We start from the raw sequence: 131,276 nt of genomic DNA on the forward strand, positions 1-131,276 counted from the left end.
GACTACTGCAACATCCTCCTCTCTCCCAATACATACATCCCACTCCCCTCTGATGCAGTTGAATACAACTGCTAAGATCATCTTCCTGGCCCATTCTGCCAACACTGCTCCCTTTGTTTAATCTCTTCACTTGTCTACTTGGTCTCGTCACATCACCTCATCTACTCTGTCAGCAATGCCAGATTCACCTGCACGTATGTCAACTGCTTCCACACAACCACCTTAGCCTTTTCTTCCATGCTACCCCTTGTGCAATGGACTCTGTCCATGAATTGATCCATAAGGCCATTACCCTCTCTTTCCTCAAATCCCTCAAGAGCCACCTTTACTGTGACATATACGATAGATCAGCCAATCTGTGATGGTTTGATCGTATATAATTGGGGAGAGCTGATATGTATTTTTAAAAACTGAAGATGATTTGGCATCATCAGATCATGCAATAGCTTATCTGAAACTGGGTGATCTTTGTTCCCCTCGTCTTCCCTCACTGCGTCACTCTTGCTTATTGCATCTTGTCTCAAATTAGATTTTAAGCCTTTTAGGGGATGGGTTTTCATATTGTGCAGCAATCCACCAATAGCTGTGACTGAACTCAAACTAAGCTGAAGGTTAATCCTTTGAGGGGTTCTTATTCATGCTTTGGTTCAATTTATCTTTATGGTAATATTGTACAAACTATCCAAAAGGGGCTATTTACCCCCATGAGATTTATAGTAATGAGATCCTGAATTACTATAAAAACAATTAACTGGATATTTTTAAGAAGATAATTTATTATTTGCCCCTCAATATCCAGTGATCAAACCCAGTTTCTGTACTATATGACTGGGAAGATCTGGGAACTCTGATTCTCCTTCCTAATTACCAGCAATGACACCATCATAATTTACAATGAACAAAAAGAATTTTATTGGAACATATACACACCGGGATAACAGAGGTATTTGAATAATCAAATATGGAATGTTTAAGAAAGAGTTAAAATAAATAAGGATACCAAGATTTGCCAGTGCTAGGTCCAGCACCATTGTAAGTAAATGCCCTCCTCTGAACAAGTCTGACTCTGATGGGACCAACCCAATAGAGTCTGTAAAGATTCCTACCACTAGAAAGTGGCCAATAATTTTGGAATACAAAGAGTCACTATAGTGCCTTCTACTGATGTGCATTCAAACTGTTTATTCGCTGCTTTCGTCTCTTATTTCTTTAATAATACCTATTAAGTTCTGAAGTCCAAAAACATAACCTGTGTCTTGGCCTTCATGCACCACACTATCTTCCCCATAGTACTTGCAGGTCGTATGGGCAAAGTCTATCATACGGACATCAACAGTACTAGCAGTGGGCTTGTACGCATATGCTCCAGCTGATTCATCCGAAGACTCCTCTGAGAGATCCTCCAAGTCCTCTGGATCCGAGTCCACAGTCACTTCCTGCAACTCCTTGCCATCATAAATGATCAGCAAGGAGCTGGAATAGAAACGGTAAGACTCCTGTTTTTCTAAGACAGATTTGAGTTCAGTCAATTTCTTTATAACTGGTTCAAAGAGTTCCCTGCGCAGGTATTTGCCATTATGAAAGAATTGGTAAAGTGCTTCTTTAAATCCTTGGACTGAAAGCTTTCGCCCATGGTATTTATTCATGAACATTAACTGGCCAGTGCCCGTCTGGTAGACCTATATAGGAGAGAGAGGAACAAAAGGAATGGTTGGATTGCCAGCAATGGTAACTGAATCATACTCCAGAAAAATTAACAATGTACCAGCAGAGAAAAAAAGTTTTACCAAGATGATGCGTTTGTCTCTTAAAACAGCTCTTATGCAGTTGGAGGCGAAAGCATCCTAGCAACCACAGGCCCACCAATATTTGAAGTATTGCTAGTCACAAAGGAAACTGAAAATTCCTCCGGCTTAGACTTGAGCTTTTCCATTTTGAAAAAAGGGATGAAGAGTTTAAGAAAGATTAGGAAGGCTGAGGCCAAGATTTCTGAAGTCAAGTTACAACATGTAGGGCAGCCACTCCATATCACTCACTCCATTAGCAACTACTGCATGCCTCTGCTGGCAGCCTTACCAAACCTATTCCCACAACTGCTGGAAGTCTGAATGACAGCAATTTCCCATATGAAACACTGAAGCAAGATCCCATACAGAAGAAGAAAAGGGTATTTTTAAGCAAACAGTAATCATTGCTTTTTCCTACAAACCGAGAATGTCATTTAAATCAAACCCACAAATCAGGTGGAGTCTATATTTACAGGGCAGAGACCTGTAAATCGAACAACCACCCTCCACAGCTCTGTATGTTTCTCCAGCAGAGGCCTCTATGTCTGAAGGGCACACACTCTAAATGGGCTGGAACAGGAAACCAGAACCTTTATCCTAGTTGAGCACCAATATGGTGGTGAACAAAGGTGGCACTCCTCCCCATCCATCTCTGTTGACAGGTTCTCCGTTCTCGATATGTGAGTTTAGGTGAGCTGAGTGCCAGCCACAGGAATACTCACTTTCCCGAACAGAGCAGGGAGTGCTGAGTGAACACATCAGGCATCAGGGGAGTCTACTGGATAGAAAAGGAAGTACCCCACAGAACTGCCTACTGCCAGACAGAACATTTGTGACTGGCAGTGGGTAGAGAAATCATTTTCTCCACCTACTAAGGCCACTAGGAAAAAAAAACATGCCCGCTCTCTGCCAACATCTACAGATGAATGGGAAAAGGCTTAACTCTCCCACAAAGAAGCTGGAAGGAGAAGTACGGACAGTCCTCACTCCACTTCATAGCAGCAGTGGTGGCTCTTCAACACCACTGGAGCTGCAGTGAAGCAGTTAAGGCATTTCTTAGGTCTCAATCAAATCACACAGTTGCCAGAGATATGCAAGCTGCACGGTTTTACTTTAAATGAAAGCCTAAGCTGCTCCCTCATTGTATCTGCACTGCAATCTTACTCATATTTAATGATCAACTTCTCGTTTGCACATTACACAAAGTTTACTTTCGGCAGTGAAAAGAATCCAAACTTTCCAAGTCTCCAGGATAGTAGTAACTGTAAGAGTTGTTGCTGCTGTTCTGACAGCCAAATGGTAAGATCCATCCATGCACAGTGAGAGAAGACAGACAGGTTTGTTTTCTGATCTCCAGCTCACAGGACACACACATACTGTGATGCGGAGTGAGAGCTGCAGGTTGCTATGCAGTCGCTCCTCTGATTGATTAGTGACACTGGTGTGCTCTGAAGAAAGTCATCAAATTTCCTTCAGTTAGAAAAGTGAATGCAAGGTAGGACCTCTCAAGGGTAGGGGCATGAAGTGGGATGATTAGATAATAAGGAGATGTCTAAAACTACAAATACAAAGAATATAATGGATCAAGAAAGCAATAAAATTCATTTTCCTACTGCCACCTTAATAAGATAATGCAGTTTGTTTGTGATTGGCTGGAAAATTACTGAACTCACATTCTCGCTATTACCAGTCAATCATACTTGTAACTCTGGGAAGCAGATATTTTCCTCAGTTCTGAGCAGATGAAGGCTTGTTTCAGAAGAAAGTTAGAGTCTTTGCTAATAGTACCAAACCACAAAAGGTACAAGTGTTTAAAAAATGTCTCTTCAAGTATAGCCTGTTTTATTCCCATCCCTACCTGCAATCCATTTCAGACTCACCTGCATGCCACACACTCGGACCCCAATAACCGCTGAAGTACTCTGCTGACACTTCCGGATCTGGTTAGCTTTCTTCTCTTCTGATGCATCATCTCCATGCTGCCGGGTTCCCATTTTAAGGTCCAACACACATGGCACTTCGTATCGGGAGGTTAGATTTTCCAGCAAGATAAATTCTGACTTGTTAAGGAAAAAGCCTTACCATAAGAAATACAGGTTTAAAAAGCATTCTGACAGCCCCATTCCAAGTGGAGGTAGTGATGGCGTTTCTTAGCAATCAGCAAAAGTTAAAAAAATAAAATTGAGAAACGGCTAAAAACAGGGGCCTCCAACTTTTGCCCAATCATGACTGCACTAGCAATTTAGCAAGAACCAAAAGTAGACTGCACATGACCTAGTCTTCATTTGGATGTGACATCCAAAGAGACTATAGGTTCCAGCTTGTACTGCTCTCATTCTACAAGCACCTCCAAATTAGAGATGAAAATCACTATGGGCTACATTATTTACAAGACTGGCCACATTCTGGCAATCCACAGTCTAATTTTAAGTTCTACCTGGACTGAGTAAACCTAGCAGACACTATTTCCATAAAGGGAGGAAAAACGTTTTAGTGATGAAGGCACTGGACTGGAATTCATGAGATCTGGATTCTATTTCCTGCTCTGCCACAGACACTTTCATGACCTTGGGAAAGTCACTAAAATTCTCTCCGTGCCTTGGTTCCTCATCTCTAAAATGAGGGGATAATGCTTCCTTCTGTCACTAAGGGGTTATGAGGATAAATTCATAAATATTTGGGAAGACCTCAGATACTATGGTAATGGGGGCCCATTAAATTATCTAGCTAGGAACTTATCACTTGTGAGGCTAGCCCCTGGGAGAATTCTATTTGATTAATCGTTCTACATGTTTCTAACAGGTTAATTATGTTTATGCATACACATTTTTAGTGATCCAATCACCCAAACTCTTCACATACAAGATTCCCTTCCCTAAGCATATAGGTCTTAAGATCTTTACAGCATCTGTGCCAACTGCAAGCAGAATGTATTCAAGGTTCTTTGTGCCTTATTATGGAAGAGAACCAACATCACTCTAAAGCAGTGGTGAGCAACCTGTGGCCTGTCAGGGTAATCCACTGGTGGGCTGCGGAGACAGTTTGTTTACATTGACCGTCCGCAGGCATGGCCGCTCGCAGATCCCAGTGGCTGCGGTTCGTCGTTCCTAGCCAACAGGAGTTGTGGGAAGTGGCGCGGGCTGCAGAAATGTGCTGGCCACCGCTTCCCACAGCTCCCATTGGCTAGAAACGGCAAACTATGGCCACTGGGAGCTGCAGGTGACCGTGCGTGCGGACGGTCAATGTAAATAAACTGTCTCATGGCCTGCCAGCGGATTACCCTGATGGGCGGCTTCCGACCCGCGGGCTGTCCACCACTTCTCTAAAGGTTCACAGGCATATAGACTCCTTTTGTCTTTACTAGAGTTAAGAGTGCGTGCTCTGACAGCTGCACTGGCACTAATGGAACAAGGAAATCTCATTTTCCATCATATGATCAATCCTACACTCTCAGAGGCAATAACTATAATCTGCTTCTGCTTTTAGGAACTTGCATTTACTAAGGATTTTCATCTTCTCAGTTATAAACCCAGATAAGATTTTAGGTTCAGTTTGCTTTCACTAAAAAATTAGCTGAAATCAGGAAGCTGCTGGTAGCCAACGACTAGCCTGTACAAAAGAAGTTTTCAAAAGTACTGCTATTTTCTCACTCAGGGAATGAAAACGTTCCACATTTGACTACTTTAATTAAAAAACAACAATCCCCTCATACTTTAAAAAAAAAAAAAATATCTGAGAAGATACATTTTTGGAATTGTGAGGGTGGGGGAGTGGAGGCTAAATCTTTTGACGTCATCCTAATATATACACAACAAATCTCATAACTGCTCATGCCAAGGAAAGAAGCAGCAGAACTCCACACCTCTAAACTCATGCATTAGTAAACCTGTCTAGTCAGTGATCACTTCACCTAGGGTGCTAGAAATTTTTCCACTAACAGATTCATACTAAAGTAGATTCCTTGAGTTGCCCAGCACAGATGTGTTTAAGTGTTGGAAAGTCCAAATTCTGGCAGAGTAACGATCCATTCATAGTCACCTTCTATCTGACAAACTATGGTTTCACATAATCACATTTTCAGTGTTATAACTACAGAGTCTGGGTTGGGCTTTATTTTATTTGGGGGGTGGGGGGGCTTTGCTAAGAAAAGAAAAGCAAAATCCCTTCTTGTTCTGCTGTTGCGAGAGAGACTTCTGGGAAAGGATACTATATTGGTTCCGATGTTTTGCATTTTCCTTCATCCGCCGTAACTGCTGCTGGTGACATTTCATACTCCAAGGGTTATGATGCTTAAACTGTGAACTGACATTCCCCTTTTTCTCTACACTGTAATACAAGACTTCAGATTTCTTCAGCCACTCAAATTCTTCCTCTAATTTGTGACTAGAAAACAAAAAAAGTAAGAAGTCAGAAGCCAAATGGAGAAAGAAAGTACCCTACATTTAAAAGGAAAAGATATAATTTGTTCAAGTTTTACATATTATACACTGCTGACCCTCAACCACTCAATGCTTTCAATTAGCCTATTCATATATATCTCAAAATACTTCTACCAACAGCTGGCAAAATCCATTATTTCATTATACATGGGCCTGGGGAAGATTCCCATTGCTGATATTTCAGTCTTTGTAAATCTGCTTCCACAATCTGACTATATGCGAATTTATATTTGCAGATTTCAACAGACCCTATGAAACAAACAGTAATGAGATCTACAGAATACCTCACCTACTTGTACTACTTAGATAGAGTATGCAGGGCACACCTAGAAGTTTTCCAGATTTCCATTTTGTTACAGCTCTCTGGTAACTGCCACTACAGTATATCACAGATCGGGGGATTTGAATTGGGAACAGGTTTGCAGGAATCCTGCTTCACCTCTAATTGCATTTTTCCTCATTCACACATGAAAAAGATTCCAGTAAACTCATTCAGCATAGCTGAATTTTTCTCTTGCACAGTCATGCTTTTGTAGACACTACAGTTAGAAAATAACCAGAATCCTGGAACCTTCAACTGACCACTGAAAAGATATAATTGTGAAGGGGCTCAAATGAAACTAGCGTGAATGGAAACCACTTCTGCTACTGAAAGTGTTTCACAGTGGAAGAAGAAGAGACAAACAGAAATGAGAGAGGGAGGAAGAAACATATGGTGGAAGAAACAGAAAGACTGGATAAAAACCTCCATTCTAGCATTGAAACATAGTCCCCATGTATTTAATTTTATTCATATCTGCATCAGAACAGATATGAATAAAATTAAACACATGGAGGTTATGTTTCAAAGCTTTACACTCATTTCCTTTTGACCTACCTTTTCATTTTTTCCTCTTTCCTGTGCTGTCGGACCCATTCCTTACTTATTTTGTCATTTTCTAATAATACAGTCTTTTTGTTAGACCACCGTAACAACTTATTTTTGGGTTCACAGTCAGAATTATCTATGCTTTCCAAGTTATCATGGTCCCCATTTAATGGATAGGCTATTAGACACAGATTTCCATCTTCATCCTCTTCAAAGCTCACCGACACCACGCCTGGGGAAAGAGAGGAGATGACCAGTTAGCAATCATTGAAATGACACGCAAACACTTTATGCAACATGATTTTACACAAAGAATATAGCAACTTTTGGTTTTTCTCTTACCCAGGTCCTTAGTTTTTATCTTGCCACAGGCCAAAACTCATCTGTCAACCTAACAAATATCAAAACATCTAGACAAAATGACACCTCACAGAGAAGACAATTTATTATGTAGACAAAACAATAGTGACAGAAAAGATTTTTTTCTCTCTGATGCACAGAGTCAAATAGGAATCAAATAATAACAGGAGACGATTTCAATTATTGAAAAATTTTATTAATTTAAAAAAAAAAGTCTGACTGGTCTGACCCTAGGAGAGATGTAAAACATTTTATATTTACATCTTTCAGTGAAAAATAACCTGCATAGAAACACCAAAAGCTTTAAGTTTTGCATGACAGCAAAGCAAAAAGCATTTATCCAGATTTTTTTGCGGGTTAATAGATTCCAAGGGCAAGGAAAGGCTTGCAAGCAGAGCAAAACAAGAAAAACGTCACACATTACAACAGACACTAGTTCAAAGGCTTCCACTTAGAATCACCACGTTTAATTTTACACTCCCCCCCCTTTTTGGGGTATATATTTTATTGATGTTGGTTATGCAGCAGTCTTGTGAAATAAAGAACAAAAAGCAATACAAAGCAAATCTGATTGTAGTACATAGAAACATGGTGAACCTTGAAAGCATTTTTTCCTCCTCATCTCAAGCGTCTCTAGAACACTGCATTGTATATTAAGAGTCTTAGAGGAAAGTTCTGATAGGGTTGCCCCCAGTGCCATATTAGAAAGTTTCAATGATTATCGAAGAAGCCGTAACAACTGGCTGAATGTTTTTTTATTTTTTTTCTCAGTCCTTTCTCTTTATCCTCAAATCAATCAATCTGCACAGTTCTTGCAGCACATCACTCGGCCGGAGGGGAGAGTTCTCGGCGAGAGATTGGCACTTCTGAGCAGGGCAGACGGTTCTGGGACCTACAGTAGCTGGGGTAGGGAGTGCAGAAGCTCTGACTGACAGTCCTGCTGCCACATTGGAAAGGACTACAGGAAAAAATGGGGGAGCCAGCTAGCAAATGGCCTTTGGCTTTATCCTGGAAAAAACAACAGAGATGGACCAAATGAGGCCCCCTTACCCCTAAATCCCTCCCACACTCCCCAAAGAAAAACCACATATACTAGTACAATTGTTCTAACATTTTGTAAAGTATAATTTATAGACCACATTTTCTTCAACAATTCCAAAAGAGCTTTTAATAAGATGTGTTCAAACCTCTCGGCAAGTATGTGAACATTCAGGCAATATAACTTTGAAACATCTCTGAAGTCCTCCTTCAATTTTACAATCAATATCAAAAGACACTTGGCCACCCTTACTCAGTGTTCAAGTCTAAAATGCTTTAAAAAGCAATTCAAAATGAATAAATGCTTCAGACTTATTTTATCAATTAATCACCAGACAGCAGTTAATGGAATACCCCACAAAGAGAGAAGCATTTTGGTTAACTAGTGCAATGCTTAAAAGAACTGGAATTTCCACTCCTACATACCATCTGACTCAGCCTCATCACGGCTACTTGATCCTTGCCTACCTAAATGCCAGGAATTTTCGTTTCCTTAAGGGCAGAAACAAACTGCAAATGTTTAACAAGATACTTTTCAACTTTCTTTGCTATACTGATGTTATATATAGTGATTAATATATGAGAATTAGAGGACAACCCAAAACACAAAACAATACAGCTAAACTTCCACAAAACATGTATTCAGGCAATCTTACCCAGCCCCTGAAGACACACATTAAACAAGAGGCAACAAAATAATAAAAAAATTAAAATCAGAAATAAAAATGAAAGTATTACTGAAAACATTTACAAGCTGTTAGCTACTTACCTGTCTGTGCCTAAGGGAGATATATGGGCTGTCACCAGCAGAGTTGCTCTACTCTAATGCTGTGTTAGTCAGCCCAAAGACCCACTGGCAAGCATCTCCACCCTGCATCTCCACAGCCTGGCTCAGACAACATCAAAATACATGAAAAGAAAACCCCTAAAATCTCTTCCGCAAGAGAAGAGATTTTAGAGGAAACAGAGCACACTTGGATTCACAAAAGAGAAAAAGCCCAACCCCTTTCTAAGGTTTCGTAACATACCTTCATACTGTGGAGTGAATTTACACATTTCTGTTGGGAGAGTCTCATAGAATTGGTGTTCCCTCTGGATGAGGGGTTTACAGATGGTCTTGTCATTAAACCGGAGGACACAGGAGTGACCCCCAACCTGGTGGACAAAAGGCTCGAGCAGGACTCCCTTGGCATAGTGCTCCACTTCCATAGCTCCAAATGCTGGGCTCATCCTTGTAGCACATTAGATAAAACAATGTGGCAATGGTGAAGGCAGTTCAGAAGTAGAAGATCTGTCTTCCAAAAGGCGTTTATTCCAGTTAAAAAAGTCTGTTAAAACAAATACAATAGAATCCTGTGTGTTAATAACTTTGCATGTTGAGGTCTGAACAACCAAAGCTAACAGTTACTTTCACAAGGCACAGCAAAGGAAACTGAATGTAAACAATCCTCTATGCAAGGTGAAACTGAAAAGAACCTACAGCTTTAAGTGCAGAGGCAAATAAGAGTGAGATCATACAGGCAGAGAAAAACAAAACCACTTACCCCTCCCCACCAAAGCCTCAGCCAATGGGAATTATATTTAGCTGCTACGCAGACAATGAAGGAGGGGAATTAGCTGAGGCAATACAAAAGGGAAGGGTAATAAACATACTGCTTCTCCCAGCTGTTCTCGTTACTAGCCCTCACAGCATTTTCTTATCAGCAAAAAAGCCCATAGGGAAACCTGAAGATAAAACTTCATGTTTTAGCACTTTACTCTACATACTCATATTAGAGACTAAGCAGAGTTTAGATCAAAGTTAGGCTTTACATATAGCTATTATGAATACTTACAGAATTACACAAATCAATCATTGTCAATCCATGCATAAGTTTCCATTTAATGCATGTGATGTTTTACTAACTTTCAACACAAACACAAGCTATAAAGAATGAAAGACTACTTAAAAACTCCCACTAAATTGACAACATCTTTTCTAGGAACTGGGAAAAAAAAAAAAACCTTACAAAAATCCAACCTGAGCAACTTTCTGTTCTAAATTACTTTGAAATAATACATTGTAGAAAAATGCTATGCACTGTTCATGTTATTTGTGAAAAATATTGATCACAGTAATTAAATTTTTAAACAGTTTAATTTTTTGTATTAAGCAATTTTCAAATGTACTATACTGCATAGCTAAAGGCAGAGAATCTTTAGTAAAAAGCCTCCAGATAACAAATAGCACCCAGAAGGCTGCACATCAACCCCCATTCAACAGTTTCAGTTACCTGTTATTTTACTGTTTCATTTTACAGATAAAAATAGCACAGAATGAAAAATCACAAAGACTAAATCTTACTAGCAAATTTAGGCTGAGTAATAGTAATTTGAGACTCAGCTTTAATGATTAACTTCAGTATCTAAAAAATGAACTGACATCTTTATTCCATCTTAAAGAATGTTACATGAACAATGGTAAGTAATTGATCTTTAAATATTCAGGGTAAATAGGACTAATCCCCTGAGATGGGATATTAGATGGATGGGATCTGAGTTACCCAGGAAAGAATTTTCTGTAGTATTTGGCTGGTGAATCTTGACCATATACTCAGGGTTTAGCTGATTTCCATATTTGGGGTCGGGAAGGAATTTTCCTCTGGGGCAGATTGGAGAAGCCCTGGAGGTTTTTCGCCTTCCTCTGTAGCGTGGGGCACGGGTCACTTGAGGGAGGATTCTCTGCTCCTTGAAGTCTTTAAACCACGATTTGAGGACTTCAATAGCTCAGACATAGGTGAGGTTTTTCGTAGGAGTGGGTGGGTGAGATTCTGTGGCCTGTGCTGTGCAGGAGGTCGGATGAGATGATCAGAATGGTCCCTTCTGACCTTAGTATCTATGAATCTATGAATAAGGCACTTAATTCAAACAGTGTTGAAGGTCACTGGGCTATTTTTGTTTGTCCTTCTCAGATATTTAGCGGCTTTAGCTTACCTTTAAAACTAAACAACTAGAAGCTTATGGCAGTGACGACAGGTCTGACAGGCAACATTGTTAATACAACTAAAAATATCTACAGTGCTTTTTCATACATAAGAACATTAAGCTATTTATCTGCCTAATTTAATTTACAAGAAACAACGGGTCAACCAATTTAATCCTGACTGCTGGAAAATATACCTTCAACTAAGACGCCTGTCAGTGGAATTGTTCCCAGGCACACTCAAGTTAACAATGTATAAAAATTCCTAATTTCCCAAGTATAGAGAATACACTATGCAATAAAATTAACTACTAGATTTTTATACCAAGATTGAATTAAAGAAACAAAAGCAAATTTATCTATCAATTTAATCAATTCTCTAACAAAGGTATTTAACACCTAATTTAGAACAATGGACTCTCAACAAATTGTGCAATATTGTATTTGATAGTCTAGTTACATTTTATATTGTCAGGTTTCAGAGTAGCAGCCGTGTTAGTCTGTATTCGCAAAAAGAAAAGGAGTACCCGTGGCACCAATTTGGTGGTCTCTAAGGTGCCACGGGTACTCCTTTTCATTTTATATTGTGGGAGGCATGTCCCCTTCCCAATCTAAATGGATTTCCCAATATTTTTCAGAATACAATCACTAAATCTATTTGGCAAGAGAAAAATGTTATATCTGCATTAACAGAAATACTAAGAATTCATTTACTTTTTAGCTGGACCTATACAAATACAAACTGAAGACTTAACTATATTTATTTGGAACTAGCTTGTTTAAAATACAAGCATATTATAATAGGATTTTTTTTTTTTTTTTTTTTGGTCTGGAACTTTCTGGTACTGAAATTTGTCCTCACCCTACCTCATGAATACTAACTGATCCAGTCAAGGTAAGCAATGCTGTCTTATCCAGAAGAGGGCACTCTTAGTATTTTTCAGTTACAAAAAATTACAGAACATGTCCTCTGAACTTTTTCTACTGCATTTCTACCCAGTTTATGAAAATATACTATCTTGCTGCCTTCTACCCAGATTGTAACAGTCAAGCACCACTCTATTTGTCAGTTTCTGAGATACAAGGCAACAAACAAGTCCATTTAAAAACAGATATTCCAATGTGCTTCTAAGAGAGGGATACATTTCAATGGACAACTTTTGTTTTGTTTTGAGGGTTGCTTGCACACATCACTAAAACCGTTTTATATACATTTTTTCAACCAAATTTTAAAATCCCCGAAGACTTAATCAGACTTCCTGGAGCAAACAACTCCAGCCCTCTGAAACTTTGTTCAATCCTAGATAACAAATCCTTATCTACAAACAAAAACTGTACTGCTTTAATTATAAAGGTACATTTAAAAGCAGTACATCACCACTTCATGCAGACATCATTATACCGGTAATAGCTTATTCCAGTACGTGAAGGGGAATAAGCTACACCAATATAAGCACTTTTATACCAGCATAACTGTGTCCACACTAGAGATTATACTAGGATAACTATTTCAACAAAAATAAATGAATTAAAAAAAAAATCACTCCTTAATTTAGTTGTACCGATACAAAATCGGTGTGGAGACCAGGCCTAAACTTGTATCAGAACAGCAGCATTTATATTGAAAAGTATGCTTATCATTAGCACTACAGAAAGGAAATAAGTATCTGCTAAAAGGACCAGGTTCACCTGAGAAAAAACACACCATGCCCCTCCCTCATATCCCCAGTGAGCTCATTAGTTCTTCAGTGTAACTTCACAACTTGTTTTCTTTCATATAGACCAAAATGGTCCATAAGGTATTTGCACACTGTGTATTTAGAAAACAGTAGTCACTTGGGTATGACATTAGCCAGTATGTAGTTCAACAGGAAAAAAATCCTAATACTTTTATCATTACATCTGTATTTAATAAAGGAAACTTATCCGTTATGCCATATCTAATGCAAGTGCTAAATCAGAATTAAGCCATATATATGTTCTCATAATTGCTGTGTTATGTGAAATTTTATCAAATTCATTATTTCATATTTAGGCAAAATTTTCAGTGTGTGGATTTGGGATCATCAGTGCAGAGATACCTGCAAAAAGGTCTCTTTTTGAGTAAGCGCACGAGGTAAATACAAATCCTTCAGAGTAATGTGAAAAAAACAACCCCGAAGGGGACTTTCACTGTGGTTGTGTTATGCAAGCTCTCCTTATATTTTCATATTACCAGATTTAATGAAATAAAATATTCTGTGTGTATATTCTGCATCTGTGTTCTCAAAGTATTGATGTAGGAATGTGCTTTATGAATGTGCCACATTAAGGATTTCGTTTTACACTATCAAACAAAGCTAATGCTATTAAAATCTTAAGGCTGGGTTACACAGGGAAATTTACTGCCATAATTATAATTAATTCTCCATGTGAACACTTACCTGAAATCAGAATAACTTTTTCTGGTTTAGTGTATTTCACTTTGGAAGCAGTATAAACTAAGCTAGAAAAAGCCACCCATTCTCCATGAATAAGAGTCTCCACACAGGCAGTTATGCCAGAATAGCTACAGCAGTATAATCATGCTGGCACTCTTCACTATGCAGACAAGCACTTAGATAACAAAACTCAGTTTGGAACTTGGCTTTATTCTCAAGAACAGACTCAGGTAAGAAATCCTGGTTCTACTTCCTCACAACCCAAACTCAGATTTAGACCGATTGCCTAACACTAATGGATTCACCCAGTGAAAGTGTTAGATAATTCTGGGATTCGTCCCCCAGATGTGCTGTACTATATAAATTAATTCTCAGGACTCTTTAGGTAAGAAAGCAAACTGAAAGAACAGTTCGATTACTTTCACAAGGTCACTGATATAATTGAGTTAATGTGATGGAATTGACTCAGAAGAGTTCCTGGTACCCAGTAGCATTCTCTGTCTCTGCTATGTTTTGGACGGCTTCTCTAGCACATCTTTTGGTAAAGAGATGTGTCAGCAAAAGAGACAAAGATAAACAGAGGATGCATTAAAGGATACTTCTTTTACTTATACCATACATTTCAAAAGGGGAAAGTCAGAGGGATTTAACTTTAAAGAATTGGATGCAAGCTCTGCTTTTAGATAGTTTGTATTAAAAACTAACCCAACAAATGATTTAATGTCATTATTAAGATACTAGCGTTTCTGGATAGTCAACTGTAAAGACCAGAAGGAAAACATGTACACATGGAATCACTGTTCAGAAGAAACTCCAGAATATCTCAAGAGAGTACCTTATTTCTGCTAAGTGGAGACTATATTTAAATGCATTAATTTTATTCTCACAGGCATTCACATGACCAACTGACCATCCAAAGCATATCAGTCTGGATTAAGTTTTGATAAGGTGATCAATCATTTATATTAATCATAGGCGCTAAACGCAAAGCACTCCATGGAGAATTTCACCAGGTTTGTTTGCACTGCGCCCATGTCTAACTGACACTAACATCATCAATGGAACAAATTTATTAGAACAAAATCTGTTCAGAAGAAAAGCTGAACCCTACCCTCCAGTCATTCCATTGAACACCTTATACACCGAGAAGGAAAATGCCTACAGGCCCTACTGATCAGAGAAAAAAAGTCACAGGTTTCAGAGTAGCAGCCGTGTTAGTCTGTATTCGCAAAAAGAAAAGGAGTACTTGTGGCACCTTAGAGACTAACACATTTATTAGAGCATAAGCTTTCGTGAGCTACAGCTCACTTCATCGGATGCATTTGGTGGAAAAATATAAATCTCTCCTCTGTTTTTTCCACCAAATGCATCCGATGAAGTGAGCTGTAGCTCACGAAAGCTTATGCTCTAATAAATGTGTTAGTCTCTAAGGTGCCACAAGTACTCCTTTTCTTTTTAGAGAAAAAAATATGTCTTAAGAGCAGGAATTCAATGCTCTTTAAGAATGTGATGAATGTATTGTATAAGACAAGAAATATACCCCACTTCCACCAAGCTCCGAATGAGAGTTCCCTTTTCTGTTTCATTATTATAGTCCCACAGATGTGCATGACAGTTTATAGACAGTAACACAAGGCCCCCAAGTCAAATAATTTACAACCGAAACATACAACATGAAGACTTAACCTTTGCCTGTCATTTTAACTTTCATATTTATTCCTTTCTGTTCTGACTCAGTGTAACAGCAACATCTTCACTTACCTCCACTTGCCACTTTTTTCATCCTTTCCCTCATAGTCCAGGAGCCCATGAATTACAGAAAGATTTAATTCAGAACCAATTATTGTTACTTATGTCAATAGGCTGATATAAGCATGAAACAGAGTCCAAGATCAGAGAAGTTCATTGCAAACATATTCCAAAGATATTTCATGTTGCTAGGGCTGGAAGGGAGAACAAGCTCTCCCTGGAATCTGCCTTCTGAGAAAGCTGCAGCCTTTTAAGATTTTATTTTAAGCAGTTGCTGCCATTCAGCTGAACAGGCTACATGTTCTTGTGCTTTGCTGCAGGAGCTGGCTCTCTCTAGGTGCTTTCAAGAGGACAGCACAAGTAACTGCAATTTGTACTAACACCTTAAGATGAATGGGGAAAGGTAAAAAAAAAAAAAAAAAAATCTAAACCTACTGCATATGTGGGAAACTAAACATTTTAGCACAACCTACCAAGCAAAAATTTCTCATAAAAAGATGCTTCTTAGAACTCAGGGAGATCTAGAAAATGAACCATATATGGAGGAAAAAATGTTCATGCTTTTAGTAAATTAGTGGCATATGGAAACACGTTTTTTCTCCCCCACCTCTCCATCACTCAAAACTAGCTAAACAGATTTTGCTCACGCAGACACATGTGCGATACCTTTGAGCTAAGATCACAAATAGATAGTTTCCATCTAAGTTAATTTTGTTTAAGAAAATTAGGAGGAACCGAAGAAGGGAGTTTAAGTCACTTTGATTTAAATCAGTCCACCCAGAACAGGTGCCAAGAGCTCAGAAGGAGGATCTGGACACACCAGGAGCCTTTGTCCTAAGCCCAGACAGTACTCGAGAGTGGTGAGGAAACTGAGGCAGGGAACCTACCTGTGTTTCTGCCTGTTTCACCTATTAGGTAACCTTAAAGGGAAAAACTGTAAACCCAGAGCACTCACAACGTTGGAGTTCTGGGACAAAATTTGCTTAAGCTACTGAGGAGCCTGCCAACACTGGTCCAGATGCCTAGGGCAGCTGGGTTGTATGCTCCAATTTCCATGGAGGGGTAAAGGACAGAGCGCATATGCCCAGGAAATGTGCTAGAGAGGCCAAGGAAAGAAACACTGTTGCAGACTCTCTCAGTCCGTGGGAAACTCAAGAGCACAAGGGCCCAGTGCGTGAAGCCTTACACAGCAGCCTAGTAAGTGTTCAGCCAGGGAAAGCTCTACCAGGACTGTGTATGAAACTTATAAAAACAATGTTTACATTTATTTAAGGGATAAAACCTGAAGATGTCCTCTGTCTGAAATCTTGCTGAAATAATGGCGCCAGCTGAAATATAGAGCCATCAAGATTAAAACAAGATGCTTGGCAGCAGAAAATGAAACTTACCCTTCCTTTTAATTCAAGGCATCAGGATTTATTCAGCACATTAAGATCAAATTCTCTCAAATTAACTCTATCATGGAAAACAGTTATGTATGACAGTAAAGCGGACGAGTTTGCAGGAGAAATGTTTTGATTCCATATTTTTAATTGCATTATAAAACTGGCCTAAACTCTCCAATGTAATTTCTCTTCCAAAGAGACTACAGTCAATATATCAAGTTGGTAAATGTACAGCCAGTACTAGAAATAGATAGGATGTACTTGGGCAGTATTAGGAGTTAAGTGCTAGAGATCTTGCATAATAAATTATAGGTTTATATTCTGAAAGGAACCTACAAGAAACTTTTATTTGTGATAGTATTTTAATGATGCATATAAATCCCTTCCCACAAGAAAGTGCTTAATCTATCTTTCATATTAGTTTTTGTTTATTCAATTTGGATCATTAATTCAATTTAATCTCGCAGTCTGTCCAGCTGTCCTAACAAAATATCAGTAACAAAAGTGACTAATCATTTAAACTTTAGAGATGAACTACCCACTATTTTATTTCTCAGTCCTCACAGAAAATCCATTCATTACAAATGGTTGTACTAAACTGATTCCTATTTTCCATTTTTTCCATTATAGCTCTTAAGTAAAAGTGACCTGTTCTCTTTAAAGGATGAAAGGCTACCTTCTACCACTCATTTTCTGTACCTCCTATACAACTCTGACTTGCCTTTAAATAATCAAAAACAATGTAAACGGTATTTGTGTGTTTCTAAAATGTTATATGTTATGAGACTACATAATTATATACTCACCACTGTATCCTAAAAGATAAACTTTAAAATTTCTGCTAACAATGCTTTTTTGTATTAATATTAGGAAACAGACATCTCATTTTGGCAAAGAACAGTGTTTATTAGCGCTGTAGGACTACCAAAATGTACTAATGTTGATCACTAGAACACAATTATTTTACTAATTCTGGGTTCTTTCTTGTAAGCAAGAAAGTTTGGGATTTTCAAAATTAGCTGAGAATGCAAGTTTAATACAGTAGGATTAATGATTTGCAGCAGTCTCAGGGGAAAAACAGGCAAGTATGCTGTTGCTTGACAAAAATGAAACTGAACAAGTAATGCAAGAGCAAAACGATAGAATGCTGCAGTGAGGGAAAAGATCTACCATAGTGCATTGGCTGCTGCATTCCCTTTACAACCTTGTTTAGTGTCAAGAAATATACTGACCGCTTCAGCAGTTTGGAAATAGACTCAGTAGATCTGTCAGATGCAGCTCAATTTAAAAGAAAATATCCAAACTAAGATTATACCCAAGGTTGCCTGGTTTGCCAGGTGCAACTCTAAATACGGACAGCGGTGCTGAACAGTGCCCTTTGGTTGCTTGTAAAGCAAGTAAGAAGAGGAAGATAAGGGTAAGCTGAAGTAGAACCTTCTCCGTAATTCTTTTAGTTTATGCATTTCTGCATCACATCAGTCAGCATATTGATTTTTTTAAAACTGTCTTGACAACTTAAGTCACCTGCATACCTAACACGAAGTCTTCTAAAGGACGTTCATCGAGAAACTCCTACAAATCCTAGATACCTTGGTAGGTAAAATTTACTCTCCTAGGTCTGCAGGATGTATAGTCCCTCAGTCACTTGCATAAATAAAAACAATTTTTGCTTTAGCATTTACTGGTAAATCCCAAGGGCATCAGATATCTTGGTTATCAGCACAGCATAACTGCCTAGAGACACAGAGAAGTCCAAAAAGAGAAGATTAAAATAATTTTTCCCCATGTTGGGAAGATCTAGGGGACTTTTGCTATGTCAATAAAGAAGACTGCTTCCTTGTAATGAAATAGCAGCACTGACATAACATAATTGCTTTGCCAGAGTTACCTTTGTTGCATGGCTGGCACCTACAGCAATTACACAGCTATGGAAGATGATAATAAACCCATTTTATCTGGAAGAGTTTGAGGACAGCTCATCTTAATCCTTTATATTTTTAAAATAAACAAAGAAAATCCAGGCCTAAGCTACATGTAAATTTACTCACAAGATTTCTTCAAAACTTTAATTTTAAACACCCTCTCCTAAACTGAAAGAACTAACCAAATAGTGGCCCTAATGGATTAACTGCCAGGGAGGCAATTGGCTAAAAACGAACCATGATTATCTTTAATATTATTCCTTTCAGAGAAGAAAGCTGCTCTTGAATTCTTACATCACACAAAACTGCACAGATGTTCAGTGGGTGGAAAAGATCCATACATCCATTGAAGAAATTAAAGCAAGAAAGCTTCTATACCAATTATTTATGTTAAAGATGAGAATTCAAAGTTCAAAATTGTTTGAACTTTCTCTCCTTTAAGTCACTGAAAGGAAAGGAAAGATGGTCCAGAGGTTAAAGCACTAGCTATCCTAGGACTTGGGAGACCTGGATTCAAGTCCCTGTTCTGCCATAGGACTTCCTTTGTGGCCTTGGGCAAGTCTCAGCCTTTCTGTATCTGTAAAAAGTGGTTTCAGAGTAGCAGCCGTGTTAGTCTGTATTCACAAAAAGAAAAGGAGTACTTGTGGCACCTTAGAGACTAACAAATTTATCTGGGCATAAGCTTTCGTGAGCTACAGCTGTAGCTCAGATAAATGCTCAGATAAATTTGTTAGTCTTTAAGGTGCCACAAGTACTCCTTTTCTTTTTTAAAAAAGTGGATAACTGTACCTCTCTACCTCACAGGGATGCTGTGGTGATAAATACATCAAAGTCCGTGAGGCACTCAGATACTATGGTAATTGGGGCCAGATAAGTACATTAGGTAGATAGAAAGGTATTTTAAAGACAATTTTGACAACTAAAGGGATATCTTTTTTCTACCTGAGTCAGCAAAATTATCCGTTTCTATGAACACCTTCCCCTACCCCTAAATTCCAGGTTTTTTTACCTTTTTACATACAACCTGATCCAGCAATAGATTATCAGTAGCTTTCTGTGTCAGAATCAAGACATTTTTAAAAAAACATAAATCATACCATCCAAAGCAGTTGCCACTAGCAACAGTTTTGATAAAACAAAAGTCTATGTGGATAATAAGACAGCTGCATTTATCCATCCTCACTCGAATGACTGGCAAGAATGCAAGGACTTTCTGAGTGCAACTGTAAATGCTACTGCTTCCTAGGAATTACCGGATATAGGTATCATAGTACATAATGATGGACACAATTATATACAATCACTTATAAGACATCTGATGTTGTAACATTTGCTTTATTACCCACTTCCATGAAACACCACAATTCTAGTCTTCTCTAGCCCAGTTCTATTTCCATTTAACAGGAGTGTAATTTCCCTGGCTCTCTTCTTGAGGTATGCCCAAAATACTTTTAAAAAATTCCCTAAGGTAACCTGAATAACTCTAGTATATTAATTCAGTTTGTGAGATTATGAAACACAAACCTACAAAATAAAAAACAAAAAAACCACGTATTTCACCAATGTGTAACAGTAAGCTGCTGCTGCCTGGAGCTTACCCATGGCCTCACCAAGTAGTCTTTTCAGATATTGAGAATATGAGCATCCAACTTGGTCTAAATCATCTTACACCTTGTTTCCTATACACACAAAATACCAAAGAGAAAAATGACTGAGTTCTATTTTTTACTAAAACTATTTTTCCTCTTCAGTGAAACAAAACCAAGTTAGAGAGGTTACAGAGCTTTTCCTACTCAGACAAGAACACATGCATCTGATCCATGCAGCTCTTGAGTTACATAATACCTGGGAAAATTAATTTCTTTTCCAAGAACATAACTGCCATAGTAACTAAAGACCCTAAATCATGTATTCTAAACTGCTTGAACTTCTTGGAAGAGGACCAAAAAAATCTGTTTGAAGCACTAGTTCCTAAAAATTCCATCCAAAAGATATGAAAAAAACATTTTGACAAAGAAATGAAGTGTTCGATTAAAGTACTCAACAGTTACATAATTTCAATTGAGAAATATCTCTACAAGAAAACTATTTTTAGAATGATGATTTAAATGGCTGACTTCTGCAGGAGACTCATGAATGTATGTATATAGAAACTAATGGCGTATATGAATGGCTAATTAGAGACAGTTTCAGTACAGAATATAAGATAACAGCAAGAACTCATATCCACTGCTTAAGAAAACATTCAAGCTCCGAAAAATTTGGGAGTGGGCTACTTTCCTGTGGTTAAAACAGACTGAGAGGTTAATGTGAGTTCATGGGGTGGAAGTGTCCAGGACAAGACAATCAGCAGGGATCTCAAACAAGGAGCCTCTCTCTGAGATTATCTTTTAAATTTGTTTTTCTTTTTTTTTTTTATTCCCAACAAAAGTGACAGAATAGTTGCTACCATTTTTGAATATGCAGCATTGAGTGACTCTTTAATTCTACAGGTTTCAGAGTAGTAGCTGAGTAGCAGTAACACGGCTGCTACTCTGAAGCCTGTCGTTATGCAAGACACTGAATTTAGCTGTATGGAGTAGAAATCTATCAACTTCATGAAGAAACTCGTACAGATACAGACAGATATCTTCCTTTCCAAATGCAAACAGATGGACATCATACCAAAAGGACTGAAGGTAAAAAATCCATTACAATCTACATACCACACAGGCTATGCTGACAGCTTGTACCACACATTCTCAAAGAAACTGCGGAACTACCTGATCAACATCCTCTACAGCAAACAGGGAAAGATTAAGAATGAGCTCTCAAAACTGGATACTCTCATAAAAAAAAAACCAACCTTCCACACGAACTTCCTTGTGGCTAGACTTTACAAAAACTAGACAAGCCATTTACAACACACACTTTGCTTCTCTACAAAATATGCTCAAATAAATTTGTTAGTTTCTAAGGTGCCACAAGTACTCCTTTTCTTTTTAATTCTACAATAAGCCAGTCCTGGTTAACATTATACAAATTGCTAAACTTTGTAAATAAACACTGCTATAGAAACATGTCCAATAAGTAAAAATAAATAAAATTCTATTAGATCTAATACTCATGATAAGCCACAGTGATCTCTGCAATTTTCACCTTTGGACAAAAAAAAAAAAAAAATCACTCAACTGTCCCTGCTGTGCTGTAAATTCATGAATTCAAACTTAAGGGCTGTAAAACATGTTTTGGTATGAAGAGCTTCATTACATTAGTCATTTCTCCACAGGAAGATTTTTTATGAAGTTCTGTCCAACAGCTACATTGTTTTGACTAAGATTTTTTTTTTACTCATATTCAGTTCACAACCCCCTAATCCTAATGTTTTTCTTGCTCTTCTACATCTGGGCCCCAGCACAAAATTTACGGAGATAAATACTTTAAGTTTAGGAAATGATTTTCAAAGGAGCCTAAGGGAATTAGGTGCCCAAATCCTACTCACTTCCAATGTGATTTGGATGCATAACTCCATAGGTTCCTTTGAAAATCCCATCTTAAATTAAGTTTTTATAAATACATGTAAACCACAAGTATTTTTATTGTAGAAAGACAAGTGACTGAAATCCATCATCACATAACCTAATAATGTGTGGCTTGTAATGAAAAAGAGCAATATACATAGTTTTCTGCAGCCACCTGTCACATACAAAAGCAATTTAAAGAAAGACTTATTCATGTCTCATTTTTGTGATTAATTACAATTTAAAATAAAGGTTTCCTCATCCTTTAACACCTATTTCTGATGTATCATGGCAGAGTGAGCCTGCACTCTGATGAGATATCCATAAGGTTCATGACTGGTTATGTACCAAGGGTGCACCTTAGAAACTATATTAAATGCATTTAAGGTAACAACCAGTGCTAAGCATGTCACCTTAGTGTAATACTGCTACCTACTCATACATTTTTAATGGAAATAGCAAATTATTTAGAGGATACATCAGGTATCTGTTCCTGGCCTAAGTTCAATTGCAAGTCAACAACATATCAAAGACTCTTTTGGCAGCAGCAAAAATTGTTGTCCACAAAGGTACAACTTTCTTTGACTGAAGTCAGAAAGTTCTGCTAAGGCTGTGACCAGCATCCTCTCCCTTGAGCACGTACTGTACACATTTTAAACTGTTGGTGTGTATAACATTTTAGTGAGATTCTACAATTATGATAATGCACTTATAGCATTTTGTTATAGCTGTCTGAATATTTTTCAAAACCTTTTTTTGTTTGTTGACATTTAATTTTTTTCAAATGAAGAAAAAAAGGTTCTGGTTTGATTTTTCAGCTTTCCCCCTCACCTTTCCCCTTGCCTTTTCTCTTTTTTTTAAATAATTAAACACTCTCCTCCTGTTCAAACCCCTCTCCTCCCCCCACCCAGTGGAAAAAACGGGGAAAGAGTTTTTCTTATAACAACTGCGCAACACATACTTTTCCAGTTACATAAAAAGGAGGAAGGGATGAAGAGAAATTTAAAAGGGGGAGAAAGAATAAGTGTGAAATGAAAATTGGCTCAAATTTTTTGTGCAAAATAATTTCAACCATCCTTACTTTGATAAACTGCTCCAAGGCTGACATAAGATAAAAACTACAGTTTTGGCTTCCCAAATACTCTCCACCTTCAGGTAGCTTTCAGAAACACAGCTTTCTAAGGCTGTGTCTACACTACAGTGGGAGATCAATCTAAGTTATGCAACTTCAGCTATATGAACAACGTAGCTGAAGTCAACGTACTTAGATCTACTTACCGCGGGGTCCATACTACGCAATGTCAACTGGAGATGCTCTCCCATCGACTCCCCTTGTGCTTCTCGTTCAGGTGGCGTACAGGAGTCGATGCGAGAGCCGCTAAATCAACCGCTGATGCATCTATCGCCACACATTGAACCCCTGGTAAGTGTAAACAAGCCCTAAGTAAGAGCTCACTAGCAACTATAGTTAACAAAGGTCTTATTTTTAAAAAGTAACATCTCCATCTACACTTAAATGGGGAAAATTCAACAGTATTTCAACAGTTAGTTGAGACCTCTGTGTTAGGAACCTCTTTCAAAAGGTTACAAAAGCAATACAGTGAGCCATCAATATTTCAAAAAACAAGGATCCTCTTAAGAACTTTCAAAATATAGTTGAATGCATAGGAAAATAGCTGCCCAGAATCAACAAAAGTTGCATTTATTATGCATAACAGCCAGTGCACTGAAGTGGGGAGGGAGACCAATCTCTTATGAAATCTTTCCCAGTCACAGCAAATCAGATCAGGATAAACAGAGGCAGAATAGAAAAGGGCGTCTTGTAAGCAAAATTTCTTAATTAGTGATACTGTGCAATCTGACTGGAAAACACTTTTCTTCAGTACTTGTCTCTTCTGTGATTCAAGTAAAATATTAAAAGCAGGTGATGGTCTAATTCTTTCCCTGTCACAACCACAAAATTTTCCTCTAATTAAATACTGTTCAATAATTAACTTTTCCAATCAAATTATATCAAAGTGGTCTTGTTTTTTCTTCTCTACAGCATTATTAAGATGTATTTCATACACAAAGCTTTATATTTGACTCATTCCACACTTTTCAATCTTTTGTGTTGAGAGGTTGGCTTTCCCGGGCACCATACATGGTCAATACCATATTCACCAGAACCACCCTTGCCAAGAAGTTTACCTATTCTATTCTGTAAACTAGGTCATGAGATTCAAACAGCAATGTGAAACCACCCGAGTAGCAACCTGATGGTCCACAGCGGCAGGTCCCATCACCTGAACTCCAAAATGCACTTGAAAATAATTATTTTGTTATAATTAGCCCATCTGATGAGGGATGACCACATCAATATTATGCCTGTATGATGTGTTACTTTTTACCAGAAGTGTATCACAATAGCACTCAGTATTTCTGCACTACAAGCAAAGGTAGTGAAGTTTACTTTATTCAAACTGAGGGTCCAACAGGACTTCACAGGCAAAAAGCCATTGGCAGGACCCATCACCCACCCAAACAAGAACTGAAAATCCCTAGGAGGAGGTTGCTAACAGCCTACTTCCCGCTCCATAGCCAGGGGACAGCCATATCCAGTAAGACATTCATGGACTGGAATGAGACCAAGAATATGGATCCCTCCCCCGCACCCCCCCCCCGATGATGCAGTTTTAGTGTTTATGTGTAAGGTCATTTTGACAGAAGAAATGCTAATTTTGGCTATAGGTCAGTCTTGAATAGGAACATTATTTTATCTTTTAATTTTAACTTTCTGAGCAAATTGTGCATAGTTCTCTTTAATTTATTCTTTCATTTACACGTCTACTCGATATTCTGGGAAAACACCTCTTGGCTCTTAGAACTCTTTTAAAGCAAAAAGTATAAATTGCTTCAAAGTTATTTAAACCATCAATAAAACTGTACATTCATCTACAGAGTTCTCTAAAGGAGTATATTATGACACCGTGAATTTTGGGAACAATAATCCTCAAAATAATATTTTCTACGTTTCCCCCCTTCTATACAGGAGAATTTCATGTTTTTCACTAGATTCACCTCCTGGCATTTTAAACATCATATAAGGTTACCAAACATAAATCAGCTCTAATAAGAACAGCAATTTTTTTTTTTTAAACACAATTTATTTAATTACCCTCTGAATAATGTATTGATTTGCATAAGCGCAGATCAATGACTCAGATTAAGTTTTATTTTAAAGAGCTATAGTACTGCTATCATTCTGCTTTGCTCCCACTTGGAAGTGCAAATTAAAACTGACCCTCCTCTGGTTCAATTCTAAAACTGCAATTAGCAAATTTGCATCACCTCTTGTAGCTTTGCCATAGGCCCTATGAATAGAAAAAGGCAGATTTAAGCTGATTCACTAAATTGAGACCACAGACCAGATATAGATTCATAGATACTAAGGTCAGAAGGGACCATTCTGATCATCTAATCTGACCTCCTGCACAACACAGGCCACCCAATCTCACCCACCCACTCCTGAGAAAAACCTCACCTATGTCTGATCTATTGAAGTCCTCAAAATCGTGGTTTAAAGATTTCAAGGAACAGAGAATCCTCCATCAATTGACCCGTGCCCCATGCTACAGAGGAAGGCGATGAACTGGGTGAAAAGTTTTGAGAACACTGTCAATGAAAATTAAATTTCCCAAGGCTTGGAAAGAATCCAGCACTAACATGGTTTGCATATTACTTATTCCTGTACGAGCATCATGAACTGGGGTAAAAATCTGTCCCCATTGAAGGCAATGATTTAAATGGGATTAGGATTTCACCATAGATTTTTGTTTTAATTTGCAGGATTACATTCTCACATGCATGCAAACAAACAAATTATTGAAATGATGTTGGCTGGAAGAGATCAAATATTTTCCATGTTCAAGATTACAGGTTATTTTCAAGTTTCAGAGTAGCAGCCGTGTTAGTCTGTATTCACAAAAGAAAAGGAGTACTTGTGGCACCTTAGAGACTAATGAATTTATTTGAGCATAAACTTTCGTGAGCTACAGCTTCAGAAGACCTATGACTATCTTAATTACTCTGTCTGGCTTTAATTCCCTCTATATTCTGTTAAGAAGAGTTTTACATGCATGGAAACAAGAACAAGGTAAGCAATCTAGCAAATGCAAGTTGAAACCAGCAGGCACAGCCTGTCTGTAAAAGTCTACAGGATCACATTCAAAGCAAGAGAATGATGACAGGTCTAATATCTGCTCTCTGGAATCCAGTGTACATATAAATGACATCCAAGTAGAAGATAGCAATCTAGTCTCAAAGTAAACAAGCCATTCCATCTGTGTAGAGAGTCATATTTACTCTGAACTGATATTCAAATTCATAAACATTTATCAATCCAAAACCATACCAATCAGCAGGTTTCTCAAAGTAGTAGTGAAATGCCCAAATCAGGGGTTCTCCAACCTTTTCACTCAAAATGAACACATGTCTAACTCTGCACAGATCTGCACAACCCAAGAGATTTTCAACATTTGAATTACCTTTTTAATGCTTTCTATTGGTTTTGATTACAAAACATATCGAGTCCAATGCCTATGTCAGGTGGAGAAATACATAATAGCATGTGTAACTATCTTTGCAACTATATGGCTAAAACAAAAAAGCAATGCAGACATAAAACAGTACAAACCCAATACAAGTGACCTTAAATTTACATCACCAGCTTTTTCAAAACAGGGTTCCAAGTACCAACTATCACTTACTCTAGGATAAATATAAATCTTGGAAAATGCAACTTTCTTCAATCAAATCTCCTAACAGCTTCAAGGTGAAAAACTGGGCCAGTGCCTTTTTTGGGTTCTTTATGATGTGTAATAAAGGCCTGAAAGGGTTTGTTTGTTTTTTTTATTTATTTCATATCTATTTTTCCAAGTTTGCTGGTTTCTTCCTGTTTGTTTTACACTTTAGAAATTCAGGCCTTTCCTACCCTTGAAGACTATGACTGACTAAAGATCTAGTGAAATGATAATCATCACAAAAAGATTCAAAGTTGGGGGAACTGAAGTAAAAAATAGGAGGGAGAGCATTTCTTTGTATAGCACAACACAACAAAGACAGGCATATACTCAGTTTTTTAAAAATCCTATGCAAGTTCTCTTTAACAAGGAATCAGACAACAGGAACTACTTGTTTAAAAAGCTCCCCACTTTTTAAATAAAGCAACAATAGTATCTACTAATGCTAGTAGGATCAGACAATATAGATTACCCTTAGTTTGATTACTTTGCTTTCTTCACAGGTTTGAGTCCTAGACCATGTCTACACAAGAAAAGTGCACCAGTTTAAACTTAGGCTTAGTCTACACTGCCACTTTACAGCGCTGAAACTTTCTCGCTCAGGGGTTTGAAAAAACACACCCTGAGCCATGTAAGTTTCAGCGCTGTAAAGTGGCAGCATAGACAGTGCACCCTCGTGGGGGTGGGTGTTTTACAGCAGTGGGAGAGCTCTCTCCCAGCACTGGTGCTGAGACTACACAGCAACACTAAGTTTGGTAGTAAAGACATACCCTCAAGGTGTGATGTTAAACCAGTGTAAACCCCTGCACAGACACACTTGTTTAGGTTTAAGAGTACCTTATTTCAATATAGCTTAAACTAAACTGATCTAAGCCTGGTTTAAACCAAAATAGAAGTATAACCTTTGGCACCAATTCAACTAAATCAGTTTAACATCACAACTTATGTTAAACTGATGTAACTTTCTCATATAGACAAGGCCTCAGAAAACATAAAACAAGCAGGTAAGCAGTTTGTCAGCAACAGTATTTCTCACCTTTGTACCCAGGAGCTGTGTTAATCTGATTGATGTCATAATGAAAGTCTGTGACCATAATACTGTCTAAATATCTCAAATAGAGCATAGATGATTTACTGTACATTTGGAATTGATCCAAACACAAAACAAGAGCAATTGCTAAAAGAAAGTCCTTTTTTTCAATGCGCATGAAACAAAGATTCACCCACAGTTCCTGACAAACCTCAGGTTTCAGAGTAGCAGCCGTGTTAGTCTGTATTCGCAAAAAGAAAAGGAGTACTTGTGGCACCTTAGAGACTAACACATTTATTAGAGCATAAGCTTTCATGAGCTACAGATGCATCCGATGAAGTGAGCTGTAGCTCATCACGAAAGCTTATGCTCAAATAAATTTGACTAACCTCAGATGCTGTAAAAGTTTTCTGCATCATACTACTGCATAGCTACTTAAGTATTCTGGTCAAGACCCTCTATGTATAATGAAAACAGACTAAAATTGAACATAGGAAAAATGACAAATTCTAGTTGGTAGAAGGCTTAATAAAGCTAAAAAGTTAAATATCCTGGGATATTTTTAGCAATGTAAATGTGGTGGTGGTGTTGGAGGAAGCTTATTTTTAAAAATCTGCTTTTAATCATGATATATGCTAGTCAAGAAATTGGGCTGGTTCTCAGTCATGTGAGCTACAGAATGAGACTGAGGGCTGTATAAAAGAGATTGCAATAGGAGACATTGCTCTAAGGAAGAAGAAAAGTCCTAATAGCTCAATTTTTAAAAAGTTCTTAAAACCCATTTAATCAGCATACACAGCACTTGACAAAAAATGTTCTCTGATTAAATTTAGAGTCTAAACACAAGGTCAGGAGAGGGGGTATGCTAGGATTATTAATGATGAGAATGGTCTGTTTAAAGAGGAAGGATTTAAAAGAGAGAAGATATCTCACAAGAGAGACCATTCATTACGGAATCATCACAATAGAAATCCTCAAAGCAGGGAGCATACAAAGGAGATGAAAACAAGTAAAACTGACTATATAGTAAAAAGAAAAGGAGTACTGGTGGCACCTTAGAGACTAACAAATTTATTTGAGCATAAGCTTTCGTGGGCTACAGCTCATTATGCTCAAATAAATTTGTTAGTCTCTAAGGTGCCACCAGTACTCCTTTTCTTTTTGCGAATACAGACTAACAGGGCTGCTACTCTAAAACCTGACTATATATCTCTCTATATTTACACCACAGGTCATGACCATAGTGTAGATGCACCCCTACAGTCATGGAAGCAGTTTTTCCATTGCTGTAGGAACTCCACCCCCCCAAGTGATGATAGCGAGGTCAATGGAAGCATTCTTCCTTTGATTTAATTGCATTTACACAAGGAATTAGGTCAACATAGCTACAGCACTCTTGAGGGTGGATCTTTTACACCCACAGGTATGTTGAGCTAAATTTTAAGTATAGACCAGACGTAACCTAAAAAAATTGGGATGAGGGCAGGAAGTGGGAAGTTAGCTAGGAGGAAGTTAGAGCAGGGAGGGAAGACGATGTAAGGCCCTGAAGATGAGGCGAAGGAACTTTTATTTGAAGTGGCAAATCAGGAAACCAATAAGCAGCATGAGAAGAAGCAGAATTTTGGACAGAGTGGATGACAGGCAAGGAAGCCAGAGGAGAGACTGAGGTGCTCCATATTGGCTAAAAAGCTACCTAAAAATCTACCTACTTCTTCCATCTACCAGACTACAAGCAGCAAATCTTATGTCGCTGTCTTATAAAAAATTTAAACTGCCTTGTCTTTTCTCTTTAACCAAAATGACTCGCGTGTGTTATATCCTGACCATGAAGAAATTGAGACTGGAAGAAAAATCAGTGTCAGTCTACTTGAAATGCAGGCTAGCACAAAATGACAACCTTTTTTTATTTCTTTGAGCATAAGCTTTTGTGGGCTAAAACCCACTTCATCAGATGCATGATGTGGAAAATATAGTAGATACACCTCTCTACTGTATTTTCTACTCCATGCATCTGATGAAGTGGGTTTTAGCCCACAAAAGCTTATGCCCAAATAAATTTGTTTGTCTCTAAGGTGCCACAAGGACTCCTCATTGTTTTTGCTGATACAGACTAACACGGCTACCACTCTGAAACCTGCTTTATTTCTGTGAAAGGATGAACTTTCCTCTATTCAGATAACCCTGGCTCTAGAGGCCATTACTGATTTGAACAGCACTTTTTAAAATAAAAAATTAAACAATATGAACAAACATGCTTTACTAGCTTATGCAGTTTTGATGCTTCTTAAGCTACTGTTCTTAGCGTCTTTTAACTTGTTAAATAAAGATAAATGTAGTAAACATCTAGGATAATAATCCATCCACATCTACTTACAAAGCAAGAGTACTGCCCACATCCATTCTGAGGATTAGTGTTATCACATTAGATCCACCCCAATCTTTCTAACACAACTAGAAATAATCATGACATAAAAACCCACTGCTGCACGAAGTTAAAAAAAAAACTTTAGTGGTTAAGCCGTCAACTCAATGCCTCCAGAGACACATAGCCAGCACCTGACTACAGGCATTTAATAGGGTTTTAATTTTAGCAAACCTTGTTTTCTTCCGCTTTCAAGATGTGTAGTGAATTTTAAGTCACTGTCTGGCAAACAAAAGTGGTACCTAGCTCCCATAGCACATTACAATAGATGTCCACTGGTGTTAAACATATCATGCTGTCTCTTGGTAATAGTATTTTTGTAACAGAATAGGACAGAGGGATCAATTTTTAAACAAAAACAAAAATGAAGTGTTTTTCTTCTAGTAACAAAAATCCCGACAAAAAATTTGATGAGATGTTTCTAACTAAAATCTATAATATGATAGATCTCATCATACCTTAAAACTATTAAGAGAAAAATTGTAATTAAGCAGTTATATTGTGTATTTTACAGATGGTTCCTGCATAGTTACAAAAATACATTAACCTTGAACAGAAAACAGCAAGCCAGATGAAGGAATTCCAGTACAAAGGAAAAATCCTCTTCCCCTGCAATGGAAAATTTTAATCTCTTCAAGTAGGTTGCAGAGATGCTTAGCAGGACTTGGGTTGCCTAGATACCAATCACACCCTCTTGCCAATAGAGACAAACTAACTATCAGCAAATGAAACAATGGACAAGTGAATGAACTAAACTAGTGGGATTTTTATTCCACTGTTCCTCTGCACATGAACGACAAATCACACAGCCTAACCTGGAAAGGGCCAGTTTGTTTAAAATTGATTTAGCGCAAACTCATCAAATGTAATGGAAAAATACTGATAAACTGTAGCCACAATCATCAACAGGAACACAATAGTCATTAGTCTCAAATCACCTTGGCTCTGAAACACGAGTGTTTTGCTCCTACCCTAACATTATGAACAGAACAGGCAGTATAATGCCAATCTCCTAAACTGTATTCCTAACTCAGAATTAATGAAAATAGTAGAATTACCAAGGCAGTACTTTTAACAGCATTGCAACAAAGAAAGAATTAACATTTAAATATTGCTATATTCTAACCTTTTGATCAGATAGTTGAATTTTGTAAGCATATTCTTAGCTACAGAACAAGTTATATGTTAGAGAAAGCAATAAAAATCAAATGCAGATGATGCACTTCACTATCAATTCTCACCATCTCCTGAAAATATTTAACTTATATCTTGGCTTAACGTTAAAGATTGCAACAAATTACAATGGACAACAACTAAATGAAACAAAAACCGTATCTGCAGACCTTGTGTACACCAAGAAGTTTTTCCCAAAATTTCCCATGATAGCTACCAAGTCCGTTTCACGGTTATAAGCTAAACTAAGATGCCATGATTTTGGACACTGTATTCTAGACCTGTTCTTACCAGGCTTAGATGAAACAGTGGTTAAAATGCTTGTGGGAAAGCACTGGGGCCATTACTACTCCCACTGTTGCTACCACAAGTATAGGTGAACCAGTGGTAACAAAATGGAGGTAGCGTTCTCGTGGACAGGCCAAAAGATGGTGATTCAGGATACCATTCCGAGCTCTGCCACTACCTGTCTGTGACATTGGGCAAACCACTTCACCTTTATGTGCCTCCACTTCCTCTCCCACCACTTGTATTTAACTCTTCAAGACAGGGTGACCGTCCTACGTTACATGTAAGATCTATCACAATTTGGATCCCAATCTTGGCCGGATCCTCTAGATGCTACTGTAATACAACTCTTAATGTAGATGTGGCCTTACAGAAAATTGGCCTGTTTAAATAAATGAATGGTCTACTTGCCTATATGAAATTACCATCATAACTTAAAAGTTATTAGGGTGTTTAATATTAGTTTCCAATAACTTTCTGCAATTCACTCCTTTCTGTACAAGCCATGTCTTACTTATCAGAGTCACTAATGTTCTCTACACATTTTTGTTCCCAAATATAATGGTGTAAAAAAATATTAAAAAACCTGTAAAAAACCGCCAATACTATTATTTAACTTGCCCTTCTAGATATGAAATCCCTTTGGGGCTCCTATGTCCTAGTTAAATTAGTTTTTTTGTCTAAACTGACTACACATTTTCCTTCCGTGTATTCACAGAACAGTAACATTTCTGACATTTGCGCCCATGCCCCTTCAGCCAATATACCAAGGCAATCTCAGACAAACGTTTTTGCTTCTTTTTTTAATTTACTGGGCAGAGGAAGATATAAAAATAAGGAGGTACAATAGCAATGTCTAGGCATAGGGGCCCTAGTGGGAAGCTCAGGTCTCACCCCAGCTGCTGAAATTCTTTTTAGAGTGGTGCTCCTCAACCCTGCTCAAGGGTCTCCATCTACCTAATATGATTCTAGGTCTGTCATTCTGAGAGTCACTCTGAAGCTCAGAATATCTGTTGAATCAGTGTGAAGTGATGGAACAGCTACAGGCATGGCTGAGAGCTCCTTTTGTTTAGATTTTCACCAGGTTTAATCATCACTGGAATTCACGGACTACTACATCCAATTTTTAAGTCCACAAACTTTTTGACTTTATGAATTACACCCATAAGACAAAATGGGCTTTCAAAACCTCTAGCACATGGGTGCCTGATAAATTTGAAATTCTCCTCTACACTGCTGTGGGAGGAAATTCTGTTACGCATAATATGTATTCCTAACCAGTTTCCAAGCTTTAATACTTCCAAAATATAACAAAGCAAGATACACAGAAGTAACATATATACAAGTTTGACTTTAAAATGGCAACATATTCAATTTAAATAACTTAGTAAATGGGATGAGAACTAAATGATATGAAACAAAAATGCCCATACATTTTATATGTATACAAGAGTGGACCCAGTTCAAATATCCTCTTTTTAGTTTCTCTTTTTAAGCTTCAAATTCACCACAAAACTCCCACATATTCTTAGCAGCAGCTCTCCAGTGGGTTTATAGCTACATAATTGCTGAATAAGATCAATCAAGTTTCAAAACCAAACGGTGGCTGAAGTTTTCTAAACTAAAAAAAAATCTTACCTCCACGTTAGTTTTAATTTCCAGAGCCAAACACTATCTCTTATGTTCAATGTTTGTCATAAGAAAAAGGCACCAAAAAAACCCCCTCCTGCCTCTTTAGAGAAGTTCTCCTCAAAGCTTTTCTGGAATATTTAAAGGATAAGAACATAAGATTCATTTATTAAAATATTGGTTTTGAAATAACCATGGAATATATTTGGTTTCTGTATCAAAGAAAAAGAAGAAAGCCCATCACTATATGGTGATTCAGTGTATGACTACACTAGAAAAGAGAGGTTTCAGAGTAGCAGCCATGTTAGTCTGTATTCACAAAAAGAAAAGGAGTACTTGTTGTACCTTAGAGACTAACAAATTTATTTGAGCATAAGCTTTTGTGAGCTACAGCTCACTTCATCGGATGCATTCAATGGAAAATACAGTGGGGAGATTTACATACATAGAGAACATGAAACAATGGGTGTTACCACATACACTGTAACAAGAAAAGAAAGGTGTACTTTAACATGTGTTAGCCAACAGCTTATTTCTGTCTAGAGAATGCAAGGCCCAAAACAGGATGGTTTGGTACAACTACAACTGGAGTTTATTTTGGCAGTCATGTTAATAAGACAAAAACAACATTTTACAAACCCTAAAATTACAAAACCTCACTTAATCCAAAATGCCTTTTTGTCCCTGTGCCTGAGATCATCATCACATTAGATAGCCCTCAATTTTATGAGCCCTTGATTTTACAAAACATTTGCAAAACAGAGTTTCTACTGCATGCAGTGCAATACTTTGGAACTATGATTAACAAACATTTATTGCATCAAGAAGTGTTTCCTTATACAAGAGGCGTAATTACCTTATTTCCATTTCTGTAATTTTTCAGTGATTTTGGAGCAAATACTAAATTTAATTTGTATCCACTATACTGAACCAAAAAAAACCCAGCCCTTCTCCCCCCACTATCTAAGCAGGTAAGCAATACTGTTTCGAAATTGGTAAACAACGCTGAATAAGGAATGGAAAACTATCCACTTTTACTAAGAAACTACCCTTTGTAAAACTCCGATTTTGTTGCCTCAGAAGTTCTGGCTATCTCACTATTTGATGATATCCAGAAACTAGCACCAAATTTCTGAACGCTTGTTTGGGGGAGAAGGAAAGGGAGAGAAGAGAAATGCTCTCCTTAAGGAACATGATGCTCGGGTGCTAAAAGTGCTCCCACCACCCCCCAGTTATAAATTCCTCCCGAGCCCCTACAGAGAAAAATGCAGTAACTGAGTGGAACCCGGTGCAACATGAAGCCAGTCCGCAAGCAAAGAAACTGAGGCAGACGAGCATCTCTTTGAGGGACGTGGAAGTGGGACCCCTGTGTGTGCATCCGCCAAATACAAGGAGGAGGCAGCCCCATGCTGCTGTGTATGCCTGGCACGGCACCAACGGCGGCCACACGAGCGGAAGCCAGGAGCGGAGCGGGGGGGGGGGGCTAGGCAGCAAGGGCAGCGGGCTACTAAGCCCGTGGGGGGAATGCTGGGGATTTCCGCGTCCCACGGGGAGGCAGGACCCGGACGGCCCCCAGCAGTGACGTCGGGCTCTGCGGACCCGGCCCGGAGGGGGAGACAGGGATCCAGTTAGCTCAGCTGGCCCGGCCCGGAGCCGGGTCCCCGCGGGAGGAGCGTAACCTCCACAGGACGGCCCCGCTTACCCGGGCTACCGAGCGGTTCGTCAGCGCCTCCGGGTCCGGGCGGGTCGGGCGCGGCCGCCCGAACCGCCGTAGGGACTGGGAGGGGCTGGGCCCAGGAGCCGGGGTGGGGGGAAGGCTCGGTGGGGCCCGAAGGAGGCGGGAGGGGCAAGTTACCTGAGTGTCAGATCCCCGCGGCCAGCCGCTTCGCCTCTTTTGTTTCTCTGAAGCCAAAATGGCGGCGCCGAGGAGGGCAGCCCCCGGCGCCCAGGCCCCACCTCCGCCCCCCGCCTTCCCATTGGCTCGGCGGAGGCAGCTGCCCGCTGATTGGGTGCCCCCGAGAGGCATTGTTGCTAGGGCCGCCGGAGCTGGCGGCCAGGCCTCGCGTGGCACCTGACTGAGCCGAGGGGGAGGGGAGCTGGGCTGTGAGCCGGCTTGCAGGGAGGTGCCGCCCCAGGGTGCCCCGGTGGGCAAGGGATGTGGCCGGCCAGCCCGCCTTTGCTTTCCACTCGCTTGCTCCGCTTCTAGCTCCCACGTTGTACGTAACGGTGGGGTGCAGTGCCCAGCACTCCAGCCTGCGCTGTCGCAACGCTCACAGGGCCCTGGGCCTTTGTGCTACAATCCCTTTAGTGGTCCAGCAGGTGCAAGTGTTCCCGTCTCCACCGCCCCTCTGAGAGCCCATCTGCAGCCAGCTGAAGCAACAGCTGGAACAGGGTCATACAGAACATGTAAAGATGATCTTACTTTCTCGTCCCCCTTTGGCTCCTGTTATGTTGGTAAAATCCCATCTCATTCCTCCTAAACCTTTGGGGAACATTCATTCCTGTTCTCCCTCCTCAGATCCTTACTGGGACTCAACCTGAGTAATCACCCTATTGTAAAAAATGCACTAGGCCTAATGCTTTTTGAAGTCACAATGATGGGAGCCCAATTGCAACCCCATTAATGGACCTATGACAATAGAGCTGCCATCCTGGATATTAAATGGGTGGGATCTGAGTTACCCAGGAAAGAATTTTCTGTAGTATCTGGCTGGTGAATCTTGCCCATATGCTCAGGGTTTAGCTGATTTCCATATTTGGGGTCGGGAAGGAATTTTCCTCCGGGGCAGATTGGAGAAGCCCTGGAGGTTTTTCGCCTTCCTCTGTAGCGTGGGGCACGGGTCACTTGAGGGAGGATTCTCTGCTCCTTGAAGTCTTTAAACCACGATTTGAGGACTTCAATAGCTCAGACATAGGTGAGGTTTTTCGTAGGAGTGGGTGGGTGAGATTCTGTGGCCTGCGCTGTGCAGGAGGTCGGACTAGATGATCAGAATGGTCCCTTCTGACCTTAGTATCTATGAATCCTGGAAAGAATATAAAAACCAAATAAAAATAATAAAATTATTGCCGTTCAGTTTACTAAGCAACAGACTCTCTCTGCCATCTATTTAGTTTAGGGCTGTCAATTAATCGCAGTTAATGCATGCAATTAATGCAAAACAAATGGATTAATTGTGATTATTTTTTAAATCTAGTTAGTTTTAATCACACTATTAACCAATAATAGAATACCAGTTTTGTATTCTGTGTTGTAATTGAAATCAATATATTTGAAAATACAGAAAAAATCCAAAAATAGTTATAATAAATTTAAATGGGTATTTTATTATTATTTAATAGTGTGATTAAAACTGTGATGAATCACAACTATTTTTTTACTCTCATGATTAATTGAGATTTTTTTGTAATTGTTAGCTCTAGTGTAGTCATGAGATCAGACATGTCCACATAAGTATAAATTACTAGCATTTTATGCTAATTTTAAATACATAAAAGGTCAGGATGCTACGGTGGTAAAAACCACTGCAAGTTTGTCTCACACAGCACCCAGTAAAGAAATCTGTACCAAAAGCAATGCTTAGACCTTTCATAGCATCCCTAGATATCAGATGCTGTGGCACAGCCAGAGCATGCTATGAAATGGCACACATCTCACCTCCCACATTTGACCTGTGAATTCCTATCTCAAGCATACCACAAAGAGCAAATATTCTTTTAGTAGCTATCTATTTAGAAATATGCAGTGTCATTTCACAAATGAGGTCTACAGGCGAGGGATCTTTCAGTTGTATCTGTTTTAAAAGCACCATACACACATGCAGCACGATATAAATAATAATTATAGGCCTTGGGTTCTTTTAATTTCAAATACATCCCCCCTCCTTTTTTTTTTTTTTAATGTTGCAGCAATAGTGAGATTAGCTCAAGGGCTTCTGTTAAGAGTCTCCAGAGTTGTCTGTTTGGAAACTTGCAGATTATTTTCAGTAGAAGCCTTTGGCTCTTGAATTTGCTTTCCCAAGACTGGTGACTTTTGTTGGATGTTTTAAGATTCTATCCTAAATTCTGTTCTCTCAGGCTTTGCCTGGGATGGGTGGCTGTGGAGTATGACCATAGCTTGTTAGATTGGCAGTTTCTCATTGTGGCCAACATTTTTTAGTAAATTGTGCATATTTTAGTTACTGTTCACGTGGGCATGGGTGCGCTAGAAATCATGGAATTGCCCCAAAGTGCATGACTGATTTGTGTTTACTTGTCACTGGGTGGTTGATGCAGACGTGCAGCCCTTTGAGCCCATTGCCTATGTGTGATGATTGTTATATTTCCAGAGGGGTGAGTATATTATCATATTATTAATGGCAGTATTAGGTTTCCTCACACCTTGTTCCTGATTGCACTTCTCTCTGCCCTTCTAATGTAGATGCTTGTGAGCAGAGTCCAGGTTATAGAGGTCCCTCAGATGCCATAACCCGTCTAGTTTTCCTATGATCAGTTTCCCTGATACAGTTCATGACTGTATTAAGATGTTGACACCAGGCCTCATTTGGCAGGTGCAATATTGTGTCTCACCTCTCAGTCCCCACACTTCCTTTTATTGCTCTCATGTTCCTTTTCTAAACAACTGCCTCCTTCTCCAAGTCCCCTTGCACCTCTCAGCTCTGTCATTAGCTAATGACTTGGTTACATTTTGAGACATGGATCCAGTATTTGTGCCTTAGTTACTTGGCCCTACAGGTGACCCCACTGGATCGATCCTTTGGTATCCTGGCACTCCAGGTGACCCCATAATTCTTATTTTGAACACTCACCCTGGGCTCTGTTTTGTCATTGTATACAAGACATTTAGCTCTGAACAAAGGCAAGAGCTCCCAGAAAATGATTTTCTTGCCCAAACAAGGGAGATGCACCTTGTACACAGCATTAGCACTGAGGCATTTTATTGATCCAGACAATCTCAAAAGTGTCTGCTTCTCGGAGTGGCACACTCACAAAACAAACCATATTTTGCTTCTGCAAACACCTACTTTTACTTTGAGAGCTGGTGAAAAGTGGATTGACAGTTGTGGAAACGAAAGACTCTTCAGTTCACCCACAGAACTGATACAGTATGGGGAGCAACAAAGCAAGCTTCTTGTTTCCCCACTGTGCCTCATCTATGATCCAAAGGGAAAATCCTCTAACAGGAATTTCATGCACATTCAGTGTTTGGCTTCTCTGCTGAAACTGTCAACAAAAGGTAGCATCATGCTAATGGGGGATCTTATAGCACATATAATCAAGGCATTAGGACCCACTCCCTTTATATACAGCAGTAAAGACCTATCAGATGAGAATAGATTCAGTTCACTATCTGAATGTTATTTTTGCCACAGTCAGGGCAAATAGCTATGCTGTTGTAAAACCTCTTCCATCATTGTAGGAGTTCCACCTCCCCAATCAACAGTAGGTAGGTTGATGGACCGCAGGGATTAGGTTATGGTGCTCAGAGCTGTGAATTTATCCTGAAACACTGTAGCTATATCCAGTGCTTAATTTGTGCCTCTGGGCTTGCTTGGCAGTTCATAGTCCCGGCACCTCTGGGCTTGCCGCATCAGTTATGAAAATAAAATAATTGCTTGAGCTCTGACACCTAATTGCTCTTTCATTACAAATTAAGCACTGGCCATGCCAACCTAACCTTTAAGTGTAGACCAGACCTTGGGTTTAAAGCCTTTTTTAAAATGAAATCTGATTCTGCAACACAAGATGGCAGCCTTAATAAAATACATAGACCTGCTCACCAAATCAATGCTGTTATGGTGCTTTCCTAATCATGTGATCCTCCCTATCTCCCAAAAACCCTTATTCTAGCTACAGGGTGTGGCTAGCACAACATTCATGGTGATTTGCTCTCTGGGGCTTGGATTGATGGACATTGTGTTGTTTTCCAAACAAATTCTTCTTAGATATGAGAGGGTTAATTGGGCTGTGTTTGATTCACTTCACAAAAGGAGCACAGCACATGTTTTAGTCACCAGGACAGATTGACAGTGCCATGCTGTCAAGAAGAGCTCTGTGTAGCTTGAAAGCTTGTCTTTCACCAATAGAAGTTGGGTCACTAAAAAGATACTACCTCACCTACCTTGTCTCTCTAATATGCTATAAAGAGGCACTTTAGAATGGAGTGTGGTAGAAATGCACTCAAGTCTATTCTCAACCCGGGCAGAGTCATGAAATATTAATTATAACAAAACCACTGGAAAAAGAATAATGACTGAAAGACTAATTTCTCTTCAGATCAGAAGCAAAGACAGCTGCCTGGGCAATGACAACCTAATGAATGAGTCGTGGTTGGTGCACGTCAGGCCTTTGTTTACTGGGATTTCTCTAAAGCTGCAGAAGTGGGTTGGCAGACAGCTGCCATTTTAATGAGGTAGGGCATGGAGGAATCACAGGTGAATCATTTCTGCCAGGAGCTGTAACTAATGGATAATATGTACTCCACTCTAAGATCATTTTAATTGTGGCGATCAAATCTAGGGAATCACTAATAAATCCATAATGTGCAATTTAAGAGTTTATTTTGTCAGCTATGATCCAGAAAAGCTTGGAGGCCTCAAGTCTACACCACTTCTGAAAAAAGAAAAGGAGTACTTGTGGCACCTTAGAGACTAACAAACTTATTAGAGCATAAGCTTTCGTGAGCTACAGCTCACTTCATCGGATGCATTTGAGCTGTAGCTCACGAAAGCTTATGCTCTAATAAATTTGTTAGTCTCTAAGGTGCCACAAGTACTCCTTTTCTTTTTGCGAATACAGACTAACACGGCTGCTACTCTGAAACCACTTCTGAAGGCAGTTATAGAAAGACTAGCTGACTGAGCAGAGAATTGAACTATGGAGCCTTGGTTCTCTTGCTCACTAATTAATATCAAGCTGTAAGAGGGAATGTCCTCAGTTTTAGTCCTCATGCCTGGATGCAGCATTGCAGGGAACTTCACCTTTTGTACCTCTCCCTGTCCTGGTGGCCACTTCCTTGGCTGTGATAGCCAGTCCCTGCTGGTGTCTTCTCCTGACTCCCTTCCTGGGTTTTCTCTGGCTCAGCCTTCCAGCCAAATCAGGTTAACAGTTCACTCTCCTTCCAGAGTAACAAAAGATCCAGCTTAACATCTAAATCAAATGTCCAAACTAATAGATCTTCTACTCCTCTCAGACTCCACTAAAGTTCTTTGCTTCATGGCCCCTTCTCCTGGACCTTCAGAGTTTCTCTTATCTTGCTTCTTCCCTAGCTGGATTCCCCTATTACTTCCCTTCACCAGGGACTCTGCTGGAGGATCTCCTTGTTCCTTTTAGGCCCTATCTCAGGGCTTCCCTTCCATTTGAGCCTACTCTACTCCAGTGAATGACTCAGCCTGACTTCTTCAAGCTGTTCCCAGAGGGCATGGCTCCTTATTCCTCCAGCCAGAGTTTTCCTTTATCTGCTGAGTTCCCAACTCTATTTAAGTAGCACACTCCCTGCTTCACCCCCAGACTGGGGATCACTCTTTCTAATTAAGTCCCCTTATACCAAAATAGGGTCACTAATTAGCCCTTATGTTGCCAGTTCAAGACTGAGGCTGAGGGATAGCTTTTAAAGAGACAAGGTGGATGAGGTGATATCTTTTACTGGGCCAACTTCCGTTGGATAGCTGCTAAGGCATGGGAAGGCTGAGCCCAGATTGCCTGAAGAACCAGCCAGCCCATGACACCAACCCAGCCTGCTTATGTGTGAAAGTCTTTGTGTGCCTCAGTTCCCCATCTGTAAAATGGGGAGACTACAACTTCCTTTCTCCCAATTTTGTCTATTTATGATGCAAACTTTTTAAGGGAGGGATTGTCTCTTACTCAGTGTTTGTACAATGCCTACCACTGTGTTGGCCCAAGGTGCTACTATAATATGAAGAATAATTACATATAAAAATGTGTAAAAAGAACATTATTTAGATTACAAAGTCAGGCACACACCAAAATTAGGAAATGTCAGAATTAAGTGTCTCATGCATCTTAATTCAACCCCCCTCTATACAAGGGTAGTGTTCAGCTCCATGATCACATACTATTTCTGCCCCAGGATCCTTACCTCATTAAATAACACATTCTTTTAACACAGGGTTTTTGTTTGTTTTATGGAATTTCCTAGGGCGTTTTTCTTAAACTAAAAACATAAAAACAAATTCTGTTATTGCAACTGTAGCAACTCCCCAGCCTGCATCAAGTAGCGTGGCGTGAACCCTGAACCTTCAGCACAACTTGAACAGGACTAGCTACCTTAGCTGGGCAGCAGAAGAAGACTATTATACCGGGTGGAAAGGGTGGTCATGGGGAGCCCAGCCTGGTGTTTGCTCTCCCTCTCCCCACCCCTATTGTAAGGGCAGCTCCTTCCCCATGTGGTGTCCCGGGGAGAGGGGAGGATGGGCCACATGCTGGTAGGCAAGGAGAGCCTGATCTGGTTCTCTCTACTTGAAGGAAGCTATCTGCTCCTAGGAGTCCGAGTACCAGGTGCACTACTGCTTGGGCCAGTGCATGGGCTCAATCTTAGGACTTGTCCACATGAGGAAACTGACTTCCAAAGAAAAATAATTAGAGTGAAATAAAATCACTTTTATTCCAAAATACAATATTCATATGAGCAGTTATACTGGTGTAACTACAGTGGAGTAATTATGCTGCTATAATTCTGCCATTCAATTTCCCCAGATACACAAGCCCTTAGATTAGAATGCATACTGCCAACATTTTACTGCCAACACAAGCAACATAAGGGAAATAGTGATTTTCAGAAATTTCCGTTCAGATTTGATTGAAAGAGAATTTGGTAGGAGAAAAAAAAAATAAAAGCACCTATCTGGCCCATGGCAAACAATGGAAGTGTTGACAGAAGGCAATTTCCTGCAATATCATGTATTAAAAATGCAATTGTTTGTGTGCTTGTACGTAGGATTGTATGTAATTTTTCCAGGAGACTGACTAATGTAAACCTTGGGGAAATGTAAGAAACTTCAGAGAACTGTTTGGGACAATACATGTAAAGTAGTTGGGAAGACTCTTGAAACTATACCCTGGAGGGAAAAAAAACCTTGTCTACTCACCTAGCTCCTGAAGACTCCAGATCAGAGACTCCTGACCTGTACAAAGGATTGACTAAACTTCCCTGAGTGTGCTAGTTCTGAGCTAAGGCTGTTATGAACTTGTGATCACAGAAGAGACCCCTTTGTGGGATTTGAAGGACCAGTCACCTCCCAGAGCCCATGCTGGAATTGGGTGATCTCTAGTAAGCTTATTAGCATGCATATAGGTTCTTATATTGTTTTTGATGTTTCTCTGTAATGCTCTTACCTTTGTAGTCCAGTGGGTTTGCTTGCCTCTATTCTATTCTCCGCTTTACATTATATTCTGCTTTATTACATTCAGCAGTAATGCAAGGAACCTACAGGCTTGTATCCTGCAAGACATTGGCTTCAGCAATTAGCATGAGACTTGAGGCCTACAAACTTTGGCATAGATAAACTTAGGTAAATCATAAGTTCTGGGAAACTGGAAGTCGAGTGTAGGAAGGAATTTTGTCCATAATGACATCAGTCAACCACATGAACTAAACACCAGCTTTTGGAAGTTTTTGGAAGGAACATCCGACTGCAAGAGTGCCATGGCAATGAATTGACATAAATGATAAAGGGTTGAAATTATAAATACATTAACCTATAGAAGGACACCTTAACATTGGTAAGGGGAGGAAATACAAATAAGAAAGAGGCGAGAAACCGCTACTGAATATGCATTAGACATGGTAACGTCAGCGTAACGTATTATAAAAATGGCATCCCTGCCTGGGGGCAGTAGGAAAGAGATGTAGCCCTTGGAAGGGCCCAGGATGATGGCCACTGGTGAAGATGAGGAAGGTGATGGTGATGAGGAAGATGATGGCTAACATTTCAACTTGTTCTGCAAGGGATGGTGTGAGTATGAATGTTCAGATATACTTTCTGTATTTTCTCTATCTACCTTACTAAGTTAGAGTGTGTGATTTTGCTAAATGTATTAATAAATTATTTATCTGTAAATATAAAAGTGTTCCTATAGTATGTGTGTGTTGCACCTGTGCACATCGGGGTTCACAACTATATAATAATTTTAATAATACTAGGCCTGAGCTTGGCACAAGAACCTGTCAGCCCTCAAAGTGATAACAGGGATTTTTTTACTCATAATCTATAGATCAGGCTACACTTTAGGACTAAATAAGCATTCCTGGAAAGAGCTATGTGGCAGCTTAACTGTTGGCAATTATTAATGTCTGAGGAGAAAGCAAGCAGGTCTGCGCAGGCAGTCTGTCTTTTGCTGGGAAATACACAGGGCAGGCAGGGAACTGTTCAGGCTGGAGATACCCCAGTCACAAAGGGAGAGAGAGACGCAAGCATCCACTCAAGAGGTGACAGTCAGGGAAGCCGGAAGCCTAAGTGTGGATGCCCTTGCTGGGCCACTGTGAGGAAATACAGGTGCATTTGCCCTGAACTGTGACAGGAGCTTCTCTAAAAAAGGTTGCAAGAATCTTTTATAAGGTAAAGTGTTAGACAACCTAACAGAGGGGTGGCTTCTGACTTCCTCTATAATAGTTACCATCTACTAGCTGTTTTGTCTGAATCCCTAGCCCAGCTTCAACAGACCTTGCGTTTAGTGTCCAAACTCACCCTCTTCCTGGGATTTGGCTTTATTGGTAAATCAAAACTACTAACAAAATCTAAATCTAAGCTTCCTCCTCTGATCCAAAGAGACATGCCCTGCTCCCCTTGTATCCTGGCTGTAGCTAACTCCACTCACTTGTCAGCAATGATCAGCAGTAATTACCCCAAATGTTAACAGTGTTTTAGCATCCAAGCCTAGGATGACTGAACAGAAGAGCTCAACATTCCTATACAGGGTGTTAGGCTGGTACCCTGTTAATGTGGGGGTCAGTCCAGCTACTAGTGGGCAGATGCTCCCAACTCAGCTGGCATCATTGTTGCAGCCTGAACAGAGCTGGGAAGTCACAACTCTCCTCCACAGTGTAATAAATGAATACATAATAATAGGGAAAAAAAAACCTAGAAAATCTACAAATTTATTGTTCCCTCTCGGGAACAGCTTTGTTCATTCCTCTCGGCTTGGTGCTTTTGCTTAGTGAATATGAGAAAGCGTTAACAGTACAGCAGTGCTGTCTACTGCTTTGTTGAAGCAGGAAAGAGCAACCAGGCTGAGCTTCCTGTTGTTGCTCCTCACACCTCCGCTGCAGCACACCCCTGACCATGCTTCCTGGCTCACTAGGACTTTGCTTCCTGATTCTGATTTTTGAGTTTTCAGCTTCTCCCACTTTCCATAGCGAGGGTTCCTTACAAGAAGTCAAGTTCGGAATGAACCAGGCCAACTATACTCCCCTCTTGCCCTGAAGAGGCTCCCACTTGTGGAGATCTGCAGGCGGCAGAATGGGGAAAACTTACCTTCCCCTTCTGTTGCCTGCACTGTGTCTGCTCCATGGCCTAGAAGACTTCATTTTTCAGGGCTGTCAGTTCAGCACCGTTTACCTGCTCTTTAATAACAGAAGAATGACTGTTCCACCCAGTGTTGGATTTACTCTCATGATGGGCTAAAGCATGCTCTGTCTCTCTCACTAACAGACTTGAGCAGTACCACCTCTGCAAACATGCTTCTTTTCCTTTATAGGTTTACAGACATAGGAGCCATAAAGGACACCGCCAGCTCCGCCTATAATGACCCTCCAAAGCTCCATGTTTTGGAGATTCTCCAACCCAGCAGGGCTGGTCTGGACTTTGCTTCCTCCAGAGCTCAGCATCAACCTGGCTTCTTCAGTGGGCTGAAAGAGCCTCTGGAAAGCAGAGGCTCTTACTCCCTGTCTAGGCTTTGAATACACTCCCGCTCCAGCACCTTCTATCCAGGAGTGATCTTGTGACTCCAACTGTGTTTCCCACTGCACTGCCGCGAGATTATCCCAGATAGTCCCATTGAAGACAAATATATAAAACCCAGGGACCAAAACGTGCTGTCTTTTCAGAAGACAAATACCCACTGAAGCCACTGCAAGAGTTAGCCTGAAATCCGGTGGAGCACAGATTTTTGAGAGGCAGAGTGCAGGCCTTTTCAGGTTAACCGCTTCCATGCTGCATGGCCATGTACACATGGACAGCAATTTAAGTGAATGTCTCTTCATTGGAATGAACCATCAGGCCATATGAGGCATTATTAATCTTGCATTTATTACAGTAGTGGCTAAGGACCAACCATTGTGCTAGGCAGTGTACAAACACGGAGACGCTGACTGTAAGCTCTTCAAGACAGGGCCAATCAGTGCTATGTCTGGTCCCAAAGCTGCACCAGGTAGAGTCATTTTCATGGCACATCCTGGTTTCGTCCTGAAGCGGATGCACCAAAATCCCATGAGTGAGGCTGTTCCTGCAGAACTGTTCATCCAGCAAGAAATCTGATGAGAGAGACATTTCTTGCAAGTTTTTCAGCCCATTTTCCAGATCAATAAAAGTTCAAATGATCTGGACCACAAGCAGCATTTGAACGTTTGTCTGTTTATCTGACTCCCAGAATCATTTCAGGTTCACCAGTGGTGAAGTCCTGGATTCCACTGAAAACCATTCCATTCTCAGTTAAGACAATTTAATGGTTTTGATCCAATAAATAAAATAAATGAGAAATGTATCCCTGCAAAAATGTGGAAGGAGATGAAATTGCACAAGTTGCACACATTACAGAAGAGTTTTGGTCCCACAGGACATTTATCTTCATTCATGACAACTCACTCGCAGAGACAAGTACACAACCCATTTGTGTTGAGATATGTATGTTACGTCTTCCCTGATGCAGCATGTGGTCTCTGTTTATAGAAATTAAATGTAACTCCCATTCACAACAATAGACATTTTTTGACAATACTGTACCCTATTTAACCCAACCCTTCAGCAGCTAACCAGCCACAGACAAAGAGTTTTTGACGCTGATGTTCAGAACCAGTGAAAGAGACATTCCAGCATGCACAGACCCAGCTCTCCCACCAGTTACTAACTAGATCGCTCTGCACCCTTTGTTACAGATGGGCTCTGTCAACCTGCTGTTGTGTCTTCTATGGACAGGGCCTCCTCTCTCTTCCCTCTGGACAGGTTTTTCCTCCTAGTTTTTTATCTTGTCCACTGCTGTTGCTAGTTCCCTCCAGACTGGCCACCAACAATGCTGCCCCTTGATTCAGACACCAGGGAAAGCATACGACTGCAGCATTCAGACATCACAATAGCTACCGCATTTATTTTACCTTTGCAGGGTTTAGGTTTTTTGGTCCCCCCTCCCCGTCCAATTTTAATGGAAAAGCTCTGCCAGACACTAATAAATGAAAAAGGGCAGGTTGACTCAGGAAGCAATTCCACTTGCTTGTGGAAAGCTTGGACTTCCACCAAAGTAGACCACTCCTCACTGATCATCTGAGGATGTCAGTGCTATTTAAAGAGAGGAGACAGGGATGAATAATTCTCAATACTGACCTGCCAGCAAGTGCAAGTTCCTCATTTGTTTTGCAGGACATCATCTTCTTGTGTATCTGGGATGAAGAAATGGAAATGTGGGTATTCTCTTCCCAACGTAGAATGTGGATGTACAGGCCACCAGAAATTGCTGTATGATTGCTGGTGCCCATCAACTCATGGTACAAAGCTAGTTACTTTCCACAAGCCCCTCTCTGCCCCCTGTGGGGTATGCTCTGTTTTAATGTTCTGTTTTTGCCAATAGCTAGGGGGACCTGTGCACCTGTACTTTTGCAAAACCCCATCCCTTTCCTTTGGGATATTCACCCTGGCTGACCACCTTGGTGGCACTTTCCCATCCAGGCCTGGATGATTAAGCAGGCGGATTAGCATTGTGGCTGCTCCATGCATCATCTGCCAAGGGTTGATAGGGACTAGAATGAGTAGGATTCTCTTTCCAGATATTAAATATGCTACATCTGCCACAGGAGAGGAACACATGGAATAGATGTAGGAACAAACAAAGAATATCTTGATAATGCCAATACACAAAGAAGGCAGGCCAGTGGTGAGAGCAAGGGACTAGGAGTCAGGAAAACTGTAATTTCACAAATATTAAAATTGCTTTGCTGTGGGACACTGGGCAATTTAGCTAACCTCTCCAAGCCTTTGTTTGTTCTCTTTAAAAGGAAGATAATGGGACCTCCTTCACAGGGGGATTGTGAGGTTTGCAAAGTGCTTTGAGATCCTGGAAGAAGGAGGATTTCTGTAGAAAGTACTAATTATTGTTATTAATATGAAAAACACTATGGAATAATAACCGTAGTGAGTGAAAGAGGAACACGATAGCTCAGGAGGACTGGCTTTGTAGGAGAGGAGGTTACATGTCGGGTTACACAACCTCAGCCAGTAAAACATATGTTAGGTTAGTGACAGATTCTGACTATTGGGCCATGGCAATGTATATTCTAACTCACTGGACACATGTAAGGATTGTTTTGATTGTAAGACAGCAAGCACAGCCAAGTGAAAAGGGATTACATTTTGCCCCTCTGGGAAGATGCTACATATTGGTATTTTGGGGCCCATTTGGTGCTGGAGACAAAGAGAACTCCCCAAGTCAGTAGCTTTCCACAGACATCCCTAATCAGTATGGAATGCTGGGTGTATATTTTCATCAAGTGTCTTGTCTACATGCCTGGGAATCCTGTCAGTCACTAACTAAAGCCTCCATTCCTCATGTTAGGAGGGCTCTGGCACAGCTCACAAAGTGTAATGGATACAATTTCCGAATCAGAGTCAGCACACAGGGTGGATCTTCATTGCAGGCCCACCGGATGCCCATTAATCTGACAGAGTTTAGAATTTCTTGCTGGTTACCGTAATGCTGTTACACTCAGTTATGTAACCCTACAGATCCCTTTGGGACTGCTTTTCATTTTGAGCTGGTATGAGTTTTATTCCTTCGCTCTCCCTCTCCCAGCCACATCCTGCTCTAACTGCGGATGCAGAACTGTGTACAGAGAGAACAATAGGAATTGGGAAATAGTGACTTAATTCTGGGTTTTAGCAGCTAAATCTTTTCACCTGACTGCCCCTGGTACAGTGGAATTCCCCCTGTGGCACAGAGCCAGCATAATGGCCCTATACCAATCCTCCCCTTGAGCTCAAGATTGTATTAAGGAGGAAAGGGTGTACTATAGTAGGGCACCTCTACAGTCTGGCTCTCCTGGGCTGCTAGATGAGATCCCTCAGGGAGGGTGTAAATTAGAGCAAACCCAGAGCTGCTCTAGTTTATGATGGGGCTTGAATTGAGTTCCAGAATCCCAGAGGTATAAAGGTCATATAAAGCCAACTTTCCCCAAAGTGGGTTCTGGTACATTCTTTATTGACTTCTGACCTCGCACATCACTATAAAAATGGAAAGTTCCACGTTCATAGCAGAAAAGTGATGTCTTTCTGTCTACATAATCCTAAACCCCCATCATTGCGGTGCTTATGCACTTAGCGTATGTCTACAGTTCAGTTAAAAACTAGCAGCTGGCGTCTGCCAGCTGACTCAGGCTTGCAGGTAAGGGGTTATTTATCTGTAGAGTAGATATTTGGGGTCAGAATGGACCCCAGGCTCTAGGACCCTCCCACCTTGCACGTTCCTAGAACCCAGGCTCCATCCTGACCCCAAACATCGACACCACAATTAAATAGCCTCTTAGCCTGAGCCTGAATCAGCTGGCCTGGGCCAGCCATGGGTGTCTAATTGCAGCATAGACGTACTCTGAGGGGCCTACCAAAAATCAAGGTGTTTGGAATGTTAGGGAGTTGAAGGATCTGAGTGGTAGAAAATAAGCTAATGATGGCTTCAGTGTTCCATTGTCATGTCAGCAGGATGCACGGAGAACAGGTTGGAAGCTATTAGGCAAAAAATGCATTGCTGGCACATCCACAGCGGGGAAATGAGATGCACAAGGCCACTGCCAGGGGAGGCTCAATATGGCAGCCCAGAGGAAAAGGAAGGAAGGAAGGTGAGGGTTATATATGCATACAGAATGAAAGCAGATATTAGTTTAGGGCTCAGCAAAAGTCAAATTCAGGATTAAATCATCAGGGCCCGATCCTCAGCTAGTGTAAATTGGGATAGCTACACTGAATTCAACAGAGCTATGCCAATTTACACCAGTTGAGGATCTGACCCATTTGTTTATTAGTGATTCCTCCTAAATTACTGAGGCCAAAGTGGCAACAATGAATAGTCAAAGGCCTTCCAATTACTGCAATCTGTTTCCTTTCTCTTTAAGTTGAAAACCCAGAGTGGGGATGGGGCTGCTAGCAGCCGTCACTGATCTATGAGAAGATATTCTGCTACTGATTAAAATAGGACAAGCAAGCACAAGTGCGCACACACATACACACAGCCCCCATTGTGAAAGCAAGCGCAGCTGACCTTCTTGTTAGACTGAATCTATCAGCAAGAACAATAATATGACTAATTATCTGTTTTATTGTAGTGCCACTAAAGCTATGCAGGGAATTTCAATATCAATCATGAGGATTTCTCTTCTCAATTCCCAGAGCTGCAGCAAGCATCACTCCTCTGGGCAATCTGTGTAGAGATTATTAAACCAAACTGCCTTCACTACAGCTGGGCCAAGGTTAACTACAAAGCCCACAAAAATCCCGCCAGCCACAGCAGATGAGTCCATGTGAGAAACTGGGTCATGACAGCATGGGATGGGCAAAGCAGCTAGCATGTGCACACATCCTTACATGAGCAAGTGGAGAAGGACTGACATTGGGTTTCCCCATTCTCATAACGGAGTCAGGAGGCTTAATTCTTTCATGTTTGTAAACCACATGGAGCTTCTCAATGCAAAGTAAAAAGAAAAGGAGTACTTGTGGCACCTTAGAGACTAACAAATTTATTAGAGCATAAGCTTTCGTGAGCTACAGCTCACTTCATCGGATGTATTTCGATGAAGTGAGCTGTAGCTCACGAAAGCTTATGCTCTAATAAATGTGTTAGTCTCTAAGGTGCCACAAGTACTCCTTTTCTTTTTGCGAATATAGAATAACACGGCTGCTACTCTGAAATCAATGCAAAGTAGTAACAGAGGATAAAGGAGTATTATTAATAATCTCTATTAACCTGCAGAGACAGGCACGGTAGTGCTCAGTGATGGCTACAGCCATGCCAGAATACAGGCGAGAGTGCTATGCCCCTAACTGTGGCGAGCAGGGCAATTAAAGCAAGTGAGTAACTGGCGATGCAGAGCTGTGTTGTGATATAGCAGCCTCACCTCATAATGCTGCATCAGTGTGGGACATCATCACATAACAATGCCACGTTAGTGCAACACAACAGCATGCACTGATGCCACAAGACAAACAGGCAGCAGCTCAAATATATCTGTCTGGGGTGTGTGCATACACTCACAGAGCCTGCTGCACTTGACAGCTTGAGGCTGCCTCATTTCCACCACCTAGGATGCTCATTTCCTCATTTCGCTATCAGCTGCTGATGCATTTTCAATGGTAAACATGCCCAAAGGCTAAAAACGCAACTCTCTCTCTCTCTTTCTCTCTCTCTCTCTCTGAAGCTGCTGTGTAGGCACCAGCATAAGAGGGGCCCACAGAAGCATGAAAAGAAAATCCTACTATATGTGGTGGGGAAGATGACCCACAAAGTTTTTTGTATTAACTATGGTATCTCAAAGGAAGCCTTGTTGTCAAAAGGTGGCCTGCAAAGGATAAGAAAAGGGCTCATGCTGCTTCCCCCCACCCCTTGTTTCTTATCTTGTGAGCAGAGAAGCCCTGAAAGAGTCTTCCATTTTTTACATTACATATTCACATCTTTTCTATCCAGGTAGATTTTTATGGTGGTTGGAGAAGTAGTGAAATGAGGACTTGACATTTCAAAGGTAAAAAACAAGCAGGAAAAACTTCTTTTTGGAAAAAATATCATCCCCCAATCATGACAGGCCTATTTATCCATTAGAAAGAAGTAAAATGGACATAAATATTTGTTTGTGTTAAACAAATCTTTTGCATGTCACCTCTGTGTGGCTTCAAAGCACTAAGATTCCATGGACAGAAATCAGTAGGAGCTGAGATCCCTGAGTGAAAGCTAGAAGTAAAATGCTGTCATTTTATGAAACAAAAAGCAATTTGCGAAATAGCAAGTCTGGTAAAGTGCTCACCTCTAAATTGCCAGGTCGAGTCTAGCTCTGCCCTGTAGAGGCAAAAGTAATCATTTGTTGGTTATTGGGTCTCTTATGTGACATGAGCTGGGGGAGGGGGCTCACTCCAGGGCCAGTAGGCAAGTATCTGCATCACAGTTGGCATTGATTAGCCCACTCCTTGAGTATCTCTTCATGAAGGCCAATAATTGAATGTGTCATGGTGTGTGAAATCCACTCATACTTATAGGAAAGGCCACGGTATGTACTGTGACAGGGTCGGAGATAGCTACAGGAGAGTGATCCTACTGGGATCCAGGAAGCGGGCGGGCAGAAGCCCGCCCACTGCTAAAAGACCCCCCCCCCGCAGCCTAAGGGGAGAATCCACAGGACCTGCAAGCCAAGTGATTCCGGGGGACAACTAATGAAATAACAGGGACAGGAGTGCAGTCAAAGGGTCAAACGAAGGGAACCCGATGGGAACCCCGAGCAGAGAACCCTGGACAGCGCCCACTGCACCTTGAAGGTGTCAAGGGAGCCAGCGGACGCCGCCCAGAAGAACTCTGCCCGGATGCGTGAATGGATGGAAGGTTGGAAATAGGCCCCACAGTCACAGAAGGCCCTGTCAGCCAACCTCCTCTCCCTGGTTTTATAGATGGCCACTTTAGCCAGGGCCTGGAGGAAGTTGACCAGGAGGTTCGGTGACTTTGTGGGGCCCCGGACAGGGAGTGCATAGATAAGAAGAGGGGAAAAGTGCAGCCAAAAACGTAACAGGATATCTAAGAGGAGTCAGAATAGGGGCTGCAAACTGGCGTACTCCAGGTAATAGAAAGCACATATATTAGCCTCAGATTAAGCAGGTCCCTTTTCCCTGGGAAAGGTAACAGGGGCGGTTCCAGAATAATCAGGAACTTGCTGGAACCAATTAAGGCAGGCAGGCTAATTAGGACACCTGGAGCCAATTAAGAAGCTGCTAGAATCCATTAAGACAGGCCGGCTAATCAGGCCACCTGGTTTTAAAAGGACCTCAGTTTAGTCAGTGAGGGGCGTGCATGGAGCTGAGAGTGAAAGGGAGTGCTGCTGGAAGACTGAGTACAAATGCTATCTGGCATCAAGAGGAAGTGGTGAGGATAAAGGTGTTGGGAGGAGGCCATGGGGAAGTAGCCCAGGGAGTTGTAGCTGTCACACAGATGTTACACTAAACACTGTAGACAGCTGTGATCCACAGGGCCCAGCTGGAACCTGGAGTAGAGGGCGGGCCTGGATTCCCCCCAACTCCCTATTGGATACAGGAGGGGTTGTCCTGGGCTATGGGTCCCACCAGAGGGGACAGTCTCTGGCCTGTCCCCCGACCCACTAGGTGGATCAGCAGAGACTGCAGGGATTGTTCTCCTTCTGTTTCTCCATGCTGGCCAGTGGTGAGGTTAGCTGAGTGAATGGCAGGTTTGAGCCACTAGCAAAAGTGACCAAACTGAGGGCTGCCGTGAATCTCTGAGGCGAGCAAATCCGCCGGTAAGTGCAGGACCCACCAAGGCAGAGGAGGAATTCTGTCACGGTACCAAATCTGCAGACCCCTTGCTGCTGTATTGGAATCCAAAATTTTAGGGTTAATTTAAAAGACAGTTATGTTGCCAGTCATGGTTGCTAAGGAACCTAGAAACTGTGACCCAAGTGTAAACCACAGTTGTGGTGTTTTCCTCATTCTGCAGGACAATTGAAACAATAGCTCTGACAGGTACGAATGGCTCCATACATCTTAATGGGGTTGTTCACACTGAAATGTTCACACTGAAACCTAAAGATGACAGGCTCATGTTAACATGGTTAGCTATTTCACTGTCAAAATGTTTTAGCAGAAATACCCTGCTAATCTCACATAATCCCAAATTGCCTTCTCAGGAACCCAGACACCCACTTTTGAAACCCTCCAACTTCCTCATGACATCATCTTCAGGACAGTCAGGTATTAATGTAAAAGTCTGCAGCACACTGAAAATATGTAGGCAGCATAAAAATATAAAAGTAACTGTACTGAGCAATTATTCATTTGCATATTTAATTCAACACAAAACCTTCCAATTCTGAATTTAAATCAAACACCTGCAGAATTTCCAGTCTGCTCCTCCAGAGCAGTGCAGAACGCAGGGACTTGAGAACTTGGGTCTAGTTGCGCTCTAGAGTACACACAACCTTGCTCAAAGAGCCTCAAATTGGTCACTTGAGATCAGATTTTAGGGCCAGCATGTGGGAGCTCACCCTGCCCTGGTATTATAATGTGAATAAAGAGAGGGCTTAGTCTACAGGGCTACACCCGGCATTGTGAGACCACTGATGGGATATTGCCTCCAATTCTGGTGTCCACATTTTAAAGAAAGGATATTGGAAAATAGCCAAGAGTTCAGAGAAGAGCTCCAAGAATGCTGTGAGGTCTGGAAAATTAGCCTCGCACAAGAGCCTTAAGAAGCTCAACCTATTTAGGTTATTGATAAGAAGCTAAATAAGTGACTTGATTGTGCTCTACAAGTACTTGCACAGGGAGAAAATATCTGATACCAGAGGGTACTTCAGTCTCGCAGACAAAGGCATAACAAGATCCAGTGGCTCGAAATTGAAGTCAGAAAAATGTAATCTAGAAATAAGATGCAGTTTTTGACCTCTGGAACAGTTTGCCAAGGGATGCAAGAATCACTGAGTTAACTTCTATGGCCTGTGTCAGGCAGGAGCTTAGACTAGATGAGCTAAGCAGTGAGGAGAGAGATGGGGTAGGAGAAGGAAAGGTAGGTGGCAGAAGAGCACAGGGGCACATATGGAAGGAGGAGGACAGAAGAAGATGGGGGCAGGGAGCAGTCCCCTCTGTTCCTGTGACTCCAGTGATGGGTCTTGTTCTGCTCACATGGCAGTAGAGCGATCACACAGGCTGCAGGAAGGGGAGCCTGTGCTCAGCCATCTGACACTCTCTCTCTCTCTCTCTTTAAGCCTGAGGTCAGGTAGGTTCCTGGTGGGGTGTTTGTGTGTCATTTGTTGTTTAGGTAAGTAACTACAGTTTATTTCAAGCATTAAATAGGAAGGCACAAGTGAATGCAGCCATGGCTGGTCACTCCCCAGTGTGGGCCCTTTGGCAGGGTAAGGCAGGCCTGCACTGTTACTACCAGGCTGTGCTGTGCCAGTTCCAGAGAGAAGCAGAGGCCTGTCTATCTGGAATGAGGAAGCATCCCCCTAGAGATCAGGCTTGTAAATGTAAGTGTGTGTTGCCAAGGCCTGGCTCCCAGTTCTGCCAGTCATCTCCATCACGATCTCTGCTCTGCTATTCCAGTCCTGCTGCTTCACCCCAGTCCTCCGTCCATATACAAGTGACTTATTCCACCACATTGCTGAAATGCTTGACATTAAACAAGGTTTCAGCCGCGACTATTATATGCCAAGGCATGCTGCCATTGCCAATTTCACTTGTTTCTACTTTTAAGCTTCTCATACTGGTGTACACAGCCAACAATGGAAGCTATGATTATTTGTATCTATTTTTGTTTAATTCCTTTATCTGTCACGCTCTATTGCAGAATTTACTACCTCTGTGATATCAACCGGTTCTTCCTCCAAGTCAGCTGTATTTTATTTCCAATCCTGCATGACAAATAGATGCATTTGTCTTACTGACATTCAAAGCTGATAGCTTTGTCTCCCCTGTCAGCTTTCCTTCAACTCCTAGCTCAGATAATCCCCACAAGCTCTGATAATTCTCTGTGCCAGCAGCCTGGTTCCACTTTGGTTAACTAGCAGAGGAGCGTCAGAGGGTGATTCCCACCTGGATTGCCCTTCTGCGCAAGCTGTGGCACAACAGGTGTGCCTGCCTCAGTTTCCCCTTCTGTTTGACCAGGAAAGGAACAGTCCCTCAGTGCTTAGTAAAAAGTCCCACCTCTGGCCACAGTTTATTCACATACACTCGTGCAGTAATTCCCCCAAAACCTTTGTAGTAGAACCATTCTCAACAAGCCCACCATAAAGGTACAAGAGCAATTTTCCTTTCCCCTCTCCAGGGGCGTCACTTCCAAGTCACCCACCCATAAGTCCCCAAACATCCTGTTCCCAGTTCCTTTCTGCCTTTGTTCCAGGGCCCCAGTCACATGACTCCACTGCCCAAGTAGAGTCCAATGACTCAGCCCTTTTCCACCTCCCAGCTCTGCCTATAGAGCTCAGGGCAGTCAGCAGATTAGCCACGGAACTGGCCACCTAGCCAATGCCTCCCTCTTCCCACGGAACTGGCCACCTAGCCAATGCCTATTGAGCTTTCTGCTCTCTGCAGACTCTCTCTCCAAGGCAGCTCTCACCTGCCCCTTTCCTTTGCTCCTCCAGTCTGTGATCTCAGGCATCCTGCACCCGCCAATCTCTCACTCCCAGACAGCTCTGACCCACCAGCTCTCTCCCCCATCTAGGGCTCAGGTGCTGTCTTAAACCCAACTGGGAGGCAGCTGATGTGTCAGAGGTGCACCTGATCTTCTTAAAGGGCCAGTGTCACCCTGTGACATCGGTCCCGAGGTAGGCTCTCCCAACAATCTCTAGAAACAATTTTTCTCTCTCCTCTGTGGTTCAGTAGTTCTGGACCCAAGGTGCTGTACTTGGGCTCTGAGGGCTATGTATACACACTGGCCACTTGTTCACACAAGGCAACTCATTGTACATTCCGTGCCGTAAACCGAGACACTTCCACTCATCCATCAACACCCTAAACAATCTGCTGCTGCTCTTCTACCTCCATAGCTAAATGGGGGGGGAGGGGAGGAGGAGGTGTCACTGGGAAGTAGGCTAGGGGCTTGATTCTTGTCTGATATATACCAGTTTTCCACCGCCTTACTCTCCTGACTTCAGTGGAGTTAACCTGATTTACATGGGGATAAGCGAGCTAAGAATCAGCCCCTTTATTGTAAAGTTAGAAGCGAAGGCTTATTTATTGAATTTAATGTTTTTTCCTTATTTGAAGCCATTGACAACTGATTTAGAAGCCTACTGCCTTTATTTCTGAACGCCAGCTCTCCCCCAAAGCAACCAATGCTCACTCTCTGAAGGGCCTCTCTCAGCTGTCTCTTGGCAGATCAGAATTGCCCTTTCTAGGAAGTTCTGCCTTGGCTTAGCTGACAAACCCAAGCCAGTCAAGGGACTTGCCCAAGCACAGGTTGAGTCAGTAGCTGTGCCCACGCTGGAACCCAGCTGATATTTACTGACAATCACCCTGTAAAAGGCCACCTGAGTCACGCACTCACAATTATCCCTTTCCCACAAGTCATTAAAAACAGTGAATCAGGGATTCTTGCACAAGGCCCCTGTGACAAATAAAGTGGGATGGGGGGGAGCGGAGCTCCCTTTTAGGACACCCAGCCAGCCAGTAGCTTTACAGTCCCTCTTAGGGCATGGCTACACTTGCAGATGTAGAGCAGTTTGAGTTAAACCAGCCTTCGTAGAGCACAGTAGGGAAAGCGCTGCAGTCTATTCACACTGACAGTTTCAAGCGCACTGGCATGGCCACATTTGCGGCACGGGAGTGGTGCATTATGGGCAGCTATCCCAGCATGCAAGTGACTACAACGTGCTTTTCAAATGGGGGGCGGGGGGGGTGGAGTGTGACAGGGAGTGTGTTGTGTGTATGTGGGGGGAGAGAGAGTGGGTTTTGGGGGGCTGAGAGCGTGTCAGCATGCTGTCTTGTAAGTTCAGACAGCAGCAGACCCCCTTCCTCCCCTGCCTCTCTCCCTCTCACACAGCGTTCCACACTAGTGGTTGCTTTGTCTCGGAGCAGATAAGCAGCCAGCTGTTAGAAACGGAGCTTTGAAAGGGCAATCCGCATTCCTGCAGCGATTCAAAAAGAAGGACAAGAGTGGCCACTTGATTTAAGGGGATTATGGGATGTTTCCGGAGGCCGATCAGAGCCCAGTAATGCAACTCGTTCACACTGATGCCCAGGCGTCATAGCCAAGGTGCAACAAACATTATTCCACTTGCCGAGGTGGAGTGCCAGGAGCGCTCTAGCTGCGGAGTCAGAGCGCTCTACGTTCCTTGCCAGTGTGGATGGGTAGTGAGCTAGTGCACCCGGGCTGCTTTAATGCACACTAACTCGCAAGTGTAGCCAGGCCCTTAATTGCTGTTCTCTAATTGGGTTAAAAAGTCTCACTGCTATGCATAGGTAAAAGGAAGTGAGTGGGTACCTGGCCAAAAGAGCCAATGGGAAGGCTAGAACTTTTTAAAATTGAAACAAGACTCCCCTTTTGTCTGTCTGTTGAGATGTGGACAGGACAGAGATATTCTGTAAGAAGCTTTGGGCCAGGTATGAAAAAATCATCAGTATCAGACCTGGGAACTACTCATTTAAAAGCCCCAGATATGTAAGTAGATCAGGAAATGTCAAGAAAGATGCGATTAGGTTTATTCCTTTTATTTTGTTATGGCGTGTGGATTCCTCTGTGCTTACCCCAGGTGCTTTTTGTTTTGTTTGTAACCTTTAAGCTGGACCTCAAGAAAGCTATTCTTGATGCTTAAGCCTTGTAGTTTGTTTTTTTTAAATCTAGCAAATGTCTAAGTTCCCAGATGTATTTTCTTTCTTTAAATTTTATTAATAAAATTTACCTTTTTTAAGAACAGAATTGGATGTGTGTGTCTTAAGAGGTTTGTGCACATGTTGTTTAATTAGCTGGTGGCAACAGCTGATTTTTTTTTTTCTCGGCTCTTCCCCAGAGAGGGGTGGAAGGGCTTGAGGGTACCCAACAGGAAGGAATTCCCAAGTGTGCTTTCCTGCTCTCTCAAAGGGGTTCTGCACTTGGGTGGTGGCAGCATCTACCAATCCAAGGTCAGAGAAAAGCTGTAACCTTGGGAATTTAATACAAGCCTGGAGTGGCAAGTATTAACTTTTAGAATCCTTGTGGGCCACACCTTCTGCACTCCAAGTGCCAGAGTGGGAAATCAGCCTTGACAGCGCCTCTGTAAACACTGGTCAAAAGAGGCCTTATCAGAATGAAGTCTCCAGATCTCCCTCTTCACTTAGCTGGAAGAGTGATGGTTTATCTGAGCATTTCGTCAATGGCAGGCCCAAGATTATGTGTGTGAGTGAGGCAGCCAGATAGCCTGCAAGCAGCAGGTCACTCTCCCCAACAGGAAATGGCAAAGGTACCTTACAGACATGATGGCGTGGTTGTATTGGGGCCCAAGAAACCAGGTTCAGGTGTGACCTTGAGGTCTCTTCTGGAGGACAGTTTAGTTTAAAAAAAAAAAAAAAAAAAAAGAGCATGCCCATTGACACTAAGTAGAGCAGTTCACGGCACTCTCTCACTGACAGCAGCTTCTTTCAATACAGCCATGCGTCATCAGCGTGTTTGCGTCTGAACCTATCCGTGCTTGTATCAAGGCACTCTGGGAAAATCTGAGCATCTGTCCAGTAGTGCTGCAGCAGGGGACAGAATACCCAGGAGGCATACACAGAGGCACCAGCAGAATGTGGGTAAATGCACTCTGCTATAGTCGACTGTACAGAGAGCTGGAAGGAAAGAAAGCCAAAGTGGTCATACCCACACAGGCAGAGGGTCATGTCTACACAGCAAAATAACACTGTGTGGGCTGAACCAATCACAGTCAGCTAGCCATATAGTAATTTAGGTTTGGGCTGGGGTAGAACATGATTAGCTATGATGGTTACTAACTGAATACTAATCATGTTGCCTGTGGACATGGATCACAGTTTGAGCCAACCACATCAGGAACTTAGGCTAAAAGTTGTAGTATGGAAGGGGTTTAAGACCAGAGACTGGGGGAGGAAAGGCAGCTCATAATAAAGGTGAAGGATGGCACCTCATGCAGGATGACCTAAATGATGGGATAGACCAAGTCGCTCTGTGTGTGGACAGAGGAGGAACCAGAGGAGTGCATTAGGGTCAGTCTGTCTAGGCTTTTGCCATTTGTAGATGCATGTCTCAAAGAATCAGTTACAGAAAAGTGCCGACAATCAGCCCGACTGGGAGGAAGACAACACTTCTCCTCCGTTCCCATGCTTCCTTAAGCAACCAGACTTTTGTTCTGCAGTCCCACTAGGGTTACCCAAGATGACCGGTTGGCTTTTGGTTAACTCTTTATAAACCACTCCAGCAGGTGGGATCCAAATCCCAGTGTTAGGGTGACCGTACGTCCTGTTTTAGCCAGGACAGTTCCTTTTTTAAGCCCTGTCCCGGAAGTCTGGACTTTTTTTTTTTTTTTCAAAAGGAGGCATTTGTCCTGTTTGCTTTTGAGAGCTTGATCAAGGGGGCAGGATGGGGGGAAGAGTTCCAGCAACCAGCAACAGCATCAAGTGGAGTGGGGGCCTCCGCTGGGTGGCTGGGGGTGTCCCATTTTCTCTTTGGGAAAGATAATCACCCTACCCAGTGTGGACAACCCCAGATGAACATCTCCCTGCTTTACATGCTGCAAGCCCAACCTGCCATACTCTTTGGCTAGTAGAGCAGGGCTCAGCTTTCTTAGAGGCAAAGAACAGGGGAGTGGAGCAGAGAGGAGAAACAGACAATGGGGGCCAAATTCAACCCAGGCATAACTTAACTGAAATCAAGGATGGATGTGACTCACAGCGACCGAGAAGGGAAGATCTGCTGTCAGATGCAAACTGCAGATTCTGCTCTCCCTCTGCATCTTACACAGAATGCCTCTTCTTCATTACAGCAAAGAATAAATGAGGAGCCTGTTCCCTGGATACTTGTTGTTTTCCTCCTGCGTTGTTACCCAAGGGCTGACAATTACCCCAGCTCAGATCTGAGCTCCAGCAAATCCCTGCTAATCAGCTAAATTGCACCTTGGGCACAGATTGCAGGGGCCAAAGAGAGCATTCTGGGGGAGAGATGACACCTACCGGAGATGTGAGAACTTGCCAGAGAACAAAGGATGCCAACACATTTGAAAACAGAGGGTTAGGATCGGGCTGCAAGGGGCAGGAGGGGAGGAATTCCACTCTCAGGTTGCTATGATGGTTGCTTTCTTGTTACTGATCCAATGAACAGTATGTGTATGGGGAGAGCTGTAACCTAGGCACATTGTAATTTAAAAGGCTATTATGCAATCTGGGCTATGCCATTAAAATCTTCCCTCGGGCTTTGGGGAGGGAAAAAAAAAGTTGAGATAACCTTCTCCTGGTAACTATCCAAAATAGGAACCCCGAGACATAAAGCTCAGCTAACAACGTAAGAGGGGTTGGCAGAGAAGGCAGGTGAACTGCCAGTTTGGGATGGTTCCTGCTGAGTTGTAGGAAGACTCCATTGCATTTGGGGTCAATGGGGAGAGAGAGAATCTAATCAGTTGCCCAGGATCTATAACTCCGTGTCCATGCTGTAGGGCTCTGGAAACATGGCAATATTTCTGCTCCCTGGGGTTAGCCTCTCCCCGCACTGTGCTAGAATAAGATGTAGCGGCAGGAACGGGCCAACATTTAAGCATTCAGAATACATTTTCTATGGACGTTTCGTCTTCATTAGCTATGCTGAAACTTGGGGCTATGTTTGGAATCTACCCAGGGAAGTGCCTTTCACTGCACCTGCAATGTCATTCTATTTCAAAACCAATGGGGACGGGGCGGGAGGGGAAGGGTTCCAGCTTTCCATTTACCACCTATACCCCCGGGCCGTTAGTCCAGTCTAGATGATCAACTCAAATGTGGATTTAGATCACCAGGGAAATTAGTTTACTGGCCTCAGATTAGTGTCACTGATCATTTGTCAGATGGAAGCCATTACACAAATTAGTCGACTATACTGTCTCTGCTCAAGGAAGACCCTGGACAGGCATAGCCTGGGGACTGCAGGTCATGAGTGTGGGGCATCAGCAAAGATGTGTGTGGGGCCGGTCCTGGAATAGAAGAGATTGCTGAGGGTTAAGCTTAGGGCTTGTCTACATGGGGAAGTTAGTGCACAGTAAGTTAGGGTGTGAATTTAAAGCGCACTAACTCCTGGTGTGAACACTCGTACTGGGCACTATGGGCGCCCTCAGGCTGTTAGCTTAATACACTTCCAAAGTACATTATGCTAATGCACACAAAGGCATACTTAATGTGCAGTGTGTCCACACAGGGAGTTAGTGCCAAGTAGCTAGCATGACCTGGCTATGGTGAGCTTTTTTCCTGTGCAGACCAGCTCTTAGTCAGGTGCACTGGCAGATCTGTGTCATTAAATTAATCCAAAATTAAATTAAAAATAAAGCATGAGATAGACAAACCCACTCACTTCCATTCAAACAGCAGTAATAACACATTAAGAAAATCTACCATGAGGCTATCTATTCACATCATGCGAAGAAAAAAGTGGTATCAGCCAGGCACATCTAATCAGGAGAAAAACCTATATATAGTCCCAAATAATAAACTACATCTGGGAGAAGGTGATAGGAAGGAGGATGATTCAAAAGGGTAAATAGCATTTCAGCTAGTGGGATGGCGCTTTCATCTAAAGAGAGGCAGTCATCTAGAAAACCTTCTCTGGACACCACCATTTCAATGGTTAATGTTAATTAGCCCCAGGCCCTCCCACCACAGAGGGAACATACTGCACCTGACCAAATGGGATAACCCCCTACTTGGACTTTGCTTGCAGGTGGGAGATGAGCCAGTTCAGGGAGATAAAACAAGTGGGGCCCTTTGACTTCCCAGATGTGGAAATTAATGGGCTGGGCCAAAAGATACGCTCCAGTGGAACGTGTGGGAACAGCTGCTGGGCTCCGTGAGGCAGAACATGTGCCTCGGGAGACTGTTTCCAACGCACATGGAGCTATACATAGTCTGGGCTTTACATCTATAGAATAGCAGAAACCCAAGGGAGCGCTGCACCCACACATCACTGCATGCAGTAGATCTGTCCTCCCAGGAACAGTCAACACTCCCTCTCTTCCCTCTACCAAACATGTTGAGTCATTCCATGCCACCAGCCACCAATCTTTGGGAGAGAAAGTCAGAGCAAACACACTCGGGGAAGAGAAGCAACAGAAGGGAGAAACTGCACTACATATAGTGGCTTGGACCTAGTCAGCTCAGGAGCTCCTTCCAGCTCTAATAGCTACAATACCCAAAGCCACTCACCTGCCTCAGCCCCTTAATGGACAATACTTTTCAACACAGGGATGAAAAGCCTGAGAAAACATAACAGAGCGGTCCCTGTGGTGTCACTCACACTCTGGAGTGGGACCATCTGTGGCAATGACTTGACCCGAGCAATAAAAGTTACACTAGTGTCAGATGCCAGGGCTTGGGAATCCCTCTGATCTCAGCACAAGACGCCTGCACTTATTGCTCTGTAGTCCACTAATTACACAGCAGGCAGAACTCTTGGTGGGCCCTGTCATTTATAGGTTCCCAATATAGCCCAGAGCTGACTGAAGTTCAGCCAAAGTTATACACATGCTTTCCTGCCTTACACAAACCACTGGGGCATGGTACACCACATCAGTGTGAACAGGCCGAGGCTACTGGCTTTTTATGCTCTGGGTGCCATGTTGGAATCCCCTTTGCCCAACAACCCCAGCAGCACTGCTAGAATGAGTCAGTAGAACTTGTGAGAGCACGAAGTTGGCAGCTGGAGCTCTGCCCCTGTCATTCTGTGTATTCCCAGAGTTAGCACCAGATCCCAGGGGAAGGTTCAAGCTTCGCCTTCAAGCTGAGCCCATTTGCTCTAGTACTGGAAGGGTTAAATGATCACTCACACTGGACGTGGTTGCAGCACACTTCAAGGCAGAGTGAATGCGGTAGACTCTCTTCTCCCTGCCCCCTTTTTGCATAGACCTCCTCTCCACTGTACCTCTTGGATTTCCTCAGAGCCTTCTTCCTGGACTCTGGTGCTACATGCACCACTGTTCTGCTCCCACTCTTCCAGATGCCGACCAGAGCAGATCACCCTGATATTAATGCTAACATCTTCCCAGTTCTGCTGCAAATGCAGCCCCAGGCTTGTTACATAACAGGGCTGCTCACCAGTTGCACAGCTGCTCTCTGATCCCTATTTTTAGCTTTTTTGCTCAGCTTCTCATTTTTACAGCCACCCACTGGAAACATTTCCATTTTATCATGAAAACAACATTGCTGTGAGAATAAATTCTGAGGCTATCAAAGCACTAAAATAAAAATCTCCCTATGGAAAAGAGCCCTAGGGAGCGGAGTGGGCAACTCTTCTTTATTCTAGTGGGTCAGACACAAAACAACCTCCGAAAGCTCCTTTCATAACAGAAAACAATGCTGCAAATGAGAAAAGCAAATTAAAACAGAAGGGAAGCGCTGCAGCAGTGAGCTAATCGGATCAGGAGAATGATTCAGTCCAGATCTCACATGGAAATGAGCCCATCAGAATCCATCAGGCAGCTTTGCAAATATGAGGGTCTGGAGAATATGTACTACCCCAAACCCTCCATGTCCCTTCCATTTAGGGGCCAATGTTACAGTGTCCCAGGGCCTATGGAGGAAATACACCCAATGATCTTAATGTAAAGGTGAGGGGGATCAGATCGGGCAGGGAACTGTAGAACAAGTTACTCTCTGGTAGCAAGTGGACATTCACAACGTACATCAGAAAGCCACAGTGAACAACAGTAGAATTGCACCTACTCCCTTTAGATCACAGGAGAGGGAAGAAATGAGCCATCAGGGCTTGGATCATAGAAATTGTCAGGCTGGATCCAACCAGTAATACAGCTAACTCAGCTTCCAGCAGTGACCACGTGAAACCCCATAATGGACAAGCCCAGTTAGGCTTAGGAACAGTTCTTCCAAATGGAGAGGGAGTTACTGTCAGCAGATGGGTAAAGGACTACACAGGTCATGGAAGACTGACATCTCCTCTGATCCACTCACCCCAGGACAGCTCCTCCAAATAAGGCAGAGATACATTGGCAGAGGACATTGTGTGAGGGTAAACATTCCCTGCTTCTAAAGCTACACAAAGTATCAGGATACCTTAGGGACATCCATCTCCAGGGATGTCAATCCAGAGAAATAGTCACTTAAAAAGGAACAAGAGACACAAATGAAGAGGATAGTTCAGTCTTTGTGGTCTATTCATTCATCAGCCTCTCGGCTGAGAAAGCCAACATGGTGGCCTTCTTAGGCGTTATTTTCCTTATAGGGACAAATCATCTGCTTCAGTAGGTGGAACTGATCCGAGACCCACCAAGCGATTCTATACAGGGTGCCAAATGGCCTTCAGGTGAGAATGACTTTGGTGACTCCTGACCAGGTTCCAACTCAGAACAACACGTTTTTTCAACGAACACAGGGTGCTGCGTCAGAGAACACTGTAATTATTTCTCTGTGAAGAACATTCTGTTCAGTTACTTCAGAGAGCCAGGTGGTGTCTAAGGGAGAGGAGCCCAGGTACAACAAAAGCTATGACACTCCAAGATGTAAGGGGAACAAAAGTCTCCTCGGGGCTCAGACTTGCTAATCTCAGTTGTTCCATTAGTTGGAGACAGTCAGGCCTTGGCAGGATGCCTGCTTATAACACCGTGAATGAGACCATGAGGCCAAGTTTCAGGTCACACGCAGGTTGCCTTTGATTGCACTTTTACAGCTGCCCAGTTGCATGTGTTGATTCTGAGCCAGCTCCCTCAAAGCTTTCTCAGTGAATGGTCCCACTGCCCAGGTCCCCTGAAGACCTGCTATATGCCCAGGTTTTTACAATAAGTAGAGAGAGGGAAATAGTGGGTGCTGGAAAGTCTTCTCCGCATAGCATCGACCACTCTTCTCCTTTTCAAGCTTCTCCCAGTAGGTGAAGTTTCAGGGGCTAGAGTCAGTGCTGCACAGATTTTATCACCACCTTCTCCCACAGCCATCACTGTGCTTTATCCCACCCAATCCCCTACCCTTGGAACACCCTCTCTGGACTGATCCACAAGCCCTCTACCTTCTCCTCTAAATCCTTCCTCTGGTCTCATTTCTACTATCGTATGGAAACAATCACTAATTATATCCCAGTGGACGAGCCATTGGAGATTATAGATTGTCTTGAGGAGAGGGATAACACACAAAGTATGTTGTTCCTCTTCTTAAATTGTGAGCTCTTCAGATAGCCAGAAAATGCAGTCCCTATCTGTGCGTGGACAGCATCTGGCATACTATGCATGCTACCGAGAGACAAGTAATAACTAATAATGGTGTCTCACAGACCCTGTGCAAGTGAGGCATTGTGAGCACCTTGAGAAAATAGCTCCTTTCTGTAAGATGCACTCAGGCTAAGTCCAGCTCATCCAGCACAGACCAGGAAGATACGAATCCCAGGGTGTGGAGAATAAATAAAGTAACTATGAGACTGGCCAGGGTTTGTGAGAGTTCCTCAGAAGAAGGAGCTATCTACAAAGGGCTTCCCACAGCTGGAGTCACCCTTAATGGGATGATCACTAATCTGGAATGTTGTATCCATCCTTAAAGCCTTCATACTGATGACATCAGGAGCACCCCATTCACTTGCTACAAATATAACTTCAGCATTGATGTGTGGAGGTGTTGGGAGCCCATATACTCATCAAATTCTGGGCACAAGCTCAAATTACTCAACCCCTTGAATCGTGAGAGGAGTAAGCTGGACCCGTGGACTCAGAGAACTCAAATGCTAAGGATCCATAGCAAACAGAGCTGACTTTGTCACAGTGGGGCAAGGCACGGGTGTTAAAAGCTTACCCCCCCCACACACACACACACTGCCTGCGCTGTGGGGATAAATGGGGATTGCACTCTCCAGGGTAGACAACCTACCTTTCACCACCATGAAACAAAGAATAAACACATTATCTTTGTATACAGACACCCTTACTAGTTCCCAGGAAGAGACTGGAATACTATGAAACCCATGCAAAACAGTGGATAGATTTCAGTGTCAACCTAGTAAATTTTAGAGCATCCTCCAGGGCTGAAAGACTAAAACCTCTGCGGTAAAATGTGATGGTGGTGGTGGCAGTGGAGTGCTATTGCCCTGAAAGCTGCTCCCCACTGTGAAATTTGTTCCCTACCTCCTCTTTGTGCTACTCAGCAGGGAAACGCCTTGGCTCAGCTATCCCCAGAAGGTGAATTCTAGTGGCTAATGATTTGCCAGAAAAATTGCATTCAAATTCAATAGTTAGTAATGATTTGGGAATCGTGACGCACTAAGCCCAACAGCCAGCCTGGGGCTTCCATAAGTGGCATGTATTGCTCTGAACTTCCTGTTGCCGCAAAATCATTTGAATGTTGTGACTGAGTCATGACGCTTCATGGAGCGGATTTGAGTTAGATCAGCCTAACCTCATTCGCACCAGTCCAGTACTCCCCACAGGAACAGTAATACTGCTCCACACTGTGATAGCCCTTCTCAAAGCACTATACAAAGATGGGTCAGAAGCACTGTCTCCATTTTAAGGGGAGAGAAACCAAGGCACAGAGAACAGAAGTGACTTGCCCAAGGTCACCTCAGCAGAAAGCTTGATGCTAAAGGCATAAGCACTGGCCAAACGTGTATTGAGAAGCCCCTGCTCTTATTTACCTGTAGCACAGAGCCATGGTTGTCCTGTCTTTTGCCTCTAAACATGCAGAGGCCCGTTGTCCAAGCTGGCAAAATGCAGAGCTCTAGCCCCGGTCAGCACCAGCCTGTGTGTGAGGAATCTCCCTATCCAAGCACTCAGGAGGCTGACTGGAAAGCCTGGGTATTGCCTTCCGCCACGTGCAGGCACCAACAAGCAGCAAGTCTTCCATCTGACCTCCTCTCTCCTGCTGACTCCTCAACCCACCTGGCCTGTAAAGTCCCAGTCAGCCTCACCGCACTCGCACTTGTTAGGAGCTGTTTACAGCAGGAGTCACCCTTACCGCTCAGCTCAGTTAGGGCTCCTTAAACATCCCCCGAGGCAGAGCTAGCCAATAGACCCTCATACAGCAGTAATTACACTCCAGCTAGGAAGCAGATGCAATCTCAGAAAGCTTCACCTCCCCCCTCAGCGCCTCTACTTCCATGATGCTGTCCCAGGTGTTGTCTTGATACCTAGAGGGGAAATGTCTCCTGGACAGCAGGTGCTTGTTAACTCCAGTTACTGGTGGTAAGAGGCTATTACGGTTAGTTTTGGGGTGTCAGGAGATTAGGACTCTCAGTCTGTACGGAAGATGCTGCTTACCCGCTCCTTATATCTCCCATCCCAGTGTTGCTCAGATGCAGCCTTGACCACCCGGTCCCGCAACCTCGTATTCAAGGAATTACTCTGCAAAGTTGGCAGACAATCACACTTCACTGTCCAACATTCCTAGTGGCAAAAACCTTCCTCCTCATCCTTCCCCTTATCTGGGACAAAGCAGAGCAGAAAGCTTGGACTCTGTCAGGGGAGGGGCATGTGAAGTTTGGAAACAAATCTAGTGCAGTGTAAAATGCAACCCAAATCCGGGTCTCTCATCCCGCCCCAATCCTACACCTAGCTAGGATCACCCTCTAGCCCTAAACTACAATCTGGCCTCAACTGTAACCTTAGCCTGAGGCCACATCTAGTCACAACCCTAACCCTAGCCCCCGGCCATGATCCGGCCCTAACCCAGGGCCACAATCTAGCCCCAATCCTGACCTCAGAGTGGGATTGCAATCTGGTCCAACCCCAACCCCAGCCCCAACCCAGGGCTATCCATAGGCACCAACCTTAGCCAACCTACACATAATCCAGAACAAAGTATTGAACAAATTCAGTGCACGCCATCCAGATTCCAGGCCGCAAAGGTCACAGCTGGAGATTCAGCTGCTCACATGCCTCACTGCCACAATCCCTTTGGTGCTGCCGCATGATTTCCACATGGACCCTACCACACTCATACTAACCTAGCACATATTTACCACGGATAAAGGAAACACTTCAGGCTAAGTGCAACTGACAAAACGTGGAGCCTACCAATAGGGTTTAAAAAATAAATATTGATAACATGAAAAATAGGATTTAAGGAAACCAATAGGGTTTAAAAAATAAATATTGATAACATGAAAAATAGGATTTAAGGAATTTGAACCCATTATTCACCCAGATCATGGCATCTGCCATCATTCACTTCCCAATAATGCACAGCAGCAGTACGGGCAGCAATCTGTGCATTGGGTGCTCATGTTTTCTGTGCTCCAGGGTTGTTGACTGGCTGACCACTGATCAATGCTCCAACGTGAATTTTGTCACCTGAGGGGCTAAGGAAACACTTAACGCTTCTGCATCACTGTTTTATATACAGCACCAGAGAGATGCAACCATTTCTAGTGAGGTCAGGCAGCAGCCATTACAGTGCAGCACTACAAGCTATAGTGCGACTACCACAAAGAGCACACAGTACTGCAGCACGGACAGGGAAAATCCTGACCAAGGACACCAGACATAAACCCCAGCTCTTACAAGAAGTGCCCTGGGACCTTACTGTCCATGCAGACCAGAGAGGAGCTTGGCTTTCCCTCCTTATCTACTTGGGAAGACAGAGCACCTGGGAGGGATTTACTCTGGACCCTGCTCCTTGACCACCACTGTAACTGCGTGAGGTTCAGTTATTAACACGTTAGTCTGACCTAGTGTGTGCTCATGCACCAGATATCAGGGTGCAGTTTAATAGTTGCAACCTCTTACCTCTCCCATAAAAACTTTTCCCTTGGTTTATTCATGTCTCTTGCCATTGTAGCTGCTGCTGTTTAGCACTCACTAAGCTAGGACTTCGAGAGGAAGGGGGCACACCCAGCCCCTCTTTCACACTGTAAACCCAGTCCTGCCTCCGCACAGGCTGAACTGGGCAACTCCACTTATCATTTTTCCCACTGTTTGGAGCAGTGGAGCAACTGGGATTGTTTTATGAGCACATGCCTGGGGCAGAGAGGGGCTCGTTATGTGGCCAGTTATTGATCAGTCTGCTCTAGAGGATGGAATAGTCATGCACTGCATCTCAGCTGCTCTGCAGCCAGGCCCCCTTTCCTGACACAGCTCCCGAGGGAGGCAACTCTCCCTCCTCCTGTCTTGTGTCCTAGAGACACCTTCCCTGCCAAAAGCATGGACAGTAAGAGTGAGCACACTAGGTCCCTCAGCTCACTTCACTGGCTAAACATTCCCCCCCGGGAGAGGCCTGGCCCAGTGGAACAGGCTCTGTCCCCACAGACGCAGCCGTTGGGCTTCAATGGGAATTTAAACAACAAAAATTATCGAGCTTCAAAACCACACTCCCAAGGTTTGAATCATGGAGGTCAGGGATCATTTGGTCCCAGGACAGTCCCTAGGAAAAGATTTGGGCCAGACTGGGGGACTCTAGTTTCATTAGCTGTGCAGTGCCACGTGAGTAGGGTCAGAGTCCCAAGCCGTTTCATCCTCATGCGGGGGAGTTCGGCAAAGGCAGCATGCTCAGCACCTGGGGAGAAGAGGGAACACCACTCAGTCCCTCACCTCCAGCAGGTAATGCTCTTAGGATCCCAGAGGAGAAAGGAGTGTGTTGTATAATAAACAGTGACCCCTGTGGCTGATAAGGGGGGCTGCACTGATGGGCTCCAAATGGGCAGCCTGTCCAGTTAGCATTGGCCAGCAGGGAGGACTCAGATGGCTTTGCCATCTTCTAAACTGATGCCTGAGCTGCTCCGGAGACACCCTCTGCTGTACATGACCCCAGGGAGCCATGGAGGTGCTGAGGCACCAGGGTGATGGACACATAGTAAATACCATAGATTAAACAGAGAGAGGTTTATGCTGCAGAGGCTCCCAATGTGGAGGGCAGCTGCCTAGCTGTGCACTGGAGTTCAGTTCCAAAGCCTACACCCAGGGAGCGACCGCCCCATTCCTTGGACATTCTGCAGGGGGGTCTCCTCTCATAGCAGAAGGAGCAGGACCCATGCAAAGCACCAACATCAAAAGACAGAGCACCCCCTTTTCCCCAACCCCCTCCAAAGAGCTCTGAAAGGGGATTGCTGTCTCTTTGGGATTTGGGAGCCAGTTCCCACTGTTATTTGCCCAGCTGAGCTGTTTCCATCTCTCCTACCATCTGTGCATCACTTAGCACTCTCAGGCATTGTCATTCAATCACATCAGGATATTTTGACCCTCCTCTTCCTGCCTGGACAGGATTATCAGCCAGGAATGCCTGGCCCCAGCTGGCAATCCAGGGACAACAGATGAATCATCAGTTACGTGCAATAAAGCCAATTGGCCAGAAGGAGAGCATTGTCAGGTCAACACCACAATGCCCCAAAGAACTGCTTATTTAGCTAGCCTTGGTCAATGGGGTCCTTCTGGGAACAATGTGTGCCTGACATCAGCCATGGAGCAGTGAGGCCGCTCTGCCAGAGCCCCATTATGTAAATATCCCCATTGTTTTCAGTGGAGAAGCCACTGGCTCTGCACAGTCAGGAAAAAGGGGAGATTTAAATGGACAGTCATTCATGTTCTGGTACTGAGCTGCCCTCGGCTCCCTACATAAAGGGCTGCAGGGCTTGGACCAGGCCTGTATATCTGGAAATATCAATATAGTCAATCAATGCAGCTGCAGACACTGTCATAGGGAAACCCACTGACCCAGAGAACAGGGGAAATAGACAGCTGCGTGGGCAGGAGGGGGAGAAGAGGAAATGGGTGAAACTACCAGCTTCTATTGCTCCAAAATGGGGGAATAAGTTACAGCATGGGCAGGGCTCTGCCACCTTCTCCTGCACCGTACAGCTCACTTCAGTCTGCTCTCCCCGACCCGGGCTGCCCCGGCTCTGCTAGGCACTGCAGTCCTAACGTACAGGATGCTCTGTGGGTGTGGATCTGAGCCAACAGAGCAGTGTGGGCAGGCCTGACATATGGACCTGAACATTGTCTGCCTGAGCTCAGGTGGGAAAATCCCAGTTCCGTGATAGCAGAGGTGGGCAAACTACAGCCTGGGGCCACATTCGGCCCGCAGGACCATCCTGCCCCACCTTTGAGCTCCCAGCTGGGGAGGCTAGTCCCCGGCCCCTCCCCTACTGTCTGCTCTCCCCCACAGCCTCAGCTTGCCATGCTGCCAGTGCTGTGGGTGGCAGGGCTGTGAGCTCCTGCCGGGCAGTGCAGCGGCGTGGCTGGCTCCGGCTGGGCAGCGTGGCTGCCAGTCTTGGTGCTCTGAGCGGCCTGGTAAGGGGGTGGGAAGTAGGGTGGTTGGATAAGGGGTAGGGAGTTCTGGGGGGCAGTCAGGGGACAGGGGCGGTTGGATGGGGCAGAGGTTCTGGGGGTCGGGGGCGGTCAGGGGACAGGGAAGGTTGGATAGGCGTGGGAGTCCCGGGGGGCCTGTCAGGGGGTGGGGGTGTGGATGGGGTCAGGGCAGTCAGGGGACAGGAAGCAGGGGGGGCTGGATAGGGGGTGGAGGTCCCAGGGGGCAGTCAGGGGACAAGGAGCAGGAGGGTTGGATGGGTCGGGGGTCTGAGGGAAGCAGTCAGGGGGTGAGAAGTGGGAGGGGGTGAATAGGGGGTGGGGGCCTGGCTGTTTGGGGAGGCACAGCCTTCCCTACCCAGCCCTCCATACAGTTTCAGAATCTCGATGTGGCCCTCAGACCAAAAATTTTGCCCACCCCTGCATTATAGACTCACCCACTGTCATCTCAGACCCCTGCCACCCTCCATGTCCCCTCATCTGTCAGCCATGGTGGGACAGGTTCCTCCCAATTGGTCAGCAGTGACAGCAGCCACAGGAGCGAGTGGGACTATAGTCCAGGTGCTGTGTTTCGAAATGACAAGTTGCATGAATCCGGACCACAATGACCATACCTAGGCATTGGGCTTTAGCTGCCCTTGAAGAGGTGCCTTCAATACCCACCGGGAGGAGTGAGGACACCCCCTACAGCAACTGCAGGAGTGCCTCATTCCAGTTGCTTACCCAGCCATCTCCCTCTATCACGGGTGCAGGGAATAGCTTCTACTGGTGGGCTATGACACCATACCAGGTGCTTCCATGCCAAAAGGTCAGCACAGGACTAGGCCACATGCCTGGGGGTTGTTGCCACAGGACAGTGCAGATGGGGCTGAGACAGTACACACCCGACTGCACAGCCTTCTGAGACCACTCTGCCCCCCAGTGCTTCCTCAGTGAGGTCCCAACACTCAAACCATGACCTGATAATTTGTTGCTGGCATGCTGAGAAGGGAGATGCTTTACCAGCCCAGCCCTGGCACAGCTGCTGGAGCTACAGTAGGATAGTGCTTGTAGAGTGGGACCATTGATACAATGGGCTTCACCCTTTTATTTAACCCTCTTCCTAACGTTTGCAGAATTTCAGCCTAGCTGGGGAAGTGGTGAATGTGTGAATATTCGTTAGAGAGACAAGGTGGGTGGGGTAATATCTTTTATTGGACCAACTTCTTAGTTAGTGAAAGAGACATGATTTCAAGCTTACACGCCCCTAAAGAAGAGCTCTGTATAAAGCAAGTCTCTTTCACCAACAGATGTTGGTCCAATAAAAAAGGATATTTCACTGGGATGGAATACACCCCTGAATTCATACCCTACACACTACTGTAATAATCTTTGTATAGGCCAGGGTATGCCTGGTAAACTCATTTGAAAAGTCATAATTTGCTGGTCAGTACTGTCTGGATAAAATATGTGTGGCAACATTATATATGAAGTTTTAAGATTTCCCTGTATGATGTTCACAACTCATATAGCACCAAACTGATCAAACAGGCTTCTCTGGAACGAAGGAGTGTATGTTTGCCTTAATTTGCATTTAAGCATTAAGGAGAGTCATCAAGCAGGAAGGGAAAACAAAGAAGCTCAAACAGGTGGAAAAAACAGCAGGGAACCTCCTTCCATACAGACTCTTTGTCTCCTAGTTCTCAGCTGGAAATGTTTTTTGCAAGAGGGGGACTGAAACTATAAAAGAAGGGACAAACACCCCAAGACACCCCTCTCTCCCCCCCTGCCCATCACATTCACTGCACCTGAAAAGACAAAAGCAAACAGCCGTTGCACTTTGCGGGGAGAAGTCCTGACCTGAAGCATTTGGTCAGTAACATTGCTCGATGCTTGTGGTGAAAAATTTTGCTTGAATCTAATATAGTTCATTAAGTTAAAATTCCTACTAGTGCTTATCTTTTTTTTCTTGTAACCATTTCTGACTTTTATGACTCATTACTTGTACTCACTTAAAATCTCTCTCTTTATAGTTAATAAATTAGTTGTATTGTTTGATCTAATCCAGTGTGTTTCAACTGAAATGTCTGGGTAACTCTATTTAAGATAGTAAGGTGATATATTATTCCCTTAAAGGAATAATGGATTTAATATATTTGTACAGTCCAGGAGAGGACTGGGCAGTATAGGACATACATTTCTGGAGGGAAATCCAGAACTGGGCGGGTGTTGGGGTCACGCTGCTTTATAACCCAGGCTGGTGAGAGCCAGGGTGTAACTGGCAGGCTGCAATTGCACACAGACACGCAGGGTGTAGTTGGCATGTTGGATGGCTGTTTGTGAATAAATCAGGTGGGAGCTACTTCAACAAGGCATTGTAAGGCATCCAGGGTTGCAGGGCAGTGGTGACACAGCCCCCCCACCTCCCACTGGTCTGAATTGTACCCTGGTATGTCACACTCACCCACTTTGTCTCTCTAATATCCCGGGACTAACACAGCTTCAACAACACTGCAAACAGAAATGAATATTCATTAGCTGACTTGATCCATGGAACCATTTGGGAGGTTTCCCTTGAGAATGAATCCGGCACAGAACTGACAGGTGATTTGGGAACACGGTGGGCTTGGACTTTTGTCAGTTGCTGTTTAACTCTCACACACCAATACACTCGGCTCCTTTTTACAATATAAGTGAAGGGTCAAGTTAAAGATAAGGCACCTCAAAGGAAAACTCGCCGCTCTTCAGGGAACAACGCTTTCCTTCTCTACATCACATTACAAAAAGGAGAGATAGTGTAGTGAAACATGATCAACCTTACACACCCCACTGAACAGTGTTCCCACCTCACACTCATCCCGGGTCCTTTTCTGAGGGTGTAAAGACACAAGCTCATTCTGCCGGGCCCTGTTCTGAGACATGCGTACCAAGGGTTAAAGGAATTTCTGGGGATGAGGAGAAGAAGCTTGTCACTTTGATCATCATTAAAAAATGACAAAGTTTCAGGGAAGATGTGTCCCCAGAGCACCCACGGGAGATGTAGCAGTGCGTGCCACTTCCATTTGTATTAATGTTGTTTACACCTGGCTCTTCTGAAACATTATGAGCTAGAGGCAGAGAGAAACTCTTTACAGATGGGGTCAGAAAGAACAATGGAAATAGAACACTAGCAATGAATACATCCTTCACGTGGCCAAACATCACACCCTATTTCATCAGGCCAACTTAATGCTTAAGGCCCACTCCATAACCAGAATCTAATAGTACCCAGGATTATAGCCTAGGAGAAGTGATGACACAGAGAGAATGTGTGTTAGAACAGCTGCCACCCTGATGGAAAGAGGTGTAGCTGACAGAACAGAGCTGCCTGTAATAAAAATAGTTCCTTATCATGAGTTACAGTTTGTTTATGTTGCCCTTTGAAAGTGAAACCCCCCAGATGGTTGCAAAGGCGAAGTTAGAAATTTAATAGATGAATTCTCTGCATTTATAGGCTTTTCCTGTTATCGGGGCTAAGAAACAGGGCTTCATATTCACAGACCATGATGTGCTTTTTCTTGTGCCAGTGATCAGCAAGGCAGTAAAACTAACAAATGACTGCAGCTGGAAGTGCTTCCCAGGACTAGAACCCAGCAATCTTGACCCCCCAGTGTCCTCCTACTGCCTATCAATTAGTTTCACTCAGGAGAATTTCTTTGTTTTTCCATTTTTCAATATTTATTTTTTTTTAAAAAGCCCTTGGAAAAAAATAGCATGTGATCATGTGTCAGGACCCCAGATACAAGGCATGGGATGAAGGGTGGGGTCTGGGTTGGAGGGGACTCCGTAACGTGACCTGAGTTCAGTCTAGAGGGTCAAGGCCAGAAGCAGTAGTCTATACCAGCGTCACACCATAGGCACAGCTTGGTGTCAAGATTGATGTCCAGGTCAGAGCCAAATGAACCAGCCAAAGTAGGGTTAGCAGAAAAGAGGTAGGACGAGACATCGGGAGCAGAGCAGGGGAGCAGGAACCAAGAGCAAGAGCAAGACCAAGCACCAGGAGGGCACTGAAGGATCTGTTTACAGCAGTAAGTGAGGGATCCACCTGGTTGCACAGAGAGCCTCCAGCTGTTTCCTCTACGCCTTAAATAGCATGCCTGGGCCAATCAGGCATGCTCCACTTTGCAACCCTAACAAAGTACTTTAAAAGTAGGGGTTTTCTTTAATGGACTTTTATATATACATATAGAAACACTCACAATTCATACCTCTATTGGTCCTGTTTTCCTAGCAGTCCACCCAACTTCTTTTCTTGTACCTCCCTCTCCATAAATACATTTTCTATTTTCCTAGTTCCAGTAGTTGACACGTAAGAACTCACACAATGTTCCTTTAAAGGAAACAAACACCCAAAACAAACAAAAAAGCTATAATCAGAAGAGATGTGGGGTTTGTTTAGTTTAGCTTTTATGCAAGAACAACATTGTGGTTAGTCTCTTTTATTTTCAGTTTTTCACTTTATATATTTTATTGGTCTGAACTACTCTAACAAGCAGAGAATCACAGCTTAACCACCTCATGCTGCATTTGGAGCTACCCGGCTCCCCTCAGGCTGTGTTCTACTTCCATAAGGTTCAGACTAAAAATATTGCCAAATAACTAATCAGCTTCCATAACAGGGGATTTTTTTCCCTCACATCACAAAGCAGTAATGAAAGGGAGCCCAAACAATTTGCCTTTTGCATTTCTAATGTCTCTGACCTGTAACAATGCAAACAGAACCCAAAAATGCATTTCCATTGTAAAAAAAATGTTCAAGATCCATCCTGCATCTTGGGTATGCAGAAGACATTCACAGTGGATGTAGTGGATGTGCCACTTTTCACTTGCTAAACTGGAATCTAAACTATAAACTCAGAAAGCAGGCTCAGGGCAGAGGATAGTTCAGGGCGTAAGATCTATTACTTGTTTTGAAAGCTTTACAGCACCTGTCAAAGAAAAATAACTGACACAAATTTTTGACACGTGGGGCTCAACGCTGGCCCTGCTCCTGCATGTGGATGCAATGGAACCAAATCCAGCCCCCAGCAAGGAGTTTTTGAAGTTAGATCAGAACTATTCAGCTAGGCAGCAGGATGGCCCTGGGCTTTGTGAAGAGCACGAGGACTGGAATAAACACACAGTTGTGGCCTTTGAAATGATGTATCTTTCCTACGCCAGCCAGTCAAAGAAAAGATTTTATTAACCCTTCCCCCACCATCCTTTCAACTAACACAAGCTTGCAAGTAGCTCAGGGACTCTGGTGCTGCAGATGACAGATGATCATGAACCAGAAAAATATAATAAAAAATCGAGGCGAGAAACATCAGGGCATCCTCAGATTGAATCAAGTTGCAGCCACTGTGCAGTCATGTAAGTTTCCACATTAGAATTCCTTCTATACTTCACAAGGCTGACAAGAGCCCCTGCTTTTAGGGAGATTTCCTCCCCACCTTTTATTTTATTTATTTTTGAATAATTAACTAGGTAGACTCATGAAAGCATTTATTTCCATGCTACTCTGGAAGCACTTTTACAGTTTGCTGTCACTACCTGATTTCCACAAGCTATGCAGTCATTTAAGGTTTACGTATCTACTCCTCTCTACTGTACAAAAGAAAATGTTGGTCAATCATGCCTATAAAAACAGATGGCATAACTAGCTGGGGGCCTGCAAACGTGCCACAAAGCGTCCTAACTGTAAGGTAAGAGCACGACATGCTGGAGAGACTGTAGTAGTGATAAGCTGCTAAGGGTTAGTCAGAGGCAAAACCCTGCAGTCCTTACTCAGTCAGAACTGCCAAAGAAATCAACAGTGAGAGCTCTCTTAGGAGCTCCCCTGCCTGCTTTGAATCACATGTCAGTCTTTCAGGGCTCATCCAATATTAGCTCCTTGGATCCCTGATTGTCAAAACCCTTCCATCCAGCCTCTATGCTGCTCAATGCTCTTTGTACGACTCCCATTAGCATTGATATTGACATAACATTAAGGGCCAGGCATTTACCTTAGGTGGACAAGTCATCATGTGTCAGGCAGAAAGCGAAGGACACAGACAGGGTGAGGGTGGCAGAGCTGCCAGAGGAGATCAAGAACAAAGCAAAGCCTATTGCATACAGCAGCACCTGCCCAGAAACGTGTCTGAGAGAGAAGCTGCAACACTACTGGCCTCTTTATGCTAAGGAATGGGGAGAAGGGGGTGGCTACCTTGACTGACATCCGCCGAGGCGGTATTTTAATTCAGTGCCTTTTTCGTAAGTGAAATATTTGTCTCGCCTGTACTGGATTGGGATGGGATTCCTCGGCAGTCGTGGGGGCGTTGATACAAATGTTTCGCACAGATGTCACACCTCCCAAAAGCTGCTGTGAGCAAGACCAAAGCGCTGCTGAGCCATAGGTCCCTATGCTTTAGCTCTGCCTCTCAGCTTGAACGATGGAGACCTGCGCACTGAGTGAGGCAGGGGTCCTGTGCAAAAAATCATATGTGACCACGGCATCAAAGCCTGCCATACTGTACACACACAAAGGGCACAAGGGCAGCCTGAACATCTGACACATGGCCTAACTGCACTACTTGACTTTGCAATTGTGACAAATTTTGAAAATAGCATTTGGTATCTAATGTATAGAAAATCATGTGTTTATATAAACACAGACACTCCCCAAGCAGAGCCTCCTGTAGCAAGGGGGAAAGCAGCATCCACAAAGGCTTCTGTGGCCTTTGCACGGCAGCTCTAATTTGGGAAGCTCTCAGATATCACAGTGATGGGAACCAGGGGAAAGGAACCCCAAAGATTAGGCAGGATAGAGTGATAAAAGGTGAGGTCGCCCAGCTTTCATTTGCCAAGCAGGCTGTGATTTACCTGCCCAGATAGTTAAGGTGCAGAGGCAACGCTCTAGAGAGGAGAGTCAAGCAATGGACCTCCCCACAGCATCAGTGTCTAGGCCATCATGCCAGCGACGTGTTAACAAAGAGACAAAGCCCGCTGAATAATATATTCAGCCATCTCCCCCAGTCCCCCAATTCCTCCTGGAGTGCAACAGGGATACATGGTTTCTCTGTAATGTTTCCTACTGCTCTGAATAAAGGCCCCAGTAATTATTGGGAGAGGTCAGTGGTACTATTCAGCCTATGTAATACATCCACAATGAGTCTGTGCCAAACAAGTGCCACGGCAGCTGGGTCATTCATTAGTGGGCCTTCAGGCAGCTGAGCAATCTTGTGGCCGCTTCTTCATTGCAGGTGCACATGGTGTCAGCCACCTCTCATTTGCAAGGGGACAGCTGAACAGTTTAACTCCTGATCCATTACTATCTTTGCAGATGGCAGCTGTGAATGTTTTCAGTGCCAGCATTTGGGTTGGAATCAGGGCTGTGCCAAGCTACAACAGACCCAGTGATGAGATAGGAGACGTCTCTGCTATATAGGGCTTGCAAATTAATTGAAAATTGGCTCTGGAAGAATTTGAACCAACCACATAGTCACTCACAGGAGGGACAAGCAGAAGATAGAATTTTGTTTTAACCTTAAAATATATTAGTGGTTCCCACCCATTAAGTATCCTGGCTCAGTCCCAGCTCCCAGGACCAGGAGACTGATCTTGGTCTCCCATTCAGCCATGCACAGCACTAGTGTACTTACCTCCTTTCTTTAATAGTGCAATTATACAGAATGCAGCAAGGCAGGAGCTTCCCACTCTCGGTAGTCTGGATTTTACATTCCTTCCCCTCTGAATCAGGCTCAGCCCCAGGCTTCTCCAGTTTCATTTTATTCTGGGAAGTTGGTTATTTCCCAGGCACAGGTTTGTGTTTTTATTGAACTCACATCCAGTGAACAGAACTGGTCTAAACAGGCTCACTGTTTATTTCACTTGGAGCAAAAATATGGCACTGCAAAGTATTTTAGATTAAATGTTTTCCTTCATGTTTTGTGGACAAACTTCATGCTTATAAAAACGTGGGAGATTGCATTGGCTTGAGCCCAGGGAGTGGGGGTGGTGGTGGATGGGACAGGCACTGTGCATGTTTCCTTCTCACACTTCCTGCACGCTGTATAATTGCTGGTGCACTTCCTGTGCTTTTACCCTGCTGCCATCACCCCCAGTCCTCCCTCCAATCTGCGGTTACCTCAGTGCTGACCTGCAGCAACCTCTTCTATTCCAACCTACTGCCACCCCAAGCTCACTCCTGGCCTGCAACACACTGAAAATTCCTGAGGAAATCACAGGCTGGGGGTGTCGGACCATGGTCCACTTTTCTACTCTAAGATAGATTTGCCTGGTTCTCAGGAAGGGGTCAGCCAGAGAAACTACACAGTCTACAAAACCATTCATGAAACCATATATTAGTGCCACAGTTTCAATCAGCAGAGGTGATGCACAGCCCAGCTGAAAACACCCCCTCCCACCTCCCTTTTACTCTGTTAATCCACTGCTTGGGGTGGACAGGGTAAGAGATTCCAGTCATAGCTGTTGTATAAATTTCCCCCTTCCCCACCCACTGAGATGGGGTTTCTAGGTTAAAGAGCAGGCAGGTGCTCTGGAAAAATTGACAGTTGCTATTTGCAAACAGGTGAGCCGAGTTTACTATCAACAGCAATGATCCTTATCATCCAGCCAAGTTAATTGAAGCTGCTCCTTCTGCTGGGAACAAGACAAGGTCATCCTGGCTTACTTCCTAGAACCAGTGGCGTTGGAAGTCCAGGGTGCCCAGACAGGGGTGGCAGGGCTGTTTCTAGCACTTCCAGGCAGTTGAAAGATCTGGAAGCTTGGCCCCCGTGACTTATTGCTGGGTGATTCAGCAAAGGGATTCTGGGATTAGCTGGTAGTGATTGTTCCTGTTTAGCCTGAAGGGAACAAGAGCTGGTCCAGTTACCCATTTCCTGCTCCTATTATTAGGACATGGACAGAGCCCGACCCAACACCCTTGCATCAGAGGGACTCTCTCTTTTTTTTCCTCTCCCCTCAGTTTTTTCTGTATTCTTCCACTGGGAAAAAATATCCATACACCACAACTGTGACAATCTTGCTTTTTTGGCTCTGTGTTATGGCCACAGTTGCAGTCAGTAGAGATGCTCAAGTTCTCAGCTCCTGGGTTCAGTGCTTACTTTGTGCCAGGGCTGACCCCTGGCACCTCTAGGCTTGGCAGTTCATAGCCCCAGCACCTCTGGGCTTGGCGCATCAATTATGCATGAAAAGAATTACTTGAGCCCCGGCACCTCTGTCCTTACAAATTAAGCACTGTCTGGTTTAAAAAGTGGGGGAATGGAGGCTGGTGGTAGGATACGTTCTGCAAGGGGCCCTTGACTTTGGAATTCACTCCCTCCTAACCAGAGGTGAAAGTAAGCCGGTTTGCCCCGGTACGGTGTACTGGCAAGAGCCGGTGCACCATACTGGGCCAGCCTGGCTTCCCCAGGGGGCAATTTAAAGGGCCTGGGGCTCTCAGCAGTGGCTGGAGCCCCAGGCCTTTTAAATTGCCTCCAGAGCCCCACCGCTGGAGCCCTGGGGTAGCGGCTGCAGGGCTCCAGCAGCTATTTAAAGGGCCTGGGGCTCCCCTGCTTCTACTGCCTAGGCCCTTTAAATAGCCACTGGAGCCCTGGGGTAGTGGGAGCTCCAGCTGCCTTTGCTGACCCAGTCCTTTAAATAGCCCCTGGAACCCTGCCACTTTTCCAGGGCTCCCGCGGCTATTTAAAGGGCCAGGGCAGTAGAATAGGGGAGCCCCGGGCCCTTTAAATAGCCCCCAGAGCTCCAGGCTGCTGCTGCTGCTACCCTGGGGGGGGGGCACTTACCTTACAGGGTGGGCTGGCTCTGACACCCTCAACCCTGGCCCTTCCGCCCTAAGCCCCACACCTTATGGGGGCTTGAGCTGGCCCCAGAGTACCGGTAAGTCACTTGACTTACTTTCACCCCTGCTCCTAACCCAAAATAGCTTGCGTCAGTGGATTGTTAGGGTATGCTACAAGAGCCATGCATTGTCCTGGCTGTTAGGGGAGGATTGAGATGCGTGGGACTAGATAGGTTTCAGTTGCAGTTCAGCTGGCCAGTGGGCATGGAAGTGGGGTGGGGTGGGAATGGGGTTGAGCTATTTCAGTCCTTGATTTTGTAGGAACTGTAGCTTTTAAATTATGTTAGAGTGCCTAGAGCTGAGTGGCGCCTTTGGCAAATGGAAAGGAAACTTATTAACACAGGAAAAATAGCTGAATTGTTTTTGTTGTTGTCACAGACTCCAGGGACTTTATTCCCAGCTTTGATGTGTGGTGCTCAAGCAAGGGACAGTATGTGCACGATTCAAGGCAGAACTGGCTGGAACACAGTCCTGACAGAACCACCACATGAAGCAAAGCTGTGCTGGTGGGTTTGACTTGAGTTTCCCTCAGGGACTTCCAAAGAGCGTGACCCCATGTGATGGAGACCCCAATGGAGCTACTGTTCCACTGGCAGCTTGGGAAGCAAGTAATCCAGCTCCCCCTGTTCCACTCCCAGGACAGCAGAGGTGAGGAGAGTGTTGCCAGCAGAACAGCCTGTAGCGTGATGCAGGCCTGACAGTAGCTGCAAAGCCCAGAGAAAAACAACCCCTTCTAAGGTATTTATAGGGCTTTGTATCTAGAAATCTGAGGATTTTTTTTAAATAGATCTCCACGCTTCCTGTTTTCCAGCCTTTCCCTGCATCATACTCCAGTGCTCAATAAATAAGCTCTGTGCTCAAGACAGACTATTTGGCAGTATGGGGTGGGGATTGCTGGCTGAGCCTAACTGGCCCGGTTCTGCACATTGATTAGCTTGTACCACTAGGGAGGGCATCTGTTCCTGTTCCCCTCCTGTTGGCAAATCCCCCCTGTAGATTCCTTTTGTTCATCTCCCATAAGGGGAGGAGGAAATGAGAGAGATCAGCAGAAGAGCACCTCAGGCAACACTTTATGGGGAAAACTGACAGTCATGACATGTGGGGGCCAGCACAGAAACCAGGTCTCCTCTCCACCCTGGGAGGCATCCCTGGCAGTTCAAAAATCACATATTCAATTTCTCTCAGCTTTCCCCAGTCACTGGACCAGAAAGGTTGCCAGCTGGGGGGAAGGGGAGGTTGGGGGGGGTTATAACTAGTTGGGGATACATAGCTGGGTTTGGGGCTCTTTGTTTTAAGAACTGATTGTAGCTTCTTCTCAAACTCAGCTTGCTATTGACAGTTGTTTCTGCTTCCAGAGCCAATTTCAGAGTGAGAAACTACCATTGCATCAAGCAGTTGTTCCTGAAGCATTGGTACATCCCTCAACACTGGCCTACAGGCTTTTGTGACTGGGACTCCAGCCTTCTCCTGTCTTTGTGCAGGGCCCCGAGCACTGGTTCTGCTCACACCTTCCACATTTGACTGCATGTGAGCCAAACCATAAAGAAGCTTAAAGTACTGCACCCACCTTGGTTGTGATTGGATCATGCTCTGCATAGATTAGAGTGCACCCAAGTGAATGAGAAGACGTGGGCACTAGCTGGGCTGGAGGGTATACTGAGAAAAGCCCTAATATCTATTAATTCATCCCTAGGGCCCAAAAAATCTAGAAACCATGGCCTATGGAACCAACAAGTTGACCACTTCCCTCTCTGTGGTGGTGATGTTCTACAACCCAAATTGGGGACAAGGGGGAAATGCAATGAGGAAAAGGTAAGATTCTCACATGCTGGATTATGTAAGGGTCTCAAGGTCAGCAATGGCTTATCTGGATGTTTGTTTATCCAGAGAGGTCAACTTCTGGCCATGGACTATCTTTAGCAAAATTATTTCACAAATGTACCCAAATGACCTGCCTGATTAAGCTCCAAAGGGGAGCTCAGGCGAGTGCGGTTGGGGCAATTAGTTCCCACAACCACAATCAGCTTTAAACTTATCAAGATCTTTGAGGGGTGAGGTGTGCATGTGAACGTCTATGTGAGCATCCAAGCTAGCCAGCCCGCTCACTGCAGCTCCACCCTTAGCTTTGTGGCTGGAACTTACTGCAATGCCCTGGAGGCCCCAGTCACTGGGCCCACTTCACTCTGACGGACATGTGCATGAAAGTGGAAGCTGGTCCTCTCCCAGCTGCACAGCCTACTCTGTATAAACTGTACACATAGATTCTGCAGCTCCACCGGGAGACGTGTAGGTGCCTCTTGCCCGAGGAGTCATTGGAAGAGGTAAGTTATATTTGGTGACAACTGGTTGGTGTTCTAATAGGCTCTGCAATAGAGGGGCAAGAAATGGAGAGGGCTGAACGGGTTAACCGGGCTTCTCCCATTAGACTCAAAGGAAATTAAATAGCCAACCCCCTTCGCAGCCCTTTGTAAATGCAACCCTCAAAGCTGAACAGTTTGGAAGCTTCCCTCGCTCCCTCCCAGGTGCACATGCACTTTCGGCCTTTGTCTGTTTGCACACCTTCCACTCAAGGCTGTTTCCATTCCAGAGGCAGACTCACCGTGCTTGATCCCAGGCCAATATCTCACCTGACAACAAATGGGCCCTTGGGAGACCTGACTGGCTGACCTTGGCACCTCTACACAGCTTGAGCATTGCTTATACACGGCCAAAACCTCACTGACATCTGTACAACCTCTGCAAGTAAAACAAAAGCTGGAGCACGCATTCAGGGAAGGATCTTGGGGGTTTTGTGAAATTAAGACAGAGGCAGGAGGCTCGGGTATCTAGTAAGATTATTATTCATACAAATTCTCGAACTCTTTCTGTTACTGTAGGTAGAGGTTAAAGTAGTCCTCATCTCCCCCAGTCCAGTTCACCTCCATTGCCTATAGGCTGCCTCGGGTACTGATGTGCCAGGCAAAAAATCTCCAAGTGTGAGACAAAGTGTTTCATGGGACCAGAGCGCCCCAGGCAGAAGGCCAATAGGACAATGTCCCAGGGTGTTGGAGCTCCCCAGCCAGGGGTCATGAGAATACACAGACAACACTTAATACAATACCCTGTGTGCCCCGTCGCTTCCTTTGAGCACTCCCCCAGTTGTGGTTCATTTAGTCAGTAAGTAAATACGGTACAGCTGGTAACTACCCTCCTGTCGCACCTAACCCAGAGAAACCCGCATTGGCATAGAGCCAGGCCCACAGCCTCCCCCTAACTGCGGATCAGTGCAGCATAAACAAACAGGAGAGTGTGACAGTGGGGGTGCTCTAACCCAGTCAGTCACCTCTTGGCCATTCAGGAGTTTGGTGGTCAGCAACTCACAAGGAGAAGGGTAGACAGTTAGGATAGGAATTCAATGAGTACCTAAGTGACTTGGAAGCACAAGTCCCAGAGACCTCAGATGGGAACTCCAATGGGACTTCTAAGTCACTTAGGTGCTTTTGGAAATCCCACCCTAAGACAGTAGCTTTCACCCACACTGGATCCCCAAGCCACTAGCAAACCTTCCCAACTGAGAGTACAAACCCCGCATACGGGTGTCCCTGCTCTCCTCTGCCCCACTGGAATGCAGATACCTCTACTGGGGGAACAGCACGTGGCAATGCCATACAGCCCTTCAAGTGGGGAAGGTTGTGGAATTAGGACTCCATAATTAATTGATATTACAGGAGAAGTTGGGAGAGGCAGAATGTCGTTCACCCTGGTTGGACTTTGACCAGGACATCATGGATTTTAACTGAGCACAAGCAGTCAGAACTTCGATTTTACATCTCATGTGAAAGACACAGCTTCCAGCAGCACAGCGCCCCCTATGGCCCTGCTGGACACTGCTTTAGCGCTGAAAGAGTGGCAGCAAAAAATATATTGCAGAAATTTATTCTGTCCACTGGAATGTGCCCTCTTCTCCTGCTTTATGTAACTGCATAGACATCCTCTCTCTTTTCTGATATCCATTCAGACACATGCACCTATTTATAGATTGGGTTGACGCAGATTTGGAAAAAGGCAGAGGATAACTAAGCTATTTTTAGATTTATCATGCAGCCAATGTAGAGAAATAGGCTTGGCTGGCTAACACTGGCTACTTCAAACACAACAAGTCATACCCGGCCTTCAGAATAAATTCATTATTCCCCTCAGTGGGTTGAAAGGGGAGCATATGTATGCCACTTCTGAGCCCAGACAAGATAGGAGTGGGGAGCTGAGTGTGCAGGAAAGGGGTGTGGTGATAGGTCAGAGTACATTGAAGAGGGACAGGAACATGACCACACTTAAACCAACAAACACTAATACATTACCTGAATAGCAAGCCAATTCTCCGACTAATAGTACATCTTCCACAGACAGCACGTTCCCTTTGCAGAGCCCTGCACAAACATTGACTCATTAATCCCAACAAGCCACTCACACATTGGGAGTAAGTTGGCACCACCCACTTTGAAAAAATTGAGACACAGCAGTGGTGCCAACACCACTGTAAGTCAGTGCCAGAGGCAGGATTTTGACTCAGAAGTTCCTGGCTCCCAGTCCCTTGCTCTAGCCACTAGACAAAATTGGGTCTCAAGAAGCAGCCTTATTTTGTTAGTCCTTGTCTCTGAGGTCACCAGCAACATCAAAGATTGTGGCTAAGCTGTAAAGAGCAAGTGGCCTCAGGGGACCAATCAGAGGTGGCAAGGGATGTAGCTATTTCCAGATTTCCTGCCTGAGCAGGAGAAATTAAGATGAATCAAATGGATTTATCATCCCTCCTGCTGCATAAACAGTGATGTTGTTTTGTATTTTCCAATCATGTGTCACAGGCACTCCCCAAAACAGTGACGACGGGCTAGGCAGTAACAACTTCCACCCAGAGCCTTCTCAGTCCAGGAAACACAGTGACACACACACTCTCTTAGTCTGCCTTGGAGACAAAATACGACAGGCCCACATTAGCCAGAAAATCAACGTTGGATATAGCCAGAAAGCCTCTAACCACATATCCCACAGTTCTCCTGGGTTCTGAAGGGAAGTGACACATTGAGGGACAGGAAGTTAAGGGAAAGGGAAAGGAATGTGTCAGGATGGATGTGTTATTGGATGAAGACACAATGAGGAAAGCTAACTACAACCTGTCTGTTCACCATGAGATGTGGTAGGGGAGTCATTTCCCACACTGAGAACCAAAGGACCTTCTCTCATCTGAGCAGGATCCCGGAAGACCTTCAGTCACCAGACCTTCCTTCTCACATTGCCAACTCCCATTGTACCCATGCCTTCCACTGGGAGCTGCCAGCACACAATGGCACTGGACACTATTTCTCCCATCATTTGTAGAAGTTTCCTACTCTTCCCCTAGGTGTTCAGGTGAGATGCTTCTGAGGTTTGATATTCATGCATTAATGCACCTACCAGACAGGGAACCAACAGCACAAACACTTTGGTGACCAATAAGAGCAGTCTCTGGGGCGCCTCCCGAAGAGGGAATGAGGAGGGACATGATAACAGTCTTCAAGTACGTAAAGGTTGTTATAAAAAGTAGGGTGAAACATTTTTCTCCTTAACCACTGAGGACAGGACAGGAAGCAATGGGCTTAAATTGCAGGAAAGGAGATTTAGGTCAGGCATTAGGAAAAACATCTTAAGTGTAAGGGTTAAGTACTGGAACAAATTATCTTGGGAGGTTGTGGATTCTCCATCACTGAAGGTTTTTAAGAACAGGTTAGACAAACACCTGTCAGGGATGGTACTTAGTCCTGCCTCAGTGCAGGGAACTGGACTAGATGACTTACTGAAGTCCCTTCCAGTCCTACAATACTATGATTGTCTGACAGCTTGGATCCTCAGGCTTGTAACTGTAATATGTCCACGTGCCCTCAGATTCCTCTCACAGGCTTGTCTCACTGCAGCACAGTAGGTTGTTTGCTAGTTTTCTCATATGCCCTGGGGTTGTTAACTGCATCTCACAGTCCTGCATCCCTTGACTTCAGACTCTTGGAATTCCCCAACCCCAGCCTTTTTCCCAACAGATTTAGGCTTGCATGAACAATGTGTCTCTTGCTATCCAGGCGCACGAAGCCTGTCACCAGACTATCCCTGGTTAACTTGCTGAGCCTGCACCTTAAAAAAAAATATTATGAATACAGTACAACAAACTCTCCTGCTCCAAGAGACCCATCGACACGAACCACTCCTGCTGCCTTGGATACGAAGATTCAACAGCATTCTACCACAGAAGGGGGCCTGGATCTCTGTCCCCAGAGGGGCCACTAATTCCTAAAGCTCTAATTCTGTACAGCTCCATGCAGCTGTTTGAAGTCATTCAACCTGCTAAGGTCCTCAGCTAGTTCTTCTGGGTGTATCAGATACCTCAAAACTAGCCATGGCCCTGCCAGGGAAGGCTTGGGAGGTACAAAGTGTTCATGTGTGGAAGTGGGACAAGCGCAGCTGGCAGGACAATGTAATTTCCATTCCAGGGGAAGTTCCGACATTTCAAAAAGTTGAAATTTTGAGCTTTTCTATGGAATGAAAATTTCAAAAACTTTCAGCTGGGAAACATTGAAACATTTCACTGTGGAATTGTTGAAATGTTTCATTTTGATGTATTTCATTTTGACTTTTATATTAATACTTAATATTTGATATTAACTAGATAAATGTAATAAAATATTTTACATAAAAATGCCTAAATGAAATGAATGGAAATGAGAAAGTCAGAACAAAATGCTTCAATGCTTTCCTGTTGAATATTTAATTGAAATATACGGGTTGCTCCAAAACGTTTGTCGATGAAAATGCATTTTCCAACAGAAAACTATTCCATCAAAACATTTCAACCTATTCTAGTGATAAGCCCTAGGATATCACCGGGCAAGTCAGTATGGGCAGCCATTCCACCAGGGTGAATGACTGTGGCTGGCAAGTCCAGGCAGCCTCAGAGCATGCATAGTGACACTGGGCAGCTGTGATGCCAGCCAGATGAATCTATGTCCACATCTGACTCATGCCAACTGAACGACTCTGTTCCAAACCAAACAGGAACATTCTCTCTTTGTTTGAACCACTGCAGTTTTATGCCATTGTGTCCAGTAGCTCCAGAAGGTGAGGGAACCAGTGGCAAAGGGCATGTGGCTACCACACTCCCTGGCAGGGAACTCCTGTAGGGGATTTGCAAAGCAGCACATGAATTCACTTGTACTTTGTGCCCTTTCATTTCCCAGTCACTCTTATTCACTTTACTAAACTGCTGCCCTCTGGCCCTGCCTTGTTTCAGTGAGGACTCATGGGCCCAGCAGAGAGACGGGGAGCAGATCCTGATAGCACCCATGAAGTGCTCTTCCTTCAGCAGCAAAACAGATTCCTTTCTTCATCCCCTTCTCTCAGGCTTGGAATGAATACTTCCCCCTCTGGTTCAGTTGGGGGAGGGCTTTGCAAATAAGCAATTTGTATATTAGGAAGTTCTGGCCAGCCAGGCAATGGGGTGCATGTCACCATCCCCTTCCATATTACCAGGGTTTTGAAATCTACTTAAAAGGCAGGGCATTGAATGGTTTTGTGTTGGGAAAATCTGAAGTCTGGAAAGTGCCCTCTGGCTTCTCCTGACTCATAGGTAGAGCCGCACACGCACAGTTTCACACAAAACACACCCATTACTTCTGCACAAGCTTTCCCACAGCTTTCCAGCAAAGAAAACACACCAGCCATCCAAAGGTGCAAGGTCAGTCACCTGAATAATCCAGGCCGCCACTCAGCACCATAGCCTAGCCTACGTATACCAACCGCTTTCATGTACAGTGCTGACAGGTACATTCAGTGCAGTTGGACTTGGGGGCTGGTTTAGATAGGCATGTAAAGGTGTTTCCTGGAACATTGCCTGAGTGCCAGAACTGGCTAGACTGACCCATAACAGAATAGTACATAAAAGGGCCTTTGGGACGTATAACAGTTGGGGGGGGGGTCCAAGGAATGCCCTGTTACCACAGTAACATTGTTTATACTGACCAGAATCAGACAGGTTGGTGTGTGGTTGGCAAGGTCTGATCCAGTGCTCAGAGCTGTCAGGGCAAACACCTTAACTGAGTCAACTGCAGTGGAAGGTGGTGGGTGGCTCCTTTAGCTGGAGACTAGGATTACCTGAAAAAAAAAAAACTTGTCTAAGGCTGCCTTGTATGTTGAAAACTGAAGCTTGGTCAATGGGTCCAATAGCTAATTACCCTCACTGTTAAAAGTTACACCTTATTTCCAGTCTGAATTTGTCCAGGTTCAGTTTCCAACCCTTGAATCTTGTTATGCCTTTTTCTGCTAGATTAAAGAGCTGTCTACTGTTAGAAATCTCTCCCCCACGTGGGTACTTTTAGACCATGATCAAGTCACCTCTTAACCATCTCTCGGATTAACTAAACTAGATTGAACTTCTTTTAAGTCTCTCGCGATCAGACACGTTTTCCAGACCTCACATCATTCTTGTATCTCTGTTCTGAATCCTTTCCAGTTGGTCAACATTCTTGTTGAAGTGTGGACACCAGAACTGGACACTAATGCAGTAATGGTCCAACTATTGCCATATACAGAAGTAATATCTCCTCCTGACTCCTACTGGATATTCCCTTGCTTATGTAACGGGGAGCTCGTGTTCAGCTAGTTATCTAGCAAGACCCCATAAGTCCTTTTCAGTGTCACTGCATTCTGGGATACAGTCCCCCCATCTGGTAATTGGTCACCTACATCCGTTGCTCCCAGGTGTACAATTGTGCATTTGTCAATACTAAAATGCATGTTTTTCAAATGAACCCACCTTACCAAGCAAGCCAGGTCAATCTGTACAAATAACCTTGTCCCCATCATTATTAACCACTCCACCAAAGTTTGTATCATCTCCACGGTTTACTAGTAATGATTATATATTTTCTTCCAGATATTGATAAAGCTATTGAATAGCACTGGGCCAAGAACAGATTGCTGCAAGACCATGGTAGAAATGCCCCCTTTAGAAGACTACTTCCCACTTACAATTACTTTTTGCAGTCTGTCAGTAAACCAGTTTTTAATAGCAGCTACATTGATTCTGTATAATGTTAAACTTCACATTTTCAAAATTTCATTTCTCTCCCTTCTCTTTTCCCTTTTTGCCACCAAGTGCAAGTTTTTCTATTTACTGGTTTCATTTTCATATTTCATTTTTTTGTTTTGCAGTTTTAATTTTTCAAAACTTCCCTGTCTATGGAAAGGTTACCAAGGGGCAGAGTCCTAGAGATTCCTTTCTGCCACTTGAACTTTCCATAACCTCTTCAACTTTGGAAAAGTCACAGCATGGCAAAAAAAAGAAAAAGGGAAATTAAGAGGTTGACTCAACCCTCAACCATCATTTATTCTATTGCAGTCAATGGCAAAAGAACAAAACAAAACAAAACCAAGAATTTGAAAATTTCTAAAAATTTCAACAATTTCAGTGCCTTGCTGGACTGGCCTCCTCTGGGAAAGAGAGCCTCTCCATAGCTGACATCTGATATGGAACCTGGCAGGGTTTGGCTGAGGTTATTCTGAGCATTCTGGCTCATTCCCCTGATACTTCCCCCTCAGTGGGAATGCATGCAAGAACATGCATTCCCCACTCCTCACCCCGACTCAAGAAAGAGATAGAGCAGCTAAAGGGGTCTTTTGGTTCTGCTGACAAAGCAGCTGCAGCTCCCACAGGCAGGTGAATGGAATCTCATGCTGCAGCTGATAAATAACTCACAGACATTAAAAACACCACTGCAGGAGGTGATAATAGTTCCCAGGCCAATTCTCAGAGTGCACCAAGGATAACCACTCCTGTCAGAAAACAGCATTTAAAATACTGAATAAAGGTCTACAGGAGCAGTTTGTACCATGCTCTGGTAAGTGTAGTACATCAGGAAACTGACCAGTATGGGTTAATTGGAATAGCCCAGCTAGCTTCCAAGAGGGGTCACTAACAAGTGGAAATGGGTTCAGTTTAGCTACCTGATTATGACATGGACCATTGGCCAGCAGGATCAGGTTTGGATTCACTGCCCTGCACTTTGGGGTTGCTCTGCTCTACGCTTTCTGCTTCAGGATAATCTCTTTATGTGTTACCTAGAATACTCTGGTTTCAGAGTAGCAGCCGTGTTAGTCTGTATTCGCAAAAAGAAAAGGAGTACTTGTGGCACCTTAGAGACTAACAAATTTATTAGAGCATAAGCTTTCGTGAGCTACAGCTCTACTCTGCATTAGATGTAATACACAAGCTTGTTGTCTCCAGGCCCCATCACCAGGCAGATTCAGATGCCACAACCAATTTGGGATCCTGCAGAACCAAACCCAAAGTCAGCTACTTACTAGACTTCAGCAGACCAAAACGGTCATTGTGACAGCAACCCAGTTATTTGCAGAAGTCTAAAGGGAATAACTGGGCTTGCAGCCATCAAGCTCTGTTTACAACTGACTAAGGGGGGAAAATTGTGAAGCAAGACCAGACCAGCCTGCTAGCCCTTACAGGGAACAGAGCCCGTGGTCAAGAAGAATGCTGGGTTAGGCTGGGCCAGCATTGCAATATGTCTTTCATCTGTACCAGCTGGTATGTGGCTAGTTCCCAGAGTTCCAAATGCTGGGGTGGGGAGGGGAAATAGATTACATACAGCCTAACAGGAATAGGTGATATCTCAGTGTTGCCACCAAGGCTTGAAACACAAATATCAGATGTTATTTACAAATGCATCCCATGGTTTATAATAAAGAACAGGCATTTTCATCACCAGGGACGAGATTGCAAAATGTGGCTCTGGAAAAATGGGGCATCTCTGAACTACGAAACCCTATTCTGTGTGTGCACACATATGAATAACTCAGAGAGAGAGAGAGGAGAAAGTAATTCAGAAGGTCAGTGTTGGTTACATGCTAGGTGAGTATCATGTTGAAAGCTCATTCTGCAGGGAAACCCGTTATGCATGACGCGCTCTCTCCCTGCCCGTATTCCGGTTATGCAACTCTCTGACGGGACTAGGTCCAGTGCCAGATCTCTTCCGGGATGTCTTGGCTGGAGCAATGGAGCCTCGAGTCAATGACCCTTACACAAGGAGGGAGACAGACAAGGACACAACAGGGCTAAGCCTAAAATTTTGCAATGGAAATAATTCAGAGACAAAGATTGTTACCCATCCCGTAACAGATCAATCTTCTTGCTCAGGGGCTCGGCACAACTCCATCCTTCATGAGCGAAGGTTCTATTGCCCCTAAATCTCCTAACTAGCCATTTTCCAGAGTAGCAGCCATGTTAGTCTGTATTCGCAAAAAGAAAAGGAGTACTTGTGGCACCTTAGAGACTAACAAATTTATCTGAGCATAAGCTTTCGTGAGCTACAGCTCACTTCATCGGATGCATTTGGTGGAAAATACAGTGGGGAGATTTTTATACACACACAGCATTGTTTCAGTAGCATATGTGCTTAAACATTTACAAAGGATAAAGTAGGCAGCCTGAGAAGGACAAATTCTCTCTCTCTCTCTCTCTCTCACACACACACACACACACACACACACACACACACACACACACACACACACACACACACACACACACTGCAGGTCTCCAAAAAATATGGGCAGGACTCCAGACACCCAGAGGGCGAATCCAGTACCCTTCTCCCCTGCTATCTCCACTGAGAACAAGAACAAACAATACAAACTGGTGTGGGCATTGGGGAAGGGGAAAGATTTGCAGATGGGCAGTTTACTGCAAGGAAGAAAGTGAAATCCACCTCGAGGGCAGCTGCAAAGGACAGAAAGCAACCCTCCCTCATTCCCCACCCTGCACCCCCAGTGAAAACAAATGGCTGTGCTTCGTATTCTCTGAATCTTTCTGGTGTGGGTGCTGCAGATTATTCCATGTGCAATTACAGGGCTCAACTCACTGAGCAGCCAGCATGGCAGGGGGAGATAGGCCTCCCCACAAAAGACTCCAGCCAAACAAGAGCAGATTGACACAGGCAGCAGAGGACTGGATTCCTGAAGCAAAAGAAGCCAACTATCTCAGTCAGTCTCGCTCTGCTGCTCCTGCTCCCATGCTTCAACTTCATTAGCAGAGATGTTGGTTGCAAAGTTGACTAAAGCAGAGAGGGTGCTATCTGGATAGATGCCCTGATGGAAGATCCTTATCCTGCTCCCCTTGAAGTCAATGGGAGTTTTTCTAGTGAGCCCAATGAGATCATGGGTCAGCTCTAGGTCTCTCTGATAGGACCCTCTCTACAGAGGTCCTGTGGAAAAAAAGGTGTATGTGATCATGTCATTAAAGATCATATCGCAATGCACATAGGGGGCTGGATTAAGATTAAACAGGCAACCTTAATTCTGGCATTTTCTAATTTTTGAGTGCTTGACTTTACAACCTTAAAAATGTTCTTCTAACAAGTTTATTCTCTCCCCTCCCCCTCCCTTCTAAGCTTTTAAAAGAGCCAACTAGGAAAAAAAAACCCAGAAATTCCAACATGTGGCATCATATTAACACCAACGTGGTTAATAAGCAGGGCTGGAACCTTTAGAACCACTGCACAGGTCTCTGATACTTGAGCTGTCAGAGTAGCTGACAGCAATAGTAGGTTGTCATCCTCTGTGTGGACCAGTTTTGGGATGAGACACACTTTGCCAGTGGTTTCACAGCTATTTGCTGGCAGCATAGGAACGATGAGACTCAGGAATCATGGGTTCCATTCCAGGCTCTGGAAGGGAGTGTTCTCTAGTGGGCACAGACCCTTTTGCCCCATCCCCTCTCTTCCCCACTGCTGGTTTCTGGTCAGATCTAACCTCCTTCTCTCTGATTCTCAGTCCCAGTCTCCTTGCCCAGCCAGTCCCATTCTTCATCCCACCCCAATCCCCAGTCCTATTTTCCCTCTTCCCACCCCATTCACTTCCTACTAGAGCTTCCCAAAGAAAAAGGTTGCCAGAATTTTTTTTTTTTTAGTATGGACAAAACAATATTTTTTTCCTAACTTTACTCTCAGACCAATCTTCCTTGATATTCAATTCATGACCTGGCTATGGAGCTGTCACACTGAAAAATAGGGGATGGTTAGTTATATGAACCATGTTAAACTTCTAAAATAAAATAAAATCTACTTCCTAATCTATTCGAGGTTATGTAAAACTATTTCTTCTTGGTACAGGAGAGCAATAACAGATCCTCCACACTCTCATCCTGCAGTTCCTGATTTTCTGGAATTCCTGAAAGCAGTCTGGATTTAGTTTGGGGCCTAGTTTTGTTGAGATGCATCCTGTGGTACTTGGAATACTTTGTGTGGGCTATGACCTGGATGTACCTAGAGCACTGAAACCTATAGAAAAGATGACAGATAATTAAGCCTCTCGCTTTCTCTTTTAACCTGGTGCTTAATGTTCCATAAGGCGTACACTTGGTTTTCAGAGTTTTCATAGCATCTTAAGCCTCTGAAGAAATCTTAATTCATTTACTATACTTCAAGGTTCTATTTCACATGGCCATATACTATAATAGAAGAGCAGGGTGCTTGAGGCACCAAACTGCAAGGTACAATACATAGTATTTCCTCTTGGACCAGATTGTCCTCAGGATTTTGCCTGAATCCAGCGCTCTTGAAACAGAAGATGTCCTTATCCTCTCTTGTCCTAGTCCATGAAATTCCAAGGATGGCAGACTACATTTCATGGATTTCAGAAAGAAACCTGTATGTGACTGATTGGGGATATGTCTGTTTGGACTGTGAACTCCATTGTGTTTTGAGAAGCTCGTTTCAGGGGCTCTACTTTGTACTGTGAATTTCATTTTGGAGTATGACCTTCACACTGCATTGCAACCTCCATTGTGGATTACAGCCTCCATTTGGTGGTAAGGGCCTTGCCTCCTGGCTGAGCGACTATCTCTGAGAAGCTGGCACAGAACCATCAGGGTCGTTTACAAATCAGCGGCCCTACTGGTAGAAAATCCATTTTTCCAGTAAGGAGGAGTCATTCAAAGTTAATGACTCTACACAAGCCAACAGGATTGTGAGGGGGAAGGGATGCAGAGATGGAGCCCAGAACTCTCTCAGCAGAAGCCCAGGGGGAACAGCGGGTGGGAGGAGACAACTCTGGAGTGTGCTTAGTTGAGACTAACATGTGCCTGGGTAGTATGTCTAGCACAAATGCTCGGGGTCCAACTGGTTGCCAGATTTGGAGTTGGGAAAGAATTTTCCCCACAGGTCAGATTGTCAGACACCTTCCCTACAGCATGGGGCATAGTTCGCTTGCTGGGAGCATCTGGGCATATCTTGCCTAATCAAGACCCTGTCACTGCAGGGGCCTCAGGTATTGGTCTCTCATGATCTCTGCCTGTGGTGCACAGTTTAGCCTCCTGAGGACTAAAATGCTATAGTGTGACTAAAGTCTTTGGGTTTAATACAGGATTATCTGGGTGAAATTTAATGGCCTGCGATAGTCAAGAGGTCAGATTAGGTGATCTAAGGCTGTGGTTCCCAAACTTGTTCCGCCGCTTGTGCGGGGAAAGCCCCTGGTGGGCCGCACCGGTTTGTTTACCAGTGGCGTCTGCAGGTTTGGCCGATTGCGGCTCCCAGTGGCCACAGTTAGCTGCTCCAGGCCAACGGGAGCCGCCAGAAGTGGCGGCCAGTACGTCCTTTGGCCCACGCCGCTTCCAGCAGCTCCCATTGGTCTGGAGCAGCGAACTGCGCACAGTGGGAGCCGCGATTGGCTGAACTGGCGGATGCAGCAGGTAAACAAACCGGTGGGGCCCAAAAGGGGCTTTCCCCGCACAAGTGGCGGAACAAGTCTGGGAACCACTGATCTAAGGGTCTCTTCTGAAACAATAATGAAACAATAAAATGGTTATTGTAAAAATAAAATGAATAGTTTTGGCTGAAAGCTTACAAAATAAAATTCCACCTAAAGTAGACACCCAGCATGGAAATTTCAGCCCAAATGTTTATAGTTTGGCAAAGTTATAAACAACTGAAAAGAGGTCTTATAATGGGAAGTGTCAGGCAACCTTAATACTACGAGCTCTGCCTCTAGCAATTGCATTATTAACTTTATTCGTCTGTAGGCACCTTGTGGGAGAGATCATGAGTGAAATCCTGGTCCTGGTTAAAGTCTAGTCTACCACTGATTTCAACATGGCCAGGATTTCATTCCATGGGTTTTCTTCTCTGTTGTGAAGCCATTATGCAAATTATATGACTATACTGTTACCATTAAAGAACGAAGCATTAGAAAAACTGGAAATAATTAGGGCAAGTTTCATAGAGCCATCATTAGCTTGAAGAGTTTACATATTCCATTAATGACAATATTTATATGAAAACTCACTCTACCCACCCTAACCACCATCTATATCTGACCCACAAGAGTCAGAACTTACCAATGGCTTCAATCTTTATAAATCACTTATGTGTGTATCTTGGGCTATGTAAAGATACTCATTCATTGAGAGAAATGCTGTAGGAGGCAGTTGTGGAAAGAAACTGTGGAAGCCTCATGATTTGGGATATTTAAAAATAGAAAAATCCCCAGAGATCAGCATATAGGGCACTCCTGCACTGCCTTTCTGCCTCAGTGCCCATGTAGGGGAATGGACCAAGTGAGATGTAATACTGAGAGTTGTGGAGGGAGAGGGGGCAGGCGTGGGCTGGGAGGAGAGTTATAAATGTGATAGGGTGATAAAAAATTTTTTTACTGGCATGCTTCTGAGATGATCTCGTTGCTCATGAATGGCAGAATCACCCAGGAGTTATGCAAAGCACCCTAAACAAGGACCACTAAAAAAATTCATAACACTGTACTCTGCATGCTGCATTCTGGCCCTCTCCTACCGCCCATTCCCTGCCCCCCAAGCCTCTCCACCTTTAAGAGCAGCTGCTTCCGTTGTCAAGCACAGGCTTGCGAGTGCTGATATGTCAGGCTCTGATACACTTAATACTGAAGTCGAATAGTACTGTACATTAACTCCCCCCTGTAGACTAACCAGAGGCAACAGGATGACTCGTGCAGTGGTGCTGCCCATCACCAATGTTGGTATCGGAATCTTGTTGCACCAGTTCAAAGATTAAACATTTTCTAAAACCAGGATTTCTGTTAATCCTAATGCTACACCTGAAGGCGGACTCTCTTGAGATCTATTTGGCTGTTGGGCACTGCAGTCTGGTGGATTAGACACAGGAGTAGGAGTCAGGATGCTCAGGGTATGTCTACACTGTATTTGGGAGTGAGCCTCCCAGCCTGGGCCCACTCCTGTGTTAGCAGGCCTTGTGCTAGTGCACTAAAAATAGCTGCACAGATGGTGCTTTGATGTTACAGCTGGGGCTGGAGCTCGGGATCTCAAGCCCATCTCCCCTCCAGGCTTGAGAACCCCAGCTCCTACCTGAGCTGCAACATCAAAGCACAGTCCTGCAACGCAGCTAGTTTTAGCAGTAGGCCTTATAGATTATTGTTCCCCACAGGCTCCAGTTACTGCCATCTCTAGAGCACTAAGGGCAGATGTCAAGGATGATTCCCCACTCTGGCACTTCAAGTGGAGAAGGTGGGGGCCCACAGGGATTCTAAAAATTAACACTGGCCACTCCAGGCTGGTATTAAACTCCCAAGGTCACAGCTTCTCTCTGACCTTTGGATGAGTAGATGCTGCCACCACTCAAGTGCAACCCCTTCCCGTTTTGAGAACCCAGGAGGGAACACTTGGGAATTCCTTCCTGTGGGGTACCCTCAAGCCCTTTCACACACACCTCCCCCCTCAGGGGAAGAGCTCAGGAAAAAAAAACAAAGAAAATCAGCTGTTGCCACCAGCTAATTAAATAACATATGCACAAACATCTTAGGGACACAAATATCCAATCCTGTTCTTAAAGGTAAATTTTATTAAACCCCAAAAGAAAGGAAAAACATTTGGAACTTAGGCTTTTTGCTAAATCTTAAAAGAAATCATAACAAAAATTTAAGCCTCAAGATAGCTCTCTTGAGGTTCAGCTTAAAGGTTATAAGCAAAACAAAAGCATCTGGGGTTAGCACAGAGGAGTCCACAAGCCAATAAGAAATAACCCTAATCGCACCTTCCTAGACATTCCCTGATTTACTTACATATCTGGGGTTTTAGATAAATAGGTTCGAGGTATGAATTGATGCTTTTTCATACCTAGTTTTAAAGCTGCTTACAGCATTGCTCCAGCCCTGTCCTGCTCTGTCCCCTCTCTCTGGAGAACAACAACAAAACAGACAAAGGGAAAGTTTTTTCCCCCAATTTTAAAAAGTTCTAGCCCTCCCACTGGCTCTTTTGGTCAGGTGCCCAGTCCCTTACTTTTACCTATGGGCTTTTTTAACCCTTTACAGGTAAAGCAAGTAGAGAATAGCTACTAACATGGATTTTGTAGCTAACTGGCTGGCTGGGTGTCCATTAATGGGAGCTCTCCCCCACCCCCCACCTCTTCATTTATCACAGCAGGACTCAAACCTACAAGAGTAAGAGGCAGCTCAGCGGCTCTGCAAGGCAGGAAAGCCCAAGGCCTTGTGGGGAATGGGAAGGATGGTGAGAGCTACCAAGGCCAATGGGATGAAGATCCTGTTTCAGAGACCACTGGGTTCCTGAGCCAGAAAACAAGTCCATTTCTAAGGAAAACATTGATGCATCTGTCGAAAGTCTGGTTCCTCAGAGCAGCAGGTTACAAAACCAACACAATGGACATAGCAGGGCAGCCTGCTCCTGTCCCAGAGACACTGCTCAGGCTGGGACCATTGCTGCTCCCATGCAGTTGGGGTGTCCAGTGCAGCACCCCCTGAAGTGAGAAGGGATGTGAACACGCACAGCGCATCATGCTGCCTTAGGAGAGGTCCCTGCCCTGGGTTTGCTCAATGGGTGGGACCCAAGCCTGCGTGTTTTCCATATTTATCAAGCCAACATTTCTTCTTTTTGAAAATCCAGATTTTCCAAAGGTTTCCCTTCCCTTTCTCTGGGACCTTGGGAAGCCAAAGCTTGCCTGCAATGCTAGTACAAGGCCTCGAGAGGTGCTTTTCATTTGTGGCTCTCCAGCGACTTTAGAAAGGTGTCTTCCTTTTACAGACATGGCAACTGAGGTGCAGAGAGGGGAAGAGACATGCCCAACATCACACCGTAAGGAACAGAACACAGGTCACTCCCAGACCCAAGCCATAATGGCACAATCCACTAGGCCACAGCTGCCCCGAAGGCCAGCACTACCTGTAACCTACCGTTATGCTTAATAAAAAGTAAACGTTGGAAAGCCCGAGTCTCCCTCACCTCCTGGAGTCACTGTCAGCCCGGTTTCCCACAGGCAGGTCCAGCCATTCTCCCCTTCTAACGAACTCTGCTCTCGCAGAAAGGACGCGGCTTTCCCTCATCACTGTTCCCAAAGCACAGGTGCGGTTTGTGCTGATTCAAGCCCTTGGATGCCAAGTTCTCTGGCATGCTGCATTATTAAATATTTACCTGAGCTCCATGGAGGGCACAGGCAGGGTGAGCTGCACCAGCCCTGCCTGACCTCTGGCCCATGGCCCCTTCCCCTAACCACGCCTCTGGCTAGTGCCAGCTGACAAGGATTTTTTTTCCGGTTAAAGTCTTTCCCTCCCCCCTCACCTGCCACGAGGCAGAGGGGCCACTCTCCCGGCTGCTGTTGGGCAGGTGGCAGAAAGGGCATCCAAACCTGCTGTCCCTGGCTGAGAGAGAAAAGAGGGAGCGGTTATTCTCAGGACCTCAGGCAAGGAGAAGGGGGAGTCAGGGGAGAAGAGAGACAACCTGGGAGTAGGAGGGACAGAAGGAGTAAATTCCTGCTGAAGGCAGACAGGGAGGAAGGAAGGTCCTGCTCTGGAGAGGGCAGTCTGAATTCCCTTTCAAGTGCCCATCAGACAGCGGGAAAAAGGGGAGGAGGGGAGAGGGGGCAGTCTCAGACTTTGCTGTTTCCCAGCACAGGCAGATTTGAACAGCACCAGTGTCACAATACAAAACAGCCTGTCTCCAGTGGTCAGATGTGAAAGGTTTAATGCCTCCAGTTGGGCAGTCTCCCAGCATGTGCAATCGATGGTATCCCAAGCCAGGTCCCCACCCCATTGCCCCACACTGCCCCCGCACAGCCCAGCGGCAGTCCCAGCCCCACTGCCCCCACTGTCCAGCCTGGCCTCTGCACAGGCAGGCAGTATCCAAGATGGAGTTTCCCACCCTGGCAAGATCGAATACAGACTGGATCCCCTGGTTACTTCAGCTTGTTTGTAAACTAGCTTGCAGCGCAGACCAGAAGAACTTGGAACCCCCAAGTTGTACATCAGAGGATATTTTAAACTGCTGTCACTGCCTTGTCCTATTTTCCCTTTCCTAGGAATCTCTCTGTTTCTCTAGAACCACACATCACCACCTCCTAAGTAACAGCTTGCTCTGGGATCTGTCTCCTGTCTAATCTCTTGATGCTGCAGCCAGCCAGACTTCCTGTTTATAGAAGCAACGCACAACCCCGTTGGTGCCAGCACATCAAGCTTTAAATAAAAACTATCCTGCCCCCACCCACACTCCAAGCCAGGCAGCTGCCATGGGGACCAAATTAAACAGCAACAGCCAGGAGCATCTCAGAAATGCCTGACTTTGAAACATTCCCAGAATCCCAGGCGGGAGAGGTGAGGCTGTTCACAAAATATGTGAGGGGGAAATCATCATCATCAAAGGAGCCCTTCCTGAGCTGATCTCTAAGGCCACTCTGCTCTCTGCATTGAAATCCCTGCTGAAGAGCCACTTGTATTGTGATGCCCACATGGAGTTAGCCAGCTAACAATAGCCAGGGCCAGGGGTGATTGGGAATAGTTTATATTTCTAATTAAAAATAAATCCACGCAGTTTATTTAAAACTGGCCAGCCGCCGGCATGACCACATTGCCTATTTGTTGTGCCTCTCACCTCGTGCCCTTTGCCCCTCTCTCTTCCATCGTAAGCTCTTTGTGGAGGGGACTGAGCCACTGGGCACATGAACATGAGCTGAACGGAGCACATGATCCCTGTACTTTCTGCTCTGCATTGGACACAGTTAGAGCCAGCTTGTAGCTATTATCCCATGGCTAATGGGACTCCATTCTGAGCACATCAATACCAGCCAGTCGATCCGGAGAGGGTGAGGTTGAGCAATACTACACACACGCACCCACACACAGAGACACACACACCCCTCCCTGCAGGGGATGAGGGCACAGCCCTTGCCAGGGGAGAGAACACAGCAGGGAATCGTACCCAGCTCTTGTGCATGGACGTCCAGGACACTAATCACTCAGCCAGCGGACCAATGTGAAGAGCGAGATCAGGACTGGGAAATGGGTTGTGTTTCCTATATGCCAGGCAGAGTGCTGACCAATAAGCATTGGAACTGGCCTCCTAAACTGCTCTTCTAGCAAACAACTCCTTTAATAAGTTTACAGCAAAAACTCTACTTGGTGCAGTGTCCTACTGCGGTGTCCAACTCCAGCATTCAACTCCCAGCTTCCTGCTGCTGCATCCAACTCAAATGACCAATCTTCAGAGTCCAGTGTCCTAAGTCCTAGGGCAATGTCCCGCTACTGAAGTCACAAGACAGAGAACGCTAAAATCCCCGGTGTAGAAAGCAAGTGTATTTCAATGAGCCAAATAGAAGGAGGCTCTTATTAGCTGCAGAAAATCCCCCAGTCTGGTTTGCATTACATTTCAAATGAAAAATAAAAGGTAACCTCCATGCTAAGCTGGGAACTCTTCACTCATACTTAGATGCACAAAGGTGCTAAGGCACTTAACTCTCATTTGAAATCAATGAGAGTTAGGCACCTAAATACCTTTGTGAACCCCACACCCAAGTGCCTGACACAAGGGGAAGAAACATAAGCAACAGAAGAACCAGGACTGGAATAGCTATTCTGAGGCAGCCCTGCCATTCCAGGGAGAGCTAGTAGGGCCACTGAGAATAGCTAATAGAAGAGAAATCCTCACGAACCTGCCAGCTTCTAATCTGCTGTTTCTCATAATTTGCACATTGTTTTCTTAACCTAAGAAGCATTTTGATAGGATTCAATTCCTGTAACACTATGCAATTGGCATGCAAATTAGATGCAAATCACTCCTAGTTGAAGCAGGCCCTGGTAATGTCATAATCATATTCCATTAAGTGTCATACAAGAAAATGTGCTTTTAAATAGTCTTTTGTTTCCATAATCACAAAATGCTTCCCAGAGCAAATCAGAGGACAAGGGAGCCAGGTGGGCTAGCTAGCCTGGTTTTAAAACAGCAATAACCTCTGGTGAGAGGATTTTTTGTGTGGGCACAAGAGGGGCCAGGAAGATGTAACACCTGAATCAGAGCTTGAGCTAACTCTCCAGTGAAGAAGTAGGCTATGTCAGGACACATGGCCAGAAAAGCAATAGCAGAACTTTAACGAGAAAGGGGAACTGGAAAATGATATGGCTGATACAAAGCGACCAGAGATCACATGAGGACATTTCCCCTAGAAATGGAGAGAAGAGATCAGAGAGGCAGGACAGGATCCAGAGGATATAAGGGCCCAAGGCAAGAGGTTTTCCACTGCATGCATCCGATGAAGTGAGCTGTAGCTCACAAAAGCTTATGCTCAAATAAATTTGTTAGTCTCTAAGGTGTCACAAGTATGCCTTTTCTTTTTGCGAATACAGACTAACACGGCTGCTACTCTGAAACCTTACAATCTAATGCAACCTGGAACATATCCCCTGCCAGCATAGCACCCTAACACCTGTGCTTGGGTGCAATCCCCCACTGTGCAGGCAGAACCTGAACCACACCCACATGGAGGAGGAACAGGAGGGTAGAGGCCTCCCTGCCTGGTTGCACAGGCTCTGCCTCTTTCAAATAGCTTCCCTTGTGGAAAGCACAAAGTCCTCCGGCTGCAGGCTCCTGATCCAGTAAACAAACATCAGGGCCATTGGCTCTGTCCAAGCCCTAGGAGCATGAAACCTTGGACTGCACCTTCCCCGAAGCAGCGCTGAGAGCAGCTGGGGACAGAGCTCAGCAGGAGTCTGAGAGCAAAACAACCGCTGACCAACTTTGGCGTTACTCATGCACAAACAAGCAGTGGGGATGGGAAACTGGCTCTTCGGTCCCTGTTCCAGGTTCTTTAAGCAGTTATGGTGAAGGAATGTTGCAGCTTTGGGGAGAGTGAGGTGAAAAGCTAGAGTGTGCCCTGCCATCGCTTGTGAGCAGGGGGAGAGCATGCTCATTGGAGTGCCACAGTCACAGACAGCAGTGTCTGAGGGAGGAGAGCATGCACCAGACTGCGTTAGCCTCAGTACTTCGCTGCAGCGAGCAAAGCGGCCAAGGCGGGAGAGGGACTGTCAGGGCAATTTCCAATTCTCAGAACTAAAATCTTGGCCACCCTAAACACAAAATCACCAAACCGTCACTGTGCACAGGGCACCTCTGCAGTCAGGGATGCTGGAACCCTTCCTTTCACCTGAGATGGGTCCCACCTCTGCTGAAAGCACAATCCTAGCCCAGCTGCTAAGTGTACAGCTGTCCTCAGCTCCAGTGATCTCCTGTTTTACGTGAGCACAGCTCCCACAGGGAGAGCAGAACAAACATCAAACTCCGCCAGGCAGATTTCTCAATACAGCCTCCAGGGCTAGATTCCCTCTCCACCCTCAGATGTGTGTACATCTGAACAGGTGGCAGGGAGTGCTGGGTCCAGTGAGTAAGACTGGATCATTTGCTCTTCTCTCTGCTGTGCAGATGGCAGCTTGAGGGGCAAGGCTGCAGGAAAGAGGGATGAAGATGCTGTTTCCCTTCCAGGGTCCAGGAGGCAGAGAAGAGCAACAACCTTTCATCAGAAGCAAAGCAGACAGACAGCTCTAGTTCTAGCCATGCACTGAAGACTATGTGGCCCCCTGCTACACACCTGGCTCTGCATGCAGCCATGGAACCGGAGCACCCTCAAATGATGTTATCTCTTCCCCCCCCCCCCCCGCATCCTCTTGCCCTGACCATCCCTCTGCTCAATGGAAACCACACACTGGGCCTTCTACTTAATTCAGGCTCATGTTCATATAATCCCTCTTTTTAATGTGATCAAAACCACTGGACCAAAGTCATTTGTGCTGAAACTGCACCGACTGCCCCCATGTACTGAGCACCGTGGCAGACATAATCAGATAATTCAGTCACCGCCTCAGAGTTGCCCTTTAACTAATAAGGTCAACATTTGTAAAGAGAGAAAAGCCCAGAAAAGGCCCAAGGTTATTAGAAAGCTGCCTAAGTCACTGTGTTGCCACCTTACCAACTTTGTCACTAGATTTAGAGACTTTTTGATTTCCCTTGTGAGACAATAAGTGTCAAAGTGACCAGACACAAATCTAGTGACTTTCACTGCCAATTACAGTGACATTCAGAGAAAGAAGACATCAATATGTATAGTCACAAAATCATTCACAAGCAGCTCAATAGTGTTAATAAAATCCACTCCATGCTCTTTGTACTATATTCTGTTACACACCAAGTCAATGTCATTACATCTCAATTGAACATGTCGTTGAAAGGAACCACATTCCAGGGCTTCTTGTGTTGAGATCACTATAATCTGCAGGTGAGGAAAAGAAGTTTGTGGAGGCTAATTAAATACTTTGCCAGGCACACTTTGGAGAGAGCAGCACATTAGCCAGAGCTTGTTTTTACCCAAAGGTGTTCTTTCTTGCTGCTCTGTAACAGGTAGCACACCCTGAGATGCAGGGAAAGATGGCTAATGAAGCAGGCTGGGCAGGGGAGGAAGGTTAGCCCGTGAGGAGAGCTGCACAGAGGAAAGGTGGGGTGAGGTGGGGTGGGATGAGACAGGGCCATGTGCCCCAGTGAGGTGGGGGGGACATTGTGCCTCCAGGGATGAAGCCCTTATTTCAGGATCAAAGATGGAGCTAGCTTGATTTTAGTTGCCCTTTACTCCTTCCCCTGGGTTGGCCTGGGGTTAGCTGCCCAGCTGTTTTCAGAAATTAAACCCTGGAAGTGGGAGGAAGGGGTCTGGCTAGCGGATTTTTGTTTTTAAACCTACTTTCTTGGCTCCCTGCAGCGCTGAGCTCAGATCAGGTGAATGCCCTCTTCCCCAGGCTCTGGGCCCCCCCTTTCATTAACCTGTTGGCTCAAAGCCAGGCTGGCAAGAAAAATGGAGGCTCAGCTGAAATAACAAACCCCAGCCAATCTGGGCTGCAGCATACAGACAGAGATGCCAGAGGAAGAATGGGCTTGTGGTTAAGACAGCTTTGACTCCTTCTTGTCCCATGTCTAATCCTGCACTTCCTCCCTACCCCGCCCCCAAGATTCTGAAGACTGACCTTTCCTCTCTAGCCATACAGTTAAAACTCCATGCCCCCATCAGCCCGGTCCATGCCCTCAGCAGTCTGTATTTCAATTACTATAAACCTCCTCCCCTCCAATCACCCTGGCACCCACCTCATTGTCCCCCTCACTTCTCCCAAAAAAATGACCATTGCTTCTTCCAAAGAACATGGGATGTTGCTCTGGTCGCTGCAGAAGGACCTTCCCTTTTACTCACTAGCAATGGGGCAGCCAGGTGGCTTATCCCAGCAGTAGAGTTTGCTCCTGCTACACAAAAAACCATTAAGTCCCATGGAGGGGTGCACAGTCAGAACCTCATCTTCTCTTTGGGGTCTGAGAGAGACAGAGCTAGTTCAGAGCATAGCGTGCATCAGTTCTCAGGCCTTCCCCATGGCTCACAATATGGAACATTTCTAGGTGTTCTGATTCAGGTGTCCCCCTGAAATAAATTCCCCACAAGGAGTTACTGCTCAAACGTCCATATAACTCCCCAATAATCTCTTCAGAGACAGGGATAGATCAAGTATCTGGTTTCCCCACAGTCCTGACGTAAGCAGGGCAGGGCAGACAAACAGACTCTACTTGGCACACAGAAGTGGGTCTCTGCAAAGCTCTCTAGTAATCATTGGTGGTCATTCTTCCAAGATGGGAATATACTGGAGAAACCCTACCTGCGACACAGCCAGACACTGGGGGAATCTCCGGCTGAAGGCAACCCCAACTCTGATCAGGAACAGAAGGCAAGAGATTCCTTTCTTTTGTGAACCTCTTGGGACAGGCCCTTGTGCTCCCACTCAACTGTAAAAGACCAAGAACTCCCTGATACTCTGCACCACATAAGGAGGGAAACAACTGCACACCACCACCTGTGAGACTGACAACTACAGAGCCCATTGCACACAGCCGGGCAGGGAAGGCCCAACTAACAAGAAATTAAAGAGCACACCATTGGCTGGGAGACCTTTACATTGAGAGCACACTGCAATTCCAGGTTGAAAACAAGACTGCATTTCAAAGCCAGCAGCTTAGTCACGCACACCTTCCTTATCACCCTCCAGAGACAGGCCAGGCTGCAAAGGAAGTGTTTACACAAGGAACGTTTTATTTTGCCGGCTCATGCTGCCTCCTTAAGTTCTGCTGCCGCCGTAGGAAGTGAAAAGTTCATGCAGGACTTCAAAGCCTCTAAAGGAAACAGCTGGACCCCAGAAGGGGATGCCAGAATCCAGTTATGTGCCTTCTCCCTGTGGGACAGAGGCTAAGGTTTTCAAAGGTCTCCTTTAAGGCTTTTTTCCACTACCATGCTAAGGTCCCAGGTGTCTTCATGGGCCTGAGCTGGTTTGTCTTGTTTCATACTTAACAATTTCAGACACTTAAGAGCAGCTCAGAACATTCAGATACTGTGTGAAACAATTGCTGTCCTGCTAGACTGCAACTGACCTGGCTGAGGGCAGGGGAATCCTGCAGGGGAGCGGCAAGAACATGTTGGAGTCTGGGTGAAGTTCTGGGAAAATCTTCCGTTGGCCTCAGCACTTGTGTTTCAGGGCTCCCAAAGCATATGAAACCACAAACGTAATGCTATGGGGTCACGGGCATTGCACTCCAGGGAAAGGCGTAAAATTCAGTAAATATCGGTCTTCTTATGAGAGATTGCAGAGTCTAGTTAGAGTATGACAGGTTTCAGAGTAGCAGCCGTGTTAGTCTGTATTCGCAAAAAGAAAAGGAGTACTTGTGGCACCTTAGAGACTAACAAATTTATTAGAGCATAAGCTTTCGTGAGCTACAACTACAGCTCACGAGCTGTAGCTCACGAAAGCTTATGCTCTAATAAATTTGTTAGTCTCTAAGGTGCCACAAGTACTCCTTTTCTTTTAGTTAGAATATGTGATAGAGTCAGGAGATCTCCTTTTATTCCAGGCTCCACTGCTTCCTCACTGCGTGAGGTACAGAAACTCACTTCAGATCTCAGTCTTCTTCTCTGTAATGGAGATGATATTTACTCCTCCCTGCAGGGTGAGGCTGTTAATTAATATCTGTAAAGCGCATTGAGATCCTCAGATGGAAGGTGCCAGAGAGACCCGAAATAAATACAATCAGTGCAGTGCAGCGTTGTTCCAGGCCATGGAATGGTGAGCTGTATTTTTGGTATTGGTGTTTATTTATGTAAAGAACAGTGAATGTATGGGGAAGAGGAGTCATGGATGACTTCAAGGTTGCAAGTTTGAGCATTGAGAAAGATGGCGGTGGTGACAGCAGTGGAGAAAGGGGAAGAGGAGGGAAAACAAGGAGAATTTTTTTCTTCAGGACGAGCTTGAGATGATGGCGGGCATCCAAGGCAACGTGTCAGTGAATGTTAGATATGTAGGACTGAATAGCCCTAAGTTGGAGAGGCGGGGGAAGGTGAATGTGCGAGTGATCAACAAACAGTCGATTGCTGTAGCGCTGTGCATGGACAATGCCACCCAAAGGTAAAGCACAGTGGGGAGAGGAGGACGAGGAGGAGGAGCAGGAGCAACCTGGTGTAAGAGCAGCCAATGAGATAAGACCAAGAGAAGACAACCATGAAAGCCAAGGAACCAGAAGGCCTCAGGGAAAAGGAAGCTAATGTTTGTGCAGGATTTAGAGGACATCCAGCACAGTGTAAGTACTCAATATTACTGATGTTCGGAATGATAACGTTCCCCTGGAGTCCTTAACATGCAAGCCGATTGGTCTGTCGGTACTGGGTAAGGGAAACACCCCACATCATCTGCACCAGCAGACAGGCTCTGGTGTAGACACATAGGAGGAATGGGAGTTCCATGAGGGAAAGATGAACAGCAAGATGGCAGAGTAGATTAATGCACGTCCACATCAGGGAAACTGGGTCAGCTCACAAATGAAGTGAGTTTGATGGTCTCAGTTTGCACCCCATTCAACATCTGTGACCAACACAGTGCTAGCAGAGAATGACTGTTCAAGGATAAAGGGCCTGCATCCTCTGATCGCCTGCTGGAGAGAGAAGGAATTGGGGGTACAAATATGACCCCCATTTGAACTATTATATAATCATGGGAACATGTGAAGGTTGCCTGGCAAAAACCTAAATAGTGTTTGTGCCAAAAATGAAACTTGAAAGTCAGCATGATTGAGAAGCTGTGTTCAGGAAAGGCCACGACTCCATTCTGAGGCTGTTGCAAGTTATGATTTAGTAACACTGGAGTAGCTGGAGGGTAGGATTCAAAGGATAAGAACAGGGATGCAGTTGGCTCACGACTGAGGTGCTGTGGAGAAGGCTGGACAGCACCCATTTGCACACTGCCTAGCTCCAGCCTGCGCTATTTAAGTCACTCACTTTCAAGAGCTCTGAACATTAGAGGCCTGAAAATCTGCCAGGAATTCTCTGTACGGGTTGTTCACACTAGTCATGCAATAGGAAAAGGGTTTCCATTGGCATGCGCTGTGTGTTGATACTTTGCTGCCCTCTGGGTACTCCAGAGCTTAATCACTCTAGGCCCAGAACATGGCTAGATCCAGTTATTGACACCCCCAAATACCAGGGATTTCAAAGGGGAAATCTGCAAAGGAGTTCCAGATAATCTTGAAGGGGAAGGAAAGCCAGATATCACCCACAAAACAGTCTAAATTGTCTGCTTTCAGGACATCAGTTGAAGAGGAACCACTGTGTAAGAGCCCACATTCTTGTAAGTATCATCTATCCCTCCATTTCTACAGGAGCACTGCCTGGAGCACCCTCTCTTCCAGCAAACCCAAAATCTTTGTCACTTCCTGTGTATGTGAGGGAGGCAGAGACATAGAGTGTGTGTGCAATGGATATAAACATTGGAGAAATATTTATGGGAGTTTCCTGGCTACAGAGCTCTGTTTGTATTGTTGGGTAATATTGGCAGGGAAGTGAGTACTAAATAAAATCTCTTGAGAGGATATGCTGCTGTTGCATATTCTTCAGCACGAGGCTTGATCTGCCCAAGCTTTGAGAATTAGGAGCGTGCACAGGTTTTAACAAGCAAGACCAGTTTATACTTGAGGAATTACAAGGCGCCTCTGATTCCTTAACAAGATGTTCCATTTTATTCAGCACAAAGACAGCTGGCTAACCAGTTTACTGGCAGCTCCTTTCTCCCATAACATGCTTCTGCACAGCTCTCCTTTGACAGTAAGTATACTGTAGCCTAAAACATTAGTTGCAACAGTATCATCAATGGGTGCCCAACAGACAGGGTGACTACCACTTAGCCCCTGTGCCCCCAAGAACCAATCAACCCTGTGGTTTTTGCTTTACCCTACATTATGCAGAGTACCCACCTCACACCGAACCCCGTGAGTCTTAGGGCTACATATAGGGCCATTTAAAGCATGTAAGAAGATTTAGATCTGTATCCAACATTGAAGAGACACTGCTATGAAGAAGAGAGAACTGGTTTAGGGGCTTTTCAAGTCCCTAACTCTGCCTAATTGTCATTGTCTTTCCCTTAACCCCCTGCCACTCCACAACAATGCCAGCTACCATTGGCCATTTGTCCACCTCTCACAAAACCACCTCTGTGCCTCATCCCATGCTGCCCCTTACTGCCTTACACACAGAAGTCAGGTCTACTCTACAGACTTCTGATGGCAAAGCTGTGCCAGAAGGGGGTGGGGAAGAGGTGTGTGATCTCTGCCTGGCAGATCTGTTCAGGCAGAAGCCCATGAAGATGTGGTTATACTAACAAAACTGCACTTTGGCCAGTTTATTTTCCCTGTGGGGGTTGGGGAAGAAGGATTGGCTGGAATAAGCTATTCAGGCAAAAGCCCCATTTTGCCAGTAAAACCTGCGGCCACACTGGAATACCTATGCCAGCCAAGTGCTCCAGGTGTAGACCGCCTTACCTGAATGCACCGGGAAGGACACTGCTCCTCTCATTTTCAAGCAATGTCTGTGAGAGGCCGGCAGGTCAGGATGACTAGGCTGAGGGGCAGATGGGGACAATGAAGGTTTTTTTCTACTTAACTTTTTACTTTATCTATTAAATGCTGATGTACAGCCTTGTGGGTCACTTACAAGCTCTTTGCGGTCTGGGGGCATATTTTTGTACAGGGACTAATACAAAGGGGGACTAATCCTGAGTGGGTCCTTTTGGTTCTACTGCAATCAAAACCTACAATTGCAACATCATTGTCTCCTAATGATGGCCCCCAACTCACCCCCTCATGAATTTGTCTCTCTGACAGGCATTTTCTAGTCTACTTGCTGAGAGTCAGAATTCAGAATAAGGCACCAAAGAGTCAGTAGCAAATACCCAAGAACTGGGAGTGTTTGCTTCAGCACCAGCAGGCCAGAAATCTTAGGTTTTTGCAGAGCAAGTTAATGATTTAACTCTCTTCATAGCTGACTTGCCAGTAAACTTCCAAGTCTAGACATTTTATGAAATGAGAGACTATGACCTTGGGAGCTATCAGCTCTGAAGGATGGAAAAGGCCAGCTCATGGCATAGACTATGCAGCATATGTTGGACACTCGCTTTATCTTGTGATGGACAATATACAGCAGAACTTACCAAATATCCAAGCCTTCCCACCACTTACCAAAGAATGTAGCATGAAGTGTGTCCTATGAATCGCATGAAAATGGACTTGGCCAATAATCTAGATCTAGTTGATGATGCATTAATTGCTCCCTAACATGTTCTGAAGGTTCCAAGAGGACGTGGAGCAAGTCAGTGTTGGACTAAAGAAACTAACTGTAGATTTGGAGTTGGCAGGGAGTCCTGGCCTGGGGGAGTCAATGGAAATTGTACAGTAGACTTCCATGGGGTCAGGATTTCACCCAGAACATGGCCAAGGCTACAAATACTTCTGCTAAGTGCCAAACTTCCAGGAGTCAAACAAACATGGGTCTTTCCAAATCATGGTTGTGTAACATCGTTTTACTCCAGCAGCCAATTTATTCATGGGGGCTGGTTTTGTTCTCTGCCCCATTTGGGTCACTGAAGGACTCTGCCCTGGGGTTTGCAGTCAGCTGGGTTAGATCTTGCAGTGCTACAAAGGTACAATGTTAGTCTCTAAGGTGCCAGAAATCCTCCTTTTCTTTTTAATGATTCCTGTCGCATTAACACTGAAGGCCTCAGTCTTTTAAAACTGATGAAATGCTGCCACCTGTTAGTGACAGCAGGAACTGACCACTTCTTGGATTCCACCTCAAAACATCTTCTTTGGGGTTTTAGGATGGAGCAGGATGCTGTAAACAAGTTTTGTGCATTCACTCCACATTGCATTAACAATAAAAGGGGTGTATTCCCTTCTGCAGAGTGTGTGCCATACTGATGGCAGAGGCTCTGTAGCTCCGGGCTGTAGCCAGAGGACAGAATTATTAATCGCAATTGGTAGGACGTTACAACCCATAGTAGCAGCATTAGCAAAACTCTGATGAGGCTAGACACAGGGTTTTCAACCTGTGGTCTGCAGACCTCTGGGGGTCCGCAAACTATGTCTAAGCTTTCCAAGGGAGTCTGCACCTCCATTCAAAATGTTTTAGGGGTCCACAAATGAAAAAAAGGTTGAAAACCACTGGCTTTGGCAGTCCAGAGCTGGCCTAAGATTAGATAGTTGGCACCAAGCTCAAGCTTTCAGCCTCAGGAGGAGCTGGAGGCACTGGCAGAAATTTGGGGGCATGGAGGGGTGTTGCTTCCCCAAACTGTATATTTTGGTAGTGGGGGGTACAATTTAAAAGTTCAGCCACCCCCAAAACAGCTTGAGTCACTGCCCCCTCCCCAGGCAGGCTCCCCCCTTACCCACAGGCAACACGTAACAGTTGATAGTGGGGGGTGGGGGGGACAGGATACGTGACCATCCCATGCATTGCCTCTGGATCTACAGAGGTTTTCAAACATTCAGGGGAGGTGAGCAGTGATGTCAAGGCAGCACGAAATGGACAGCAATGGCTGGTCCCCTATCCCCCCCAAATATAGAAGCCAAACTATGCCTAATGCCAGAGGGCAGTTCAGAGAGATTACTAGTTTGGTTCCCAGAATGAAGTGACTCTCCTAACTGGTTACTGCAATTTGGAGCTGGGAAGGAAAAATCTCTGCTCCAATTCCTGACAACAACATGGTAACTCCCATCTGCAAGAGTTAGCACTGTGACCTTGTCCACAGAGGCCAGGCCAACACAACTGTCCACGGCTACAATCCCAAAGGGGAGGGAGCCAAAGCAGGTGGCAAACCCCTGCCCTGCTGCAGCACAGCACGCTTCTGGCTTGCAACACAGGTTGTTATGCAAAACAGGTAAAAAAACCGCTCTGAGCGCAGTTCATTTGCGGCCATCACCCTGGTCTAATTTTGTTCCTATTTAGTTTTGTACTCTTATCTGTTACACAACTGGCTGGGATTCAAGGACACCCTACTCTAACAGCTCGGCACCTTCCACCCTCGCACACATCCTTCCCCCAACTCCAAACAGGCTTTTGAACTTTACTCTGGGTAAAGGTCACATGCCCGAACACCTCTGTGTTTTATGATATCATCAGGCAAAAAATGTATGTTTATTTCCCAAGAGGCAACCAGATATTACAGTTACCAGAAAGCATCCCCCACCAGATTTTCCATTCATAGCAGCACAAGCAGAAGCAGCTGGGAATGGAGCACATCCTATTCCCCATAAAATTGGCTCTGTATCTGGCCATTTCCTGTTCTCACACCAATGGCAGGTTTACACACACTATAGCTCTGTTGTATATGTGCCTATGTTCCTTTATGGCCACCCCTGCCCACACAAATGGAGAGAGGGGTCTCTACCTGGACTCAGTGCTGGGTGCAGGTGATATGCATTTCATTTATGCTCAACCTAAGAACAAGGTTTTCTTGGTAGAAAGTTAAGGCTCAAATGAAATATGATTTGCCTTTCTTTACACTAGCTCACCCATTGGCAATACTGTCCAGTGGGAGAAAGCATCACACTGGAGAGAAACGATGGAACCCAGAAGAAACAAACTTTCTAGCTGGGCAAGGGAATAAGTCCAAGAAACCAGCTCCTCATGGGCCAGCCTGGAACTACAGACTGAATAGTTTCTTTATTACTTTACCTGGAGAACACAGGAGACCAAAGACACAGAAGAAACTCCTACGCTAGCTGGAAACACCATCTTCCCTCTGCAGTTCTGCACATTCTAGCAAGGCCATCACATGGCTTAGACAGCAAAACAGGAGAAGCCAAACCTCTTAAGCTGCTAAATGCTTCCCTTTACTCTTCAGAAGAAATAGTCCAGGATTCTTCCCAGACCCAACTCACACTGCTTAAAGTCTCCTAACTCATTCTTTCCTGAATGCCACTAGGTAAGGCCTACTTAATGCAGCCAATATGACCCAACCATCCCTAGGCCTCTGGAATCAATTACTGTGCAGAGATAGGTTTCAGAGTAGCAGCCGTGTTAGTCTGTATTCGCAAAAAGAAAAGGAGTACTTGTGGCACCTTAGAGACTAACAAATTTATTAGAGCATAAGCTTTTGTGAGCTACAACTCACGAAAGCTTATGCTCTAATAAATTTGTTAGTCTCTAAGGTGCCACAAGTACTCCTTTTCTTTGTGCAGAGATAGGGAGCTAACAAGCAAAACTCAGGTGCCACTTCATGGTTCCTGTGGTCCCTCTCTTACACAGCAAAAAACCGCATTGTACTAGCTATGAAACCTACACTTTTATCAGCACCTCCAGAGGGAGGAACCCTACAATGTACTTGAGATAAAACCCACCTCCAAGAGCACTAGCTCAGAACAGGGAGAAAGAAGTGTGATCGTGCTGACATCTAGAGCAGTGTATTAGGAACAGCTACAAACGCCAAGGATTCAGGAGTTGCATCTTTCTTCCACAGGAAGTTTTGGTGGGGGTCTAATGGGGGCTTGTAAACTCTATTGAGGTCACTAAGAGAACAAAGCAAAGGTTTAGTGCTGGAAAGCTCAGCCAAGTGAAACAGTGGTCAAACCTCCTTGGGGATTAGGGTTAGTCAGTGTAGGAGCAGGCACAGCTCTCTGAAATGCCAAGCTATTTTTGAGGCCCATGAATTTCTCATGTGAACACAATCTCTTTAGGGTTAGAGAAACTAGATAACATATTCCAGACTTGGAAAGGGTGGACTCCCCAGCCAGCCAGGAAGACTCCTTGCCAACTTGAGGAGCCTTCTCCCCTGGACTATCCTGGGAGGATGTCATTTTTCCCCAGGAGTGGAAAATGACCTGTAGAATGGTCCTCCATTTACTCCAACCCATGGCCCTCAATGGCACCACATCATAACCCCTCTCTGTGACAAAGTAATAGACATACCTCACAGAGCCTGTCAGCACACTGGCTAGGTAGCAAGAAAGCACCACTCTCTAAAAGAGCTGAGACTGCTGCCTCCCATTCCCAGAATGACAACTTTGGCATCAGCATGGTGAAGAAAGTGCTGCTGTCTCGTTTTGACATACAACATGTTACCATAAAGCTGGTTTCTTGCCCATCTCTGCTCCCCATAGCAATTCTGCCCACTGCCCAGTTTAGCTCTGTCAACTGGGTACTTTCTCCAGCAATAAGGAGGGGGAAGTTTCATGGTGCCTCCTTCCTAACTAACTGTTTCCTAGAAATCTCCACTTCATCTGGGAGCTAACAGCCTGACACAGCCTTGACACTCTGCACTATTGATTTTGTTTTATTCAGCCTAGAGTTTGAACATTGGATTAAACAGTGAATCAGATTTCCAGTAAAGCAAGGGAAATTCAGAGCACAGGGAGTTAGATGCTTTTCCTGTCAGGACTGCAAGTTGGTGGGTGGGACACATGCACTCTTCTAAGAAGGCCAGAATTTTGCTTCTGGTGTTGAAAAGCTTTCCCAGCTGGCTTCAAAGTATTAAAATAAAATAAATCCAGTGGCATTTCCTTGCCAAATGGGAGGGTATCAGCATGCACTTACTTTAAGCAAGGCTAGGCAGGAAATGAATATGTTTGACCACAGCAAACTTGGTACGGAGCGTGCCATTACTGGCCGCGATGGAAAGTGGCACCTCATCTTTCAGGGTTATAAAGCACTGCTAAATTTAGCTTGGAAGGAGGTTGGCATTAGGGGAAATATAACTAGGATGAAAGGAGAAATTGTATGCTGTGGTTTAGTATCATGAAAAAGGGCCTTGACTAATGAAATGCAACAACATCTATGTTCTTCTGTATTTAGAATGCAAAGTCTTTGGGGATCATGGGTCCATGAGGTTGCAGGGCTCAGTGGTGCAATCCTGACACTGATTATCCCTGTTCTCAACACATGGTGTGCACGCACTGAAAAGAGCCAAACCCAATACTGTAGTGGCAATGCATGGATCAGAATCTGTGTTCTAAGCCCGGCCCCTCCATGCTTGAGAGGGCTTGGAAGCAGCATGCCCATTTCTTGGAGGCAGTGACCTCTCCTGTTCCCAGAGGGGTTTAGGGTGACCAGGCTGGAACATCCAACTGCCTTTCCAGCCTAAACCCCTCTGGTTTAAAATTCAAGTTTCTTGCCTGAAAATAATATGCAATGTGGAGGCCCTTGGGAACATGACCCATATGCAGAGTAAAGTTCAAAAGCCTGTTTAAAGCTGGGTGAAGGTTACAGTGCCAACTATGCAACAGATGAAAGGAACAACATTTAGCCAGAGGTGATGGCCCCACATGCAGTGGGGTTAAAGTTTTACCCATTCTCACAGACTTATAGATATTAAGGTCAGAAGGGACCATTCTGATCATCTAGTCTAATCTCCTGCATAATGCAGGCAACAGACTCTCACCCACCCACTCCTGCAATAAACCTCTCACTTATGTCTGAACTACTGAAGTCCTCAAATCATGGTTTAAAGACTTCAAGGTGCAGAGAATCCTCCAGCAAGTGTCCCGTGCCCCATGCTACAGAGGAAGGCGAAAAACCCTCAGGGCCTCTTCCAATCTGCCCTGGAGGAAAATTCCTTCCTGACCCCAAATATGGTGATCAGCTGAACCCTGAGCATGTGGGCAAGATTCACCAGCCAGATACCCAGGAAAGAATTCTCTATAGTTATTCAGATCCCACCCCATCTAACATCCCATCACAGGCCATTGCGTCTATTTACCATGAATAGTTAAAGATCAATTAATTGCTAAAAATCATGTTATCCCATCATACCGTCTCCTCCATAAATTTATCGAGTTTAATCTTGAAGCCAGATAGGTCTTTTGCCCCCACTGCTTCCCTTGGAAGGCTATTCCAGAACGTCACTACTCTGATGGTTAGAAACCTTCGTCTAATTTCAAGTCTAAACTTCCTGATGGCCAGTTTATATCCATTTGTTCTTGTGTCCACATTGGTATTGAGGTTAAATAATTCCTCTCCCTCTCCAGTATTTATCCCTCTGATGTATTTATAGAGAGTAATCATATCTCCCCTCAACCTTCTTTTGGTTAGGCTAAACAAGCCAAGCTCCTTGAGTCTCCTTTCATAAGACAGGTTTTCCATTCCTTGGATCATCCTAGTAGCCCTTCTCTGTAATTGTTCCAGTTTAAATTCATCCTTCTTAAACATGGGAGACCAGAACTGCACACAGTATTCCAGATGAGGTCTCACCAGTGCCTTTATAACAGTACTAACACCTCCTTATTTCTACTGGAATTACCTCACCTGATGCATCCCAAGACTGCATTAGCTTTTTTCACGGCCATATCACATTGGCAGCTCATAGTTATCCTGTGGTCAACCAATACTCCAAGGTCCTTCTCCTTCTCCGTTACTTCTAATTGATGCGTCCCCAGCTTATAACTAAAATTCTTGTTATTAATCCCTAAATGCATGACCTTACACTTCTCACTATTAAATTTCATCCTATTACTATGACTCAAGTTTACAAGGTCATCCAGATCCTTCTGTATGATATCCCAGTCCTTCTCTAAATTCGCAATATCTCCTAGCTTTGTATCATCCATAAACTTTATTAGCACATGTCATAAATATAAAGGGAAGGCTAACCACCTTTAAATCCCTCCTGGCCAGAGGAAAAAACCCTTTCACCTGTAAAAGGTTAAGAAGCTAAAAATAACCTCGCTGGCACCTGACCAAAATGACGAATGAGGAGACAAGATACTTTCAAAGCTGGGGGGGGGGAGAGGGAACAAAGGGTTCTCTCTGTCTGTGTTTTTTTGCCCAGACCAGAGCAGGAATGCAGGTTAGAACTCCTGTAAAGGGCTAATAAGCAAGCTAGTTAGACATGCCTTAAATTCTGTTTTGTTAAAATGGCTGATAAAATAAGTTGTGCTGAATGGAATGTATATTCCTGGTTTTGTGTCCTTTTGTAACTTAAGGTTTTTTGCCTAGAGGGATTCTCTATGTTTTGTATCTGATTACCCTGTAAGGTATTTACCATCCTGATTTTACAGAGGTGATTCTTTTACTTTTTCTTTGATTAAAATTCTTCTTTTAAGAACCTTATTGTTTTTCATTGTTCTTTAGATCCAAGGGTTTGGGTCTGTGTTCACCTATGCAAATTGGTGAGGATTGTTATCAAGCCTTCCCCAGGAAAGGGGGTGTAGGGTTTGGGAGGATTTTGGGGGGGGAAAGATGTTTCCAAGTGGGCTTTCTCCCTGTTATATATTTGTTAGATGCTTGGTGGTGGCAGCAATAAAGTCCAAGGGCAAAAGGTGAAATAGTTTGTACCTTGGAGAAGTTTTAACCTAAGCTGGTAAAAATAAGCTTAGGGGGGTTTTCATGCAGGTCCCCACATCTGTACTCTAGAGTTCAGAGTGGGGAAGGAACCTTGACAGCACATTCCCACTTTTTGTGCTGAGGTCAGTAATAAAAAGATTAAATAAGATTGGTCCCAAAACCAATCCCTGAGGAATTCCACTGGTAACCCCTCTCCAGCCTGACAGCTCACCTTTCAGTAGGACCTGCTGTAGTCTCCCCTTTAACCAATTCCTTATCCATCTTTCAATTTTCATATTGATCCCCATCCTTTTCAATTTAACTAATAATTCCCCATGTGGCATGGTATCAAACACCTTACTGAAATCTAGGTAAATTAGATCCACTGCGTTTCCTTTGTCTAAAAAAAATCTATTACTTTCTCAAAGGAGGAGATCAGGTTGGTTTGTCACGATCTACCTTTTGTAAAACCATGTTGTCTTTTGTCCCATTTACCATTGACCTCAATGTCCTTAATTACTTTCTCCTTCAAAATTTTTTCCAAGACCTTGCATACATATGTCAAACTAACAGGCCTGTAGTTACCCGGATCACTTTTTTTTCCTCTCTTAAAAATAGGAACTATGTTAGCCATTCTCCAGTCATACGGTACAACAGATTCATTAAAAATTCTTGCTAATGGGCTTGCAATTTCATGTGCCAATTCCTTTAATATTTTTGGATGAAGATTATCTGGGCCCCCCGATTTAGTCCCATTAAGCTGTTCGAGTTTCGCTCCTACCTCAGATACGGTAATATCTACTTCCATAGCGTCATTCCCATTTGTCATGCTACCATTATCCCTAAGATCCTCTTTAGCCTTATTAAAGACTGAGGCAAAGTATTTGTTTAGATATTGGGCCATGCCTAGATTATCCTTGACCTCCACTCCATCCTCAATGTTTAGCGGCCCCACTTCTTCTTTCTTTGTTTTCTTCTTATTTATATGGCTAAAGAGCCTTTTACTATTGGTTTTAATTCCCTTTGCAAGGTCCACCTCTACTTGACTTTTACCTTTCTCACTTTATCCCTACATGTTCTGACCTCAATAAGGTAGCTTTCCTTGCTGATCCCTCCCATCTTCCACTCCCTGTGGCTTTCTGCTTTTTCTTAATCAACTCTCTGAGATTCTTGCTCATCCAGCTTGGTCTACAACTGCTGCCTATGAATTTTTTCCCCTTTCTTGGGATGCAGGCTTCCGATAGCTTCTGTAGCTTTGACTTGAAGTAATCCCAGGCCTCCTCTGCCTTTAGATCCATAAGTTCTTCAGTCCAATCCACTTCCCTAACTAATTTCCTTAATTTTTGAAAGTCAGCCCTTTTGAAATCAAAAACCCTAGTTGCAGATTTATTTTTGTTTATCCTTCCATTCAATTTGAACTAAATTAGCTCATGATCACTTGAACCAAGATTATCCCCTACAACCATTTCTTCTATGAGGTCCTCACTACTCACCAAAACCAAATCTAAAATGGCATCCCCTCTAGTTGATTCAGCATCTACTTGATGTTGGAATCCATCAGCTATCACATCTAGAAAAATCTGAGCCCTATTATTATTACTAGCACTCGTCCTGAAGTCTATATCTGGGAAATTAAAGTCTCCCATGATCACGCAGTTTCCATTAGTATTTACTTCATTAAAAACATTAAAGAGGGCTCTATCCATATCCAAATTAGATCCTGGCGGTCTATAGCACACCCCAAGTACTATCACAGGGGATGCTCTAGTAGTTTTCTTCCCCAATGTGATTTTTGCCCAGACGGACTCTGTCTTACCCATTCCATCGCTTCTTATTTTTGTACATTCTACCTCATCCTCGATATACAATGCTACTCCACCACTTTTACCTTTATTTCTGTCTTTCCTAAACAGCACATACCCTTCAATACCTGTAGTCCAGTCATGACTACTATTCCACCATGTTTCTGTTATCCCTATGATATCTGGTTTCACTTCCTGCACCAGTAGCTCTAGTTCCTCCATTTTGTTACCTAGGCTCCTCGCATTGGTGAACAAACATCTTAATTTTGGCTGTTTGGCCTCGCTCACATTCTGTACCTGATTAGGCACAGACATTCTACCGCCAGTATGACCTATTACACTGGTATCCACACTGCCCTTCCTCCTTATGGCCATTCTCCTACCCACGGCTGTATCCTTTCTTACTTTGTTTTCTTCCCTCTCAATGATAAAATCCGACGTACAGATTACCCGGACACCTCCCAACCATCTCCCCCAGATTCCTAGTTTAAAGCTCTCATTCAGTGTGGTACGCAGTGTGTTGGCAGTTGGAAAGGGGCTGTGCGGCAGCAGGGCCGGGGGGGAGTTGGCCCCTGCTTTCACTCCCTGCCCTTTGAGGCTGTAGCTGTGGGCAGTTGTGTTGGTCTGAGCTCCATGGACAAGGTTACAGAGCTAACGCTTGTGTGTGAAAGATACAACATGGCCTTCAGGAACCAGAGCAAACATTTCCCTTCCCCGCTCTTAACTGCAGAGACTGGTCAGGAGGGGACGGGAAAGTCACTGTCCCTTCACTGTGAGAACCTAACCAGCAACCTCTCCCTCTTGCTCCCCTCTGGAGACTGAAAGGCCGGACGGGCACAGAACTTTTTTTTTTTTTTTTTTTTTTTTAAAACAACATCTGGCTCCATCCTAATACCCGAAAGCAGATTTTCTGAAGCGGGATCCAATATTGTGTCCATGCCTGCAGAACCAGCAGGTGGCAGCCTTTCACTGACTTGAAGACTTCAGCACTGATCCACAGAAAGTTGTGCAGCATTAGCACAAAAGCCAAGCTTTTTTTCTCTCCTTACCATCCACACACAAACCCCACAGAGTCCGGCACTGGGCCAGTGTCCTTCAGTGGTACCAACGCACCCAAATGGAGGCACAGAACAGAGCTAGTCACCATAACCACAGTGACTGTTCCTGTTCAAGTCGACACAGACAAGTTTGAAAAGACTTCAACTCTGTCTAACGCTGGCCATCGAGCACCAGAGCAGCCATAGGCAGAGAAGGTTCTAAGGCAAAAGGCTAACGTAACCCTTGGGGTGCTAGCAGTGTAGCTGCATTATAGGTAAAGGTAGAGAGACTCTACAGCCCAGCTGTCTCTTGTGCTAGTGATCTCATGAATGGGGAGGACAAGTTTTCAGCAGACCTACAGAGAGCCAAGAAAGTTCCACACAGGAGTAGAGAGTGCTGGTGTTGAAATGAAAGCAACACCAAGCAGGTTTATAGCCATTTCACATGCTGTTTCTCTCTTCCCCCCTTGCTTTTTGGGAGGCAGATGGGAAGGGGATGCTGACACATTACAGATGGATACTCCCCTTGGAACAAAGCACTCCCCACCTGGGTGATATGTACCAAGTGCTGCATTGTAAGAGGATTCGCACCTCTTCCTCCAGAAGAGACTCCCTGGGGGTGTAGAAGAACCCCTGCTTCTTGCTGTAGTTGGTCAACACAGAGTAAAGAGGAAGTGGTCTTGATACAGATACTCCTTGCTGGGAATGAAAATATGGTGGTCTTCCACCAGTGCTTAAGTTAGTTAAGTTTACAAAGCATTTTACATTCAGCTTACCCTCATAACAGGGTTATATGATAGGGAATTGTATGTATTATGATCCCCACTTTACAGATGGAGGCAGAAAAATTAACTGACTTGCGCCAGGTAGGGTTGCCAGCTTTCTAATTGCACAAAACCGAACACCCTAGCCCTGCCCCTTCCCTGAGTCCCCACCCCCTGCTTACTACATTCCCCCTCCCTTGGTTGCTCACTCTCCCCCACCCTCACTTACTTTCACTGGGCTTGGGCAGGGGCTTGGGATGCAGGAGGGGGTGAGGGCTCTGGGGTGGGACCAGGGTTGAGGGGTTTGGGATGCAGGAGGGAGCTCCAGGCTGGGGGCGAAGGATTCAGAGTGTGGTAGAGGGCTGTGGTTTGAGGCAGGGGGTTGGGGTGCAGGAGGGGGTGAGGGCTCTGGGGTGGGTGAAGAGTTCAGGGTGTGGGAGAGGACTCTGGACTGGGGCAGAGGGTTGGGGTATGGAGGGAATGAGGGCTCTGGGCTGGGGGTGCAGGCTCTGAGGTGGGGCCAGGGATGAGGGATTCAGGGTGACCCGGTGTCCAGTTTTCAACACCTCTGGGCTTACCTCAGGCAGCTCCTGGTCAGCAGTGCAGCGGGGCTAAGGCAGGCTGCCTGCCTGTCCTGACCCCATGTTGCGCGCGCCCCAGAATTGGCCAGCAGATCTGACACCTAGTAGGTGGGGGGGCAGGAGGCTCCATGCGCTGCTCTTGCCCACTGCAGGCACCGCCCACCCCAGCTCCCACTGGCCGGAAACCAGCCAATGGGAATACGGAGCTGGTGCTCAGGATGGGGGTAGCACGTAGAGCCCTGTGGCCCCCCTGCCTAGGAGCCTGACCTGCTGGCCACTTCCGGAGCACAGTGCAGTGCCAGGACAGGTAGGAACTAGCCTGCCTTAGCACTGCAGACCAGACCTTTAACGGGTCAGTCGGCAGTGCTGACTAGAGCCGCCAGGGTCCCTTTTCGACTGGTGTTCCAGTCAAAAACTGACACCTGGTCACCCTAGCTCCAGGCCACGTGGGGAGGCCATGCCAGACCCAGGATGAGAACTCAGGAAACATTGCTCCTAGCAAAGTCCAAAGGTCTGAGAACGATGCTATCTCCTATAATAAACTGGAGTGAAGGGAGCCCAGCCAGCACTCTAGAGACAAGAAGGGGGAATGTTTTACGATCTAAGGTATTTATATGGCTCCTAACACACCGTAACTGAGCACCTGGCACCCTTTAACCTATTTCCCTTACATCATCCTTGTGAGGTAGGTGAAGACCTATTGTCCCCATTTTATAGGCAGGGAACTGAGATCCACAGACTTGCCCAGTGTATTTGGCAGAACAGCAAATTGAACCCAGGTCTCCTAAGTCCTAGGCTAGTGCCCTAACCACTGGACCATCCTTCCTTTTCCCATGGGCTCTTCCTTCCCCATTCCAAGCAAACTGGTTTTACAGCAAAGTTTTCTTGTGAAAAAACACACTTGCACAAGAGAGGGCAAAGCTGTGCAGATTAATTTCTGCAGATGCCTTCCCCGCACCCCCACACACATATTCCATCTGAGGAGCAGCTCTAGCTGCAAGTGAACACACAGGTTACTAGCCACAAATCATACAGAAGAGAGATCTCCTCAATTCCTGTAAAAATGAGGAACATTGAGATACCTGCAGAATGTTTTTACCTTGTTGGGTTTTGTATTTGAGCCTGGCGTGGGTAAAAAGCATATCAGCTAGTGGTAATGCTTGCACGTATTTTGCAAGTGCATTGGATGGGAGGGAGTCAGCTGTTTGTCCAAGGTGCAATGGGCCCAGCCCTATCCCCTTTTACATGCTCTCAACTGGTAACAAGATTGCAGGCTTTTGGGATTTAACAGGCAAGCTCTCAAGGCAGGGACTACAAGTCAGCACTAGAGGCCTGTGGCTTTGTGGGGACAACAGCTCCGCATTTAGCACATTTTAAATGTAAAGTATTAGATATATTAATTCTGGCAAGGAAATCGTTCATGAACACCTCCCTCAGCAGGACGCAAGGGTGGCATTGCTGCTTTGCCTGAGCTTTAGGAGATGCATTCTGCCAAGGTTATTAGAAAATGGGCATCCGAGGGACCTTGGTTACCACTGTTATATTCCCTCCTAAATCCTCAACATCAATAAAAAAAGCACTCACCTATTTAAGTCCCTAAGTGGACTCCGTATTACACATCTGTGAGCCTCAATTCATGAGCATCAGCAGCGGCCAGTTCTACTGATTTTGGGTCCCACAGCTCTTCTCCACTTTAATCTAGATAACTTGGTAATTCCCCTGCTCTTTATGTTCCACCATGTAACTTTAGAGTGCCTGGTAAGACACTAGATTTGTTACATTATCATGTTGATTAAAGAGTTAGGGTTTTGTTTGTTTTAAGTCCTTACTCTCCCCATTGTTTATTGGGTGCTTCATGGACTTTCCATCCCCTTGTTAGCTACGAGATTTTTGGGGAACAACAATTACCCCTTGGAGGACCATGAAGAGCAACTATAGTCAGCTATGTTGTTACTATTCATTGCCGATGTACTCTTTGTTTTGTTTTTAAACCTAATAACCGAGAGGGAGGAATTTGATTTTCCTCACATTTCCAAGAAAAACTACTCTCATATAACACTTAAGGCAGCAGAGAGGCACAACACCATATACACAATTGTCTGCAGGCTGGGAGCTAGACTCCACTATCCTACTCACGCTGAGAAGTACCTTCCTCTGTGAGAAGTCCCATTGGTTTCCATGGGATTCCTTGCAGAGTCAGACAGCTTTGTACACAGTGAAGAGTACCACAATCTGGCCATGTGACAATGTGCTCCATCACAGAGGAAAAGAAGCCCAAAAGAGCACATGGAAGCCACTGAATAAGTTAACCCCAGTTCACCTCAGGTCTAATATGACACAGGAGAGGGCAGAACCTGCTACAGCATGCACACTGCCCAGCTAGTTTTCTCCAGCATCCTGCATACTGCAGGGCAGAAACAAAGACAGGGCACAGTGTTACCTCGAGGAGGCACGTCTCATAGGGGGAGGTTGCCTGTGCAGGGACAGGCACAACAGATCATGCTTAGAGAAGCCATTTTGAATATTGTAAGGGATCTGGCAAGTGCTTCTGATTTATGAGCACACACACCACCACTCCCGGGCAGCACAGCAACACTACAGTCTTGTGATTTCCCTTGGCTGAAAGTAACAGAATGAACGTAGGTTGGTGGGGGCTGTTTCCTATTGCTTTCTTTCCCCGGTTGTACTCTTCTTCCCCTCATCACAACAGTGCCTGGTGCTGGAATCTCCTCAAGCCCTGTTGGTGACCACAGCTCAAGGGGGCATATTGTTTGCAGGCAGAGCTCTCACCTGTACCACATTATGAAATATGAGTCATTGTTCAGCCTCCTGGATCCACCCTGCAGCTTCCCTGTGTTGCTCCGCTGCATGCTCAGGCAGTGCTCTGCAGGATGGCTCTCAGGGAGCAGAGAGAGGCCTGTGGAAGAAAGAGGGGAGCTGCTCAAGAGCCAAAAAGTTGATTTCAGACAGGGGAAGGCTGAGGTGGGATAGGGCAGAGGGCTCAAAGCTGCAGCACCTGGAAGTCCCTGGATCCCAAGAGGGCAGTAGCAGAACCCCTAAGACAGGAAATGCTCAAAAAGCCCTAATTGTGAGGGGGGGCAGCCTGAGCAGGGATCATCCTCCCATTCCTGCCAGTGCTCCATCAGAAGCCTGGGCAGGCACCCACTTCCCAAACCACCTACCCGAGCCCCCTTTCTCTTCCCCTATTTGGGCCTCAAATGACCAAGCTATGGAACACCTGTGTGCTGGTTGCTTTGTGACCTGCAGCAGCCTCTCCCCACATGGGAACACCCTGTGACAGGCTACAAGAAAGGTTTATTTGATTCACAGAGTAGGAAAATAGCCTTAAGAACAGATTTTACACCTAAAAAATATTATAACCTGTCACCTATGGAGCAGCATGCAGCAAAACATGGCTGTTCCCCATTTTGGTCACTTGTCACACATTTGATGGCTTGTGTCCCAGATAGGCAGGTTTGAAGGTTTCTTGGGGCCCAGGGGAGGGGCAGTATGGTGGAAGCATGGCAAGGTAGAGTAGGCTAACCTGACCAACCAAAGGGAGGCAGGCCCATGAGAGGTTGCTGCGGGGGGTCAGACTCCATAGGCCATATTTTCTGAATAGCTCAGCATACTGGGGTGCATGGTAGGTGCTGAGCACTTTGGCAAATCAGGCTCTTAGCTAGAGGCATAAATGGGAACTGAACTGTTTTCCGAGTTTGATCCTAGTTGTGGGTGCTGAGCCTATAAAGGCCAGAGCAGAATTATATTCTTGGTGAAAGTGTAAACTCGACGCTTGCAAGTTCTCCTGTTACTCACGTGCACAAAGCTAATTACATGCAAGGGGCAGCCTCAGTTTTAAACCTGGGTTTGACACTGACTCCCTCAGCAAATCACCTACTTCTCTGACAGCACTGTCCCCTGGTGGGGAAAAGACCCACCGGCCCATGGTGCGGCATTGACAATGGTGGTAGGAAATCACTCTGACGCTCAGAAGTGCCCTGTGAGCACTAATCGGAGCCAGGCTAAATGTGCAGCACTTCCCAGCCAGCTCTAGTGCTTGTTATTATACGATTTCACGAACTGATCTCTGGCCTTGCACTCCTTCTCAGATTTCATGCTTCTCCTCGCCCCCCACCTCTCTTGGTTTTGTCGTTTGCTCCTTGGGTTGTTACACTCCGCCAACAGGCTCCAATATTTCCCAGTTTTAGTCTCTCTCCCTTTTTTTTTTGAGTGGTCTCCCTTCTTTTTCTGGTGTGCAGGGGTGTGAGGCTCTACTAAGATACTTATCCCCACCTGCTTCCCCTTTTACTTCCCTGATGGACAAGGACAATTCAGTAACCTCCTGCTGAAATCCCTGCCATCTCCTCTGTGGGGTCCTAGGCTTGCTATTCTCCGCTACAGCCTCCAGGTGGAGCTCTTTCCCCCTAAATGCATTTTATAACTATGACTAAAAGTAGAACTGCTGCTCTATAAAAAACCACACCCCCCTCATTAAGCGCTCAAGGTAGCATACAGAACTCCAGTGACGAATCCGTGCTGAGGCTCTGGGCGGTGGTTCTCCAGAGGGGCAAGGACTAGAGGAAGGAATCTCTCTTGCCCCAGGCCATGGAACTGTGCCCTCAGGACATGAGCTATCGGGTTTCACACACGACACCTCTCATGAGCCAAAATGGCCTATCCTCAGCTAAAGCCTCCCCTATGCAGCAATTGCTCCCCCTCACCTGGACTGGTGCTGCAGGACACACAGGGAGTGTGGACCCTCTGGCCTTCTCCAAGACCTGTCCACCCACTCCCAGAGCAGAACGCTTTGGTTCCCCTTTGGTCAGGCAGGGCCTACCTCACCAGAGCAGCATTTGCCCCTTAGACAAGTGTAACAAGCACTTTTATTTATGCCAGTAGGGTTTCCTCGTTCAAATGGGTTGCAAAGCACAATAGTAACAATCTGCAGCTTGTAAGATGTTGAGACCCAAGACAAATCTGAGACCAAGATCTAGGGTCAATTGTACAAATTACAAAGTCTCTCCATTTATAATTTCATGGCACAATAGGAGAGAATTTAGCTTCTACTATGGCCTCTCCTATTGGGATTTTTATGCCACAGTGGTTTATCATTATTAATCATGTTTATTACATTGGAGTCTAAGGACCAACAGAAGGGCCCTATTGTGCTAGGTACTGTGCACACACAGAGTTGTAGATGGTCCCTGCCCCAAAGACCTTACCATCTACACAGACCAGACACTGATAGGGGAAGAGGTAGAACACGCAAGCAGAGTCAATAATGTAATGGCAGCAACTGTCATGTTAGTTCCATAAATTTTCTAGGGGACAATGGGTTTAATTAAGGGGGATCATCAAAATGGAAAGAAAAGGGAAGAGGGTTGAAGGTGACAGGTCAAAGGAGAAGATAAGAGGGGCAGGGGTGGAGTGATGCTAAGGGGAAGAGACTGTAAGGGAGAGACAGCGTTGGAGTTAACAAACAGCCACTCAGGGCAGAATAAGGCCAGTCAGAACTGTAGAAAGGTTTTCAATGCACCAGTTCAAAGCCCAAGCTCTCAGCCCTGAGGGGATTTTTAAGATGTTGTATCTATTATCTGTTTTTCAGGGATGGAGCTGACAAGAAGAGAATATCAAAAACAAAGACCATCATGCTGAGACCAACTTTTGGGAGTGGGGGGAGCCATCCACAAAAGCAAGATGTGATGGGGCACACCCCCATACCAATCAGGAGAAGGCAAGGAGCTCCTCCTGGGGGCTCAGTCCCTACCAGAGACACCTGCAGCTGGAGGAAGCAGGCTTCATAAGGGAAGCTGCCATGCATTGGAAGGCACTGAGTCTTCTTGCAGAGCAGCTGAGAGGGAAACTGCTGACAAGCCTCTGCTGCCCACAAAGACTTCCCAAAAGACCTTTGAAAGGGGCAAGAGTGCTGCAGCTGCCTCAGTGTGACCCGAGAAAGGCCCTGACTATCACACAAGGACACATGAAATTGAAGGTGTATAGCACCTGTACCTAATCCCCTCCCATTACCCAATTTTCCTTAGAGGTTGCTGCACCCCCTATAGCTGCCTGTGGCCAAGACCAAGCTTGTTATGCACATGAACATTTCTGCAAAGGGAAGAATGGAGAACACGTAGTTTGATAATTGGATCAGAAAAGCAAATGCACAGAAACTTCACCCCAAGCCCTTTGCTTTACATAAGCACCAAGAGGGGCTGTACAGAAGGAGGGACATCAGTAGATCTGTTCCACAGAGGTACCTGTCCCATCCCAGCCTGCCACTCAGAATCTCTGTCAGGTTATGAGGAAGAGGCCAGGGGAGCGGGGGTTACACAGATCCAGTGACCATTCCACACCACACAACTAGCACAGAGGCTGCAGCTGCTGTTCTAGAGAATAGACTGGAGTAGCAAATGCTAGGCGTTGGAGGCTATGCTGTATCCCTGGCCTGATGTGTGTGGGGGGTGTGCATTTCACCTCCACAAAGCCTGCCTAGCCACCTTCATGCTGCTTCATTTAATTTCATCCTGAGTATACCCTGCAATAAAACTCAGCTATTTATATCTATCCAGAGTAGCACAGGTGGACATACATGTATATAAACTCTATTCTACAAATGCTTTATTCTGTATGCAGCTCTAAAAACACATAAATTCAACCCCAGAAGCAGAGATTCAAAGGGACACCGCATGCTACACGCTCTGCTTCTCAAGCTATGGTCCATGGAGCCCCAGTGGGTAGCTGAGTAAGTTAAGTATTTTGAGGCCAAAGAAGTGGGATCCATAAATGAATGCATCCTTGCTGAAGTGGTTACAGCCTGAGAACACAGGAATGTATGAAAAAGAAATGATTAAATCCATCACAGAACAGCAGGAAATAAGTGCCTTAGAGCTGCACTCAAAATTAATCATAGATCAGGAGTGACGTCACCTTTAAATAAACTGCACAACACTAGACCGATGGATTTTTATTCTTAAATTTGTAATCTGAACTCCCTGCATTAGACTGGTCCCCCATGAAGAAGCCAGGAGTTTAGCCAGCTTCCCATTAAACATTTTGAGGAAGTGTATGTTTTCCGGAATTGCATCCACAGCCACTTCAATCTTTTAATGCTGCAGCCCAAGATTAAGTCAATTTTAGATATTTCAATAATGAGAGCCCAATCATGAGTAAATATTTTGTAAAACAAGAACTACATTCAACCAACGCACACATCAAGATGCCTGTTAAACAGTAGGACCAACAAATACAATTTAACTTCAGTTTAGGTCTACACATTGTTACAGATCACTATGGCAGGACACCTAGATGAGGGATGCTGCTAAGACACAGATCTAGTGGTACGTCAGCCCACTGCTCTTGAACAATGGGGATGCCTGGGTCACCTTCCAGATTTTATCATTTGCCAATCCTAGGTTTTCTTCTGAGTGAAAATGAAATGCTTTCTGCAGATTTTTCTGGGTTGGGTCTGAAGATCAGCTACTTTGAAGCTATTTGATCTTCTCATTGCAATAGTGAGGTTTATGATATTTAGCACTTCTGACTGAACTTCTTTGAAATGCCATGGTTACGATTTAATTTTTGGAAGAAAATGGTCTGCTATTAAATAGATGATCTGCTAGGACAATGGTTCTCAAATTATAGCTCTTACAAGGGGTCTGTAGACTTCCCTGAGAACTAAGGAGTAGGGGAATGGAGTGCTGGGAAAGAAGACAGGATCAAGGGGAGGATCTCATTCCAATAAAGCAACCCGAAGAAAGAAAAGGATGGAGAACCAGACCATTCATGCCAGATTACTGTAAATGCTTCCAGTTTATCATGTATTTGAATCTCAGGATACAGTGAATCAGGTATTTAGCCTACTCTAGAAGTTTGATGGGTGGGTCTTACACCTGAGTTGTGTCATACCAACACCCTTAAATCAATGTATCTATCGGTCCTCAAAAGTCCACTAAGGGGAGATCAGTAATGACAGATCTTTAAGGCCCAAATCCACAAAAGGGATTTAGGCATTGTGATGCTGAGCATTGCAACACCTAATTTTTAGGCACCTGTCATAAATAGAAAGGGAAAGGTAACCACCTTTAAATCCCTTCTGGCCAGAGGAAACCTCTGAACACGCCTACCGGAGTGGGCCACACACAATTTCGGCAGAAGAGTGCCTTCCTTTCCCTCCACATCTCCCATTCATGGATTGCTCTGCAGCTGAGGCAGGAGACAGGTGCCTCCAG

General features: G+C 44.5%; 1 protein-coding gene and 2 long non-coding RNA genes across 8 annotated transcripts; 1 reads left to right on the forward strand and 2 right to left on the reverse strand.

Moving 5' to 3' along the window:
• Positions 1 to 888: 888 nt before the first annotated feature.
• Positions 889 to 63,938, reverse strand: IP6K2 (inositol hexakisphosphate kinase 2). Of its 6 annotated transcripts, XM_043518445.1 has the most exons (7): positions 63,656 to 63,890; positions 47,304 to 47,359; positions 9,521 to 9,820; positions 7,104 to 7,326; positions 5,995 to 6,170; positions 3,668 to 3,843; positions 889 to 1,679 (listed from the first exon to the last, which is right to left on the reverse strand). In XM_043518445.1, the coding sequence occupies exons 3-7, from the start codon at positions 9,720 to 9,722 to the stop codon at positions 1,182 to 1,184; spliced, it is 1,275 nt and encodes a 424-aa protein (XP_043374380.1). In that variant the 5' UTR covers positions 9,723 to 9,820; positions 47,304 to 47,359; positions 63,656 to 63,890; the 3' UTR covers positions 889 to 1,181. The 6 variants fall into 6 exon arrangements, with proteins under 6 accessions (XP_043374380.1, XP_043374379.1, XP_043374381.1 ...); XM_043518444.1 differs by lacking the exon at positions 47,304 to 47,359 and having other exon boundaries at positions 63,656 to 63,938; XM_043518446.1 differs by lacking the exons at positions 47,304 to 47,359; positions 63,656 to 63,890 and adding an exon at positions 38,775 to 38,968.
• On the reverse strand, positions 7,629 to 9,468 carry LOC122460961. The gene is made up of 3 exons (XR_006282615.1): positions 9,458 to 9,468; positions 8,919 to 8,925; positions 7,629 to 8,462 (listed from the first exon to the last, which is right to left on the reverse strand). It is a non-coding gene; the product is annotated as an uncharacterized LOC122460961 (long non-coding RNA).
• A 17,837-nt stretch (positions 63,939 to 81,775) lies between the features above and the next one.
• LOC122461040 lies at positions 81,776 to 83,445 on the forward strand. Its single transcript, XR_006282730.1, has 3 exons — positions 81,776 to 81,931; positions 82,272 to 82,631; positions 83,249 to 83,445. It is a non-coding gene; the product is annotated as an uncharacterized LOC122461040 (long non-coding RNA).
• The last annotated feature ends 47,831 nt before the right edge of the window (positions 83,446 to 131,276 follow it).

The sequence above is a fragment of the Dermochelys coriacea genome, chromosome 7, assembly GCF_009764565.3.
Source record: "Dermochelys coriacea isolate rDerCor1 chromosome 7, rDerCor1.pri.v4, whole genome shotgun sequence".
Lineage (NCBI taxonomy): Eukaryota > Metazoa > Chordata > Testudines > Dermochelyidae > Dermochelys > Dermochelys coriacea.

Coding starts and splice junctions, on each gene's coding strand:
- IP6K2 (XM_043518444.1), bottom strand. CDS start 9,722: ATGAGCCCAGCATTTGGAGCTATGGAAGTGGAGCACTATGCCAAGGGA. Junction 7,327..9,520: donor ATTCACTCCACAGTATGAAG/GTATGTTACGAA, acceptor CTCTTTCCCCAG/GCGTGGTGTCGGTGAGCTTT. Junction 6,171..7,103: donor AAAGAGGAAAAAATGAAAAG/GTAGGTCAAAAG, acceptor TTTGTTTTCTAG/TCACAAATTAGAGGAAGAAT.